Genomic DNA, 144,179 nt, shown 5'->3' on the forward strand with positions numbered 1-144,179 from the left:
TGCCAGAAGTCGTTAGAACGGGCTGCGTCCACTCCCCGCCATTATTGTTCATGGAAAGCTGAATGTTTTTGTATTTCTGGTTCCTGTATTTCTGTATCACTGCACTGTACATCTGCTTTTATAATCCTCTGTATTCATGTGTTTCATTTCAAAGAATTTTACTGTAACTCAGATCAAAAAAAAAACACCTATATTTGAAAAAAGAAATATATCTGATTATGGAACAGGACAGTTAATTTCAGTTATAGATTTGTTTTTGTGTTCATTCAACCACATAAATTTCCTACCTAAAAACTAATTTTTAATATTTATATGATGAAGAAGATTTATCAGGGTCAAATTTGTGTGTGTATAAATTAGCATGAAATCGCTCCAATTTCAATCGCCGGACCCCTCGCGCACTCTTCATTATTCTTTCGCGACGCCTCCATTTGTGGCAGAGTGGTTTCGAAATTAATGAGTTTCCCACTGACGACGCAAGCGATAGGAATCGATACGGTCAATCAGACAGAGCGTCGTCTGTTGGGGCTGTGTGCCCATATAGAGAGGCCGTCACCAAGCTTCTTTCGCTGTGGCTTGTTAGACGGATGGATGGACGAAACCCGGCAGGGTTTCACCTTGTTCTGTACGCGCTTCGCATGCACAAAATAACTCGCGGCGCAACAAGTGCGGAGAAGCAAATTTACGACCCTAATGGAAACATGTCAAATCGCGCCTGGTGGGATGTTACGTGTGGTCAGTTCGTGTCGAAGTGTTTTGCGGACACTAGTTGTTAGTTTACGATTTCTGCTTGGAAGTGTTTATTTACTATTTCGATTTTATAATAGTGGAGAAAGATTTTGAGTCAGAAAACAGTCGCGTCGAATTTATAGAATTTATTCTGGAATTTTATACACCTTTAAAAGTCTGAGACGCAATATGAGTAACCGATTTCTGCAAACCGATAAAAAAGTCCACACAACTTGGTCGATCATCTAAATGGTTATTACGTCAACTCGAGCGAACGACGTAAAATAAAACGAGCGTCCAGCTTAATCATGTTTTTCCTGTTCCCTTGTGCGCCGAAAATGGTCAAACCGGGGTGTAGATACGACTATGAGCAACCAGCGGACTCGGAGTTTCTCTGTCTCTCTCCATCTCTGCCCCTAGTTATCCGTAGGGCCCGAACTGATGGTCGGCGATGCTATCAAGTCTCGCAGCACTTGTCCGTAGTGGGCGACTGTTAAAATGGTAACAAATGCTGCGCCGAGGCGCATTTCTTCCGCATCGAGGGAATCGGGAAAGTTTTCGAATACCTCCGAACTCGGTACTTTCCCATCAAAATTCCATCAGTCATTGTTTCAACCAAACCGCCACGAATCCAGGCGGACGACGACAACTTAAGTGCGGGTAAACATTTTTTTTGTGTAAGATGGACGCGAGACCAGAGTGATTAATAAATCAGTTCGCCCGCTTCTCCGCTCTGAAGTAGTGGATGCTTCGGAAAATATGACGTTTTCGTTAAAATTAATTCGCTCCCACGCTAAAATTTGTGTGGCGAAATTTCTCCGCCAGATAAATCATGGCTACTTTGTAGCAAAGTTTATTTCGTAATGCTACACATGCTACTAAAATAAATTGTTCGCAAATTGCCCCTGCTTAAGAATGTTTTTTTTACATAAGACTCCGTCTTTGTTTTCCATCCTGAGGTTCATTCTGTGAATGCGAATATGAAATCACCACAGCTGTTACTTCATGTTCCAAATCTGCATGCAATGCACAGACGTCAAGAAAAGACCGCTTACTATGACATCCTCCATATTCCTATCAGTGAAAAATTCTCCAGAAAATCCTTATTACCTACCTACAACAGATCAACTACCTACTTTCTTAAAGTTCGCTTCTATGAGTCTGGATCTTTTTTCTTAATAAATTTAATTTACTTACTATTAGCATTGACCTCTTAAATGATGTCATAAATCAAAACAGACGTTTTTTTTTTTTCTTCACATAACATTTATTTGACACGGCACAAATACAATTTAATGTTTAACGGCGCCAATTATATCTGATGACTTAAAAACTAAAGCAAATTTTTTATCCTCGCTGCCGACTACGAGCTGAAATTAAGTCTAACTTAAAACTAGCATGGGATTTCCAATCAGTGTTTTGTTGTTCAATGGTCGTCTGATAATCGTCGAATGGCATGTATGGATTCGTTCTGCTGAGCCACGATGTCGTGAGTTGGGACAGAGGCTCGTAGTCCTTGGGTCCTGGTTCTATTGTGCGGGGTCTGGTTGCTGGTTTTGTGCTTAAGGTTCAAACGTGTTCTTGTCGTTTTGTTGGGTGTAGACGGAGGGGAACGGGACTAGACTGGGGCGTGGATGGATTTCAGGAAAACGTATATAAGGGACATGTAGGATAGGTCACGGCTCGCCAAGACATCACGAACAGGAACAGCCGGCTGCCTACTTTAGGCCTGCAGGGAAGCTATTAATTTAGACCTGGCGTCACGGTGTACAGGGCATGACCAAACCACATGCTCTATGTCGTGATAACCCTCACCACAGGCACAGATACCACTTTCCCCGAGCCCAACACGACGGAGATGCGCGTCAAATCTATAAAGATTGGACATAAGCCGGGACATCACGCAAATGAAATCCCGACCTACATCCAACCCCTTGAACCACGGGTTCGTCGACACCTTGGGGATTATGGAATGTAACCACCTTCCCAGTTCCCCCTTGGTCCAAGAATTTTGCCAACTGATGATCGTATTCTGACGTACAAATGCGAAAAATTCATTAAAGGCAATTGGTCTTTCATAAATATCACCGTTTGTTGCGCCCACCTTAGCCAAAGAGTCCGCTTCCTCATTGCCCGGTATCGAGCAGTGAGAAGGGACCCACGCTAAGGTAATCTGAGTAGATTTTTCGGATAAAGCACTCAGATGTTCCCGTATTTTCCCCAGGAAATACGGAGAGTGCTTAACATCTTTCATCGATCGGAGAGCCTCAATGGAACTGAGACTGTCCGTAAAGATGAAATAATGGTCCGTGGGCATTTTTTCGATAATCCCTAGGGTGTACTGAATTGCAGCTAATTCTGCGACGTAAACAGAAGCAGGATTATCGAGCTTATGGGAGACGGTTGAATTGTTATTGAAGATACCGAAGCCAGTGGACCCATCAAGAAGTGATCCGTCAGTGTAGTACATATTGTCGCAGTTGATGTTTCGATATTTATTGGAAAAAATTTTAGGGATCTGCTGCACGCGTAAATGATCCGGGATTCCACGAGTTTCTTCTATCATGGATGTATCGAAAAACACAGTAGAATCAGAAGTATTTGATAAGTCGACACGATTTGGAATATTCGAAGAAGGGTTAATATTTTGGGACATGTGATTGAAATACAATGTCATAAAACGGGTTTGAGAATTAAGTTCGATTAACCTTTCAAAATTTTCAATCACGGGACGGTTCAAGACCTCACATTTGATTAGAATACGAGAAGACAGGCTCCAGAAGCGGTTTTTCAATGGTAGTACTCCAGCTAAAACCTCCAAACTCATCGTATGGGTCGACTGCATGCAACCTAAGGCGATACGCAAACAACGATATTGTATTCGCTCCAGTTTGATCAAATGTGTGTTTGCTGCGGAGCGGAAGCAGAAACACCCGTATTCAATAACAGACAATATCGTTGTTTGGTAAAGCCTTATAAGGTCTCCTGGATGGGCTCCCCACCATTGTCCGGTTATTGTACGAAGAAAATTCACTCTTTGTTGACATTTTTTCATCAGATACCTCACGTGACAACCCCAGGTGCCTTTAGAGTCGAACCAGACACCAAGATATTTGTGTACCAAAACCTGAGAAATCGTTTTACCCATTAATTGTGTTTGAAGCTGAGCAGGTTCATGCTTCCTAGAAAAAACTACTATCTCAGTCTTCTCCGGAGAGAATTCGATACCTAGCTGTAAAGCCCAAGCAGACAAATTGTCCAAGGTATCTTGCAATGGTCCTTGCAAATCGGCAGCTTTGGCTCCTGTAACAGAGATTACACTGTCGTCTGCAAGTTGTCTTATCGTGCATGAATTTGCCAGACATTCGTCGATGTCATTTACATAAAAGTTGTAAAGAAGGGGGCTTAAACATGAGCCCTGGGGAAGACCCATGTAGCTAAAACAGACGTTTGACAGTTGTAATTATCTGTGAATATTATCGAGGTTTCTAGGTTACACTTTTTATATTTAGTTAAATTTCTGTCAAAGAATAAACTATTCATCATGCGAGTTGTTTTGACCAAAATACAATAATCGCTCACGCTGCCGGAAATTAAAGATTGATTGGTTTTTTTATTCACACAAAAAGATTGATTGGTTTGTCGATGAATTGAAATCATTTCATAAGCTTGTGCAGTTGATACTGTATGAACAAAATAACTAAAGATTTTATGTTGTATGCCAAACAGGTTTGTCAACCTGCATATACATTTTGTTGTGCCACTTGACTGCTGCAGGCGATCATTATTGGCACCCAATGCATCAAATAAGTTATGGAATCTGAGTTACCTATCAAATTGGCCGTAGAGGTGAATGCCGCTTATTATCCGACTCAGTAAAGGGTCGTGATCGTCTTGTTCAGTATTTAACTGACAAGATGTACAAATTTTTTACATATGACACCAAGAACGCCAAGCCGTTCAAGGTCGTATTGAAAGGTCTCACCAATGATCAAACCGTTGATGAGATCAAACTTACTTTAACAGAATTACTTGGCATAGCCCCTACCCAAGTAATTCTAATGAAACAAAAATCACGAGGCGAAAACAGTCAGAGAACTGGAATTTCCCTTGTTAATTATTTAATTCATTTTAACCGCAATGAGGTTAACAACTTAAAATTTTTTGAAAAAGCACACGCTTTGTATAATGTGCGTGTAAAGTGGGAAATTTATAGGAAGTATGGCGGAGGTGAAAAGCATATCACCCAATGCCGTACTTGCCAACGTTATGGCCATGGTTCCAAATTCTGTAACATGGACCAAAAATGTCTTAATTGTGGAGACTCTTCTCACAAAAAGGACACATGTCCTGTGAAAGAGAGTAAAAATTTTCGCTGTGCGAATTGTAACGACAACCATAAGTCAAATTTTTATCAATGCCCAGTCCGTTTAGCAATTGTTAAGGCAAGGCAAGGTAAACAAAATTCAATTTCTCAATTAAAACCAACTTCAAAACAAAATTTTCCAAGCGTACCAGTGACGCATAGTTTACCTACTCCTTTGCATACCCGTTTAACTTATGTACAGGTTACAGGCAGTTCGAACATTATACCGCCTAGTGTTGGTAGTTCGAAAATGACCGTTTATATGGGTAAGCAAAACACGCTAGAAAATAATTGTACACCTATTACTCCAGCTAATATTGCTGCCGAAAATATTTTTTCTAATGTCAACTGCCTGGGGCCTATTACGGCAGGTAAACTTTCTTTTTTGCAACAGGCAATGTTCGATCTTATGAACGCCATGTTGCAGGCAAAATCAATGTTTGAAGCCATTCAAATAGGCACAAATTTTACTATTAAAATGGTTTCTAATTTAAAATTTAGCAATGATTTTAAATAAAACAATTAAAATATTAAATTGAAATGCTCGCTCATTGAAGGCCAATGAGAATGAGTTTTTTAATTTTTTAACAGTAAATAATGTGCATATTGCAATTATTACTGAAACATTTTTGAAACCTAACATAAAATTAAAATATGATCCCAATTACGTGGTTCATAGATATGATAGGATTCAGGGTTCCGGCGGTGGAGTTGCAATTGTTATTCATCGCCGAATCAAACATCGTGCTCTTCCCCATCTTGAGACGGAAGTTATTGAAACTTTGGGAATTGAAGTTCAAACTGAACTTGGGATTTCATTTATTGCCGCAGCATATTTACCATTTCAATGCACACGCGAGCTCAAAAATTATTTTAAAGGTGATTTACAAAAACTCACCAGAAATCGTTCGAAATTTTTCATAATCGGCGATTTTAACGCTAAACATCGTTCATGGAATAATTCTCAAAGTAATTCCAATGGCAAAATTTTATTCAATGATTGTTCTTCAGGATGCTATTCTATTTTGTCTCCGAATAGTCCTACATGCTTTTCTTCTGTAAGAAACCCTTCAACAATTGATTTGGTGCTAACAGATCAAAGTCAGGTATGTAGTGATCTGATCACACATGCTGACTTTGATTCTGACCATCTTCCAATAACTTTTTCTTTATCACATGAATCAGTTTTAAACCCTATGAGCTCTGTTTTTAATTATAACAAAGCTAATTGGGAAAGATACAAAAATTATATTGAGAGAAATTTCAATAATGAGCTTGATTTGCAAAACGAAGTGAATATTGATTCCGCTTTGGAAGCATTAAAATGTGCAATTGTTGATGCCAGGAATTATTCTGTTCCAAAGGCTCAAGTGAAATTTGATTCACCAATAATTGACGAAAATCTTCAACTTCTAATTCGTTTGAAAAATGTCCGCAGACGTCAATATCAACGTTCTCGTGACTAAAAACTATTTATAAAGATTTACAGAAAGAGATTAAACATAGATTTACTCTTCTGAGAAATCAGAATTTTGAGACTAAAGTTGAAAAATTGAAACCATATTCAAAACCATTTTGGAAGCTGTCGAAGATTCTTAAGAAACCTTCAAAGCCTATTCCAGTTTTAAAAGATGGTGAACGTTTTCTTGTATCCAATGAACAAAAGGCTCAAAGACTTGCTCAGCAGTTTGAAAGTGTTCATAACTCAAATTTGAATTTTGTGAGTCCAATTGAAAATGAAGTCACACGTCAATTTGATTTAATTTCTTCCCAGAATTTTTTACCTGCAGAAATAATTGAAACTAACTTGAATGAGACTACATCAATTATTAAAAATTTCAAAAATATGAAAGCACCTGGTGACGATGGAATCTTCAATATACTAATCAAACATCTCCCTGAGAGCACAATGGAATTTTTAGTGAAAATTTTCAATTGCTGCTTCAAAATTGCATATTTTCCCAAATTATGGAAAAATGCAAAAATTACTCCAATTTTAAAGCCGGATAAGAATCCAGCTGAAGTTTCAAGTTACCGACCAATCAGTTTGCTTTCTTCAATAAGTAAACTGTTTGAGAGAATTATTCTTAACCGAATGATGTCACACATCAACGAAAATTCAATTTTTGCAAATGAACAGTTTGGATTTCGCCATGGGCATTCCACTACTCATCAATTGCTCAGAGTTACTAATATGATACGAGCTAACAAATCTGAAGGTTATTCCACTGGAGCTGCTCTTTTAGACATAGAAAAAGCATTCGACAGTGTTTGGCATAAAGGTTTGATTGCGAAATTGCAAACTTTTAATTTTCCAATTTTCCTAATCAAAATTTTAAAAAATTATCTTACTGATCGAACTCTGCAGGTTGTCTATCAGAATTCAAAATCTGATAGATTTCCTGTCAGAGCAGGTGTACCTCAAGGTTCAGTCTTGGGTCCACACAACATATTCACTTCAGATCTTCCTGATTTGCCTCCAGGATGCACAAAGTCATTGTTCTGCGATGACACAAGCATTTCCGTAAAAGGAAAAAGCCTTCGTGTCATATGCAGTCGATTGCAGAAAAGTTTAGATATTTTTTCTTCCTACTTGCAAAAGTGGAAAATCTCTCCCAATGCTTCTAAAACTCAAATGATAATTTTTCCGCATAAGCCTAGGGCTTTTTTCCTCAAGCCAAACAATAATCACGTTGTCAAGATGAATGGGGTTATTTTAAGTTGGTCCGACAAGGTTAAGTACTTGGGACTAATTCATGATAAAAAACTTATTTTCAAAGAGCACATTGATAGTATACAAGCCAAGTACATCAAATATACGAGATGTTTATATCCTCTCATTAACAGGAATTCTAAACTTTGTTTAAAGAACAAACTTTTGATTTACAAACAAATTTTTAGACCAGCAATGCTTCATGCTGTACCGATCTGGTCAAGTTGCTGTTCAACAAGGAAGAAAACGCTCCAAAGGATTCAGAATAAAATTCTGAAAATGATTTTGAAGCGTCCTCCTTGGTTTGGTACACTCGAATTACATAGACTTACTGGTGTTGAACCATTAGAAGCTATGTCAAATAAAATTATTAACAATTTTCGACAAAAATCGTTGCAATCCTCAATTGCTACGATAAGCTCTCTTTATAGCCAATAAGTTAGCAATTAAGTTAGTTGTAAGTCTACTTTCCCTTTTCTGACAAGTAGGTTCAAATCCCTACGAATGATAAATCCTAATTGCGAAAGCAAACAAATCCTAACAATTAATCTTACAAATTTCTAACAGTGTTGAGAAGTCACCATTTGTGATTGGACACACATACTCATTATTTACTAATATTTATCATAAATACTTAAGCTACTAACAAATCCCCCCTTTAAAAAAAAAAAGTTATGGAATCTGTAAAGAATAGATTTAAAAAAATCCGATTAAATCAAATGTTTCGCACCAGTAGGTAAGCACAATGATGTCATATTAAATCGATTATGGAAATCCACCATAAAGCATTTTTATTGGTTAATTTTTAACTCCTAATGACACTCCTTAGTGTTCGCGCGGTCGGAATTGGGTAACGATAGGCGCGAGAAGAGACACCACGATCTGAATCATGCGCCGAGTTTTTGAGATGTTGGATGAAGTTGCTGCATGCAGCAAACCGGACCTGGCTCATTTCGGACGGCGATTATCGTTACCGCGTGAAGATTTGTTTACGAGCGCGGAGATGCGTTGGTGGTCCCGCAGCGATAGCCGTGTGGCTCGCAGGTGTCACCCCTTGAGACGCAATGGTACTCTGAATTGAATTCATACGCAGACCAATTGACCTTGGCAGAGGATTACATGAGAACAGTGGTAATCCGCTGTGATTTACATACGAAATGAGTTTGTGATTTATCGTAAAACGTGAGAGCAGACTGCCCACGAAAGGTTGGTTGACCCTCATAAAATCAGTTGAGTTGTTAATACCACGGAAACTTCAACTGCACAAATTCAATTTAGTGCTCTACTTAAGATGCATTTTTATTCGAAGCCTGTATAATAATTATAGAGCAACAACGTCTGTTTACTACGACAGGTATTAAATTATAAAAAAGATAGAGAGCTAATGAGCGATTAATCGCTTTACGACCTTGGTGTCACACAGAAATCACCATTCTCCTCGGCTCGTCCTCTGCGGTGGTTTTTTTCCTAACTGAAACCCCAGGACTTCCCCGTGGCTAAACATACTTCCAGTCGGTACTAAATTAAATCGCTTCGACTGATTGCGCTGGATATGGTCACAGTCACAGCTAGAGATAGGGGCCGAATAAGAAGTGCATTTTCTTCATGCGCACCAAACGAGCCTCTTCATACGGTAGCCACAATAATGAAGGAAAAGCAGCTTCGCATTAGAGGTAAATTCATTGCACCTGTAGTTTCGAAACCATAACTTTGAGTAGTGACCAATGAAACGAATAGACGATTTATAGCCAATGAAGTGTGTTTTATGGGGCCAAACACTTGGTAGTCGGCCTTAATGGGAACTTGAATGCAAGTAGGTACTTCGTTTTGTACTCTCTGCGTATGACTGCTTGATTACGGTGTGGTTTGTGGCTAATTTATAGTTGACGTGTAACGTGGTAGCACATTAGGAACATTGGAAGACGTCTGTTGATAGTTTGCACAGTAGCGAAATTGATAACCAAAGGGGTAACCCACTAAGTAGTTTGTACTGGAGAATTGGAGCTAATCGTAAAACGAACTGTGTTAATTGTTTTTTTTTTCGATTCAGTACGCTTCCGGTGAGATAAATTATTGCGACCAATATTGCTGTTGTTTCGTTGTTGAATTTGAATTACACAACCTTTCTTTCTTAGAGTAGATACTATTGAACACAAGGTAACTTTTCTAGATCAACTGACAATTGTTCACTCAAGCCAAATTGTTATTGGCTTTATATGTTAAGTAATGGAAAGTTGGATAATGGTAAGCATTATCAAGAATCAATCAATCAATCAATCACATGTAAGTGGTTACTTCCTGCGCAGACAGCATAAGGGTCACAAGACGCAGTGCGATCACAACAGCAGATGGTGCTAGTATAATCAACTGCAAGTACAGTACAGGTATCATGCAAACGATGATTTTATTAAAAATTGTTCAAAGCATTTTACCTGTTAGTCTGTGGTCTGTGAGCATCTTGTAACTCGATATACCGATATATTTCGATATCACGAATTTCCTTTATCTCTGAAAAACATAGCAAGCTTTCGCTCTAAACTTTCTCCCGATACCCGAAGAGTCCCATTCAGGTTTCATTGTTCAACGGAACATGGAGTCAAGCAAAGGAAAGCGAAGTTGTAAGTTTTAACCATTAACCAACGCTTCAAAATCATTGAGTCACGCGCAGTTTAGTACGCCTTGTTTCCGAAATCACCAACATATTTGGCGTTTTTCAAAGCACAAACCTTTGTGTTTCAAGAATATGAAATCACTCCATATAACACATGAAGCAAACTCGAAAACCTGACCGGACTCTTACGTCTCCATTCCACTCGGTCCATGGCTGCAGTTCGCCAACTCTGTAGCCTGCGTAGGATCCGTAGGTCGTCCTCCATCCGATCGATCCACCATGTCCACTGTGGACCTCTCCGTCTCGTCATTGACGGGTCATCGAACTTCTAAGCGATTTTAAATAAAAAGCCGATTTGTCAATCACAAACTGCTGATGCTGTCGGAAGGATAGTTCTGAATCTACATCAACAGCAAGATATTTTATGGTTTTAACACGCTCCAACGAGTGTCCTAAACAGATGATGTGTCTGCAAGTTGTGTTCTCGAAACTTGTCGATGATCTGTCTCAAAGTGAACATCTGGTCCGTTATATATCGTCCCACTCGAAAAGCGCGTTGGTATCCCCAACAAAGGCTTCCTGCAACGGCCTCAGTCGCTAAAACAGTATACGGAAGAGAATTTTATAAGCGGAACTAAGGAGGGTTATGCTTCGATAATAACTAGAGTCGAGTCTATGTCCCTTCTTGTAGATAGGGCATATGAGTCCAGTCCGTAGGTAGTTGTTCCTCAGACCATACCCATAGTATAATCTGGTGACTTGCACTACACAGCCGCTCGCCTCCGACTTTGGAAAGTTTGACCGGTAAGCCGTCCCTCCCAGCTAGTCAGCCTTTACACCAGAGAGACGCCGAGACACTCGCCGTTAAGGCAACTGTCAGCATCAAAACGGGCGAGCTCCTGCGCCGATTGCTAGTGCATCTCAGCCGGTCCCACAGCCTCCTCCGTTATGTTTGGAGGGAGACATGGGTGATAATTTCGATTTTTTCGAGCGTAATCGGAACAATTATGCTAATGCAATAGGCATGAACCAGTGGCCGGCTAATCAAAATTCCAAGAAAGTTGGGTTCCTGTTATCAGTGATCGGTTTTGAGGCTCTCCGAAAGTATTTTAATTTCGAGCTAACAGACGACCAGCGTGCTTCGCCGGAGGTAGCTTTGATAGCAATAAAAGCTAAAGTGGTTCGCGAACGGAATACGTATTTAGATCTGTTCGAATTTTTATCGGCTAGGCAAGAACTAGAGCCGATCGATGAGTTTGTAATGAAGTTGAAAATGCTAGCTAAGCCGTGCCAGTTAGGGGCATTTGAAGAAAAGCTTCTTACGTATAAAGTGATTACTGCTAATAAGTGGCCGCATCTTCGGAAGCGGTTGATTACTTCCAAAGACATTACTTTCCACAAAGTGGTAGATGAGTGTAGACTCGAAGAAGTTTCGGTTCGGCGTTTTAAGGCGCTTGGGGGTGAACAGGAAAGTGAAGTGAACTCCATACAAACCAGAAAAGGCAACGTTGAGAAAAAATACTGCAAGTTTTGTGGAGGACGACACATTTTCGAAAAGGGTTTGTGTCCCGCTTTTGAACAAAAGTATAGAAAGTGTAAATTACTTTGAGAAGATGTGCCCAACAAACAAGGGTGCTGTTAAGAAGCGAAGAGTAAAGAAAGTGAATAACTCTGACGATAGTGACTGCAGTGAATCCATTGTGAGCAGTGAAGCTGAAGATTCGGGTGAAGAACGCCAGATTGGAAAAATTCACAACAATTCTTCGCAAGGTGGACACGTCTTGGCGGATATACGTTTCAAGTTGAACGGTCGCTGGAAGAAAGTAAAGTGCGAGCTGGACACAGGCGCGAACACGAGTCTGATTGGGTATAACTGGGTGAGAAAGCTTTATGGCAAAACTGAACCCGAGATTTTGCCCTCTGACTTCAAACTTCAGAGCTTTGGTGGCAACCCAATCCCTGTTCTTGGTGAAGTAAAAATTCCGTGTCAGCATAAAGAACAAAAAGTTACATTGGTGTTGCAAGTTGTCGCTGTTGATCACCGGCCTCTTCTCTCAGCAAATGTGTGTGATGTGTTGGGCCTCGTAAAGTTTTGAAATACGGTGTCCTACAAGCGACCAGAAAAAACCGAACATCATTCGCATGTCTGGCAGATTCACCGAATTGAAGCGGATTACATTGTGGATAAATTTGGAGGTTGATCCGATGGTGCCACCACTGATCCAGCAACCTCGTCGGATTCCGATCGCACTTCGGGGAAAATTAAAGGTAGAACTCGATAATCTGGAGAAGAACGGGATCATCGTGAAGGAGCAGGAGCATACCGAATGGGTGAGCAATATTCTGCTGGTCAACCGATCGTCTACAGGTGAGTCGTTCAGAATCTGTCTTGACCCGATACAAGGCTCTAATTCGTCCAAATTTACAATTTTTGACACTAGATGAAGTGCTGCCTGAGCTTTCGCATGCCAAAATCTTCTCAACAGTAGCTGCCAAGCAAGGTTTTTGGCAGGTGGTATTGGATGAGGCGAGTAGTAAGTTGACCACGTTTTGGACCCCTTTTGGGAGATACCGTTGGGTCAGATTACCATTTGGGATTTCTTCAGCACCTGAAATCTTTCAAATGAAAATGAGAGAGGTTTTGGATAGGTTAGACGGAGTTGAATGTCTCGCTGATGATGTTTTGATATTCGGTCGAGGTAAAACTCTAGAAGAGGCTATGAAGGACCACAATCGATGTCTTCAACAGCCTTTGGATCGTTTCCGCCAGCTTAATGTGAAACTCAATCGTTCAAAACTTACGCTTTGTCTGCCATCAGTAAAATTTTTTGGACATCTGTTGACGGATAAAGGCCTTCAAGGTGACAATTCGAAGTTGTCCGTTATCAGAAATTATCCATCTCCCACGGATCGGAAGGAGTTACAACGTTTCATAGGCATGCTTAACTACCTAAGTCGTTTTATTCCGAACCTAAGCTCGAACTTACATGCCCTCCGCAAAAAGCTGTCGGAAAAAGACCCTCGGTTGTGGAATTCGCAGTGCCAGCTGGAATTTGACAGAGTTAAAGCGCTAGTGTCGGATATCAGAAATCTCCAGTATTACGATATAAACAAACCGCTCTGGATCGAGTGCGATGCCAGTTCTCATGGGTTAGGTGTTGCTGTGTACCAGGACGCAGGTGTGATAGGATATGCCTCTCGAGTACTAACGCCGACGGAGCAAAACTACGCACAAATAGAGAAGGAACTGTTGGCTGTGCTTTACGCATGTGTACGGTTTGACCAACTTATAATCGGAAATGCCAAAACTGTTGTCAAAACGGACCATAAGCCTCTAATCACCATTTTTCAAAAACCTCTATTGAAAGCTCCAAAACGTCTCCAACACATGCTCTTGAATTTGCAACGATACAATTTCCAACTGCAGTTTGTCTCTGGCAAAAATAATGTTCTTGCTGATGCTATTTCCCGTGCTCCGGAAAATTCTGAAGCGGACCATTCACAATTTCAAAAGCATCATATCTACCGTGTTTTCGGAGACGTCGAAAGCATCGATCTAAGCAGTTTTCTAAGCATCTTGGACGATCGGATTAACAACATCATGGAGAAAACTTCCGAAGATTCAGTACTACAAACAGTAATACCAAGCAAGGTTGGCCGGTGAAAATCAGCAATCTGCCAGATTCTGTGAAGCCTTTCTTCAAGCATCGCCATGAAATTTCCTATCAGGACGGTTTATTGTTTCGTGGGGATCGTGTCGTGATTCCAAGCTCTCTGCGTCGAATGTTAATTGAAAAGTTTCACGTGGGCCATCCCGGAATCGAAGCCTCGCTGAGGCTCGCCAGATCTAACATCTTCTGGCCCGGAATGAATGATCAAATTAAGAATCGTATCCAGGAATGTGAAACTTGTGCCAAATTCGCTGCATCTCAAACAAAGCCTCCCATGAAATCCCATCCTGTACCAGTATATCCATTCCAGCTGGTATCAATGGATGTCTTCTTTCAAGTGTATCAAGGAAAGCAACGTAAATTCCTAGTAACCGTGGACCACTATACTGACTATTTTGAAATTGATATCCTCAAAGACTTAACTCCTTCGTCAGTCATTCAGGCATGTAAACGCAACTTCGCTTGTCACGGAACACCTCAAAGGGTCATATCGGACAATGGTTCAAATTTTGTCAATGAGGAAATGGTGCAGTTCAGCAAACAATGGGACTTTAAGCACTCCACCTCGGCTTCGTATCACCAGCAGGCAAATGGGAAAGCCGAGGCTGCAGTAAAAATCGCAAAGCACTTAATCAAGAAGACAGCAGAATCTGGTCAGGACCTGTGGTTGGCGTTACAGCTTTGGCGTAATACACCGAACAACATCGGTAGTAGTCCGGCATCGAGATTGTTTTCCCGTGGTACGAGGTGTGCCATTCCTATGCCGGGTACGAACTTGGTACCTAGTGTCGTCGAAAACGTGCCGGAAGCATTTTTAAAAATCGGCAGAAGATAAAATATGACTACGATAAACATTCTCGGCGCCTGCCCGAACTGGACATCGGTTCTCCAGTGTATGTCCAACTTAGACCGGAATTATCTAAGGTGTGGACTCCTGGAATAGTGAAAAACAGACTGGGAGATCGATCGTATATGGTTGAAGTCGAAGGAACAAGTTATAGACGAGATACTGTTAACGTTAAACCACGCAAAGAACCGGTTGCACCTCTTGTGACCATTCAGGATTGTTTGCCTAGCACATCCACTGCAGCCACTTTCGTGACAGTCCCAGACTGCACTCCACCTGGATTACCTTCACCTGTAATACCAACCGTGGGATTCTCTGCTTCTGCTTTGACTACTGTGGTGGAACCTCAACGATCCGATGTCTCTCAACAGCTTTTAAGTACACCCAACGCAAACGGGGAACATTTTATTACTTTAGGGCAATTTTTTATTACTTATTGTGTCTTATGACTGTGCATTATACACAAATAGTAATAACCGAAAAGTAACAAAAATTATGACGGGCACACGCTTGTATGTGTTTCTGCAGGAGAACATACAGCCAAGCACCGCAATGCATGTGTTAGCAAGACTTCACTCGCTGCATTTGTATTGATGCAACGATCAGATTCATTTTTGCTTCCCTTCATCCACACATAATGAGAATCTCACCCGTCAACCTCAAATGTCTAATTAGAAACACTTTCGTTTCGTCCCCCAGTGTTTACATGAAATGAAAATATGTTATACTGTCTGAACAGAGTTGCCGAAGTTGCGAATATTGTTCTGGATGGGCACGAGTTTTGTATTTTCAAACAGGTGCAAATGAGTTTCCATGAACCAATTAGTATGTGTTTTGAATAGCTTGCAAGAAAGCGAATGTTTTTGTTTTTCTCTAACGCAGTTTACAGATCGTGATGTCATTTAAAGACGCATTTCAAGTCTTTGAAATCATCAACGTTTGCATACTCTATGACGGGGAAAATGCTGCTTGGCAGCTCTTGTCATATTCTTTCTCTACTCCGTATGCATACAACGAGCGAACTAATACACGCTCACCGGATGAATTAGAGATTGAAGAAACTTGTAACATGTGCAACATATGCGACGGTGTGTGATTTTTTTTTAACTTGAGATGGAAAGGGAGCAGTTTATGACAGAAAAAATCTTGCATGTGGTTGAACGACCATTATTAGATTGTCGTACTCCCGTAACACGTGCTAAATATATGACAGTATGTGTTGTTACTTGACTGGGGAAGAATTTTATTGCCTTTTTAGTAATAGGTTTGTTACCTTAAAGGCAATTTTGCGCTATTGCTTCTAAGGTAATAAGGAAAAGTTTTGCGTGTACCCCATCTACTTCCGCAACTTCTAACAGTGCGTCTCCACGGGCTGCGCGTCCTAAACGTCAAACCAAAATTCCCTCTAAGTTTAAAGATTTCATTGTTGCAATGAAGTAGTTTAAGTTTCTTATTTTTGCATCAAGGAGAGGATGTTGTATTACCTTCAATTATTTTTATACTTTGACCTGCCCCTCGCTTCACGAGAAGTAGAGCAGTTCGAATTCACTTCGTTCGTCACCACTTAAAAATGTTGTTTCCAACGCCTGGCCACCTGCGATTTATCGGTAATCGGCTTGCTATCCTTTTTATAGACCATTTTACGAACTGACAGATGTCACGGATCCTGCTGATATTGTTGTGGCTTTTACGTGCGTTATGTCAGCGGCTCCGAGCTTTCTGTCAAAATTTCATTCATGAATTCTAGATAAACATTCCAAAAGGTCCTATCTGCTTTCATCGTTTTTCCGAAGCGTCCTTTTATTTTGGTAATAATTTAACTTTAGTAACTCTCCCAAGCGTAGTTTTCGTTCAGAAGGTTAGAGGGATCCCTCCGCTATTAACTAGTGCAAATAACGTGTCCTAAGCAGATAGGACCTTTTGAAATGTTTCTCTAGAATTGAGTTCAGAAACGTCTTGTAAAATGGTCTATTACACATGACAGGTACACTCCCCCCACAATTATGGAACTCCACACAATTACGGATCACTTTTGTGTCTCATGTTATTTAACTCAGTTAAACTAACAGTTCGAAGGCATGTAACATTTTTGCAGTAAAATACCTAGTCAACCACAAATCGTATATCAATGTGTGAAAATTATCGCAAATATATCTTAACGAAGTCGATATCGTATACGACGCTTATTATCATGCGCAGAAACTCAGTTTTTATTGCATATCATGGTGCAGTCTAATCGATTTACGATTGAGGGCTTGGAATTGTAAGAAAGTGTCAAACAAATCTCTTTCAATCGGAAATTATCTTATATAAATACGTATATCGATGAATTGCATACCACTATTCCTCAGTACGTATATCGCCTCCAAAGTAGTACGCATATGCTGTTTTTGTGCATCAAATGCGAGTTTGTATGATATAGAGGAGTGCGGATATTGGAATTGAAACATTATTATACGTATGAAAATGTTGACTGGGTATGCTATATTTGCTAGCTTTGAACACAGAAAACATCGTTTTTATTCATAGATTGATGTGTTTTTTATAAGCGTAAAATATTGTCTTCCAGAATCTATCAAAATAATTGTCGTTTTTCTCAATCAGCGTAAGTAGCACGCTCATCACTCATAAGGTTCATATGTGATATTATCGCTAATTCTCGTGCAAAAAATAACTCATACACAAAGATCAAGGTAAGTTCTTCACGATTCATCAAAATGTTGATGGTTAATAACGATTTTTCTGTAAAAACTAGTTATTTTTTAAGTGTTTCATAATAAGGACCAAGACAAGATAGTTCTCTATAAATATGGATCACTCCGTTTCAAATGTGATTTTTACCAATTACAACACCCTCTCAACTTCTATTGAGCTCTTAACGGAAGCTTAACAGTGCTGAGCCTTTGAAAAATATTATTTCCAAAGCACGAGGGACAGGAAAGCTACGTAATGCGGGAAACTGTCTTGATGTACCGTATACAATGGTTCATTGCTACCGACGGGAGCGACAGACGTGGACTCTCGATCTAACTGCAACCTCAAAAATCACATAAAATGTGGCCAGGCCATGCGGGATCTTTGATACGATTTGAAATATGTTATTCCTTCAAATTACATAATTTGAATAAGGTTTATTGAATGAATTCGTTGCCAAAAGCTGTTTTTATTATGCTGATCCATAATATGATGCGAAATGTTTCATAACTAGAACCGCTCTCAAAAGTGATCCATAATTGTGTATTTGGTGAGTTATGAAATAAACATATAATTCTGAGAAATATTCACAAAACATGGAAAGAAATACTCAATGAAGTGAAAGATTACATATTTCTGTGACTAAAAACATTTATAGATTACTTATAAACAATTAAATTGGTCAGAAATGATTTTTGGAATCCATACATCTTCTTAAGTGATCCATAATCTTGGGGGAACTGTACACAATTCGATTCGTTATGATGTCCGGCATCTCTGGTCAAGTAATGCTGTTTTTAATGTCGAATATGAAAACGACGAAATACTCATTGTTAAGCACGTTTTACAGCCACCGTTTCATGAAATAACTTTCAAATTATTTTCTCAACATCCCAAGTATTATATTGCATAACATTTACAATTGGTGGATAGATTTATTCGAAAATTTCACAGCGCACAGTGGTCTAAACTCGAAAAATCATGATCGTTTTAGATTTGACTGTGAAAAAATGATTTTACGTACTCAATGTCTTCAGCAAAATTGTATTATCAAAAAAGGCCTTACTTTTGGCGTTTCTGGTTTCTCGATCAATCCACCTAACAGTTAGATAACACAATTTTTTTTAATTTTCAATATACCAGATTGCTTCCTTCAGCAAAGTTGTGGAAAAGTTTGAAAGAAAAAAGTTGATGAATACAGCGATGTCCTATAGACCGTTCCGATAATTATAAATACACTTACGATCAACCGTCATTTCAAATAACGTGCAGTATTCAACCAAACGTTGGCTGCGTCCTGTTGTTTACATCCAAAAGAAACAGATGCTGTCATTTTTTCTAACATTTAGTGCGAAATTTTGAAAATGTGTGGCCTTTCTCCCGAGCAAAGAAAGCGAATTGTGCACAAATGGGGCACCGTGAGTGGTCTTTCTATAAGAAAATTAGCCAGAGAAGAAGGTATAAATGTCGGAGCAGTTCAAACCGCATTGCGGAAGTATTGTGAAGAGTGCACATTTACTGATGCCCCAAGACGTGGTAGAAAACCCGGGCCTGCTGATCCCACAATGGACAAAAAGGTTAAGGAATACTACAAGCGGCATCCTTCAGTATCAGTACGAGATGTGGCGAGAAAGCTTGGTACCTCGGCGAGTAACGTTATGCGTGCCAAGGGAAGAATGGGTCTGCAGACCCGTCGGAAGCAGAAGCAGCCAAAACGAAACCAAAACAAGCTGAATCTGTGAAACCGAGAGCTCGGAAGCTTTATGACAAACTTCTGACCAAAAAAATGGGGTGTGTTATCATGGATGACGAAACCTACATAAAACTAGACTATACGACTCTGCCAGGACCGCAATTTTATACATCACCGAAGGAAAAGGATGTCCCTGGACCAGGGAAAGCCATTTACACCGAAAAATTCGGTAAGAAGGTAATGGTTTGGCAGGCCATTTGTGAATGTGGAAAAATATCTCGTCCATTCATTACGAATGGCACAATGAATGGTAAAATTTACGTGAAGGAGTGTTTGCAAAAAGGTTGTTACCCATGGTTAAGCAGCATAACAATCCTCCAATCTTTTGGCCCGATCTTGCTTCCTGCCATTACTCTAAGGATGCACTAGGGTGGTATAAAACAAATAATGTCACATGTGTCCCAAAGGAGATAAATCCTCCAAACTGCCCTGAAATTCGCCCTATTGAAACTTTTTGGGCTTTGACCAAGGCAGAGCTGAGGAAATATGTCAAACCAGCGAACAATGTTGAAAAATTTAAAAAAGATTGGCTTAAAGTGGTAAAAATGGTCAGTGAACGCACTGCGCAAAAGCTTATGAGTAGTGTTAAGAGAAAAGTTAGAGAACTCGCGTATCTTACGAAAAATAATCCCAACTTGAATTGAAACTGGAAAGGAAACACTTATTATCTATATTTCAGAATAAAATGACCCGAATAATCCTGTATATTTTGTTTTATTCAAGAAAGAAGATGTATTTATAATTTTCGGAACAGTCTATATTTGTACGTTCAACACGACAAAATTGATTTTTTTAGTGAACACCCCTCCTTAAAATCAGTGTTTTGTCCTGACGCATGATGTGCAACCGTCAAGCGTCGCACGTACCATTAATTAGTTTTGTTGGAAAATCATGTTCAAGCATTATTTGCCACAGCTCGTTACGTTTCACTGTATCGTACGCCGCCTCAAAATCAATAAACAGATGGTGTGTCTGCAAGTTGTGTTCTCGAAACTTGTCGATGATCTGATCGTCCCACTCGAAAACCGCATTGGTATCCTCCAACAAAGCAGCTTCCTGTCACTGGAACAGGATACGGAAGATTATAAGCGGAATTAAGGAGGGTCATGTTTCGATAATTACTACAGTCGAGTCTATGTCCCTTCTTGTAGATAGGGCATATGGGTCCTTCCAACCAGTCCTTAGGTAGTTGTTCCTCAGACCATACCCATAGTATAATCTGGTGACTTGCACTACACAGCCGCTCGCCTCCGACTTTGGAAAGTTTGGCCGGTAAGCCATCCTTTCCAGTGGCTTTGTGGTTCTTTAGCTCTTTGCAAGCATTCTTCACTTCGTCAAATGTTGGTGGGTCCACAGCTTGTCGACGACTCTCCTACCTTCCTCATCGTTCAGCAACACTTGAAAATGTTGTTTCCAACGCCTGGCCACCTGCGATTTTTCGGTAATCAGGTTGCTATCCTTTTTATTACACATGACAGATACTGGCATGGTCCGGTTCCTGATTCCGTTAATCGTTCTGAAGAATCTCTTCGTGTGGTGAAGCAACTCTTCGTCTCCGCGAGGACGCGATCGTAGTGCTCAAGTTTCTTACGGCCGTAAAGCCTCTTTTCGGCAGCTCTTGCCTGCCGGTTTTTCTCTCGCATCTGACGCGTCACACAATTAGCTGCTACTTACGTGTTAGCGTAGGCCCGGTTCTTCTCTTCCGTCACCTCTAGACACGAAGCATCGAACCACCCACTACGTGTGGCTCTCGTTGTCATGCCTATCACTTCTCGCGCTGTTTCGCTGACCGCATCATGGATGTGCTTTCACTGCTCGTTCAGGTCCACTCCAGTTGGTTCATCGATCCGTCTATCAACTTTCCGAATATACTCTGTCACAACTCCTTGCGCTGATAACCTCTGGATGTCAAGACGTATCTTCCTCACCGATATCAACAACTGGTCGCGAATCTTGCCTACCACGAGATAGTGATCCGAAGGGACCGCAGATCTATGACGTCTGAAAAGTGCCACTCGTCGATCAGCATGTGGTCGATCGGGGAGCATGCCTCACCATTGGGGTGTGCTTCCAAATGATCAGACGTGCAAAATGGGTACTACAGATGCATAGGCGTAGCCAGAAGGGGGCATTGGGGCAGAATTTTGTTTTCAATAACTCTAATAGCACAAAACGACATCTTTAGCCCAAAGAAACATCTGTGTGAAGTATCAGCCAGATCAAAAATAATTGATTGAAATGCTTGCGCTATGTTGCGTGGAATTGCACAGGTTTTTCAGTTGATCCACCAAGGATATTGCAGCGACAAAAGTACCGGGCAAATCCGCCTGCATCAGCTAGCTTGGAGTATTGGAACCGAGCTGTGACAATTCCTTACCTTGATTCTCTTGTAACCTCACTGGAAACACGGTTCGATGAAGATAGTGCACCTGCCTACGCGTTGTCCTTACTTCATCCCGCTAACGCAGTACGCATGTCGTTAGAAAAGTTCAAGCGCAAAACCGAAAGTTTCGTAATTTCCCATGAAGTTGACAATTTTGATGGTGGAAGTTTGGTATTAACATTGCAGCAGCATGAGAGCAGACCGTAAGAACTTGGAAGAGTTGGATCTTATAGGCCTGCTAGCTAAAGCCCGTTCTTTCTTCCCTGCGACTGAGGAAGCAGTTAAAATTGCACTTTCTCTACCATGGAAACATGCACGATTGAACGCTCGTTCAGCACATTACGTCGGGTGAAAACCTGGCTGAGGTCAACAATATTTAAACAGCGGTTGAGTGCTTTCTGCTTGCTGAGTGTTCATCGGTAGATGGTCAACAACAATTGTGAAAAGACACATGAACCGCTTACGGAACGTTTGACGTTTGATGCCCGAAGATAATATTGAGAATCTTGACTGTGTCTTAAATCTTCACGTCCTTGGGAAGCTTTGACAGGATGTAGTTGAGATAGCGGCTGGGCGAATGGGTGTCCAGCTTCCAGAAAAGTAAACGTACCTTCGACGCATCATTCAGCTGGCCTGCATCGTTCTCGAAGAGGTCCTGGTAGCGGTTAAACAACATCGTCCGAACGTAACTCCGTTTTCTTCGTCGAAGACAAACTCGATGATGTTTGAAGAGAAGGGACTCCAAAATCTGCTCCGGGGTTTGATACTGACGCTGCTGCTGCTGGACCGCTATCCGCTGTAAAATTTGGGCCATCTTGTGGATCATATCTTGAATTCCCGGTTGCGGCTGCTGATCAACTCCATGTCCGTGGATTCTTGAGATCCTCCTCGCCAAAATAATATGTCCAAAGGTTTAAATAAACCTAAGAGTTTATAGTAGAGAACATTTATTTATGTCCAACGACAAAGAATAATCAAAATTTTAACTCTGATGTCAAGGACAACTTTTCACTGGTTGCCTTGATGTAACAATCACTAAAGACTAGTATTTATTTCTATTTTTTTTTTTCAAAACACACTAAAGTCGCTTTTTACGCGGGGATACGTGCCGCGTTAAAAAAACGTGTAAACTCCGGAATCCGCTCGAAAAACCGCGTAAATCCATTTTTTTGCTTCTAAAATTTTGAAGTGCTTGCGCCGTCCCCCCCCCCCCTATTTGAAATTTTGGCGCCGCCCATATACAGATGGCTTTTTCCTGCCATTTACTGAAGACATTGAGTACATAAAATCAGTTTTTCACAGTAAAATCTAAAACGATCACGATTTTTCGAGTTTAGACTACTGTGCACTGCAAGATTTTCAAATAAATCCACCACCAATTAGAAATGTCATGAAATATAATACTTGGAATGCGTAGAAAACATTTTGAAAGTTATTTCATGGAATGGTGGTTGAAAAACGTGCTTTACAATAAGTTTTTGGTTGTTATTATATCACTTTTTTGTACTTTACGGTTCTAAAAAAGGCATTACCGTACGACGATTTTAAAATTGACCAGAGATTCAGGACTTTATAACGAATCGAATTGTGTACTAAGATCCTTTGGTGAATTAAGACTTCGCGGCTCAATTTATGATGGAACGAGATGGTTATACACTTTTCGACGCTAAGGTTCATTGATTGACAATACACCACGCAGCAAAGGTGGAGCAATTTTCCAGACGAAACTGTAGAGTGTCGCAATCAACCAAACTTGTCACCCTGGAATACATTTTGAGGTCATCAGCATACACGAGCGTGCAACTACGTAGCATCGTTGGAGAATGAAATAAACGCAATTGGCCCGCGGTTGCTGCCTTGAGGCACACCGGAGTAGTTGGTGAATTCCAGGAAGAGAGATCTAACCGTTGTTGCAAATTGTTGCAATTGGTGCATAATTAGTAGCGGGAAAAGGGAAGAAAATGGTAGGTAACAAAGGGAGGGGAACCAAAAATTAAAAAAAAAAAAAACACCAAACGGTCAGAAGTACCGCGGCTTTCGTGTGAGAAGCAAGTAAGTGGAGATTTTAAAAAAATTTCCCTGCCCCGCAACCAGCAACGTAGCTTCGTATCGCCAGCAACGCAGCACAGCAGAACCAGAACCCTTCGAAATAGCCGGTACGTACCGTGAGCTAAAAATTCACCGCAAGCGTCCACACTGACCACACACTCACACGCACACCTTCGATACGTAAGGCTGATACAAATTTTGAAAATTTTTTATGTCCACAGTTATCAAAGTTAGCTAGGGGGAGGGCAAAAAATAAATAACACTGAAAAGAAAAAAAAAGGAAAAGCTTTCATAAAAGATTGTGTGCAAGTTACGACGTTTGTAACTTGCGTGCAAAAGTGTGTTGAAAAATATCACATTATTATCATTATTCATCATTTGGCTTGCCTTTTGATGACACTTTCACTGTCACTGAACTCGTTTGTTGCTAAATTAAGCATATACGCTGTCGAAAAGGCAATAATATTAACCAAACGGCTCGAAATTTTTTTTTAATTCCCCTTCCAATTTTCAACATTTTTGAAGGGGGGGGGGGGGTGACATAAAATGAAAATGAAATTTGTATCGGCCTAATTCAAATAATAGTAAATTCATTATCAGTTTTTGAATTTAAAATAAACCCAAGCCTCCTAGGAGTTCATTAGTTATAGCACACTTTTTCGCGCGCAGCCCCTCTGATAATTTTGCAGCAAGCCTACCCGGAGATCTAAGATCCACGGTCTCTTGCTTTGTGAGTTTTCTCGGTAGCACTTACTGCCCAGTAAGTAATAGGGATGCACTAATTTTGACGTGTAATGTTTTCTGTTTCAGGTAAGTTTTCAGTTAGCCACAGAGGCGAGCATAAGTTGTTTAAAGTTTTTAAGGGCTATGTCGTGGTCGATACAATCAAAAGCGGCCTTTAATCGGTATAGATTGCATCGACTTGATTACCACGGGAAATTCCTTCAAAACAAAGAGAAGTAAACTCAACGAGATTTGTGATTTGCCAGGCATAAGTCCATGTGTCCTGTAGATGGTCAACTTGATGCGGCGGCGAATTCTGCTCGATCGGAGCGTCCTTCGGGGACCAAAGTATGCGCGATTGCCTGCTATAACACGCGATATCGTTGTCGACAGTTACCAGTGACACCAAGTACACGAACTCTCCGACCACCTCGATTTCAACACCAGCAACTTGAACTCAAGGTGGCAGGTTGACAGGAAGAATTCAAATGGTGGTTTGACAAGCTGGAAGGAGCATCAAACTTAGCTCCGGCCCTCACAAGTTCCTGTCTCATACCTCAACGAGTCATATGATCACAATAGACTATCAGCTGGAACATGGACACAACTGGTTGGTCTTGCCTGAGCAATGTTATCATTTGACAATAGCTAAGTGAGAAGGGCGACGCGATTGAATCCTTTCCAGAATGATGTAAAGGCTACTGACTCCGGGTGGCAAACGGTTGTACTGGTACAATGCTTGAAGAGTGTTGACGGTCAGCATCCTACCGAATACCTCTTCGACATCCACTTGGAGACATATCTTCCGGATGGGGCAAAGGATGGCGATCGGATTCCAGCTCGTCGTTGAGACCACACAGACACGAACGGAGACGTTGTCAGTCCAGCGGACAACCACGATGGGGCCGCCCAGTCGGAGAATTGAATTGGTGAAATGATCTAGCAATCTCTGTAGTTCAGCGTCAATCTTGGAAAGTAAAGCGTAGACCACCGGCATTTTTGGACAATAAATAGGACGTGACTTCGGTTTGTAGTACAGTTTTACTTGAGCTTCGGTGCAACGACCTTGGGAACTTTGAAAAACATCAGAAAATCTGGATCGGAGGTTTTCTATCAAGGGCTCAGACTTATGCTGTATGGACTGGACTGGATCAGCGTTTTGAACGGAACCGACCAGAGATCGAGTTGATCGATCGTCTCGATGCTGAAGACGTGGAGATCCGGGTTGCTTAAAACATAAACTCGGCCTAGCTTGGTGACGCTGACTAGGAATTTACTGATGATACCAATCTCGTCTCCTGATGCACTGACAGCTACAACTTCTGTCTCTTGAGTTGGTGATTGGCCAATCGTTTCCTTCGCTTTGTCGTTCTGGTTAATGAAATATCTAAAATTGTATATAAAAATAAAAGTAACATCGATACATTTTTATTTCTAAGAAATTGTTTCAGAAATTACCAATATGTACCTACTTATTAGAAAAAAAAACCTCAACCTTTTGGCAAACCTAGAAAATTAGGAAATTTTATATCTCTGTTAATTAGACACTGTTTTGTGTAATTTTTCTCAATATTAAATCCCCGGAAAATAAAAGTTCAAAAGTACCTACTTAATTTCAGTAGTTATAATTCTTTACTCTAACAACAATCACATCTCAAGCATTCCATGATTTAATGAAACTAGTAGATAACACAAAAAAAAATAATAACAGTGTAATTAATGATCAGCATGTCTTTGAATGAAACAGTTGAATGATTCTATGTGATTCTATTGATGATTCTCTCTTTTTGCGTTTTTCATGAGAAAATGATAGTTAAATTGCCTAATTCATGAGTATGGTAAATTATTTCGATACTTTATTTGCTAAGTCTAAACGGCTAAACATGAGTATAATAATTGGTGGTAATCAAAAGAAGTTATTATATACAAAAACAATCTTTGTCACAGAATTGGTCCGTCATCCGTGTGAAATTTTTGCGCTATCAGTCTTCATCAGTGCTGTAAAAGATACGAATAGTAATGGATGGCGAGTTATTATACATTGTTCTAGATAATCTCAATACACTATCAATTATATTTGTACCTCATCATATCCGCAGTTGGCTCTTCAACCATCACCGAAGTGTTGGCATCCCGTTTCTTGGTAGCTCGAGGTCGGAGAGTCCTACTACTGCCGCTACCGCTGCTTGAAGCTGCCTGTGCCGACATCGAACCCGTCATCGTTGTTGTAGCTCCACTGGATGAAACAGTGGCAGTGGCTATCTGTAGATCCCTTCGGTTAACCTTCCTCCGGAAGGCTTTCTCTCGCAGTGACGAACGCTTGGCACCGATGTTATCACTCGAGCGTGCGCTTAAATCATCCATAGGATCGGTCTGTACAGCGCTAGGTTCATCCGTGTTGAGAACTTTGATTATCTCCTCCAGATCTTTGTGAAGACTTTGCATCAGATTTGATTGGGGTATTTTATCACCGGTACTACAGGATGCTTCGGTTTCTGTACACAGAAAAGAGAAAACAACAGTTTTGAAGTAGAATACTTCTCTCAGGAAGTTCGGCTACATAGGGATGTGAAATGAAAATCTAAAACCGAAAAAAGTGGAAAATATGTCCAATTTCAAATGCTAATAAATCGGTTAGTATTCGATGGATTTCCTTCGTTCTTGCAGCAATAGATTGGAAAATCTTCTAAGATTCTTCCCAAAAGAAGATAATTGTAATTTTATTATTCACACTATTGTACTATTTAAAATAGTCAAGCCTTGTCAAAACGAAAAATTCGATTGGTCGTTATATGATTGCTTCCCAAGCACGGTCGACAGAATCATATACCTTGCAATTTAAAACATGCCTATATTAGAGCCTGTTTCAGTTCATAATGGTTCTAGACAGCGACAACAGCAGTCGTCCTCCCTTAGCAGCAGCACTAGCAGTGCAGTGGATACCCGCGATGGCGGAAAGCGGCCACAGCTGTGGCGTAGCTGATGCAGGGACAGTGGATATCAATGGCAGCGTATAGCGGCTACAACTGTGGCATGGCTATGGATAGCGCACTAGTTGCAGCGGATCTCAGCATCGATAGCGGCTGATGCAGTGAGGCACTTTGGTGAAATGCAGTTTCTGTGCGATAGTGGGCACTAGTAAATGCATTTAATGAAAGGTTGACCCATTTTGACAACACGTGAGCCGTCTAGTTTTGAGTGTTAAATCAGCTTTTCACTGTTTACTTTATCACAAGGAATATTTTATTCACATGGTCAGTGATAACGCAAAGATTTGATCGGCATCTTATCCGATACTAAAATAAACAACAAATTGTCCTTTACAGGATGAAATAAAAACTTGATTGAAGAGTTAATATTTTCTAATGAGTTCATTTACATATTTAGATTTGTAAAAGTTATAAATTTTACTTTATCTCCGTGTCTCAGAACGTACTGAGTTATCTTTACGTTCAGTCATGAGCACGACATCCAAAAAAATTTCCTCTCAAAATTTAAAAATGGTCAAGCCCCAACTATGACAAGCAACTTACTATATTATTGAAAATGGTCAATCCTTGTTGAAGCGCGAAATTCGATTGATCTGATTAGTCAACGTTTATTTACTAGAAAAAATGACTGACGCGCAAGCAGCCGGGTTATCTTTCTTGTAAAAGTATTCTACTTCAACCTTGCAGTCGTGGCTTTGTACACAACTCTCCTGTTTTTTTAATATAATATTAGAATATTCATTAGTTTCCACACTCCCAGCACCCCATCGTAACGAATTCTAATTTGCCTTCAAAGTGTATGCTCAAGTGCGGCAGCAATTTTTGAGCAAAAAGTTTGAGCTTTCGCATGACTTCTTTGTGCAGCCGTCATATCATCTACCGACTCGCAGTGATTCAGAAGAAAAAAATCCCCTTTTGATCTCCGACTGTATATAACAGCTCGCAGGTGGCCGATAAGATTCAGTCAAGTTCCCAGCATGCATTTCACCGCTGCAGTTGTTTTGTGTGCCACAGTCGGTGCTCTTGCCACTGACTCTTCGAAATTGCCGATTGTCAACACTGGTCTTGGTGCGATTAGAGGTTTGGTGCTGCAATCACGTTTAGGGGATGATTATTTTGCGTTTCGTGGCATTCGCTATGCTCAACCGCCGCTGGGGGAGTTGAGATTCCGAGCTCCAGAACCAGTGTCCGCGTGGAAGGATGAGTTTGACGCTACCGAAGATGGACCCATGTGTCCGCAGCCCGCGTACAATAAAAGTGAAGTTTCTGAGGATTGTTTGCGTTTAAATGTATATACGAAGCAAATTCCAGGTGAATTGGTTCGAATGAGACCACGAGAAGTCTTAGTTTATCTCCACCCGGGTGGACTTTACGCTTTCTCCGGGCAAAGTCACAATAATGCTGGTCCGCAGTACTTAATGGACCGGGATATAGTTTTAGTCACGGTTAACTATCGCCTTGGGTCGCTAGGATTTATGAGCACTGGAACAGCAGAGTGTCCGGGAAATGCGGGTTTTAAAGATCAAGTTTTGGCACTACGCTGGATTCGGGATCATATCTCCAGCTTCGGAGGCAATCCGAATGCGGTAACTCTGATGGGCTACAGCGCAGGAGCATTGAGCACCACTCTGCATATGGTTTCGCCCATGTCCCGGGGACTGTTTCATCGTGCCATCGTAATGAGTGCATCCGCTGTGAGTCAGGTGAAAGTTCCCACCGAGCAAATCGAGCTGGCCCGAAAGCAAGCTGCTCATCTTGGTTGTGAGGTTACTCCGACGGAGAAGATGGTGGCCTGTTTGCGCCGAAAACCAGCGATGGAATTCGGGGACAGTTTGGAGTACATGTTTGTGATATCGTGGAATCCGGTTCTGCTATGGAAACCGGTAATTGAACCGGACTTTGGGCAGGAACGCTTCTTGGATCGGGATCCAACGGAAGCTTACTTGAAGGGAGATTTCATGAAGATTCCGGTTATCGCCGGTATTACAAAGGATGAATTCGCGGGCCCAGCTGTAGCGTTTCTAGCGAATGATACTTTGAGGAATGAGTTGGACAGTAGTTTTGATACGTTGGCACCGATATTGTTTCTGTACGACAGACACACCGAGGAATCGAAAAACAAGAGCCAACAGTTGAGGAAGGAATTTTTGGGGGACGAACCACTGAGCTTGAACAAATCGCTAACGGGGTTGAATTATGTGAGTACTAAAAGCCTCGGAATGTTTGAGTTATTTACAACAATCTCTCCATAGTTGTTTGCAGACAGTTTGATTGGATTTGCCGTACATCGCTTCGTTCAGCTTGCTTCCCGATACACGACCGTTTATCAGTACAAGTTTTCCTACGTCGGTCGATACAGCTTCCTTTACTATCCAAAGGACAAAATACCTTACGGAGCTGTTCATCATGACGATCTGTTGTATTTGCTGTCCATTCCATCAAAGGCGCCAATATTCAATGTCACCGATCCAGAACATACCACCGTAGATAGACTTACGGGAATGTGGACTGCTTTTGCTAAGACAGGGTACGTTTAATTTACTATCATCTATTAGATGAATTTTGCTGTAAGTAACGTTCTTTTCCAGCAATCCAAATAATGTAGACTTCAAACCAATCCCAAACTGGATTCCAGTCAGCGAAGGCGCCGATAATTATCTCGAAATTGGAGAGCAGTTGAAAATGGAGACAGGTTTGTTCAGCGAAAGATTCGCTTTTTGGGACAAATTGTTCCCGCTTCCAGCTATCAACAACGAAACACTAACGACTGTAGATAGCAAAGAATAAAACCTTTTACCACTTACCATCCAGAGATTCTTTCATTTCGTTATAAGCCATCTCCAACGCATCCAAAGCTGTAAACAGACCGGAGCTCGACTTCATCGTTCGAAAGTCCTTCTCAGCATCCTGAATTATCTTGTATGACTCGCGCACTTTATCGTCGAACCGATTCGTCTGGAGTCCTTTGACGAAGAATGAATCATATCCATGTTCCTTTTCGTCCTGCACGAAGCGAAAACCATCTCCAATGAATAACTTCCATAGGATAACTGCAATTTCATGGGATTCCCGCTCTGGTGACGGATTGCGAACGAATCGCTTGAACTCTTGCCAATCGGCCAAGGTAACGCGAATTTTACAGAACTGCCCAGTCGGTTGCTTGAAGTACAGCGCATACAGCAGATAGAAGGCACCAATTTTCTCCAGCGGCTTTTTTGAGCAGAGGAAAATCTGCTTCACGATAAGCAGTGCTTCGTTTATGAATTCAACCATTTCGAAGTCGGTATTCCGTCCACTAGAAAATTGCAACATTCTTGAAGTTTAGCAAGGAATACTATAACAATTAATACTTACTGAAAGATGTACTGAAAATTCACCCTTTTCCATTCGTGGCAGAAGTAGTAGAAATCCATCGATTGGTGCTTAGAAAATTCGCTCAAAAATGCGAAACAATCCTCGCGGAATCCGCGGGAAATTTCACTGACCATCCTTGAACAATATTTTTAAACTTATCGAACAAATTTTGTGCATTCACACAAATTTATACTCGCGAGCCGGTAAACTAAATTTTGTTTATAAATAAAACACCTAATCAGTGCTGCCAGTTTCTCGATCTTCATGTGACTTTGTCAAACTTCCGGGATTTTGTACTATTTTTCACTCAAGTGCGGAGTGAGGTAAAAGGAAAAGAGGTAAAGAAATTTGGTCCTCCACAGCAAAAAACACTCTGGGTCTAATGAGCAACCAACCAACTGTATGGCTCATTCTGTACCTGAATAATGTCTGCTTTTTCTACTTCACGTGAGTACTCCAAAACAAGTTACATTTCGCTTTACAGTAATATCACATACATAAGACATACGTAACACCATAGACTAAAGAGACATAGATATCCAAGTTGGGCTTCGCTGCATATAATCTCAAAGCAACACTATGAACTTGCCATCTGTAGGCCGTTGGGTGAACTAAAGCATATCCACTCGGAAAAATATCATGGTACTCCTTATCATTTCAGTGGTGAGCTTGACCATATTCTCACACCCAGAAAAATCATGTTACTTTCAATCAGATTTGTACGGCGGTTTTCAATCGACTTTACAATATAATCTAGATGATTTGCAATTTCAATTTATTACAACAACACTGCAAAGAAACCTCGCGTAATTTTACAAATTAGCATGAGTCTCAAAATGTAAAAATCTCATAGATACTCTCATCGAATTGTCGAAGGTGACAAAAAGAAAAAGAAAGCTTCACATTCACTTAAATTATTTTAACATTGTTTATGTTGTACTTCACGTTCGTGAATTTTGACGAAATAAGTTATGCTATGCATTGCTACTCGTTGTAAGTGAATTTTGAGGATATTAAGAGACATATATAACAACGATTTTCAACGCAGGAATGTAAAACCTTAGTTAAAAATAGCGTTTAGCGGTATTCACAAACATAAATATTGTATCGTTTTTAAATAGAACTTAAAAGGATGAGTAAAAATTTCCAAATTTGATTTCTTTGCAAATATTAATTAATCGATTTAAACATTCAAGTAAGGAATAGTGAAATTGATAATGAATGAGATCACAAAAAATAATCTGCAAAGGAAGCTACAAACCGAATAGGAGAACATTCTACAGCATTATTTGACAGCTGAGGTAGAATTTTTAACCCAACCAGTTCCGCAAAGGGATTAAAACTGTATAGCGGTTCTCAAACGGCTATTAAAATTGGTACAAACATTAACTTCATACATTTTGCTCGCAACACCTTTATAACGGTGCCATCTGATGACCTTAAATCTGTGATTATTAGCAAAATCGATTTATCATGCTCAATCCGCTAGATGAAAACGAAAACAAGATGGCAATACCGTATAAGGTAATTGAAAATTAGATGACAGGACCATACAATGATATTGGAAAACATGCTTCACCTTCACCACCTTGTCGTCATCACCAAATTAACAGTATATAAATTAGTTCAATTTTCGTTCACGCGCAGCGAAACTCGTGTCCACTGCATACTGCAAGAGTAACGTATTGTGTACTAGTCATCTTTGCTTATGCTTAAAAACATATTGTTGAAACGACTATGAACAATACTATCATACTATCATCAAAATAAATAATTCATATCATGGTCATCTCATACATTGACATTTATTTTAGTCCTGTTGTAATCAGCGAAGGAAAAAAATCACCTCTAGCGATTAATGAATACATATAAAACAAGCCTAGAATGCGTTGACATCGTCGTCAGTATGCGAAAAACAAAGTATCGGAGCTGGTGCACTCTTTTTGCTTTCCTCTTTACGATATATTTCTATTCATTAGTGTACACCACAATACGTGGTTCTCTATGTGCACAACTCGGTATATGAAGTTATTCGTCTCTGTTACAAAGAGCGATCAGAACTTGTTATATCCTTATTCTTTTGACTCATGAATGATTTTTTGTCAGAAAAAGAAAGAAAATGACAGTGTATGCTCTCCTACTCTCGCTTAAACTCAACCGCTGCCGAAGTAGTTCCTTCCCCCACACATTCCTCTCACCGGACCACACCTCTGCTGCTGTTCAGGCGACATGATTTTCTCCTGTTGCTATCCTTTATTCCCGTAACTACCGGCCTATGGAGAGATAAACGCAACGATCGAATCGCTTCTCAGAGCTGATGTAGCCTAGTCATGTGTTTGTTATCTCCCAGAAACCTATGCACCCTATCATCATTTCATTATAGGTTGAGAGGATTCGAGTTTGGTCCCGGCCTGTACACATCGTGAAGTGCACATATGATGAATAAACGACGATTGCATCATATTTGTTTCGTTTCCATCACTGTGTAATAAATCATTATTATTATCTAGACCATATAGATTAGTCTGTTAAAAACACCGCACAAATCTGACTAAGCCTAAAATAATAGCAATTACCTTAATATTTTTCTGTGTGTGCTCATTAAATGTAGTTCACCCAAGCGCCAGCATCCTCGGAGGGGCGCCTAATTTTTGTTGCCCGTATTGTTGGTTGAGTTGGATATCTATGTTTCAATAATCTAAGGTAACATTCAGGAAGAAATCTTCCAAAAAAGTTGGTACAAAATGTACTACTCGAATGGTACCACACTCTGAATAAAATCACTGTTTGAGTTGTTTTTGAAGGCAGTGTCCCTGCATTTGTCTCGTTCCTACTCGAAAAATGCTGCATTGATTTTGTATATAACTTTTAACAGTTCCTTACGGGACTTTCTTTGGGGCTCGATAAGGCCGAGAAAAAGAAAACTCATTTTGTTCATTATTTATCGAGCAGTTTGACAGGACGAGGTACAGAGTACTATGGGGCAACGTGTACCAGAAAAAAAGCCAGTGTTACGTATGTCTTATGTATGTGGTAATATTCACATCAAGTGAACTAATTCGACGCTTTACGTTTATGATATCTATGAAAAGACATTTCATTGTCTGACTCAGTGCTTAAACTCCAGATGGCATTGAAATAGAAAAATAAATTTATTTTCGATGGCGCACCATCAAAAATCCATCACAATATGTTGAATTTTTTTTTTGCTTTGTTCTAGGTACTATCACATACATAAGACATACGAAACACTCAAGAAGAAATATTCCAAAAAAGTTGGTACATAATGAACTACTCGAATGGTACCACGCCCTGAATAAAATCACTGTTAAACCGAGAAAAAGAAAATTCATTTTGTTCATTATTTGTCGAGCAGATGGACAGGACGAGGTACGGAGTACTATGGGGCAACGTATACCAGAAAAAAAACGGCAGTGTTACGTATGTCTTATGTATGTGGTACTATTTTGATTTACAAGATTCAATATTTTAAATATTCGCAATGATTTCGGAAAATGTACAACTAAATAAACATTACGGCAGATGCACGTTTCACTAATGATCATCATTTCAATGTACACTAAAGTCGCTTTTTACGCGGGGAATACGTGCGGCGTAAAAAAAACTGCGTAAAAAAACCGCGTTAATTCCGGAATCCGCGTAAAAAAACCGCGTAAATTCCGGAATCCGCGTAAAAAAGCCTGCGTTAATTCTGCATTCCGAGTGAAGGTAAACCGAAATCCGCGCAAAAAAAAAAATACCGCGTAAATTTCGGAATCCGCGTAAATTCCGGAATCCGCGTGAAAAAAGCCGCGTAAAAAGAAACCCGCATGAAAAAAAACCGCGTAAAAAGCGATCTAGTGTACTGAATTTTTGCTATTCACACCATATTTTGCAGTGCTTGACGAAGACTGAGATTTAGGCTGTAGAGATTGTGACATGAAAAAACCGACAGGAAGCTTAAAGTTTGTAAGGTAAGGAACGGCTTAAGCAGTGGCACTTGTTTCAATCAGTCGAAAAAAAACGGGCCTCAAACTCCAGAATTTCGACAATTTCAATGACTAGAAATGAACTGATTGACTACCCGAAAAAAAACATTGAAAAAACCTTAAAAGTTGCTGTAATTTATTAGAGGGGGTAACCCTACACACTAATAAAATAGCTAACTGCAGTGGGCAGCTAGCTACTCTTCGGGTTGCGTATTTTAATTTGCCCGGCAGACCCTTACAGGGCGGCCAGATACCTCTACCGGACTTTCGGACTTTTGCTAGAACACAGAAGGAAAAAACAACAAATAAATAAAATAAAAACTTATCGGTTTATTCTCTCTTTCCTCCAGCTGTCGTTAGTGGTGATTTCGAGGGGTGGTACTCAGGGGCGGCTTTTCTGCTCCTGCAGTTCGCAGTCTCACAGCGGCTGCGACAATCCTCGGCGGGCGGTGTTCTCCTGCTCCTTGTTACTTAGCCGGGGGTAGCAAATTGTGTAGCTTACCCACTCCGGCGAGCAAACACAAAAAAAGCACTCAATTCACGGGCCAACGGGACAACCTTCGTTGGTCTTAAAAAAAAAGAGCGGAACAACCTTCGCTCCTACGGGACACAAACTGTAAAAATAAAACAGTTAAAAACGGGCACTTTTCGAACATAAACAAACGACGCGTGTCACTCGTACCGTGATCGAGGCTAAACTGACTATTCCCAATGGCTGCCGACCACAACAAACCCGCCGAGACTTAATTCATCGGCCTATCTATCCCTAACAATTATTCTACAAACATGACATGAAAATTATCGAACCTATCTAACGCGACAATATCGTTCACAAACGAAAAACGAAAATAAACAAACTTATGTGAACGATATTCAGCGCAAGTGGTGACAGTTGTCATGTTGGGTAACGCTGCTGCGGGGGTGTTCAAGTGCGGGTAATTTCCACTAATACACTCCCTCGCAAAAGTACCCATAATAAGGGTTATTTTCACGTGAACACGCTCTTGCAGCGTTACCCAAAATTAGATAAATTTTCCACTCGATGCTGAAATTGCAACCGCACCGGTTACAAATTGTACATAGTTATACCACATACATAAGACATACGTAACACTCAGGAAGAAATCTTCCAAAAAAGTTGGTACAAAATGAACTACTCGAAAGTAGCAACCTAGAAAAGTAGAGAAGTAGAGAAAAAGATAGTAAAAAATCGATTTACTTATGTTTGTATTTCACGTTACACATTTCGAGTATTTCGTCTCAATACTGCTTAAAATATATTCCCTATCATAGTTTTATTTCTATACTATCTTTTAAAATACCTCACCAAGCAAACTTTAAAACTCATTAAGCGTAACCATGGTACGCTTGATCTTAGCACAAGCAGACGTTCAAGCAAGGACAACATTGATCGAATATTCCGTGTAAATTTTCAAAGAGAAATGAGTTTTAAACAGTGGTGGGCACCGCTAACCGAAAATTTAGCGACGCTAATCGCTAAGTCGCTAACCGGAAAATTTAGCTCGATAATCGCTAAACGCTAAACCCACATTAGCGGAACTTTCGCTAATCGCTAACTTTTTAATATGTAAAAGTCATATCGCTATATTTATTGCTCGTGTTTTGTAAGATTTGGACCACTTTGATCTGTTTTGGTTAAACAAACGAATACAATTACTTACAAGAATAACAAAAGTTATTTAGCTTGCATTGAAAATAGATACACTTAGGAATGTTTTCATAAAAATTCAATTATTATCTGAATCGAAAAAGTAGAACCAAAGTTGTCATAATTTCAAGCGCATTGCAATTTACCAAAGTTCTTGGTGTGGCGCAAATTCAATCTATGCCTTGTGCTTGTTCTTCAAATGCTCCTGTGGCTTGTACGATAACTGGAACTTCATTCTAGGGTGAAAAAAATGACAAAAGTAACTTTCGCAGTAAAGTATGTTCATCTTTCGAAGCAATTTACGTACGCCATCAGCAATTCACAGTTTTTCCAAATATTTCTATTGTCGCTTCTCTACAAAATTTAGCGAATCAGCGATTAGCGTTTCGAAGGCCAAAATTTTAGCGACGCTAACAGTTTCGCTAACCAGCTCAAAAATTAGCGAAATCGCTAAATCGCTAACTGAATTTTAGCGTCGCTAATTAGCGAATTAGCGGAATGGTGCCCACCACTGGTTTTAAATCACTTGTACACTAGCGCCGCATGGTGACCTTCTTGCTACAATATTTTTTTTTTTGCAGGTGTACAAGGCTGGCGTCACTACTAGTAGCGCTATTTGGTTGAGTATTGCTAATACTAAAATATTCTACAAGTTGAGAACTCAGCTTGGACGTCTATCTGCAGATTTAGGTATCTTTTTCAGTGTGTTTTTCATCGATTATAAAAGAAATCGATGAAACGAACTGACAGTGTTTCGAAAACCAGAGCTTGCCGAGCTTGCCAGATCACATAAATTTAAAAGTAATTGACAAAATCGTGAGTCTGTATGGTTTGTATTTAGATGGGTTAGATTCAAAATATATATATAATTTTTTGATATTTTGAAATTTCATTTGAATTTTTTAGACAGTAGAAAAGTAAAGATACTTTGTAGAAACATAACTTGGTAATCATTTTTAGAGAATATCGACTAATTAACTGACCATAATTTTCCTTTCACTATATTTGGCATCACTGCAGCTATTCTTCGGCCATATTTGTTTATTTTTGTCTCAGTAAAAAGAAATTACTTGATTCCAAGCAGTGACTGTAAATACTACAGAAAATAATCAATTTTCGAGATTATAATCAAAACTTTCTACTCATTGACTAACCCTCTCTGTAGGGGTCAATTGTCTTAGACGTGGTATGCATATAATTAGCCTCTTTCCAATCAAATCAACAAAATATTTATCCTATCTTGCAATCGTAGTTTGACCTCATTGCCACAGCCCACAAGCGATGTCTGATCCGCACGACGAACTGTGTCCACCGAGCAATCCCGAGGATGACGAGCTCACCCTTCCACGGGCCAGCATTAATAAAATCATCAAGGAATTGGTTCCCTCAATCAGAGTGGCAAACGAGAGTCGCGAGCTGATACTGAACTGCTGCACAGAATTCATTCATTTGATCAGTTCCGAAGCCAATGAAGTTTGCAACCTGCGGAACAAGAAAACCATCAACGCTGAGCACGTACTGGAGGCGTTGGACCGGTTGGGATTCAAAGATTACAAACAGGAAGCGGAAGCTGTACTGAACGACTGCAAACAGGTGGCGGCCAAGCGGAGACGACAGAGTACAAGGCTGGAGAATCTAGGCATTCCGGAGGAAGAATTGTTGCGCCAACAGCAGGAACTATTTGCGAAAGCGCGCGAGGAGCAGGCGGCAGCGGAACAGCAACAGTGGTACAGTCTGCAGCAGAACGCCGAGCTGTACCAGAAGCAAATGTCCCAGGATGATGAGGACGATAGTGATGATTATTAGACGGAAAACTTGTGGAAAGGTTTTTCTGTAAATTTTACTAGGTTTAATTGTACTGAAATAAATGGAATTGATTGTTTGTGCATGGTTGTCTTTTTAAAAATAATCTCGCGATTAGATTTTTTTTTAATTCTTAATATTCTCAAGTAAAATTCTTAAATAGCAAGTGCATCTGTTTGTGTTTCATGACTCAGCTGCGTCTGAAGGTTGGAAAGTTTGTTCTTCAGCACCTGAACTCCCATCAGCACAATATTTTCCGGTTTGAGCGCCCCGGAAGATTCTACATTGAAGAAAAATTTGTTCGGTTTTGCTTCCCAGTTGAACTCCGCCTCGTACTTATCATCGTCAAGCTCAGTGTGTTCGGATTTTGGCCATTCGTCCGGCTTCGGAAACAGCGTGTGTCGCATCGAATTATCCGGATCGTACTCGAAACATACACCACAGGTTGGGTTCCATTTGGCGTGCTCTTTTCCGAAGCCTTTCTTTGCATACGCTCGCAATTTCAATTCTTGCCCTTTGCGTAGTTTAATGATTAAAATTTCGTCAGTACCTTCGCCGTATTCGTTGTCTTCATCGTCACGATGGCGCGATGTGACCGGGAGAACTCGCGGATCGCTAGACTTTAGATCAGCCGTGGTTACGTGTCGGGTATGTTCTTCGTTACACTTAACATCTAATACAAATTCGACACTGCATTCAGTGCAAAAGTCCAAGCAAGTGCAATCCCTACTGTACTGCATTCGTTCGACAACTTCATCAGAAATTAGCGGAATCAATCCGACACGATGTGCGAGAAATTCGTCTGCCAGAACCGTGGTGTTTGATTCCAGTTGAACCCAATCAATAGCCAGTGTTGGAGTTTCGGCTATAAACACTCTCCGCAGGCTGTTTGCGACACTGCAAAACAAAATATAAATCGAAAACCATCACATAACCACACTCTATACTGCTTGGTATTAAATTTCAAGCTCACCTCAATTCTGTGTCTTCTACAACGAATTTAACATTTTCATCTGTTAATTCGGTGATATTTACCGATGGTTGATTTGCATAAGGCATTTTTACACCTAAGACCGCCTTCCAAACGCAAAGTAATCAAACACAACTAATTTCCTTCAAAGCCGAAGATTCAAGCTCGAGCGGATTTATCAAACAGAAGCCAACTGAAGTTTGACGTTTGTGCGTCAGCCATGAGACAAGCTACACGCTCGCAAAAAATAGATTATACGCAGAGTAGTTTATACTCAGTTTTTAAAATACGCTCATGAAAAAGTATTAATTAGCCCTGACACAAGTCGCTGCAGCGCTGCAATTGGATCCTTAAGTTTTTAACGGTTTTCTGATTTTTATATATCAGCTGAAAGAGTGCAATTTTCTGAGCAAAACGTGATTTTTAAAAAATGTTTGTCGTTTTCCTCCAATTTTTAAATGAAGAATAAAAAACTGCTCGAAATGCCTTAAATGACAGTTCTTTCATATACCGTACATGGACGAAACGTCAACTAAGACCTTTCGAGCAGTTTTTTTTATTCTTCATTCAAAACTCGAAGGAAAACGATAAACATTTTTTAAATATCACGTTTTGCTCAAAAAACGCGGCTTTTTTAAATGATATTCAAAAACTGGTATAGCTTTAGGACCCAATTCGCTGGTGAGTTCAGCGACGCATAGATTTCTAGCGATGTCATTTTGTATGACTATTTCTCGCACAATACAATGCAGTTTAGATGTTCTTTGATAAAATTGACATAGTTTTGCGACTAGAAAATAATCAAAACTATTAGAAAATTTTATAGTCGCATATTTCGGGACATTTAATGTTGAATCAAAGACTACGTTATATTAAAATACTACGGAATTCGCTGGAAAATCATTGTCAGGCGAGGGACTCGTCGATTCCGATTTTTCTCTGCATGCACAATAAAAGGGATTTTTAAGGCTGTGCGCAACTACTCGAATTTTCATATGCAATTGTCAATTTATGTGTGAAAACAAAAGCAAAAATATTTCCTTCTTTAACTTTCGCAAGTAAAAACCAAACCAATATCAACAGAGTCGTCAGGGTTAATTAATATTTAGCTTTTTACGCACCATAATGGCGGTCGCTACCCGAAAAAAATAACATCATAACAACCTTAAAACACAGACTAACTGACGTAACACTGGAACCTAGCTCCATCGCCACAAAAAACGTTCATTTCAAATTTTCAATCGAATAACAGTCATCGCGCGAAAACGTCGTCTGGGGTACTGTCATGCAATCACATTCATGTTTTGTAGTTCCCCATTTGACACATGCAGTAACGCTGCGCTTATGTCGAAATACATGACGTATCGCGAACACGACAGCAGATGGTACTAGTGTTACTAACGTAAAGTACTGGAATCATCCAAACGATGATTTATTGAATATTTGTTCGACGTGTTATGTCTGTTAGTTTGTGCTTAAAAGTTACTGTAATTGTACATAGTTGTACCACATACATAAGACATACGTAACACTTAGGAAGAAATCTTCCAAAAAAGTTGATACAAAATGAACTACTCGAATGGTTCCACCCTCCAAAAAAAATCACTGTTTGAGTTGTTTTTGAATGCAGTGTACCTGCGCAACCCTGAAGTTGTCCCGTTCCTACTCGAAAAATGCTACATTGCTTTTGTAAACAACTTTTTGACAGTTTTTTATGGGAATTTCTTTGGGGCTCGACAAAGCCGAGAAAAAGAAAGTTCATTTTATTCATTATTGGTCGAGCAATGCAGCATTCATAGATTGTAATAATTCGTATCCGCTACTTTTCATCAACTGGTAAATAACTTAAAAAGCGCAAAAGGTGGAGCCTATATGCAACTAACCTAACAGTGCTATGTGAAATAATCATCAGCATCGACAACCGCTGCAGCATAGGAAGAAATTAGAGGAAAAATAAGATTTATTTTGTTTAGCTTTACTCTTATTACTCTTCGGTGATGGTGTCGCGAAGTTACCTATAACTACATACATTATAAACAGCTTCAAATATATCGAAATTTTTCTCTATTTACATTTCTGATAGGTATGTAAGGTATGCGATTAAAAATTGACCATGAAAAAAATATTTTTACTTCGTAATTGGGTTGTTTAGCTATTCACGGATTTCCGATTTTTTCATATCATCTGAAAGAGTGTAATTTTCTGAGCAAAACGTGATTTTTTAAAACTTTATATCATTATCCTCCGATTTTTAAATGAAGAATTAAAATTCGCTCCAAATCGCTACAATGACAGTTGGTATATGGGCGAACTGTCATTGTAGCGATTTCGAGCAGTTTTAAATCTTGATTTAAAAAGCGAAGGACAACGATAGAAAAAATTTTTAAATCACGTTTTACTCAGAAAATGCAGATCTTTCAGATGATATAAAAAACTGATATAGCTGAACAACCCAATTATTCACGCGCCTCTCGTACCTCGTCCACACTACACCGCATTTCACCATGTTATCAGGAGATTCGTGTAATCCCCCCACCCCTCCGCTAGGCCATATCACCTTGCATATCACTTGATATCCCATACAATTGAACTTTCATCGGGTATCATCTCGGCTACATGATATCGCAGATATCATGTTCGAAAACCAAAAGAAAAACAGATTTGCAGCAGTTGGCAGCACTTAAAAAATTTCGCAATACGCGATGCATGCGAAAAGAAAGAAAGGAAATATTTTTGATCGTGTTATCCCGCACATTTTGACAGTTGCATTTTCGCGTTGAGAGTTGAAGAGTTCGCATTGGTGCGAGCAAACTAGCCGACCTTACCTGTCCTTACTGCATTGCTTGTGTTACTTGTTTTTGTTTTGATCTGTTTTTGTTTCCTTCACTTAACAATTACCAAAGCAAATGTCAAACCATATTAACTCACTGTAGTGTGAACACCACAAGTGATATCCGATATCATCTGGAGATATGCGGCGTAGTCTGAACAAGGCATAAAGAGCTGAATAGATCATAGATTATTGCACAAAAAAAATAACCTCACTTTTTTGATACTTTCCACAGGTTTGTTTACGAGGTGTTGGATTTTTTTTTCCATTCGCCGTTTATTACTTTGGTCTGTTGGGAGTGAAAATGAATGATATGAATACGAAAAATATCGTACAGCTCTCCGCATACGCCTAACAGAACAAAATCCAACAAATTATAAACAAATTTGTGGGAAGTGTCAAAAAGTGAGTTTATTTTTTGTGTGCAATGATCTATTAGCAACATAAATCTTACAAGATATATTTTTCCAAGTGTGTTTTCACTGGCTCAGATAGATGATACGTATTCAGCTTTTTACGCACCATAAAGGCGGGTGCTATAAAGCGTGTTCGTAATTTGCGAACCTCTCTGCTTACGTCAGTTTCGTGATTACTGGTGTTTTGGCCAACCCAATGGCATCGCGCCATGTTTCAAGGGCGAACATCTCAACGTATGTGTAAACGAGATAGCATACCACCGCCACTTTTCATACACTTTTATCTGACAGCTGACAGTGGGCAGAATGAGTTTGAGCCCAGGACATGAGTTCATTGTCATTCACTATAGGGATGCCATTCGATATAGGGATGCCGATGGCTCGGTTTTGGCACCACTTATGTTGCCAGATTTATTGTTTTCCTTGCGAAGTACATGAAAAGTTAAACTGACATAAGCAGAGTTGTCGAAGGGTTAGATAACATATTACGAATTATCTGTAATAGCGTCAGCCATTATGGTGCGTAAAAAGCTGGATAAAAGTTAGTTAAAACAATACAGCAGCTTAATAAAATGGGAAAACTCAGTTCTGGGTGAAAGTTTGTCTGGAGTTTTGACCGGATGCGAATTAGAAATACTCAGAGAGCGAAAGAGAGATATAGGGAAAAGAGAGAAAGAGAGAAAAGAGATAAAAAAAAGAGAGAGAAAGAGAAAGCGAAAGAGAAAAAAAGAGAAAGAAAAAGAGAAAGAAAGAGAGAAAAAAAGAGGAAGAGAAAGAGAAAAAGAAAGAGATAGAGAAAGAGAAAGAGAAAGAGAAAGAGAAAGAGAAAAAGAAACAGAAAGAGAAAAGAGAAAGAGAAAGAGAAAGAGAAAGAAAAATAGAAAGAGAAAGAGAAAGAGAAAGAGTAAGAGAAAGAGAAAGAGAAAGAGAAAGAGAAAGAGAAAGAGAAAGAGAAAGAGAAAGAGAAAGAGAAAGAGAAAGAGAAAGAGAAAGAGAAAGAGAAAAGAGAAAGAGAAAGAGAAAGAGAAAGAGAAAGAGAAAGAGAAAGAGAAAGAGAAAGAGAAAGAGAAAGAGAAAAAGAGAAGAGAAAGAGAAAGAGAAAGAGAAAGAGAAAGAGAAAGAGAAAGAAAAGAGAAAGAAGGAAAGAGAAGGAAAGAGAAAGAGAAAGAGAAAGAGAAAGAGAAAGAAAAGAGAAAGAGAAAGAGAAAGAGAAAGAGAAAGAGAAAGAGAAAAATAAGAGGAAGGGAAAAAAGAAAAAGTGAAAGAAAGGGAAAGAGGGAGATAGATAGAGAGAGAGAGAGAGAGAGAAAGAAGGAGAAAGAAAGGAAGAGAGAGTAAGAAGGAGATAGATAGATAGATAGAGAGAGACTCACTTTTCTGACACTTCCCACGGGTTTGTTTACAAGGTGTTGGAATTTTTCTCCATTCACTGTTTAGTGATAGGCAGTAGGAGTTAAAATGAGTCATACGAGTACGAAAAAGATGGGATAACTCTCCGCTTAGCGAACTCGTTACTGTAATCTTTTTGTTTATTCTTGGAAACGCAATTTTTAACAACACACTTCCGCATTTTTATTCGAGCCAGAAATTTTACTATGTAAACAAACCCGCGACAACTGTCAAATCTCTTTCTTCTTTTTTTGTGACGTCATCCTGCAATGATCTATTGCTAGCACCACCCCTATGGCATCGAGGATGCTTCAAGGGCTAACATCTCAACACATGTGTAAACGAGATAGCATATCACTACCTCTTTTCATACATTTTTACCTCACTGCTGACAGCGGGCACAAATTATTTTGAGCCCAGGACATGAGTTCATTGTCATTCACTGTTACTCGGTATAGGGATGCCAATGGCTCGGTTAGAATGGCCTAACCTCACTCTTCTTGACAGTTCCGGAAGGTTTGTTCACGAGGTATTAAAATGAAACGATGAATCGTTTTTTTATCTATTCCATTAGAATGCGGATAGGAAACTAGTCATAATGAACACATTTCTAATAGCGTATGTCAATATTAACATGCATTGGAACAAAAACCTCTGACGGTTTCATCGAAATTAAATATAAGCCCGTAAATTTACCTTCGGGAACTGTCAAAAGACTTCATCGTGCAATGATCCCAAGAAAATTGCATGCGTGAATCACTAAAACAGTCCTTCCTATATTTCACCATAATAAATAGGTTCTCGTGGGTTGAATTTTGATGCTGTCCAATCGACCGAATATTGCAACGACACTTAAAGCTAATGCACAATAGATTTGAGGTTATTTTTTCACAACATTGGATTTGAGGTTATTTTTTCACAACAAAAGCCGACAGGTATGTTTTGATTTGACTAGCTATTCGAGTTATATTGAATGGTGGCTTAAATGCCGTTGGCTTCAATGCCGGAGAATGATGGCTTCAATGCCGTTGGCTTCAATGCCGGAAAATGTGGTTTTAATACCGGAAAATGAGGCTTTAATGCCTCGAGTATTAAGTTTGAAAAAAAAAATGTTCAAACGGGAAAAAAATAACATTGTGTTATTATTCTAGGATTATGGATAGCTGGGAGATCATGCCTTTTCCTTTCAAATCACTGCCTCAGAGTGAGATTCGAGGTCAGTGGATGAGGTGGAAGAGAAATTTTGACTATGTTGTACGGGCCAGTGATGAAAAGAACGAAACACAACTGAAGTTTTTTTCTCCTGGCAAAAGCAGGACCTGACGTTCAAGAGGTAATTTGTTTGCTAATTGCTTTCATTTACCGGCTAGCTTACATTGTTTTTCTTGGGTCGAGGTTTTTCAAGCTATTCCAAATGCGGACGTAGAAGAGGATGAAGAAAAAGGCATTGACCCGTACAAAGTGGCATTAACGAAACTAGACGAATTTTTCGCTCCCAAACACCATGAATCCATGGAAAGGAATATTTTCTGGACGTTGAAACCCGAACCCGGAGAAAATTTGGAAAAACTTATGCTTAGAGCCCGAGAACAAGCGTATAAGTGTAATTTCGGAACAAATCAACAGGAAAGTCGGGATGTTTGCGTTATTGATAAGATCACACTTCTGGCTCCGCATGATCTCAGAGAGAAATTACTCCAGAAAGACCAACTCACTCTGGACGATGTCTTTAAAATCGTTGCTTCCCATCAGTCAGTTAAATACCAAGCAAGTCAGATGGAACAAGCTGGGCCTTCTGAGCAGTCACAAACGATGATCACAGGAGAAGTCAATCGATTGTACACACCACCATCAAACCGGGATCAGGAATGTTCTCGTTGTGGCCGAAGAGGACATTTGGCCAATGATAAGATTTGTCCAGCTTGTGATAAACCATGCAACCAGTGTAAGCGCATTGGTCACTTTTACAAAAAGTGTAAAGCGTTCCAAGCGCGATCGACATATCATATATCAACATCGCACAAACCTGTTAAGCCGACTTTCCAAAGGATCAGAGCAGTACCAGTGGATGGACAAGGACTCTCAGAAGAAACTAAGAAGGACGATGAAGAGTTGCAGAGTTTTATCTTTTCGATTGGTGACGGTGACGAGTTCATTTGGCTTAAAGTTGGTGGAGTAATGATGCAAGCACTCATCGATTCCGGTTGCAACAAGGATATAATCGACGACGTCACATGGGACAGGCTGAAATTACAAGGCATCGCCATTCAAAATGCGACGAAGCAGGTGGACCACAAGTTCCGTGGATACGGAAAGGATTGTAAGCCAATGGATGTAGTGGGTATGTTCGATGCAACGGTCGCAGTTAATGGAGTCGATCATCAGACCAATGGAGAAGCACGGTTTTACGTAATCAAGGGCGGGAATCAACCCCTCCTTGGTAAAGAGACAGCACGAGAACTGAACGTGCTGAGATTGAGACCTCCGATTCTGGAGAATGGAGTATTCAAGGTAAGAGATTATTTTTCATATTTTTTATAGTTATATGAGGAAGATATTAACGTATGTAAAATAAAGATTAACAGCTCTACGCCCTTTCCCAAAATGAAAGGGATCAAGCTTCGCATTCCGATCGATACATCCGTAACACCGGTGGCTCAACATGCCAGAAGGCCACCTATTGCTTTGCTTGGGAGACTAGAGGTGAAACTGGATCAGCTCGAATCAGCTGATATTATCGAAAAAGTTACCGGCTATAGTGATTGGCTTTCACCATTGGTAGTCCTTGTTAAAGACAACGGTGAATTGAGAATTTGTGTTGATATACGAATGGCAAACCGCGCAATCGAACGAGAATATCATTTCATGCCGACAATTGACGACTCTCTACCCAGGATGAAATCCGCCAAGTTATTTTCCAGATTGGACATAAAAGAAGCCTTTCATCAGATTGAATTAGATGAGACTTCACGGGAAATTACTACTTCAATTACCCATCACGGAACGTACAGATACAAACGCCTGATGTTCGGGGTCTCTTGTGCGCCAGAAATGTTTCAAAAAATTCTGGAGCAGTTACTGGCAAGTTGCCAGAACTGTATCAATTTTATCGACGACATTATTGTATTCGGTGCGGATGAAGCAGAACATGATCGATAATTGAACAAAGTTTTGGATGTTTTAAGAAATCATAATGTTTTGCTTAACAAGAAGAAATGTCTTTTCAAAGTTATGGAACTAGATTTTTTAGGTCACCATATCTCCAGCCAAGGAATCCGCGGAGAGCAAAGCTCAGGCACTAAAAGCTTTTCAAACTCCGAAAAACGCTGAGGAACTTAGAAGTTTTTTAGGCTTGGCCACTTACGTTGGACGATTTTTGCCTGAACTAGGAACGATATCTGCACCTCTTCGTTTACTGACGCATCATGGAGTTACGTTCCAGTGGACTGATGTCCATCAGCGATGTTAAGCAGTTGAAATTTTTCGATGCCAGCATGCGCACCAGAGTTGTAGCAGATGCATCTCCTGTTGCACTTGGTGCCGTGTTGGTGCAGTTTGCACATGTTACTGACGAATCGAATCCACGGATAATCTCCTATGCAAGCAGAAGTTTGACGTCTACAGAGCAGCGATACTGCCAAACAGAAAAGGAGGCTCTAGCTCTTGTTTGGGCAGTAGAACGGTTTGCCGTTTACCTTGTAGGCCGCAGATTTGAACTCGAATCGGATCATAAACCGCTAGAAGCCATTTTCTCGCCTACATCGCGCCCATGCTCTCGTATAGAGAGATGGGTTCTTCGTTTGCAATCGTTCACGTTTGATGTCAAATACCGAAAAGGATCAGCAAACATCGCTGATTCTTTTTCTAGGTTGACCAAGCATCAACCTACTCCGATCGATAATGCGCAATCCGATGGGAAATTTCTAATCCTCGCAATCTTAGAGTCGACTGCAATTGACATCAATGAGATTGAAAACGCTACGACCAATGATCGAGAACTGACGTTGGTCCGAGAAGCTCTCCGTAGTGGAGTTTGGACAAATATGGGGCTTAAAGCGTACGAATCGTTTCAAAATGAACTTGGCTTTGTTGGAGAAGTGGTCGTAAGAGGCAACAAGATGGTAATTCCAACATGCCTTAGGAAACGATTCTTGCAACTCGCACACGAAGGTCATCCGGGAGAATCAGCAATGAAACGAAGACTACGCGAGAGAGTCTGGTGGCCAGGGATGGACAGAGAAATTTCAAAATGGGTTGCCACGTGTGAAGGATGCCGTTTAGTTGGATTGCCACAAAGACCAGAACCGATGCATCGAAGACCATTGCCTATGGAGCCTTGGACAGATTTGGCCATAGATTTCCTTGGACCTTTGCCGAGCAATGATTACTTACTAGTCATTATCGACTATCTCAGTCATTATAAAGAAGTGGAGGTGATGAGGCACATAACAGCAAAGGACACAGTTGACAGTTTGCGACCAATTTTCCGTCGACTTGGTTTTCCTCAAACTATCACGTTGGACAATGCAAGACAGTTTTTGAGCTCGGATTTCGGGGATTATTGTAAGCAGAGTGGAATTGCCCTTAATTATTCTACACCATATTGGCCGCAACAGAATGGGGAAGTCGAAAGACAAAACCGATCGTTGCTGAAAAGGCTGCAAATTAGCTGCGCGCTTAAACATAACTGGAAACAGGATCTAGAAGAATACCTGACGATGTATTACTCGACCCCCCCATTCGGTCACCGGAAAACCCCCCACGGAACTACTCATGGGTCGAACTATAAGAACCAAGATACCTTTTCTGAAGGACATTGAAACGGCTCCGCCGAGTGAAGGTTTCGGAGATAGGGATTGGTATTTGAAGTTTAAAGCAGGCGAACGGGAGAATGCTAAGCGGGAAGCAACAGAGTCAACAATCAAGGAAGGGGATAAGGTTATCATGCAGAACTTAACTCCGGGAAATAAGCTGTGCACAACCTACGGCTCTACGAAGTATGACGTTATCAAGAAGACGGGATCTCGAATGACTATCCAGAATGAAGGGACAGGCAAAGATTACGATCGGAATTCGGCACATTTGAAGAAAATTAGTTCTTCGGATGAACCTACTCTGTCACCAGAACATAATTCTCTTCCACAGGAATATCCACAGGATCCTGCCCAAGATCCAAACGTATCCATTGTGTTTGGGCCTTTAGGGCAACAATTTGACAGAAAATATATAGGTCAACTGTCATATTGTCGCGAACGTAGTCGCAACGTACCAATTGGGCTAGGGTCTTTATTGGAGTTTAACAGGGGGTTCATTGATTCATCAGTACACGATCGATGTGAAACAACAAAATCGGATATTTAATATAGCTATTGTAAATGAAACCAAATGAAATATGACGATTATTCTGGGGATAAAATTGGCCAAACCATACGAAATAGGAAATGAGATCGATTAATCAAATGGTACAACCCACGAAACCAGATTGAATGTGCAGATTAGTAGAAAGATTAAATCGGTTGAAGCTTACTGGATAGGCTGAGAATTTTCAGAATAAAGTTGCATTAGTTAATTGTGAATTTAGTTATTTCATTACATTACTATTGAAATTCGAATAGAAATCAATCAAAAGTAAGCTTCTTTAATAAGCGAACCATCTCGATATGACTTTATTTAATAGACCGATTCTACAGCACATTAAGTTTGCATCCTATAAGAACCGATTTAATTGAAAAATATTTGTTTAACAAAGTGTAAAATGATTCGGTATAAGAAGTGTGGAAGGATAAGGACCATTATCATTATCATTAGTATTTAATATCATCATCATTAATTATAATACGCTTTAAATTAGTTATTCTTTTAACCATCCAAATTAAATATAAAATTCGCATGTTTTTTCGTCTTTGAATAGAACGATAAAATATAACCCAGACGTGAATTGCATACTGTGTAACCTACGAGGATGCCAAATCGCGCTAGCCGAGCGATTTTCGGTGACAAATCATTTCTTTTATCTTGTATGTATGTACTAATAATGCATGCTCTAGTATCAACCAGGCAAAGCCGGGCTTATTAGGTTAAAATATTTGCGAATTTTTTTACAGAAGCAAAATTAATAGTTTAAGTAAGCCGTCGTTGGAGATAACATGATAATAATTTATGCCCCTGAGGACATAAATGGTCATTATTATTTATTGATTGTTATTGAAGAATTTTGTTGTTTGCCGGTTCTGAGTTCGCTTGTCAATTGAGAAATGACTTTTCATCGAGCTGATTGTGATCTTCAGCGGATAAACTAGCATGCTCCGTATATAGCACTCGCTACAACACAGACGTTCTACCATACGGGACAAGCTATCTATCGAATGCTGCAGCCTAATCAAACTTTTGTGTTTCGTGTTCGTAGCGATAGCATTACAAATTCAATAAAACTATCTATCCATTTTCAACAGACGCAACCGAGATCGGCACCGGCTTGGCATGGCGTGTATGGAGAGAGAGAGAGAGAGAGAGAGATAGCAGAAGGAGCAAACCGAGAAATCACTGCACTGTAGAGAGCCTTGTTTGTTTATCACTCAGGGAACATTTCTGAAACATATATACATAAACAACAAACAAACACGCGGGAACGGAATCTCCAATTTCGGAATCGACCGAAAGCTACCACAAGAAGAGTGCTTATTGAATGACGAGTTGTTGATACGAGTTCATGGGATGTGGGAGGAGGCGGAGGAGGGTAGATTGACAAAAAAGGACGGGGGTGGAAAACGGTAGGCGACAAAGCAAAGATAGAAGACTGCTCCGCTGCACCTGATGGTATCACCGCCCACCGGCAATAGCGTATCGCATATACGTCTGACAATCAGACGGTGGACGGTAGTGGCAAGCAGGTTGAGGGGGGGACGAACGAGATCGAGAAACCCTGATGAATTTATAATGAGCTTTTGATCAACGAATTGAGATATCGGAGCACGTTTCACTGCTCACACGGCGACGGCGACGGGTGACGGAAGCGACCGAAGCGACGCGGGACTGATGGAATTCCAACAAAAGGAAACCCGAGACAAAATGTTGCCGAATTGCGGTGAACCATCCTTTAAGGCCGTTTCTGGCCTCGGCGTATCGCTGCGCGCAGATCCACTAATTAAAGATCAGAACCGATTAGAAATGCTAATGGATGCCGATGCCAGAGCGAATAAATCTGTCGGCTTTGTGAGCCGAGATAATCTCTGATCGATACGCTGTAGAAGGTAATAAGATTGAGAAAGTGAGAGGGAGCGAAGGGGGGGGGGCTTTCCTGGAGGCGTTGTGGGGCCATGTGGAATTACGGGCGATGACATGGTTTATTGGAGACACAGCAGAAAGTAACGATTTTTGAAACGGCTGTCGTCTGTAGGTGATTTCTGATGTTTGCCAAGTGATTTAATTGACATTTGTTGCTACCGAGTTGACAAGAAGAATCGCCCGCTGTGTAGGAAGGCAGAAAGAAGTTAGGGCATTTTATCGATAAAGATTCAATTCAACATTCTCAAGATAGCTCGAGGAAAAAATTGAATAATAACAGTAAACTGAAATAAAATTCCAAAGAAGTATTATTAAATACAACTGCATCATCAGTTATGATGATTTATGTGAAGAAAAAAAAAAAGTTATGATGATCCAGCTTACATACAGTACTACATCATATGTCAACACGTTTTTTCGGAAATTATGATAAATGATTTTCAAGTTCACACTTCTTGTAACATTTTATTTAGTCCCCGTATTTCTCATCGTGGAAACGAAGTTAAAAGCCTGCTTCGCCTTCGGTGTTCGAAATTAGGTGGAAATTGGATTAGAAAATGTTGTTTGCAAGCTCAACGACCGCAATTTTCACTGTCTGGTTTCGCAGCCGCAACCACTAGACCCGTGGCAAGCTCAAGAAATCCGGCTCTTGTTTGCTTTCTCCCGCTTCGAACCGCGACTGTTCGATTCTAAGAATAACAAAAACACCAGTTCGCTGTTGCCCGCAACAATGGTGAGAAAGTTCCGTTGTTTACTCACCTGGCGTTTTCCGAAGCCTTGCAAGTGTAACACCAGGACCACTGTTTTGAAGGATTCTACTACTAATAACCTTGCGCCTCCATCAGTTCAACTTTCAACGCCGATGGCGTCTCGTAAATTGACATAATTTGAATTGAATTTTTAATGGAAATCTCTTACTAAGCCAGTTACGACTATTACCGATGAATAATTTTATCTTGGGTTGACACCCAGTCCGAGTCTTGTCACGTGCCCAACCCGCCGGATAAGGATGAAGTCAACCTGTACCCTCTTCTGGGCTGGATTCGGTGAGGTGGTCATCAGATGGAGCCGCTGAAGACGAGCTCCGTGAAAGCAACGGTGGTTCATTATTCATTCAGGAACGAATCTTTCTAAATAGCGAAAAAAAAACGGGATGAGGCAGGGTCCGCGACGACACGAACCTTCCACTCCTCTGTTACGTGCCATTGGATTCGAAGAAAACGGCAATTCGTTTTGGAGAATTTTATCGTCCACTTTCGTTGGTTTCCTTCGCTGGGTTATATCAGGGGTGTCGCCGTTGGAAGCAAGGAAAGATACGTTCTGAACACACTCAGTCTTAACTACATTACCGTGCGCGGGACGAAAAAAAAGGTGAAAGGAAGTCCACTTCAACGGTCAGCTAGCAATCGAAGAACGAAGACTGCATGCTTCAGCACGACATAATCCGGAAAGCGAAAGGAAAAACACAAAACGACGAGTCCGGAATTTTTAATGAATTCTTTGTGAATGGCCCTGCGCTATCTGAATGGAAGTAATGCTGGCTGGCCAAGCGGTGAGATTAGAACAAAGCACGACTTTCGGCTTGCAGCTTTCAATCTCGCTGGAAGAAAAACTGCGATTTTTGTGGGTCGCGAGGTTTTTTTTATTACATTTCTGGGGCTTTTTATTATTTTATGCATTGTTGATTTTTTTTTAATTCTATGGGAAATCTTTAAGAACTAACATTTTGTTTGTTGCTGAAATGTATCTAATTGGATCACAATATAAATACACGTCATTAGTAGCTTCATTCTTTGAGGGCTTCGTCATCACTGTTTCGGATCAATATCAGCAACAGAACAGGCACTTTGAAGCTCATTAAGGTTTGTAGCCATTATCAAACTGTTCGAAATTAATCCAATTCAATCCTCGCTGCTGTCTGTGTCTATTTAGCGGCCAAGATTCCAAAACCAATAAAATAACTGCGCTCTAGCCTCAGCAGCCAAGCCAAGCCCCGACGACGGCGGCACCCTTTATGATATACGGCGTCCACAGTGCGCTTAGTGTATCTCGCCTCGTATATCATCCGAGCAGGTTACCAAACCAGCAAGGTTAATTTACAAAGCTCTCCGAAGCTAACTGGCTCGTTTCGATCCTCACCTTCAATCCACACCACGCGGGCGCACGGTAGAAACGGAGCGGAAAAAATCAATTCCCACAAATTAGCATAATTATTAACCCTTCCCTATTTCCCGTAATCCCCAAAGCAAATCCCCCCCCCCCCCCCCCATCAAATGGTAATATTCGACGATTCGATGCCGTTCAGCCTCTTCATCATCATCGTCATAATCATTCTCGCTTTGCCAAGTGGAGCCAATTCGTTTGCGCCGAGCTTCTTGGAAAGTTTACCTTGCCCATTCACCCGAGTGGGAAAGCAGGCAATCGAATGATATCTGTTTTTTATATATATATATTCCCGCTGCTGGTTAGCCCCCAAAAACATGCCGATAAATGGTTGATTTTCCGTGCAGCTTCACCGCGCTCCGCTGCTCTGGATTATTGCTTTATTTGTTTTTATTGTTATTTTTTACTGTTCATCAATCAATGACTTATATTGCTGTTGCCGAAATTGGCGAGGTGTGGTATTGAGTTTTCGAATTAATATTTTATGGCACTTGTTCGGGACTGGTAAAGTTTTGTATTATTTGGGCGGGTTCGCCAGCTGAAACAGACTGCAACAGACGAAAGGTTTCTTCCGGCTTAGTGTCTGATTGCATTTTGATGTGTTTGTATAATTAATTATTTGATTTCGTAGAATTTTAAGTACAGTATCTGAACAGTTATAGATTGATGGTTAAGATACTCGATTAAATACACATTAAAAATCAGTGAATGAACTAACAGTAACAAACTATTAGAAAGACTGAATAAAATTTAAGTTAAAATTAAATTAAACATGAGACAAAACTGGAAATGAAACAATGATACATTTATAGAAAATGGTTTTGAATTATACAGGAGGTTAATGATTTTTTTCTGAAACTAGCCATTCTGTCTTGGTTTTTGACGTAGAATACGTCTTACGGTAACTTATACAGGGACCCAACTTCAATACAGGGATCCAATTTCAAAACCAAAAACATCGAGAGCGTCACGAAAATTGTCCAATTTTAAACGTTTCAAACTCAGTCAGTTTCCAACTGATTCCTGTCATTTTTGCAGCAATCGATTGTAAAATCATTTAAGCACCCGTCCAAATGCAGAAAATTGTAATCTGATTGTTTGAAATATTGTACTATTAAAAATTGTTGAACATTGTCGAAACACAAATGTCGACTTTTGATTGGTCGCTTGCTGCCTTTCCCTAAAAAGGACGACAGAATGGAGTACCTAGTTAGCCGGGAATGCACTCTTTGGGCTACATAAGAGACTGTTTCTCCTCAAGCAAATCAGTTTACTAGCAGCAGGCAGCAGCAGCGGACATTAACTCCGATGGCAGTAGGCGAAGGCAGCGTGGAGCAGCTGCGGGCAACAGCGGCTGTGGTAGTGGTAAGCTGCAGTTCCTAACTCTTTCAGTTCGGCTTCCCTTCGATCTAGGTTGGACCTCACCAGTGGTAATCCAATTCAGATATCGAAAGAGATTCGCACCGCCACACAAAGGAGTACTAAGAACAAAAAGCTGGCCAAAATAAGAAAAGAGTTTTTAGTCGCTTTTTTGGTGCTGCTATATTTTTTTGGGCCCGCGTTAAAAACCACTTTTTTGAGTTGCAAATATAACAAAGAAAACCGTCCTATAACGTTAGAACCTTGTTTGAATATGATAGTGGCCAATCTAGAGACCAAAATTCAATATTTCAAATTTTGTGTATTTACACCAAAAATTGTGAATATGTTTTGAAAACTGATATATGATCACTCGTGGCCTAAAACGGAAAACGTGATTGAAATAAGATATTAGCTATGATATGATATTATCTGCTCACTAACATCAATGAAGACATATAGGCTATGTAAATGTAAACATTAAGTTGTGTGTGTGTAATTTTGAGTTACTCTTTGGTGCAATACTCGAACCAGCCACTTCCACTTCTCACTCAAATATTCCCCAAAACATTGCTAAATAACAGCGAAAATAATATTGGCCAGGTTTTCATTCGAGTTACTCCTCTGTGCGCCAGGTGGTTTGAGAAGCCACCATCATCCAGTGTATTTATATATAGGGTGTGTGCACATAACGTGTGTGAATATCTATAGCGTGTGTCGCTAGTTAGATAAGGTATGTGGCTAGCGTGCGTAGCTTGCTATATAGCGTGCGTAGCTTGCTATATAGCGTGCGTATAACGTGTGTGTGTGTATGTTTATAGCGTGTATGCATGTGGCGCGTGTGTGCATGTTTAGAGCGTGTGTGGTTTGCTATATGGCGTGCGTGGTTTGCTATATAGCGTGTGTGGCTTGTAGTATAGCAATTGAAATTTTCATGTATAATTGTAAATCAATTACCTCATGTTAAATTTAATAATCACTGTACATCATTCAGAACTAAATAGAAAATTTGCTATGTTGAAAACCAATATTCAGTTGTCAATAAATAGCATTGACAAACACAATTAACCTTCTTTGACTTCAGCTAAGCCTCAAAGTTTATCTGAAGAATGTTTAAGCTAGTGAGCCTGAATCACATAATTTGTCGCTCAAGTCTTTCTATTTGCAGCAATACAGTAAATTATTACTTGAGCTGTTATACTATAGATGAGGAATGCACTATTTACCCTTGTCTATAGCCTCTCCGTAGCCACTGCCTGAATTAAGAAAAGACAGCCTCAAAACAATTCAATTTCATTCTTGTTTTGGATACGGCAGCAAGTGAAACCGCATAGCTGCACATAGCTTCTGCTGTTGTTCATTGTCGTTACCGGTGCCGGTTATAGAGGTTAACGTCATCTGGAGCAGAGAGACCATTAAATTAATTAACCCCAATTGAGTGTATTCCCAAACCTATTCCAAAAAATACATTGGCATAAGACCGACTGTCGTATTCTACTAACTCTGCGGTCGTGTCTTATAAACAACCTCTTTAACTTTTTATAAGCATTGCTTAGGTTCTGAATTTTTCCAGATTATTTTATTATTTTCCTAATGAGTGAAGAGGTTGTATTATTTTGAAAAAAATGGAAAAAATTAAATTAACCTTTTTTTTTTTTTAAAATAGTGTAAGGACATCAAAACTTCAGAACATAAATTAATCTGCATCTTGGTTAAATTAATATGCGTTAAATTTAGTAGGTTTAATTAAATGGGTTAATATTCTGTAGCATTTGATACTATTTTTGAGTGAGAGACAGCCAATTGCCAAAAATCATTTCACTACCATGCTAGAGTGCCATAATTCGCCACCGATTGTCCTGTATTCGCTTACCTTGTAACCCAGCTTTTGCCCTCATATAATTCAATATAAAATAAATAAAAAACAATTATTTTGTTCAGATTTTACTGCGAACCCTCTAAAGCGGTGACAAATTAATCTATTAGATCTAATTGTTTTCTTGTTACCAGTAGGTATGTAAGTGGTAAAAACTGTTTAGGGGCCGTTCAATAATTACGTAAGCAAATAGGGGGGGAAGGGGGGTGTGCAATTTTCTTACGCTGTCTAACAGGGGAGGAGGGGGGGTGAATTGATTATCTTACGTAAGAAAAACATTGTTTATGCAGTTGTCCAAATAACCATGTTCATGAAAGTGTGGACGGTAGGAAAGAAAATTACGGAAGGACGATTAACTCGAATTAAAACGAAATATTTTGCTTGCTTCAGGATGATAAAACTATAATAAAAATCTATATATAGTATATATAGTAATATCTTACTAGGGGGAGAGGGGTATCAAAAATCTTACGATGTCTTACAAGGGGGGGAGGGGGCTCGAAAAAGTGGAGAAATATGCTTACGTAATTATTGAACGGTCCCTTAGGCAGGAAAGTAAAATGTGTCTGAAACACAGAAAAAAAGCTTCAAAGAAAACATTTATTAAATCAATACACGTTTTTCAAGTATTCTGCTCTGCTCAAGTTTTTTTTTTATTTCGTTGTCTTGCGTAGTGAACGAGCACCTTTTTTGTATTATTTTTTTCTTAATCCATACAATTTATTTCTCCCTCATTCTGTTCAAATTCATTTCGAAATTTATCCGATGTTAGGAAAGCGCTTCGACTTGAATTATCGTGTATGCTCGCATTTCGGAGTTGGTGGTAATAACAATATGTCTTCCAGAGTTGTTTTAGAAGTTTTTAATGTCTCATTTCTGGACTACGATTCTATCAGTACATTGAAATTTTTCTTCAGAACAGTTATTGTTTCTTCTTCGCAATTTAGTAACGAAATTAATGAGATTTGGCGAACAATAATGAGAATGCGATACAGTCAATTCTTTTTAATGCGGGGGATATGTATCTCGTAAAAAAATCGCGTAAAAAAACGCGTAATTCAAAAATCCTCGTGAAAAAACCACGTTAATCTAAAATCCGCGTAAAGTAAACCAGCAAGAAGGTCTTTAGAAAAAAACCCGAGACGCTCTAGAACCAGTATTTAAAATTGTTCTCTTCGACGGTCATTCCTGGTCTTTCGGAGGACGGAGGGTATTTTTTGGACTAAGTCTTTTACTAGATTAACATTTAAACGTTTCTGGTTCCAAACCCACTTTAATTCGGAAATTCAAGAAATTTTCTTCGAATTAGCGCGGTATCGCGTAAAAAAAACGTGTTAATTCAAAAATCCGCGTAAAAAACTCGTAAAAAATCCGCGATTAAAAAAAAAACGCATAAAAAAACCTGACTGTATATTCGAAATAGTTACTGTGTCCTGCGTTTGTAAAAGGAAACAATATCGGTTTTGAACAATTACGCAATCAGACCCAAGGGTGTCCAAGGATTGTTCACCATGTTCGCCTGTTTTAACTAGGTAATGGGATCTCCGCCACGAATCAATAATCCGGTCTTAAAACATGCGTTCTTCCGCTATTGTCAGCATTATCTAACCGGAACCAATATGTTGTTATTATGTTCTTATTTTTTCTCATTTCAACGATTTGTTGATCACGGTACACCATAAAATCTGCTTGGAAACTTGATCGAATTGATAGGATACATCATTTATGTGACAACTGACATTCATGTCAGTTATGTCATTTACGTCATATATGTCATTCATGATTGAGCAATTCTCGCTGAAACTAGGCCACTAGATGCACAAGGTCTTTCAAATTTGATATAAATGCACATAGTTATTAGAAAAAGAGAAAAAATGATAATGCCATTTTTGTTTGATCGAATTTGTTGACCCCTTGGTCACCAAGGGGTGAAACAGTTTTCAGAAAAGTTGAAATTTTGACAGTTCTTGATGTATTATTTGAGCTATATCTCTAAAATTCGTTATGTAAAGTACTACAAGTAGCACTTTTCTGTAAAGAGGAATGATAGGGTTTTCATTTAAAGTAATCAGAATTCAGGCCACCATCTTGAATTTGGCCGCCATCTTGCCATATCAGAAAAATGCAATTTCGACCGTGTTCGCAACTACCGATTTTCGATCTGAGACCAGCATTGGAAAGCTGAGAAAAAATGCTATAAGATGCAAGAAAAAAAATTAGGTGAGCATCAGTGTTGACCCATCAATTGAACCTATTTTCCAAGCTGAGTGTTAAAATATTCAACGTACACCGCGCGATCAACGTAGTAACCTGTCTACTGAGATCAAGTGGATGCACATGTTATAACCCTACTAGCTCCATATATCGTAATCGATTGATGCTACAACTAGTACGCCACTACTGTTTTTTTGAGTTTGGCGAGAATAATGACTACAACACTAGCTTGTTTGATACTAACAAAGCGATAATTTTTTTTATTACTGAGCAGTTCCACAAAAATGTACCAGTTTTAATATTTTATTTAAGTTGTCGTTTTAATTTGGCTGAAACTTTGCATAGACGTTTCTATTCGCAAAAGATGCCATTTTGTGTTGCTGGTTTAATTTTTTACAACACGACTCATTTTTGTGAAGCTATTAAAAATGCTATTTTGGGAAGGTATTGATGATTACAAATATTTTCAGGGCCAAAATGGTTTGTTTGATCGGTATCACATCTTCTATAAAGTTGTAGATAATATTTTTGTCTCTCCGATAAAATTTACACCTTAAATTTTTTTTTTTTGAAAAACAAATTAAAAAAAATGTAAAATTATCGTCAAGTTTTGCCGGGGGGTTAATGAAGACATATAGAACTTATATTTTGTAGTAAGATGCTCTGCATTATGAAGAACCATCATGCAAAAAATTAACGCTCTACGACATCATTTATTTGACGATAAAACTTGACGATAATAGAGCCGACACCTATCTAAAAGCTAATTTTTTTGAAAATCTATTTTTTTATTAAGACTACAAAGGATTAGTTATAGACCAAAGAACAACCAAAGAAAAAGTTATAGAGTGTATATTTTTTCAGAAAGACAAAATTATTATCTACAACTTTATCGAAGAGGTCATACCGATCAAACAAACCGTTCTGGCCCTAAAAATATTTGTCATCATCAATACCTTCCCAAAAAAGCATTTTCAATAGCTTCTAAAAAATAAGTCTTACTTTAAAAAATTAAAACAATAGCACAAAATGACATCTTTTGCCTATAAAAATATCTATGCAAAGTTTCAGCCAAATTTAAAATGACAATTTAATCGTTATGTACTCGGCAGGGTATCCGGGTACCTTTTCAGACTTTATTGCTTTAAAAAACGAGGATAGCCTCAACTCAGCCAGCTAAAACTTATGTAATGCTCCTAATAAATCATTTTTCATCATCAGACAAACAATGTTTGTGTAAACAATGTTTACGAAGATTAAAAATTTAAAAAAAAGGACAAATTTTCCAATCTTTTGACGGGTCAAGATCGAAAATCGGTCAAGAAATGAAAAAGCAAGAAGCATTTCATTTTGTGGGTACCCGGGTACCCTGCCGAGTACTTACGTGTGTTAAAATTGCCGAGTACATAACGGTTAAATAAAATATTAGAACTGGGACATTTTTTATGGAACTGCTCAGCAATAAAAAACCTATCGCTTTGTTAGTTTCAAACACGCTAGTGTTGTATTCATTATTCTCACTAAACTCAAAAAAAAAAAACAGTAGAGGGTCGCAGTAGACAGGTTACTACGTTGATCACGCGGTGCACGTTGAATATTTTAATACTCAGCTTGGAAAATAGGTTCAACTGATGGGTTAACACTAATGCTCACCTAATTTTTTTCTTGCATCTTATAGCATTTTTTCTCAGCTTTCCAATGCTGGTCTCAGATCGAAAATCAGTAGTTGCAAACACGGTCGAAATTGCATTTTTCTAATATAATCCAAGATGGCGGCCAAATTCAAGATGGCGGCCTTAATTCTGATTACTTCAAATGAAAACCCTATCATTCCTCTTTACAGAAAAGTGCTACTTGTAGTACTTTACATAACGAATTTTAGAGATATAGCTCAAATAATACATCACGAATTGTCAAAATTTCAACTTTTCTGAAAACTGTTTCACCCCTTGGTGACCAAGGGGTCAACAAATTCGATCAAACAAAAATGGCATTATCATCTTTTCTCTATTTCTAATAACTATGTGCATTTATATCAAATTTGAAAGACCTTGTGCATCTAGTGGCCTAGTTTCAGCGAGAATTGCTCATTCCTAAAATAAATTAATTGCGAACATGACTTATTTACAACTAATATGTCGTAAGGAACATCCATAAAACACGTAACGCTCGAAGGCACGGGAAGGGGAGCATTCTGACAAATCGCATCAACCCGTAAGGCGACATCTATAAATTACGTTACGCAAAAAAACCGATTTTTGAGGCCCCCCCCCACCATATGTAACGAAACATAACGCCAACACCTACCCCCCATAAAAATTACGTACTGCTGTAGTAGGATTTCCTTGATAAAAATGCTCGTTTTTGGAGAATCTCTCCTGAGATTTTTTGTTACGTAACGTTTAACTCATCTCCCCCCTCCCCTGTGTAACAAATCGTAACGCTCAAGGATACCTCACTCCCCCCTATGAGCGTTACGTTAGAAAAAAATCCCTAAATAAAATTCCCTAAAAAAACTCCCCCTAAATTTTCTAAATAAAAATACAAAAAATATTTCAAAAAATTAAAAATACTTTAAAAATTTAAAAATTTAAAAAAAATATTCAAAAAATAATTTTGAATACCTGAGTAAAAAAAAATTCCAACTGCAACAACAATTTTTTTTTCAGTTTTTGAAATATTAAATAAAGAGATGACTAATCAATATATCAATAATGATCAAAATTTTTCTTCACATTTGACTGCAATTACATCATAAATAAATACAAGAAATACATTTTTTTGGTGAGAAATGTGTGTTCTAACTTTTAGGGGGATGAGTCAAAAATAAAATTCTTCTTTTTTATTCGAAGTCAACAAAACATTTTTGTAAAATAGATAAACGATTTTTTTCTTTGATTCGATTCACAGTGCAACAAAAATTGTTTTTTTTTTATGTTTTTGACGCAAAAACAAATTATCCCGAGAACAATTTTGAATTTTTTGAGAAATCGGAAATTTTCAATGTTTTTTGACGCCATTTTGTTTTGAATCCAAATATCCAAATTCTAAGAGTTTGTCCATATAAAGTAATCACCCGATTATATCAGTACCCGATTTTATCTGGCCCCGCTTTTATCGGCCCCCGATTTTATCACCTTTTTCACCCGATTTTATCATCATATAACATTTCATCAACAAAAGTGCCAGTATGAATTGATTTTCTATTTAGATTTAATATTTTAGTACTATTGCACAGCTCTGTGTAGAATACCATCATTCTGGATCTAGTATTCATTGAAAACTCACCCTTTGCACAGTTTTTTATTTTGGCGTTTTCGTTCGATTAATTGAATAATGATTCAAGCCATATCGTATATTTATATATTTTACAAGCTATTAGACAACGCATCTTTTGATATAGAATAATGGGTGATCAATTCACCTAAAAGTTAGATAGAAAATTTCCTTCTTCATTTGATTAAGAGTATTAAGATAGACGCATTGTATCTTACATATTACGAACCATATGAAGTTTTCTTTCGAAGGGCACTAAAAATACCAACTTTTGTTCTAACTTTTTCCCACATTTTTCCGAATTTTCAAACCTTCTACAAAGACATCAGCTTTCCAAAATATTCTCCAACATTTCTAAAATATTAATATTCTCAGGGGTAATTGCACTTCCAAATTCGCAAATCTCGCAATTATTAATAAGTGGCAGTTTCACTGTAAATAAAGATACAAACTTTCGTCTTTTAAAGTCTGTAGACAGCATCCTCGATCAATTTTTATTTTTAAATTCATCGGTGTTGTTTCAACTACGTCATCGATTTGTTTTATTCTGTTTTCTGCTTGCGAATGAATGAAGAAAAAGTAAAAATAGTCTCAATTTTCATGTGTTTTGAAATGTATTGAAGAGATATTTTGTGAAAGGGCTATCAGTAAACTACATATACACATTTAGGGTTTCACTTATATGAGAGCCCTCTCTTTCAGAGGGAGGAGGGGTGTCAAGTTACCATTGACATTTTTCTTACTCCTAAAAACCTCACCATGTCGCATTCGGTTCCATTTGCTTGATTAGTTTTCAAGTTACGCAGAAGTTTGTGTTATATTTGTATGAGAGCCCTCCTTTTAAGTAGAGGGAGGGATCTTGAACTACTCTAATAATCTTTCCGGCCTCAAAAACTCCTACATAAAAATTTTCACGCCGATTGGTACAGTAGATTTCACGCCTTTAAGAAACAGAGAGTTAGGCAGACAGATAGAACTGCTTTTTCATATGATTATATTCCTTGTGGTAATTTAAATCGATGATTTTACGTATCAAATTATTGGTTTAACATCTTTCATAACAAAATATTAATAGAAAAAAACTTACCCGATTTTATCACTTTCCCTATTTTATCACCCCAAACATCATCAAGGGGGTGATATAATCGGGCGATCACTGTATTAGCATTTTCTTACCCATCTTTTAAAAAGAACAGATCTTAAATCGGGCAGAAACTTAGTCAGAAACGGTGATTTTACAAAAACGGTTTTGGCATGGTTTTAGTATATTTCACAAAGCGAAATAATATCCAGTATGTAGAGCATTAATGGTAATGCGCTAATATCTAAAAGTGGTAGTAAAATTATGTCTTATAGTAAGGCAAAGCCTTTGGGGGAGCTGCGTAGCCGCAAGGTTACAGAGTCCGCTTCGTCAAGCGAATGGTCGTGGGTTCGAATCTTAGTAGAACCAGGCCATCCGATGTCAAAAAAGGACTTAAGCATGGGTTTATTCTCAGGCTCCCCACCAGTTACCCTTCCTTTGCGCTGAAATCTATAATACCTTTGCGTGACTTTCTCTTAACAAAAAATAAGTCCCTCTTATCAATAAAGAAGAACGCACGACGAAACTTTTCCAGGGAATTATAATTGGTGATATTTGGCAAGAGGAACGAGTATCGGTATAGTAGAAAAGTAAGCGTGTAAGGAAGAGTATCACATTACACACAAGCACTGATGAACAATAATAATAAGCATGCCACTTCTCAATAGCGGTATTGCTATTAACAGAAGTGCGGGATACAGCAGACACCCGGGCATATCTCACAATAGATCTACAATTCTGGTCGCAGTGAGGAAGTCCATACAGGAAAAAAAAAGCCTTGGTGTTACATTTCGTATCGGAACTTGACCTTCTGTTTTTCTAAACACAGACTTCGCAGCTGACTGTTAAGTGTACAGGACAATTGCGGGTACGATCCGTCTGACACTAACAGTCTCTTCCGAGCCGGGACTCGAACATACAACGACTGGCTTGTTAGGCCAGCATCGTTCCTCGAGACCAGCTGGGAGAATGTCTATATATTGAGTGAAAAAGTCTCTTGAATCGATCGGTAGGTGCCTTATCCACGCAAAATGTCAGCAATATGTCAACTTTGCCCCAATTTCTCTATAGTACTAAAATGAGTCTATCTCGATGTTAGATTAACTTATTCGAAACCTGTTCAATGTAATATCAAAAGTGTAAGAGATACTTAAAGATACAATAACAATTTATCGTTACATGATCATATCCTGTGGGGAGGGGGTCGCATTTTTGGCAGTCCTGGCCATTAATCAAACATTAAGTCAAAACACAAAAATCTCGCTTCAGCTATGAGGCGAATCTTCGCATGAACAGGAGACCCTTGATGAAACTGCGATCGATGCCCATCTAAATGATCGGAAAGCCTTTGAATCTGCCCACTTCTCCGATAAGGACTTTCTGCTGGCTCGAAATAAAACTCCAATTACATCTATTCCTTCTCCAACTCATTTAACGGCGCAATTCCTCCCGTTGGAATCGCAGGTGCGTTTGGCCGATGTTAAAATTTCCGTTTTTGATGGCAAGAACTGGATGAATTTTCATGATTTATTAGTGTCGCTGGTCCACTCATCGGATAGTCTTCGAGTATCCAGATGTTTTGTTACCCATGTTCAGCGATGTCAAATGAGCGCAACCAAAATACTAGTCGTCTGAAACAGTCTTATGTAGACCACTGTTGCCAACTGTACTGATTTATCTGGAAATGTACAGATTTTCTCGGTTTCCTCGGTACAGATTCTGCACCGTACAGATTACAGATTTCGAGAAAAAGTACAGATAAATACAGATTTTTTAGATGGTTAGAAAAGATTAGACAAAACTTTTTGACCGACTCTGCAACGATACAATGGATGCGATCTTGTAATCCACGCACTTAGAATTTACTGCCAAATCTCGGTAATTTGATGCCGAGAATGGCACCACCCGGTTAAAAAACGGTAGCTGTTACATATTTTCGCAAATCTCGATTTAACCAAACTAAAATGTTGGCACAAAATATCCGTAATATCGGTAGTGTTGCTGAATTATGGGTTTCATTGTTTTTTGGCTGGATTTTCAGGAGATTGAACCGCAATGGCTCGGTAATATGCATTACCGAGCCCCATTCTTAAATGTGCAAAAGTTTTATTGACAATCGAGCTAGCAGTTTGGAATTAATATCAACTGAGTCAACGCAGTCACAGTTTTTTTTTTTAAACAATTCACGTTGAAGCTGTATAAATATATAAAACAAAAACTTTGGGCCAGTGGTACAGATTTTGGTACAGATTTTTCCCGGAAATAGTACAGCTGAAAAAGATTTTTGCAGCTCCCAGTACAGATGAAAATGTGGCAACACTGATGTAGACACACTTTTGGACTCCACTTCGTTAAAAAAGGAATCGTCAACGGATCTGCACAGTCTGGTGGAGGAGTTCGAGATGATGTACCGCCAAGTTTTTGTTGTCCGTCGTGGCAGTCGATTGTGTCTGGAAATCACAACCGGACCATCCAATGGAAACGTACAAACTAAGAACGGTAACGTGCGGCATGGCCAGGCCAATGCTCCGGTTCTTGCCACTAGGGTGCTAATTCAGCTCGCAGACGATGAAGGTCATCAATTTCCGCTGACAGCGAAGGCACTCAGGAAGAGTGTGTATCTCGACGTTCTCTTTTCCGTTGACGAGGTCATAGAAAAAGTAATCGAATTGATTAGTTGATTGATTTTTTTGAAGGGACTTTAACCTCAAGCAATCGAAATCCGCAAACAACTAGACGCACTCCAAGCAAAGGGTGAACTCCAGCATTGCGAATGGACTTGAAACGAAGAGGTAGATTTTTAAAGGATTCCACCAGAAAACGCGCTCTCCAGACTTCCTTTGACCAAGACCGAGATCAAGCCATCAAAACTCTTTGGTTTCATTGGGAACCAAATCCAGACTGTCTTCTTTCACAAAACCGACTTCCTACCAGATACAGAATACCAGCCTATCACCAAACGGATATCACTCTAGTTGATCGCTCGTCCCTACGATCCGCTTGGCTTGGTTGGACCCGTCGTCACATCCGCTAAAATTTTCATGCTAAACTTGCAGACTCTAAAAACCGACGACGTATCATTTTGGTGTTGGGACATGGAATTGCCAATCGAATATCAAACCTGCTGGATCAACTATAAGTCGCAGCTACCCAGACTCAACGAACTCCGCATAATCCGCTGCATTCTCTTGTCGAATCCGGAAACCATCCAGATCCACATCTTCACCGACGCTTCGCGGCTTGCTTGTGGAGCCTGCACAATCACAATCAGTCAATGCATCTGGGATAATCCAGGTGCCTCACTAACTGCGAAATCAAGGGTAGCACCTGTCAATCGGAAGTCAATTCGCCACTCCACGAAAAAGTTAAATCATCGCTTTAACTCGGCGCGGAGGCTACTTAGAGCATCCCCATCCACTTGGAACACTTTCCAACCATTAAAACTTATTTTCAAAGAGCACATTGAGAGTATACAAGCCAAGTGCTTCAAATATACGAGATGTTTATATTCTCTCATTGACAGGAATTCTAAACTTTGTTTAAAGAACAAACTTTTGATTTCCAAACAAATTTTTAGACCAGCAATGCTTTATGCTGTACCGATCTGGTCAAGTTGCTGTTCAACAAGGAAGAAAACGCTCCAAAGGATTCAGAATAAAATTCTGAAAATGATTTTGAAGCGTCCTCCTTGGTTTGGTACACTCGAATTACATAGACTTACTGGTGTTGAACCATTAGAAGCTATGTCAAATAAAATTATTAACAATTTTCGACAAAAATCGTTGCAATCCTCAATTGCTACGATAAGCTCTCTTTATAGCCAATAAGTTAGCATTTAGATTAGTTGTAAGTTTACTTCCCCTTTTCTGACAAGCAGGTTTGAATCCCTACGAATGATAAGTCCTAATTGCGAAAGCAAACAAATCCCAACAATCAAAATTACAAATTTCTAACAGTGTTGAGAAGTCACCATTTGTGATTGGACACACATACTCATTATTTATTAATATTTATCATAAATGCTTAAGCTACTAACAAATCCCTTAAAAAAAACACTTTCCAACCAAACTTCTATTTCAGCTCGCCACCCAGAAGTGCTCGTGGAATCATATCGTTGGAATGAAAAACCCTGCGGATTGCATTTCACTAGGAATCTCCGTCGACACTGTCATCGACTACGATCTCTGGTGGCAGGGATCTGAACGGTTTCGACAACGCCTAGAAAACCATCTAATCTCTACAAATACATCCGATCAACCGTACCTGCACGTCGACCGTAGCTGTCCCATCCATGTTACAAAAACTATCTTATTCATTGAAAGTGCTCATTGTACCTGCTGGAAACAAACGTTGAGTTCTTAAAGAATATTTATTTGAAAATAAGCCTACTGACAGTTATGGGACGTTTAATCTATTTCAGTTTTTATAGCGGGTACCAGAATCAATGAGTGGTAGATGGAAAATCTAGGGAGTTTGACAGCCATATTACTTCAGATCCATTTGAATTCAAGTATATTAATAGGTAGACAATAAAATCGCCTAAAACTATCTATAACATTTCAAAATATGCTATTTAAAAAACGTTTTTCTAACAAAAGCTTTTCCGTGCATTGCACCTACGTAAAATCCATCGTTATATCGAGCACATGCAAAGTAAAGCGGCGAAACTTCCAAGGTAAGCTGTTCCGATCATGATACAAAACAGGCCTTTGCAATCCACCAAGAATTCCAACTTTAAAGCGAACTCGTATCACTGTTTAAAAACAAGGCATGATATTAATCGTAAGGATGAATTGTGCTCGGAAATGGATCATTTTTTAAAACTCTCAATTATTAAAAAAAGATTCAATGAAACTTTCTGAACCTCATCAAGAGAAGTTGTTTTATGATACCGGTGAATATTTGAAATAATTTTGTAGAGCAATCTTACGTATGAAAAATTTGTTCTAATCATTGTACATTCCGATCTTTATACAACTCCTTATTCCAAAACTTTTGGTAAAATGTTTAGGATGGAAAATGTAAGATTAATTTTTATTCAAAATTTTTTTTTATTTCTATTTTAACTCCTTAAAGAATATTTGAATTCAAATGATGCAATATGAGTTGAATAGCAATTGGTAATAGTAGCATTCGTTGTTAAGTTATTTCAATTTTTTTTTTTTTTTTTTTTAAAGGGGGGATTTGTTAGTAGCTTAAGTATTTATGATAAATATTAGTAAATAATGAGTATGTGTGTCCAATCACAAATGGTGACTTCTCAACACTGTTAGAAATTTGTAATTTTAATTGTTAGGATTTGTTTGCTTTCGCAATTAGGACTTATCATTCGTAGGGATTTAAACCTACTTGTCAGGAAAGGGGAAGTAAACTTACAACTAACTTAATTGCTAACTTATTGGCTATAAAGAGAGCTTATCGTAGCAATTGAGGATTGCAACGATTTTTGTCGAAAATTGTTAATAATTTTATTTGACATAGCTTCTAATGGTTCAACACCAGTAAGTCTATGTAATTCGAGTGTACCAAACCAAGGAGTACGCTTCAAAATCATTTTCAGAATTTTATTCTGAATCCTTTGAAGCGTTTTCTTCCTTGTTGAACAGCAACTTGACCAGATCGGTACAGCATAAAGCATTGCTGGTCTAAAAATTTGTTTGTAAATCAAAAGTTTGTTCTTTAAACAAAGTTTAGAATTCCTGTTAATGAGAGGATATAAACATCTCGTATATTTGATGCACTTGGCTTGTATACTCTCAATGTGCTCTTTGAAAATAAGTTTTTTATCATAAATTAGTCCCAAGTACTTAACCTTGTCGGACCAACTTCAAATAACCCCATTCATCTTGACAACGTGATTATTGTTTGGCTTGAGGAAAGAAGCCCTAGGCTTATGCGGAAAAATTATCATTTGAGTTTTAGAAGCATTGGGAGAGATTTTCCACTTTTGCAAGTAGGAAGAAAAAATATCTAAACTTTTCTGCAATCGACTGCATATGACACGAAGGCTTTTTCCTTTTACGGAAATGCTTGTGTCATCGCAGAACAATGACTTTGTGCATCCTGGAGGCAAATCAGGAAGATCTGAAGTGAATATGTTGTGCAGGACTGGACCCAAGACTGAACCTTGAGGTACACCTGCTCTGACAGGAAATCTATCAGATTTTGAATTCTGATAGACAACCTGCAGAGTTCGATCAGTAAGATAATTTTTTAAATTTTGATTAGGAAAATTGGAAAATTAAAAGTTTGCAATTTCGCAATCAAACCTTTATGCCAAACACTGTCGAATGCTTTTTCTATGTCTAAAAGAGCAGTTCCAGTGGAATAACCTTCAGATTTGTTAGCTCGTATCATATTAGTAACTAGTAACTTGAGTTGTGGAATGCCCATGGCGAAATCCAAACTGTTCATTTGCAAAAATTGAATTTTCGTTGATGTGTGACATCATTCTGTTAAGAATAATTCTCTCAAACAGTTTACTTATTGAAGAAAGCAAACTGATTGGTCGGTAACTTGAAACTTCAGCTGGATTTTTATCCGGCTTTAAAATTGGAGTAATTTTTGCATTTTTCCATAATTTGGGAAAATATGCAATTTTGAAGCACCAATTGAAAATTTTCACTAAAAATTCCATTGTGCTCTCAGGGAGATGTTTGATTAGTATATTAAAGATTCCATCGTCACCAGGTGCTTTCATATTTTTGAAATTTTTAATAATTGATTTAATCTCATTCAAGTTAGTTTCAATTATTTCTGCAGGTAAAAAATTCTGGGAAGAAATTAAATCAAATTGACGTGTGACTTCATTTTCAATTGGACTCACAAAATTCAAATTTGAGTTATGAACACTCTCAAACTGCTGAGCAAGTCTTTGAGCCTTTTGTTCATTGGATACAAGAAAACGTTTACCATCTTTTAAAACTGGAATAGGCTTTGAAGGTTTCTTAAGAATCTTCGACAGCTTCCAAAATGGTTTTGAATATGGTTTCAATTTTTCAATTTTAGTCTCAAAATTTTGATTTCTCAGAAGAGTAAATCTATGTTCAATCTCTTTCTGTAAATCTTTATAAATAGTTTTAAAAACAGGGTCACGAGAACGTTGATATTGACGTCTGCGGACATTTTTCAAACGAATTAGAAGTTGAAGATTTTCGTCAATTATTGGTGAATCAAATTTCACTTGAGCCTTTGGAACAGAATAATTCCTGGCATCAACAATTGCACATTTTATTGCGTCTAAAGCGGAATCAATATTCACTTCGTTTTGCAAATCAAGCTCATTATTGAAATTTCTCTCAATATAATTTTTGTATCTTTCCCAATTAGCCTTGTTATAATTAAAAACAGAGCTCATAGGGTTTAAAACTGATTCATGTGATAAAGAAAAAGTTATTGGAAGATGGTCAGAATCAAAGTCAGCATGTGTGATCAAATCACTACATACCTGACTTTGATCTGTTAGCACCAAATCAATTGTTGAAGGGTTTCTTACAGAAGAAAAGCATGTAGGACTATTCGGAGACAAAATAGAATAGTATCCTGAAGAACAATCGTTGAATAAAATTTTGCCATTGGAATTACTTTGAGAATTATTCCATGAACGATGTTTAGCGTTAAAATCGCCGATTATGAAAAATTTCGAACGATTTCTGGTGAGTTTTTGTAAATCACCTTTAAAATAATTTTTGAGCTCGCGTGTGCATTGAAATGGTAAATATGCTGCGGCAATAAATAAAATCCCAAGTTCAGTTTGAACTTCAATTCCCAAAGTTTCAATAACTTTCGTCTCAAGATGGGGAAGAGCACGATGTTTGATTCGGCGATGAATAACAATTGCAACTCCACCGCCGGAACCCTGAATCCTATCATATCTATGAACCACGTAATTGGGATCATATTTTAATTTAATGTTAGGTTTCAAAAATGTTTCAGTAATAATTGCAACATGCACATTATTTACTGTTAAAAAGTTAAAAAGCTCATTCTCATTGGCCTTCAATGAGCGAGCATTCCAATTTAATATTTTAATTGTTTTTTTAAAATCATTGCTAAATTTTAAATTAGAAACAATTTTAATAGTAAAATTTGTGCCTATTTGAATGGCTTCAAACATTGATTTTGCCTGCAACATGGCGTTCATAAGATCGAACATTGCCTGTTGCAAAAAAGAAAGTTTACCTGCCGTAATAGGCCCCAGGCAGTTGACATTAGAAAAAATATTTTCGGCAGCAATATTAGCTGGAGTAATAGGTGTACAATAATTTTCTAGCGTGTTTTGCTTACCCATATTAACGGTTATTTTCGAACTACCAACACTAGGCGGTATAATGTTCGAACTACCTGTAACCTGTGCATAAGTTAAACGGGTATGCAAAGGAGTAGGTAAACTATGCGTCACTGGTACGCTTGGAGAATTTTGTTTTGAAGTTGGTTTTAATTGAGAAATTGAATTTTGTTACCTTGCCTTGCCTTAACAATTGCTAAACGGACTGGGCATTGATAAAAATTTGACATATGGTTGCCGTTACAATTCGCACAGCGAAAATTTTTACTCTCTTTCACAGGACATGTGTCCTTTTTGTGAGAAGAGTCTCCACAATTAAGACATTTTTGATCCATGTTACAGAATTTGGAACCATGGCCATAACGTTGGCAAGTACGGCATTGGGTGATATGCTTTTCACCTCCGCCATACTTCCTATAAATTTCCCACTTTACACGCACATTATACAAAGCATGTGCTTTTTCAAAAAAATTTAAGTTGTTAACCTCATTGCGGTTAAAATGAATTAAATAATTAACAAGGGAAATTCCAGTTCTCTGACTGTTTTCGCCTCGTGATTTTTGTTTCATTAGAATTACTTGGGTAGGGGCTATGCCAAGTAATTCTGTTAAAGTAAGTTTGATCTCATCAACGGTTTGATCGTTGGTGAGACCTTTCAAGACAACCTTGAACGGCTTGGTGTTCTTGGTGTCATATGTAAAAAATTTGTACATCTTGTCAGTTAAATACTGAACAAGACGATCACGACCCTTTACTGAGTCGGCTAATAAGCGGCATTCACCTCTACGGCCAATTTGATAGGTAACTTTAACGTCAGAAACAAACGTTGAAAATTCCTTTTTGAATATATTAAATTCAGAAGAAATAGTTACCACAATAGGTGGAACTTTCTCCTTTTTTAAAGATTTTATATTTTGTATAGTTTCATTATTAATAACTTCCATTTCACCAGCTTCTTGCTCAGGCAAAATATCAAAAGGATTGTCACTACAGACACTCGATGTGTCAGAAAGAGATGCCTCTCTTTTCCTCCCCGCAGCGATGCGAGGTTTCTTTTTCCGTCCAGCCATTTCAGGTGATACGAAAAAAGTTAAAACAAATGTTAAATTCCAAAGTAGGTAGTCTTGAGAAAGACTGATGGGAAATAACTTTCAGGTAATCTTTAAAAGACACACTGACAAAACACAAACTTTGAAGCTATAGGCAGTCAAAGACCAGTCCACAAGCAACCGAAAAAACGTCTGATCTGTAGGACAGTTCAAGACGCACTGATATTTATTTCAAAATTAATTTTGGTAAACTACAGCTTTCTATAACATGCCTTTGTTGTAGATTATTTGTGGTTCTCCAGCGACAAGCATAGATTCATGTATGATCGGAATAATACAATTCATTTTTGACTGCAAAAAGATTGGATAATTCACGAACTCGTACATAACATATGTCGCGATTCCCTTATACATATTTGCAATTGCTTGCTCGTAGTCTCAATTTCCACCAAAGTCAGCCCACCGTCTGACGACGAAGCTGGCCGCACTGCACAGGCAATGAAAACAAGCCACGTTCGTATAGGAATACGAACGTATCTGAATTCGAACCCGTATCTCACCACTACACTGATGCAAGTTTACTATATTAGCGCAGTCAGTCAGGTTCAGTTCAGGTCTCCATCCTTCCTACTACCACCCTCCACCCAACCGACACCTAACAGATATCCCGTGTGCGCACACACAAACTCAACAATTCTATCAACAACTTTTTTTACTGCCTCTGCTGCTGCTGACTCTCTCGAAATGGAATCCTCTTATCCCTTCGCCCTCGCCGGATCTGGTTTCCACTCGCCGTCGCTGGCCGCATCCAACGGGCCACCAGCGCGTGAGTTTTTTCGTGTTCGGTAGTTTTGACGTTGACTAACGTCTATATCGAAGTTAGGCCCCTGAATTTAAAAATCTAGTAATTCAACCAGGGAAAACCAGAGAAAAGTGGTCAGGTTTTGAGCGCTTATTTTGCAGTCATCTATAATCAGGTTTTCGAGGTTTTGGCATCAATCGATCAGAAATTCTTTTACGGTTAAATTTATGTAACAAAAACAAACTATTGTTTGAGATACACTATTGAAAAATTGGTAATTAATATCGATTGTCTAAATCATACCGCGCAGCCAATCACTACCTCTCTTCCCAAGCACAGTCGACACTAACGGATACAATCGATCTGACTTTGTTGTTATTGTTGTTGTCACTTTCTGTTTCCGATGTTTATGCTGCTGCTAGCGGAAAAAACCTTGCAAATATGCATCTTTTTGTTGGTGTTAATTTTACGACAGCGGCCGGCGCCCCATCATTCTGATTCCAAAACCGCACCAGTGACATGCGGACGCTAGGTGATAGCAGCTGAAAGGAGGAAATACAAAATAGTACCGGTCATCTCGTGCCGGTTTCACCCGTAATGCTGGTGGCTTTAGTAGTAAATGGCTACTGCAAAACATTTAAATGGCTGGAATTCTGGACGGACTAACCAGGAAACTATAATCGGCAACTGGCACCTTTTGGTGCCTCTAAATTTTGTTACAGAAGCGGCAAATTGAATTTTCTGTTTTACCAAATGATGCTGCTAGCGGAAAAAACCTTGCAAAAATGCATGTTTGTGTTGGTGTTAATATTATGACAGCGGCCGGCGCAGCTTTCAAGAAACATTTGTCTCTTCCATTCCATAATTTGCGTAGCCCATCCCACTTTTAATTTATCTGACGAAGCCTTGGTATAAAACGTACCGTTCGAACATTTCACCCCATCAGTTTCATTACTAAACCGTACCGGCTACATACGGACGCTATCTTGAAAGAATTCTGGACGGACTGACCAAAAAAATGGATATATTCGGCACCTGGCCCCTTTTGGTGCCTCGAAATTTTGTTACAGAAGCGGCTAATTGAATTTTCTGTTTTATTACGAAATGCTGCTGCTAGCGGAAAAAACCTTGCAAATATGCATCTTTTTGTTGGTGTTAATTTTACGACAGCGGCCGGCGCCCCATCATTCTGATTCCAAAACCGCACCAGTGACATGCGGACGCTAGGTGATAGCAGCTGAAAGGAGGAAATACAAAATAGTACCGGTCATCTCGTGCCGGTTTCACCCGTAATGCTGGTGGCTTTAGTAGTAAATGGCTACTGCAAAACACTTAAATGGCTGGAATTCTGGACGGACTAACCAGGAAACTATAATCGGCAACTGGCACCTTTTGGTGCCTCTAAATTTTGTTACAGAAGCGGCAAATTGAATTTTCTGTTTTACCAAATGATGCTGCTAGCGGAAAAAACCTTGCAAAAATGCATGTTTGTGTTGGTGTTAATATTATGACAGCGGCCGGCGCAGCTTTCAAGAAACATTTGTCTCTTCCATTCCATAATTTGCGTAGCCCATCCCACTTTTAATTTATCTGACGAAGCCTTGGTATAAAACGTACCGTTCGAACATTTCACCCCATCAGTTTCATTACTAAACCGTACCGGCTACATACGGACGCTATCTTGAAAGAATTCTGGACGGACTGACCAAAAAAATGGATATATTCGGCACCTGGCCCCTTTTGGTGCCTCGAAATTTTGTTACAGAAGCGGCTAATTGAATTTTCTGTTTTATTACAAAATGCTGCTGCTAGCGGAAAAAACCTTGCAAATATGCATCTTTTTGTTGGTGTTAATTTTACGACAGCGGCCGGCGCCCCATCATTCTGATTCCAAAACCGCACCAGTGACATGCGGACGCTAGGTGATAGCAGCTGAAAGGAGGAAATACAAAATAGTACCGGTCATCTCGTGCCGGTTTCACCCGTAATGCTGGTGGCTTTAGTAGTAAATGGCTACTGCAAAACACTTAAATGGCTGGAATTCTGGACGGACTAACCAGGAAACTATAATCGGCAACTGGCACCTTTTGGTGCCTCTAAATTTTGTTACAGAAGCGGCAAATTGAATTTTCTGTTTTACCAAATGATGCTGCTAGCGGAAAAAACCTTGCAAAAATGCATGTTTGTGTTGGTGTTAATATTATGACAGCGGCCGGCGCAGCTTTCAAGAAACATTTGTCTCTTCCATTCCATAATTTGCGTAGCCCATCCCACTTTTAATTTATCTGACGAAGCCTTGGTATAAAACGTACCGTTCGAACATTTCACCCCATCAGTTTCATTACTAAACCGTACCGGCTACATACGGACGCTATCTTGAAAGAATTCTGGACGGACTGACCAAAAACATGGATATATTCGGCACCTGGCCCCTTTTGGTGCCTCGAAATTTTGTTACAGAAGCGGCTAATTGAATTTTCTGTTTTGTTACGAAATGCTGCTGCTAGCGGAAAAAACCTTGCAAATATGCATCTTTTTGTTGGTGTTAATTTTACGACAGCGGCCGGCGCCCCATCATTCTGATTCCAAAACCGCACCAGTGACATGCGGACGCTAGGTGATAGCAGCTGAAAGGAGGAAATACAAAATAGTACCGGTCATCTCGTGCCGGTTTCACCCGTAATGCTGGTGGCTTTAGTAGTAAATGGCTACTGCAAAACACTTAAATGGCTGGAATTCTGGACGGACTAACCAGGAAAATATAATCGGCAACTGGCACCTTTTGGTGCCTCTAAATTTTGTTACAGAAGCGGCAAATTGAATTTTCTGTTTTACCAAATGATGCTGCTAGCGGAAAAAACCTTGCAAAAATGCATGTTTGTGTTGGTGTTAATATTATGACAGCGGCCGGCGCAGCTTTCAAGAAACATTTGTCTCTTCCATTCCATAATTTGCGTAGCCCATCCCACTTTTAATTTATCTGACGAAGCCTTGGTATAAAACGTACCGTTCGAACATTTCACCCCATCAGTTTCATTACTAAACCGTACCGGCTACATACGGACGCTATCTTGAAAGAATTCTGGACGGACTGACCAAAAAAATGGATATATTCGGCACCTGGCCCCTTTTGGTGCCTCGAAATTTTGTTACAGAAGCGGCTAATTGAATTTTCTGTTTTGTTACGAAATGCTGCTGCTAGCGGAAAAAACCTTGCAAATATGCATCTTTTTGTTGGTGTTAATTTTACGACAGCGGCCGGCGCCCCATCATTCTGATTCCAAAACCGCACCAGTGACATGCGGACGCTAGGTGATAGCAGCTGAAAGGAGGAAATACAAAATAGTACCGGTCATCTCGTGCCGGTTTCACCCGTAATGCTGGTGGCTTTAGTAGTAAATGGCTACTGCAAAACACTTAAATGGCTGGAATTCTGGACGGACTAACCAGGAAACTATAATCGGCAACTGGCACCTTTTGGTGCCTCTAAATTTTGTTACAGAAGCGGCAAATTGAATTTTCTGTTTTACCAAATGATGCTGCTAGCGGAAAAAAACCTTGCAAAAATGCATGTTTGTGTTGGTGTTAATATTATGACAGCGGCCGGCGCAGCTTTCAAGAAACATTTGTCTCTTCCATTCCATAATTTGCGTAGCCCATCCCACTTTTAATTTATCTGACGAAGCCTTGGTATAAAACGTACCGTTCGAACATTTCACCCCATCAGTTTCATTACTAAACCGTACCGGCTACATACGGACGCTATCTTGAAAGAATTCTGGACGGACTGACCAAAAACATGGATATATTCGGCACCTGGCCCCTTTTGGTGCCTCGAAATTTTGTTACAGAAGCGGCTAATTGAATTTTCTGTTTTGTTACGAAATGCTGCTGCTAGCGGAAAAAACCTTGTAAATATGCATCTTTTTGTTGGTGTTAATTTTACGACAGCGGCCGGCGCCCCATCATTCTGATTCCAAAACCGCACCAGTGACATGCGGACGCTAGGTGATAGCAGCTGAAAGGAGGAAATACAAAATAGTACCGGTCATCTCGTGCCGGTTTCACCCGTAATGCTGGTGGCTTTAGTAGTAAATGGCTACTGCAAAACACTTAAATGGCTGGAATTCTGGACGGACTAACCAGGAAAATATAATCGGCAACTGGCACCTTTTGGTGCCTCTAAATTTTGTTACAGAAGCGGCAAATTGAATTTTCTGTTTTACCAAATGATGCTGCTAGCGGAAAAAACCTTGCAAAAATGCATGTTTGTGTTGGTGTTAATATTATGACAGCGGCCGGCGCAGCTTTCAAGAAACATTTGTCTCTTCCATTCCATAATTTGCGTAGCCCATCCCACTTTTAATTTATCTGACGAAGCCTTGGTATAAAACGTACCGTTCGAACATTTCACCCCATCAGTTTCATTACTAAACCGTACCGGCTACATACGGACGCTATCTTGAAAGAATTCTGGACGGACTGACCAAAAAAATGGATATATTCGGCACCTGGCCCCTTTTGGTGCCTCGAAATTTTGTTACAGAAGCGGCTAATTGAATTTTCTGTTTTATTACAAAATGCTGCTGCTAGCGGAAAAAACCTTGCAAATATGCATCTTTTTGTTGGTGTTAATTTTACGACAGCGGCCGGCGCCCCATCATTCTGATTCCAAAACCGCACCAGTGACATGCGGACGCTAGGTGATAGCAGCTGAAAGGAGGAAATACAAAATAGTACCGGTCATCTCGTGCCGGTTTCACCCGTAATGCTGGTGGCTTTAGTAGTAAATGGCTACTGCAAAACACTTAAATGGCTGGAATTCTGGACGGACTAACCAGGAAACTATAATCGGCAACTGGCACCTTTTGGTGCCTCTAAATTTTGTTACAGAAGCGGCTAATTGAATTTTCTGTTTTACCAAATGCTGCTGCTAGCGGAAAAAAACCTTGCAAAAATGCATGTTTGTGTTGGTGTTAATATTACGACAGCGGCCGGCGCAGCTTTCAAGAAACATTTGTCTCTGCCATTTCATCATCTATGTAGCCCATCCCTCTTTCTATTTATCTGACGAAGCCTTGGTATAAAACGTATCGTTCGAACATTTCACTCCATCAGTTTCATTATTAAACCGTACCGGATACATACGGACGCTCGGAGGAAAAACAAAATAGTACCGGTCATCTCGTGCCGGTTTGATCCGTGATGCTGGTGGCTACTGCAAAGTACTAAAATGGCTGGAATTCTGGACGGAAACCAGTAAACAAGAAATCGGCAACTGGCACCTTTTGGTGCCTCGCAGTTTTATAATAGAAGCGGTTAGTTGAATTTTATGTTTTACAATTGCTGTTGCTAGCGGAAAAAAAACCTTGCAAAAATGCATGTTCATGTTGATGTTAATTTCACGACAGCGCTAGGTGTTAGCAGCTGAAAGGAGGAAAGACAAAATAGTACCGGTCATCTCGTGCCGGTTTCACCCGTTATGCTGGTGGCTGTTAGTAATAAATGGCTACTGCAAAATACTAAAATGGCTGGAATTCTGGACGAAAATAATCGGAAACTGGTACCTTTTGGAGCCTCGAAATTTTGTTACAGAAGTTTTGTAAAAGAAGCGTTGCAATTCCCTATACTATTTGCTTCAATGGAATATTTTTTTTTTAAGAATACGGTAGTCAACGTCATGCGGTCGTGTCTTGAATACCACCCTCCTACTTTTTTTTATTCGCTGAACCATCGGAATCGACGCGAAAGACCGGAGGCATTAAAGTTGGCTCGTTTGGTTCGCTCCGATTTCGTCGGCCGCGGTGCGGCAGGGTAGGAAATCTGAAGTTTGGGGCGAAATAAAATGCTATCTGCATATAAAATACTTTTTTGCACCCCCTTTCCCTTGGGCGTCCGTTGAGGTTCCACCACAAAAATAAAAAAAAAAGAAAGAAGAGGGGCAAAAAATGGTTCGGAAAAAATGCGCACTCTGGCACAGTCACAGAACATGCCGACCCCGAAACGGACCCCGTACCCGGGCACCCGATCAGGCGAATGGGAGTAGCGAAAAGAAATGATAATAAAAAAATCCTCTGTCGTTTTCTGTATTATTTCATTTATGCTTCTTTTTTTTTGCTGCCGTTGTCACCCGGTGGTTCTCCGGCAGAGGTCGATTCAACGCTTGGTCAGTTCCTGTGCTGCTGCTGTTACTGCTGATCCTGTTACTGCACTACCGATGGACAGGGTAGGAAAGGATTGTGGTGGGTGAAAAGTTATTGCCCGTGCCTGGATTCATTCGCTTAGGTTAATCATCTGTAAAAAAATAGATAACAGCTTCTCAGCTGAAAGTGCACCTAAACCCAAATTATTAGAAGGTTTTCATCTAAACCAAACGAGTTGTACAGCTTGACATTTAGTCCTGTTTAGTGTCATGTTGTATATTTCGATAAACAATCAGACAGTATCATAACATTAATTGTGGGCAGAGCAATAGATCATTAAATGGAACGGCCTAACCTCACTTTTTTGATAGATTCGGAAGGTTTGTTTACAAGGTGTTAGAAATTGGAGCGGCTATTCGGTTTTTCTTGTTCTTACGATCATTGTGACCTATTCTATTAAAAAAGCATGCGAAACTAGAATTGATGAACACATTTCGATTAGTGTGAATCAATCCCGAAAAGCATAAGAACAAAAACCATTTTCGGCTACTTCGGAAATAAATTTATAAATTTACCTTCCATAATTGGCAAATGACGTCATCGTACAATGAGCTAGTGTCTGTTCCCAAATGAGAACCCCGAAAAAATTCAAAGTGCTGTCAGATTTTTGAAACAAACACAAATGGCATCGGATTTTCATTTTACTCTGCTAAACAGTTCACGGTAGATTCAATTAAGTCAGTATATCCGACCCAAGAAAAAATAACCATGAACCGAGACTAACGGCTTTGCCCAGTGGGAGTCAAGTCAACCCAAATCAGCATGAGTGTGATGTTTTCCTACATACACAAGCGGTGTGGCTTGCATTAAACATGTTTCTCCTGATACCAAATTTGCATTTTTCGAAACTTAACTAGGCGGTATAGATTACATTCTGGACTGGTTTTTTCTTTCGCTGTTCTGGCCAGTACTTTCCCTTGCCATGCCACTTAATACGCCCTCTAGAGAGACGGCAAACGTTTTCGGTTCAGACTAGTTCGAAGCAGCAAAGTGTTGTGGAATCGATTTGCCACTCAAACGACGCTGGTAATTCTGTCAGGACTTTTGTGAAGCGGAAGGACAATTTCGGCAAGACAACGCCATCATCCGTTCGGTTAGTCTAGGATTGAAAGAGTTAGGGTTTTTTTGGGAAAATTCCGACACCAGACAGACAAACCAGCGCTCTGGGGACACCGAACTCCAGCGACGGTGCATCGGTATGGGTGTGTACCGAGTGCACGTGCAGCTGACTTTGTGTTGTACCAGGATATATGGTGAAATCGGCGGAAGACGCAGAAGTACACCCACTGAATTGCACTCTAGAAGAAAAGAAAATAAACTTTTGATTTGAGAGAGTCTGCACAGGTTAAATTCAAGCCTACTTAGTGTTAGTTTTGTTAGAAATTTATATCACTTAGCAAGACCCTAGAAATCCTGCAAATCTGTATTATTAGTTAGAATATCCCCATACAAATGTTTTAATTACTGACACAAATGAAAAGAAATAATTTTAATTAACATCGAAAATGATTCAAAACCTGAAATTGAAAACAACTATTCCAGCAGTGGAATTTAAAGAATAGGAACAAATCCATCGTTAATAGCAGATACCAGATAAAAAGTGTGGAGGAAAATACAAAACTAAGTCTAAAAATCAAATGAAAAAAAACTATGCAGTGGATTTGCGGTTTCATTGTTAGGATTTGTTTGGCTCCGCAATCGTAGCTTATCATTCATAGGAATTTGAACCTACTTATCGAGAATAGGAGAATTGATCCAATATCTAACTCAATTGCTTACTTATTGACTATAAAGAGAGCTTATCATGACAAATGAGGATTGCAACGATTTTGTCTTCAATTAATGAAGACCTTTTTGAATAGGCCTCTGTCTTTAATTAGGTTATGGGCCCAGCTCAAAAAAGTTTGCAGACCTAGAAGATTCTTTTCACCTGAAGCATTTGAAAACGTGCTTCTGAAATGAGCGAAGAAAAATTTTGGTTGTTCAACGGGACCAAATTCGGAAATTGGAAGTCGGAAGGATTGATGGACTTTCTGGAGAAAGCAACTGAGGGCGAGGACCCTGCGGACGTCAAAACGGTGAAAAAGCAGAAACTCGAGGAGCTTAAGATCGTAAATGCAAGAACCTACTCATCCACCGAATCGCGGAAGACCAGTTGGAGTACGTCAAGGACAAGCGTACGACGAAAGACGTTTGGGACGGTTTGAAGAGCACGTTTGAACGTGTTGGAATCGCCGGCAAGCTGTTTATAAGAAAGCGGTTCCACGAACTGAAGTTGGAAGATGGTGAGTCCGTGCAGAACTTTCTGTTGTAGCTTGAGAGCTAAGAGCTGCTGAAATAAAAATGGACGAGGAGGACGTAGTATGTTAACTACTGCTAGAACTTCCAAAGTCCTACGAAACACTGATTACGGCGCTGGAAACGAACAAATAAAACGAGCGAAATTACAGAGAGTCTGATTTTGCATAAGAATTCCAATATGAAAAGCTACGGCTGCCTTCGGCCACAAGCGTGTGGATTGCCCCGGAAATTTTGATAACAACCGGTAAAAACCAGAAGGCTGCTGGGAAGTTCAATTGAAACAAATAATCCAAAGAAAATTTGACGATCGAAAACGAGATGGCTTTCATTGCATCTGCGGGCAAAGGTGACCCCAAAATGCAGCGGAGTTAGTAGAAGCGAGCACTATGATGTCAAAGCATATATCTCCTGGAATCAAAGGAAGAAGCCGGAGAAAACCTGTATCTAGAGCAAGTCACTGCATTTTTCTGAACGAACGCGAATCGTTCCAGAAATTTTGCCACACTGAAAAAATATGAATCGAAATAACTGTAGCATACAGTTCGCAGCATAACGGAGTCGTAGAGAGAAGAAAACAGGGCCGGCGGTTGAAAACAAAACCAAACAAAATTTCGATTTCGAAAACACTGGATACACCCGTTTCAGCATCTACAATATCTTGGCACTATTGGACAACAATCAAAGCATCGAAAGAAAGCTGGATTCCGAACGGCCGATGACCCTAAGCAATAAGAAGCTCCAAAGGATGCAGAAGAGGAAGACCGAGGAAAAAGGTGCTACAATGCTTCGTGCGCTTAGTCGAGAGGCTAGTGCTACCGGCCAACCTGTGAAAATTACCTGGCGAATATGAATGGCAACGACTGGCAGGGCATTTCGTATTTTACCTTCCTCCACGAAAGAAGTGAGCTCCGGGGTAAAGTTCACCCACCAAATTCATAAATAAAGCAAAGAAAGAACTCAAAAACTTGCCTGCACGCATGTTTCGTCCGCCATGGCGATTTTTCCGGTTATCTTCTCTATTCCTACTACCCACTCGGGAAAATAGTGTGACGCCGGCTCTGAAAGAACCACAAGGATGCATGGAGGATGCTAGTCTTCCTAAGATTTTGGGGGACGAGGCGGCGACTACAGCTGCATATTTGCTCAATCGAAGTCCGACACCTGCCATTGAAGAAAAGATGATTTCGTTTAAGATATGGTACGGTAGGAACAATCGTCTATACGAGAATTTCGAACGTAACAGGTAGTAAACTAGAAGTCCGAGAAAAACGTGATGATACTACCTTGGACTACTTCTCTCGCTGAATATTTTGTAAGTTCCAGTGAGATGTCAAATGGCAAGGTGATGGCGTATGCATTGAACGTGGATGCATTTGTGGAAAATCTTCCATCCACAATTGATGGACTGATGAAGAGGAGGGACTGGCCCTACTGGAAAGATGCAATTGGCAGTGAGCTGGATATAAAGACGGCCTTCTTGAATGGCATGTTGAAGAAAGAAATCTACATGCGACAACCTGAGGAATTTGAACGGAGTGATCCAAATCTCAAAAAGTCACTTAATGGGTTGAAGTAAGCCCCAAGAATGTGAAACGAGGAGTTCAACTCTTTTGTTCCAGATAATCCTGGACGACTGCCTTTACTGGAAAAAAATCGGGTCCGTCGTCGTTTATCTGCTGCTCAATGTGGACGATATCCTCCTGGTCTTGAGTTGGTGACGGAAATCAAGGCGAAGTTACGCGAACGATGCGACATGACGGTCTCCCATGTCCGTCAAGCATTTCCTGTTTCTCGGAATTGAACGGGACCTCGAAGAATCAGCCAACCGATATATGTTTCGTATCTTCTGCAACGTTTTGAAACAATGGAGTGTAACCCGGTTTCAACTCCATTGGACCCAAATCTGTAATTAGAGCGGAGCAACGAAGCAGTTACGGAACAACCTTATCGAGAGCTGAAATTTTAGCAACGAATAATGCCTACTGTGTCTTGCGGCGACGATCAAGCGTATCAAGTTCAAGCAAACGATAGCTATCCGGATAACGAGGGTGATTAACTGGATCACGCCAGGATAAATCTCTTAAGGCCAAAAGGATAAATCTTCACTGCATACGCTCCGATCTCAAATTTCAAGATAGCTAATACGGAAACTCTCCCAGATGGTCTCGAGGTACGATGCTGGCTCAACAAGTCAGTCGTCGTAGGTTCGAGTCTTGGCTCGGGAGAGACTGTTAGTGTCGGTAGGATCGTAGCGCTAGCCCCGTAATTGTCTTGTACACTTAACAGTTGGCTGCGAAGTCTGTGTATAACAAACAGAAGGTCAAGTTCCGAATCGGAATGTAGCACCAAGGCTTTGCCTTTTTAATACGGAGTCCATGCATGCATTTTGCAGTATGGAACGTACCAACGAGCAATATAACGCTTCCACGCAAGGGGGGTCCTTGAAATCATGTCCAATTTTTGCGATAAAACCGGGTTGTCTAGTGGCTATAGAAACTAGTGATTCCCAAAAGTTAGTCTTTGATTCAAGATAACGACAAGATTGTTTACGTGATCTTTTTTTTTAGCTCCAGACCGTCAATGGCGTACACAATAATTATCGGGGATTGAGCCCGGAGAAATTAACCACATTTTGCTGTGCTCAGTGTCAAGGCATTTAGTTTACACCACGTCACAAAGCAGTCCAAAAATGATTGTAGACGCTAACAACGCTACGAATCGTCTAATACATTTTTAAATCATCGGCCTAAACAAGTCTGCTGCCCATTCCTAGGGCGCTAGCAGCGTCTTATAAAAAATGATGAAAAGTAGCGGTCCAAGGTTACTGCACTGCGGTACAACAGATTTGTTCGTAAAGAAAGCTAAGACAACAGAACCTTGCTTAACTTGCAACGTTCTATGACACAAAAATGATTTTAACCACGTGACAAAACGTGATTAAGCTCCCAATCGAGATATTTGCTTTAGTAGAACACGATCAAAATCAGCTTTCAGACCAGTATAAATAACAGCGATATAATTTGAAGTGAAGTCCATGATGTTTGTTACCATGCTGAACAGAGTAAGTGTAATCTGTCGTGCAGTTTTGAACAACAGTGTTTATAATAATTTCAAACAATTTGGATGACGCACACAAATTAATCATTCTACGGTTGTTCCTTATATTTCGACGTTCACCACTTTTGAATACTGGAAACATTTTTGATGGTGTGAAGCGCTAAATTCCGGTAATAATTATCTTTCAACTAACTGTTTTAGTTAACGATTGGTGGCCTTGAAAATGGTGATGAAAAAATCCCTATGATTGTCCTAAATACCTAGAAGAGGTCTAACGCAAACGCCAAGGCAACGCGACGTAGGTGGTAGAATGAAAGAATCTGAAAAAGGGGACGGACTGTGTTACACACTATTTGTGGTTATACATACCAGGATTGTGCGCAAAGTACATTAGTTTTATGTTAACTGTATAACCGTTTGCAAACATATCGGGAATAGAGCAGCGAAGATAAGCGCCAAAACAGTCAAGATTGAACGTCTGCTGTTGCTTGGAGAGTTAGCCATGCACGCTGGGTTGGAAGAAACTAAAGATGCTACGAAACATACTAGCTTTAAGTAAATTGTTTCATTCCGCCAGTCAAGTACAAATTACAATCGGCGACGTTGAATGCTACAAAGTTGTATCTCACAAACCCCCGTTTCCAGATTCACAGAAAATCTCAAGTAATGTACCTTTATAGCTCAAATCTAAAAAATCCCAAAAAAGATGGAAAAATAAGGTTTCAAATTGTACAACTTGCTCTTAAAATGCACAAAATTTTGATGCACAATTGATCTTTTGTGATATCGCCCGGGTATTTTCTGCATTCCGTACTTCTAACAATACCACTATTGAGAGTAAGTGACATGATTATTATAATTCATGCTTGTTTGTATGCCCTTCCTTTTTACGCTTTCTCTTCCGAGTCTCGCTACATTCAGCCAATATTGTCGCCAATCCCTGACCAGTTTCATTGTAGGAGAGATTCATTTTTGTTAAGAGGTATTTGTCAAGGTTTTGTAGAAGGGAGAATAAACCCCGGCATAAGCCAGTTGACTCCGAATGGCCCTGACTAAGATTTGAATCCACGACCACCCGCTTTTCAAAGCGGATTCTGCAACCTTGCGGCTACAAAACTTTTAAAATTTGTAGTGCTCATGGAAATGAAGAAAAAATGATGGTAGTTTCTGATGGTAGTTTTGAAACGGGTTTTTACCGTGAAACGGGGCGAATAGAAACAAAACTTCTGAGCTTGAAAAATTTTATAGCGAGTTTTTGATAACATTCAAAAACGATGCAAATTTTTCGTGGATAGTTCAATAGCAAACAAATCCTCTAAACTCATTCTTGGGTTTAAAGGACTGCTGTAAGTTTACTGAAAAAATTACAAAAGCGTTTGAGCGTTTCCGAATGTTAACAAACTGTGCCTGTGGAAGCCATTTTGTTTCACTTAGAGCCTGCGTCGTATTTTGAGTTTTTACAGTGAACTGTAGGATTACCATGGGATATTTATCACTTTTTCATTTATGTTTCATGGTAAACTCTCGGTTCATAGATTTACAGGGCGAATAGAAACAACGCCAAAAGAGTATTTTCGGCACAAAATAAATGCATTCCTTAATGCAAACATATTTTTTTATGCATCATTTTAGCCTGAAACTTTTTTTTATACATTCTCAGCCCATTATTGTCCGGAATTACAAGCCGAAAAGTCAAAAAAGTTTCAAAAAATCGGATTCGCTCCACCTGAGACAAGCTGTTAAGGAAGTTACGGAGAAAAAACTATCGCTCCGTCAAGCGGCCACCAAATACGCAATTAGTTATTCTATAATTTATCGGCGTATCAAGGGGCAAGATACCGTCAAGCCTCAGGGTGGACAAACTTGTCTACCGAAATCGGAAGAATTCTTGCTGATTCAAAGGCTAAAACTATACTCAGATTGGGGATCAGTGTGTACAGGAAACACTCGGATGCTTCGGCTAATCATCCAAGTTTATTTAAACAAATAGGGAAAGAAAATTGCCAGGACCGAAGTATGTTTAATCCTTCTTGGCCGGGAATAAGCAGAAACTGTCTCTCAGGATGTCCCGAAACATAAAATGGAATCGATCGGCAGTGTCAAGTTTAATTATTGACGAGTACTTTGTCAGTAGGTTGCATGGAGAACTTTAATGTGTTCCGGCCGTCACTATCGTAAATTCCGATGAAACAAATTTTCGCGATGATCCGGGAAATAAGAAGGCTATTACGCGACTCTTGGACAGAAAGCAGACCAGAGATAGCTAGACTAAACCAGTCCTCATTCGGCTGGTTATTGCGATTCCATATCTGCGAAACAAATAGGAAGGCGAGTTTTGATGGGAGATAAACTTGCGTCACATTTGATACTGAAGGTTATTGAGCTTTGTGCTGATAACTCTGACTTTTCTCCCAGTTAACATAACACATTTAACGCAACCACTAGATGTGGCATTCTTACGCCCACTCAAGGCTGCATGGCGGAACATTCTTACAAACTGGAAATCTTTTAATGGGAAATACGACGTTATCGCTTTCAAAAGAGAAGTTTCACCGTCCTGGATTTTAAAATGGCATTTGGAGGCAATTTCTGGCCCCTGAGCGTCATTCTGGTTCAAGAAACACCCATAATAGGTATTATTTAGTGATATTCGGCTGTTTTCCAGAAACCGGAAGTCACCATCGTAGAATTCAAAATGGTGTCTGTGGTCGATTCTAGCTCCTGTGTAACATTCTGGTATCGAAGCATCTCATATTGGATAGAAATCGGCCATTTTTGGCTGTTTTTCAGAGAGCGGAAGTCGCCATCTTGGATTTTAAAATTGTATTTGGAGACAATTTCTGGTCTCTGAGCGTCATTCTGGTTAAAGAAACACCCGTATTTGGTTATTTTTGGTTCATTTTCGGCAGTTTTCCAGTCACCAAAAGTTGCCATATCACAACTCAAAATGTTGTCAGAGGTCGATTTGTGGTTTCAATGCATCATCACGATTTCGCAAATACCCATATTGGGTGGTATTTGGTCATATCCCGCTGTTTTTCAGAAACCGGAAGTCACCATCTTTGATTTGAAAATGATATTTGAAGACATTTCACGGATAGAAACCGGAAGTTTCCATCTTAAATTTAACAATGGCGTCTGGAGTCGAAAATTTTTCTTGCTCTCAGAAAACTCAACATATCAAATTTGGTTCCATTTGCTTGATTATTTCTCGAGATGTGCAGAAATTTGTGTGGAACCCCTCCTTTCAGAAGAAGGAGGGGTGTCGAAAGTTTATGAACATATTTGTTACCTCTAAAAACATTTACATGCCAAATTTGGTTCTTTTTGGTGGATTGGTTCTCGAGCTGTGCGAAATTTGTGTTTCTTTTGTATGGGACCCCTCCCTTTAAAATGGGGAGGGGCGTCAATTTGTTATGGATATATTTGATACCCCTAAAAACATCCACCTGCCAAATTTGGTTTCATTTGCTTGGTTTGTTTTCGAGATGTGCATGAATTTGTTTTTCATTTGTATGGGACCCCTCCCTTCCAGAAAAGGGAGAGGTGTCAAACCATTATGGATATATTTGTTACCCCTAAAAACATCCACCTGCCAAATTTGGTTCCATTTGCTTGGTTTGTTTTTGAGATGTGCATGAAATTGTGTTTTATTTGTATGGGATCCCTCCCTTCCAGAAGAGGGAGGGGTCTCGAATTACCTTGTTCACCTTTCTCGGCCCCTAAAACCCCTATATACAAAATTTCACGCCGATCGGTTCAGTAGTTTCCAAGCCTATATGGAACAGACAGACAGACAGACAGACAGAGCTGCATTTTTATATGTATAGATTGTTATGTTTTCTCTAAAAAATAGAATCTCTCATCAGAACAAAAATGAATTACTTATTGTATCAAAATGACAATTACACGCTTAATGGAAGAAAGCAAGACCCATGTTTGAAAGCTTTTATGTTCGTTCTAGATAGAATAGTATTTTTTGTACGTCGTCAGATACCTGCTTCTAATTGCCCCGTTTGAAGGTATCGATTTTAAGTTGGGCGAGTATTAAACAAGTATAACATTCTGTCGACTGTGTTGGGGAAAGGAAGTATCAATCAGAGGTCGAATTCTGCGTGTCAACAAGGCTTGACAATTTTTAATGGCAAAATAGTTCGAATAATCAAATGACAATTTTCCGCATTTGGGCGGGTGCATAGATGATTCTCCAATCAATTGCTAAGAGAATTACTTCATTCATTGGAATCTGACTGAGTTTTAAACATTTGATAATGGACAATTTTCGTGACTCTCTCGATGCTTTCGGTTTTTCAATTTGTCCCAGAATGTTGCCGTAAGACGTCTTTCCACGTCAAAATCAATGCATCATTATTTGGATTATCAAAATTCTTTGTTGCTATGTTTAGAAATAGGTCTAATTTCTATGAATTTTTTTTCCTTTTTGAATGAAAACCAGAAATAATTTTGTTTAGTCATCAAAAGAAGATGGTTGAGCTTTTTGTTGGCCAGTTATACTAATTGATTGTATCGTCTCTGGTAGTTTATGTTGGAAAACGGCATTTATGGTTATCAGTCTATATTTATTTGGATAGACCAAACAAAGCTCCTACATACGGCTGTGCACAGTGGGGCGACTTCATAGAAAGGCTGGCCAAGCAAAAAAAGTGTCGATAAATGCGACAAAAACTTGGTATTTACATAATTTTGGGGCGCTGAACACGAATCTGGTATCCATTTTTTGTTTAGGGCCGTCCATAAAGCACAAAATGTATTTTAAATGTTTTTTGGCACTTTTTTCTGGTTTTCATTCAAAAAGGAAAAAAAATTCATAGAAACTAGACCTATTTTTTCTTTACGTTTTGCCTTTCTCCTAGAAAGGTATAGCAAGTACTGGAAAAACCGAAGGTATAAAAGTGGTCCCAATGGCCGAATGTCATATACCACTCGACTTCTTTCGACGAACTGAGCATTTTCTGTATGTATGTATGTATGTGTGTATGTGTGTGTGTGTGTATGTATGTGCAACTTTTTTTTCTCACTCACTTTTCTCAGAGATGGCTGGACCGATTTTCATAAAATTAATTGCAAATGAAAGGCCTAGTTGCGCCATAGGTTGCTATTGAATTTCATTGTAATCGGATTTTTAGTTTAGAGGTTATGTATCAAAATGTAAAAATCACGAAACATCAATATCTCAGAAACCACACAACCGATTTCAATAAAATTGGTTTCAAATGATTAGGCTGTCCCCAGAACCCTTAACTTTTGAATTTCGTTATGATTGAACATATGGCTCAAAAGTTATGTAAAGAAAAGTTATCTTGAGGTTGTTTAAACTCACTCATTTTGCTCAGTGATGGCTGAACCGATTTTCAAAAAATTAGTGTCAAATAAAAGGTCTAGTTGCCCCATAGGTTGCTATTTATTTTTCATTGCAATCGGATTGTAACTGTGTCCGTTGTTCATAAAAATGTGAAATCACATAATGAAAGTAAACATAATGACTTTCTCCTAACGATCACTGGCTAATCAAAAGGTAGAAAAATGATTGAAATGGCCGAATGTCATATACTACTCAACTCAGTTCGACGAATCGAGCATTTTCTGCATATATTTGTGTGTGGGTGTGTACGTCTATATATGCACTTTTCTTTCGCACTCATTTTTCTCAGAGATGGTCTGACCGATTCTTTCTATCTTGGTGTCAAATGAAGGGTCTATTTGCCGCTTAGGTTGCTATTGAATTTCATTGTAATCAAACTTTCAGTTTTGGCGCTGCGTCAGAATGTGAAAAACGCTCTTATATCTTAGAAGCTATGAACATAGTTGAATTTAAATAAATGGGCTTTCAAACCCTTAAACAATGAATTTCATAATGTTTAAACATGTGGTTTGAAAGTTATAGAAAGAAACTTAACCCGCAGACTGCTTAAAACTCTAGCTACGATCAAAATATGTGGCCTCAACATCATTTAAATTTAATATTGTACTATTTCAATGTTTGCGGCCTTGCTCGGGATTGAAGTTGAAATTGAAAGTCATTTCCATCATTTCACTATTAACCTTTCTCCTAGAAAGGTATAGCAATCACTGTAAAAACTAAAGGTATAAAAGTGCTCAAAAGGGCCGAATGTCGTATACTACTCGACTCAGTTCGACGAGCTGAGCATTTTCTGCATGTGTGTGTGTAACGCTCTCCCAATCTCACTCGATTTTCTCAGAGATGGCTGAATCGATTCCAATAAAATCAATTGCTATGTCTAGTTGCCCTATAAGACCCTATTGAATTTTATTGTAATCTGATTTCTAGTTTAGAGGTCATGTATCAAAATGTAAAAATCACGAAACATCAATATCTCAGGAACTACCCAACCGATTTGAACAAAATTGGTTTCAAATGAACGGTCTACCTAAAAACCCTCAACTTTTGAATTTTATGAAGATTGAACATATGGTTCAGAAATTACAGAAAGAAACGTGTTCTGGAGACTGTTTAATCTCACTCATGTTTCTCAGAGATGGCCGAACCGATTTTCATAAAGTCAGTGTCATATGGAAAGTCTTGTTGCCCCATAAGACCCTAATAATTTTTTTTTGCGAACGGATCAATACTTTTCCTGTTATGTTTAAAAACGTGAAATCCAGCTATGAAAAGAAACATATTCTGATGACTACTTGGGCTCACTCACTTTTCTTAGAGATGGTTGACACGATTTCCACAGAATTAGTATCAAACGAAAGGTCTAGCTGCTTCATAACACCCTGTTGAATTTCGCTGTAATCGGAATGTAACTTCGTCTGTAATGTATCGAAGTGTGAAAATCACTAAACTTCATTATCTTAGAAACTACACAACAGATTTGAACAATATTGATATCGAATGAACGGGATAGTTAAGGGTTAACTGATGAATTATGACTGAACACTTGGTTTCAAAGTTTGGCTCCCCCATACGTTCCCTTTTCATTTGATTGTAATCAAACTTAAGCAACCGTTATGTTTTAATTTGTGAAACAACGAAAATCTATTATCTCAAGTATTACACGACTTATTTGAACATAACTAGTGTCATACGAACGTCATCTCTCAAACTTATACATAACAAACTTAATAAAAATTTTATATACTGTTCAAAAGTTTTGTAAAGAAAAGAAATTCAAAGACTATTCAACACTATAGCTGCTTTGATCAATATATATGACCTCAACATGATTTAAATGTGGTATCGTACTATTTGAACGTTCCCGGTATCGCTCGTGATTAAATTGTTCGAAATGAAGAGTCATTTATTATATTTTGCTATTTCAGAAGCACTAACATTACGTCAAATTTCATATTTTATACTTTAATTACAACATCAATATTTTTGAACCCAAAGAGTGAATATACCTTTTTGGATTTAAGCATTCATGTAAATCTATTTTTACAAATAATAAGTTTGAATGAGAAAGGCTGAGTCTGACCGCTAGGTGGATTAATTTAGGTTTTTTTTTCATAGAATTATGTGATCTTTGACCACAAATAGTGTCACTGGGCGTCCCGTGTCAAATAAATGTTGTATGAACAAAACAAAAATTGCCACTGGGCGTCCTCCTTATTGAAAAAATACGTAATTTATGAACGATCGCTCGAATTGAAAAATTTTTGCCTAAATATATATTTTCTTTTATTTAATTAAAACAACATAAGTAATACAAACTAAACACAAATTCAAAAAAATCATCATCATCTCCCGCTGTGATTGCTGAAATCTCCAGATAATTTGAAATTCATTATACTTATCAGCAGGAAAAATTTCTTTCGCTGCTATTTTCATTTCTCAAAGTGATTTTCGACGTTTCATTGTTTCATTTATATGCCTTTCTAATTAGGTTTCTATGGTTAAAAGAGGACATTTAAATACATGTTTTGACATAAATTAGGATTTCATAAATATTTGTTTAATGTTTCCTTTTTTAACATATATTTTTATAATTTTTTATTAATAAATTTTGTGATTTTTCTCAAATCTATATTTTATCCTTACGGATTGAGTTTTCAGCTTCATGATCTTGCACTCAAATCTTGGATTTAGACACTTGTGTGTTATAGCAATAAAGGAAGAATATTATGAAAGAGCTAACGAAAAAAAAATTTTTGGCTCATGGACAGCGATTCCCCACTGTGGTGGTTTGAAGCTTGTGAAAGAATCTAAATTTGACGAACTCCGTCGGATTCGGATGGCTTACCGAAAACTGCAGCAACCGGAACCGACCGTGGCAAAATGTCATGACTAAGTTCTTCAGTTTTTTTTCGGGAAACTGCAGACTGACACTGCACGCAAATCGGTACCAGGAAGGAAGCGCATTCATGTGTGTACTTTTTCTTTCCATTCTACTTTCTTCCCAATGCATGATGGGATGCACTAGAGAATGAGTAAAGTACGGGAAAACCTTTCGATTTCTATGTTCCGCAAAAAAAAAACACTGGGGCGTGGGTGGTAGATATTTGCACACTTACAATGGGTTAGGGTAACCCTTTCAACAGAAGATCGTTTTATTGTTTTCGTCCGAAATTTACCCCGAAAACAAGTGCGTGCTGATTTGTATCGCCTCATCCGAAACCGATAATTAGCCGCCAGCCCTATTTCCCAGCGTGTGTGTAAGCGTCTCTCCCCCCTATTAAAGCTACCAGCAGGCAGGAAAGGATGAAGAGCAGCAGCCGCGGCATGCTAACTGAAGGATGCCGGCACCACTGTCGTCGTTGTCGTCGTCGTCATCGTCGTCGTCGTTGTTGGTGGTTGGGTTGTTGGTGGTTGGGTTGGGTGGCTGCGCCGGTGGCAGCTGGGTTGGAAGCGTCGCTAACCTATAAGCTTGGCGGCGCAGTTATAAATGTGGGGAAACGTTGATGGTTGCCTCCACACACTATGGTTGCGCTTTTGAGGAAGGGGAAATCGATGGATGAGGGAGGTTTGTACTGGATAAAGGCAGAGAATTTCGCGTGCGTCCCATGAGGGGGGCTCCTGGGGGTGAAGTGATGCGATGCGGTGCGGTTGAGTGATGTGTAGAATCCGAGAGCAGCCATCACTGGCTGAGGCGGGCCGGCACACACAAAAATAAAATGTGGGTTGGGTAATGGTGGCGGTGGTGACGGTAGAGACGGCGGCTGACTCTGTTGGGGATCCTGCCAGCCAGGACTGTTCTTGTGGGGCTTTATCAGAGACTGGGCGGTGGGTGAAACGAATGGAAGAGTGGAAGCGATTGAGGACGAATTTCTGACGAACTGTGTTTTTGTGCAGCAGCTTACTGGTACCCAACGCGCCAACATCGTATAGGACTGCTGGCAGCGGCTGCGGTGGCGGCGAGCGAGCTATCGTGAGGAGGCAGGTTGGACCTGGGAGGTGGATTAGGTTCTGGCTGTGCGGGGAGCGTCAAAGTGAAGCGAGAAAATGAAGAGAATAAGCTGGTTTGAACAAGAAGCAGAGTAGCGGCGGCGGCAGCAGCAACAGCAGCACCACCAGTAGAAGTGACTGTGAAGGATCAGCCTGTAGCAACAAGAGCACAGTGGAGGTGGTGGAGGGAGATAGGGTGGCGGAATGAAGGAATAATAATAGCAATAATAAAACGGAACGAAAGGCTCGGAATGGTTTGGGTAAGGTAAGGGAAGGAAGAGTGAGGTAAACGGCAAGCAGAAGAACTCGCTCGAAGCCAAAGGCGTACAGAAAATACTACGCGAACGATGAACGAGACGAGACGAAACGGAACGAAACGAAGGACGAGAGCGGGTCGGTTTGCTGAGAGTGCTATGATAGAGACCGTGTGCGGTAGAGGGGCGGTGGGTGGAAAGCAAATGAAAACGATGAGATAGGACCGATGGGTTAGGCAGGCGGGTAGACACAAGCGGTCTGACAGGCTGGGCTGGGCAGGGTAGGCGGGCTGAGGACGGCGGCGTAGCAATATAAAAGCGAGAAAATGTTCGACTCCACGTGGAGTCGACCGGCAGCGATGTGAGAGATTACAACAGCTTTTTAAATTTCGACCAATGAAAATACGACTTTGCGAGATATTTATGAAAAGAAACCGATATTTTATCTCTCGCTCTCGCTGCTGGCCGCTGCCGCTGGGTTGTCGTCGTCGTCGTCGACTCTTTTGGACGAATATATTTCTGGTGTGTTGTGCGCTCTGGTGTGGTGTTTTTTTTTACGTAGGCGAAGAACGGAATGGGAGTTTACAGGGCTAAGTGGCACGAACCGAATCAGTTGTGTGCGGGGTTTTCGGGTGGGGGAGGAGGCAGAGAACAGCGGGTGGACAACCGGGGTGGAAACCAGGGAGGAACGTAAATATAACGTACAAATACCCGGGACCTCGGTACTTTGGCGCGGAAATTTACGGATGAGAGAGAGAGTGAGACGGGGCGCGACGGCGCGGTTGGTTTGGGTAGATATCCGACCAACAGAGAGACAGAGAAAATACAAAAAAAAAAGCTGTGCCAAGAAGACTACTGATCTGTTGGACCGGGAGAAAGAAGCGGTCGGTGTGTGTGAGCACATTTTTCGTAGAAGAGATAGCATGCGGGTACAAAGTAGAAACTGGGAGGGCTGCGTCCAGGTTCATCCATGGTTTTCCACAAACAAGACGATGGAGGAGGGGAGGCCAAGGACAGAGGATAGAGGAAGCAGAAAAAATTGAACTTCGAGATGGGAGGAATAATAAAAACAACAATCAAGTGGAGGGAATTATAAGACGAACACGGAGCGGGATCAAGAAGAAGATGCTGCGGAACGAAAGAAAAAACTGGGAAACTTCTACTTTGCCCGGAATCCGGGTCGGGCAGTGCAGCGCCGAGGAAGAACAAAGTTGAAGATTGAGAAGTATGGCTGGTAGGGTATGGAATAAAAAAGTTGTGACGAGGCAAAAACTCGGGGGAATTATAGATGAGATGCCATGGGAAATATGGCATGGAAGACGCAGGCAGCAGGGGGAAACTCTGGTACGTATAGATATTTACATTCCGGGAATCTACCATTCGAAGGCAGTTGCCGTATTGGAAATATTTTACGGATATTAGTTACGAAATTATAAACGAGTTTAATATGTTGTTGAATTGATTTTTCCATTCTCCCCTTCCTGCCATCATCGAACGGCGCCATCACCTGGTTTGTGGTACCCATCAGCATATCATGCGTTTCGCTGCTAGGTAATTTGCTCCGTGGGTTTCGTACCGCAATTTGAATCGGAGCGAGTCGGCTCCCGCCGGGGTCTGGGAGTGGCTGGCAGTGTGGGGAATCGAAATCGATCTATGTGGGTTACAGTAATAATTTCTGCGATTTTATTGATACCGGGACGATGCAAGTTTAGATTATGAATGCTTTCGAATTTCGGGCTCAATTTATATTAATCGGGTGGTGTGCCAGTGGTAAATGTTGCAGTGATAACGGTTAGGGTTCCGCTGGGACACGTTTCCGTGGCAATGTGTGATAGATTTGATGATAAGAATCGAATGCCTTTGAATGTGCGTTGGACTTTGATTTGCCGGGTTGCGATATTTTTATTACGATAAATTTTACAGTACTTTAAAGCTCCAATTTGGACAATAGAATTGAAAAGACTCAGTTTAAGGTGGTGAACTCAAAACAATTTTTTTCTTGCGTCCCCAATTATGACGTTTTTCGGTTCCAAAAATAAACCTATGAAGTGAACGAAACAGCGAACTTTTTATCGATTCGCTATCGCCAGGAAGTCATATTGCGTTCGACATTTTTCACGTTTTAGTTTGTGCTTCATCAGTATGAAGTGGAGTCGATTTTCCTAGGGCAAACCCCTCCTGGAATAAGGATTACCTATAATTGAAATCCACTTACCGGAAAATTGCTTTCGTTAACGTTTCCTAACAGCATTAGTCAGACAATGAGCTTATCTTACATCAGTGCATATTGTCGATTTAAATTTTTTGAGATCTTTGGCGATTTTTTTTTCTGTTTAGTTTTCACGGGCTACAATTAGTTTAACTTACAACAATGACTTGCATTTGCTTTTTCTAGAATAATAAACAAACAATAAAAATAAGTGCCTCGAACGGTTTATGAACCTCTACACCAGAATTAAGCTGCAGCGATGTACGATGATGACCTTGTTGGAACGCAAGCAGAAAATTTTACGACACCGACTGAACATACGACAGGTGACATGCAACCAAAATTGTTGCTGCTGAACACGCTACGACGTGCAAAAAATGTGGACCCGTTAATGGCCTTCACCAAATCTGCGCATTTCACCGCACACGAAAAAACTCCCCTTCCAGAGAGCAGATCCAAGGGTAGGTTAAATGACCGGAATAGCAAAAAAAAAAAAAAAACTAAGAAATAAAAAATGCCAACGATTTCCTGGGACAAATTTGCCCCCTAATAGGATTACATTTCAACAATCATCCAAGCACGCCTCGTTCCAAGCCGCTACTCGCAGGCCTGCTGATTTCTTCCCACCACTTGAACCCTTCCATTTCACGGCCCCCCTGCTGCCACGAGCACACGGATTCCGCTTCAGCATACGACCGAACGCGCTCGTTAATGGCAGAGCTGTCATTCACGACAAATCCACTCGAGAATTAGTTCAACCGAAGTAGATGGTGTAGAGTTTCTTCAAATTAAAAACTTCCACTCGTCTGCACACTCGAGCTGCTCTCAATTAAAAAACGAAGCCGTGAAAAACAAGAAATGAGAGATTAAAATTTACCCAACCTATTACACCTTCCTTCGCTTTCGCTCTGCCACTTGTCTACCACTTCGAAGCGTACGTCCGTCGTTCCTAATTTCCCAAAGACCGCTCGTTACCTCTCATTTGCCAGCGGCAGTGTCGACGTCGGTCGAGGTCTGAAGCTGAAAGGCAACGCCAGCAGCAGCCGCAGCAGCAGCAGCAGTGCAAAAACCAGACCCATCCCATCTGGCTGCCTGCCGGGCGATCGTCAAGACAACGACCGAGTCGACCGACGTCGACGGTGGTGAACGATTACGACGGTAACAGCATCCGTAGCAGCAGCAACCATGAACGTTTCGCAAAGCATTGCATTGCATGGCACTACGCTGCACTGTGGTGCTACCGAATGCCGCCGCTACGCTCTGTCATCCAATTTTCCATCCTGCACATATTTTCCCATTCCCCCAGCCATCCCACCTTGTCTTTTGTTGCAGTGCTGCTACGAGAGATGTGATGCTTTTTGCGCAGAGCGATTTAAAAAAAAATCAAAATCCCAACTACGGCATGATGCGATGTAGGCATCCGGTAGGAGCTTGCACAGGCAAAGCTGACTCATGCGCCGATACTGTATATGGGAATGCTTTGGTTTAGGACGATGGATCATTTGGGGAAATTTTGCAATTATTATGAGAGTGCATTACATCATTTCTGAAGTTGATTTTGTGAAACTTCGCCTGGTTGCTAATTGTTTTCTTGTCGTCATAACCTTACCTTGATTTGCAAGAGCGAAACTCCTTGGAGCTTGGTTCGACACGGCTATGTTAAGAAGATCTCTATAGCTGAAATTGTGTGAAAGAACATGCACAACAACAGTGGCGAAATTAAACCGACGGAAAATAAGCGAGAATAAAAAAAAAATCGAAAAATTTACAGAAAGTGTCCGCTATGTTGTACTAAAAAAAATGGATGAACTAATATGAAACAAGTTGATAAACCTAGGGTAACTCAAGGCAGCAATTTGGGACCACTACGGTTTACTTTTTTTTGTTTGATAACGCTGAGTTGTTCTTGACTGTTTTGTGCTGACGATCTTAAAATATTTCTGACGAATCGTGACATCGAGGATTTTAGTCAACTTCAGAATATGTTTAATTCGTTCGTGTATTAGTGTAAATTGAAAAACCCATTAAATTCAACTGCCAAATAGATGGTCAAGCATTGAACAGAGTTGAGTACGAGAATGATGTTGACGTGATTTTCGAACCAAAACTGACTTTTGATCGTCATCGCGCTATTATTGTCTCAAAAGCCACCTGCCAGCAAAGAGTTATCACCGTATTGTGCTCTTGTCCGTTCTATACTCAAAAATGTCAACCTTGTTTGGATGCCACACTAGTTTTTTTTCTTAATTTACGATTAGAACGTGTGCAGCGAAGATTGTTCTAAGCCTGCTTTGGGGACAACCTGACAATTAAACCGTTGTCGATTGCTCAATCTGAACACATAGGAACGCTGCTGCAAGATACATCAGGTATTATTTGTGCCAAAGCTGTTGAATAGTAAGGTAGATTTTCCAAATGGCTGGCTGAACGGCTGGATAATGCGTACCATCGGGGCCAAGTGCGCCTACAGGAATAAAATAGACCCTACATGTGGTCCTTAGCCTCTTATCCAGCCACTCCTATCCCGACCTCCACGCGGTGCCAGATGGGATGCGAGTAACGAAGGGAAGTTCCTCCATGTTAGGAGCGGCTCAAAACGGCGTCTGTACTCTAGGTTAGAAACGGCTGATTACCGTCCCCGTGCCACGATGGTCCTCCGACAAGACAGGGGGTTGGTGCGCAGGCCGCCACCATCGCCGCCACACACACTGACATATTCAGTCGTATAAACATACACAAAACGTTCAAAAGCATGCTACTGTGATGATATCTCGTTATGCTTAAGGGAAAATGTTCAAAACAACACGAATGTTTAACGCTCGTTCTCTAAATTGTGACGAGTCGGACGAGTAACTTTTCCACCATTTTATAGTACTAATCTGAAGCTTCAAAATGGCGGTGAGTGTAAGCTTCCGAGCGTCCCCCTTTTTCTGCAATCCGCAGGAGAAAATAGAATAAATTATTGTTGAAATTGCTTACATCTTTCAAACCAACAGGAATCTCAGCATAGTGCCTTGGTAAAATTTTTAGAACATGATAAGGCCTAGGATTCTCTAGAACATTGTGTTTAGAAAAAAATTCAAACAAAAAAGTTGGAAGCAAAAAACTGAATTTACGAACATTGTCTTACGAAATAGAAGTTTCTTCAAAAACTACAATACCTAGAGAAAAACTCCTGTTGGCAAAGTTGTTTGTAATGAAATTATCTACAACTTTGCTGAAGACAACTTGGAGTTTCATGCAGAAACAAAAAAGTTACAAATTTTATTTTTGCCGTAGTAGGCTATGGCTGTTGTTGCATAACACCATAATGTGAGCAATTTCAATACAAGCAATTGCTTCGAAGACAGTATAGTTCTAAAGTGAATCACTTAGACACTACAGAATTAAGTTCGCGACATTACTATTTTAAACCACTGTGCAACGATTGGAAACTCGGGACGTGGAACTGCCGGTCTCTCAATTTCCAAGGGAGCACCCGAGTGCTTTCCGAAGTATTGAAATCCCGCAGATTCGACGCCGTAGCGCTGCAGGAGGTGTGATGGAAGGGCTCAATGGCACGTACGTTTCGGGATGGTCATGCCATCTACCAGAGCTGCGGCAACACGCATGAGCTGGGGACAGCTTTTATAGTGATGGGCGAGATGCGGAAACGGGTGATTGGGTGGTGGCCAATCAGTCCTCGGATGTGCAGGTTGAAAATCAAGGACCGTTTCTTCAACATCAGCATCATAAACGTGCACAGCCCTCACCTCGGAAGGACCGAAGACGACAAGGACGAATTCTACGCGCAGTTGGAGCGTGAGTACGACCGCTGCCCAAAGCATGGTATCAAGATCGTCAACGGGGATCTCAACGCTCAGGTCGGCCGGAAGGAGGATTATAAACCGGTGATTGGAAGGTTCAGCGCGCACCAGCTGACCAACGAAATGGGTCTAAGATTCATCGACTTTGCCGCCTCCAAGAACATGGCCGTGCCTAGTACCTGCTTCCAGCACAACCTCCTATACAAGTACACCTGGAGGTCACCAAATTAGACAGAAACACAGATCGACCACGTTCTGATTGACTGTCGGCACTTCTCAGACATCATCGACGTCAGATCCTATGGGAGCGCTAACGTCGACTCGGACCACTACCTGCTGATGGTTAAGATGTGTCCAAAACTCTCCGTTGTTAACAACATTCGGTACCGACGCCCACCTCGGTTAGATTTCGCGCGACTGAAGCAGCCTAACGTCGCCGAAAATTACGCGCATTCACTCGAAGCTGCGCTGCCGGAAGAGGACCAGCTGGAGGAAGCTCCTCTCGAGGACTGTTGAAACACCATCAGAACAGCCATCAACAGCGTAGCGGAGAACGTCATCGGGCGTGTAGGACGAACCCAACGAAAAGAGTGGTTCGACGACGAATGCAGGAGGGTGATGGATGAGGAGAACGCTGCGTGGGCGACGAAGATGCGCAGTGCCACTCGTCAGAACGTGGAAAGATATAGACAGAAGAAGATGCAGCGAACCCAAATCTTCCGTGAAAAAAAAAAGCGCCGCCTGGAGGAGGAGGAGTTTGTAGAGCTGGAACAGCTGCATCATTCTCAGGAAACGCGAAAGTTTTATCAGAAGCTCAATGCATCCCGCAGAGGGCTTCGTGCCGCGAGCCGAAATGTGCCGAGATAAAGATGGTAGTATTCTGACGGATGATCGTGAGGTGACCGAAAGGTGGAAGCAGCACTTCGACGAACACCTGAATGGCGCCCAGGCAGGAGACCATGGTGGCGGAGAAAGCGATCCCGCCGGTGCTACAAATATAGAAGACGTGCCAGGTAAGGATGCCATCAAGAAGCTGAAAACAATAAAGGATGGCCTCGGAGCGGAGCTAATTAAGATGGGCCCGGAGAAGCTGGCCACCTGTTTCACCGGCTGATTGCAAGAATTTGGGATACAGAACAGCTACCGGAGGAGTGGAAGGATGGGGTTATCTGCCCTATCTATAAAAAAAGGCGACAAATTGAACTGTGGGAACTATCGTGCGATCACCGTCCTGAATGCCGCCTACAAAGTGCTGTCCCAAATCATTTTCCGTCTCCTCTCACCCCTACCCAACAGATTTGTGGGAAGTTATCAGGCCGGCTTCGTAGAAGGACGGTCTACGACGGACCAAATCTTTACCATACCCCTTACTAACACGCAGAGAATCCTGAGTAAGAATCCCCAGGATACCTTTAACTTGGTGACGGAATCGTGAAAGGAATCGCAAACACGATCCGGAGGATTCCCTCTCACGATTCTCATTCAAGAATCCTAGAGCCATATACAGGGCATTCCTGAGGATTCTTTTTTCAGGAATCCTTTTCAAGGACGCTCACGAATCCAATGTGAAGAATCCTAGAGAAACTATGCGATCGTATGTGTTCGTCCGGGACGGAAGATCCTCCAGAAATGCCGTGAATAAATACAGAACCCCCACGCACCACCTATTCATCCACTTCAAAGCCGCGTATGACACTATCGACCGAAAAGAGCTATGGAAGGTCATGAACGAAAATGGCTTTGCGGGGAAGACTGATTAGACTGATAAAGGCTACGGTGAATGGGACGCAGTGCTGTGTGCGGATTTCGGGTGGATTGCCGGGTCCATTTGAGTCCCGCAGTGGGCTTCGACAGGGTGATGGTCTCTCCTGCCTGCTATTCAATATTGCGCTACAGGGTGTAATGAATCGAGCGGACATCAACACGCGGGGTACGATTTACAACAAATCCAGTCAATTCGTTTGCTTTGCTGACATTGTCGGAGGAACAATTGCAGCGGTAGCAGAACAGTACACCAGATTAAAACGCGAAGCAGCGAGGAATGGGTTGCAGATGAATACGTCTAAAACATAAAGTATATGCTAGCCGGCGGAACCGAAGCCGACCGACATAGTTTAGGCAGTAGCATTACGATCGACGGCGATAAGTTTGAGGTAGTCGACGAGTTTGTCTGTCTTGGCTCACTGGTAACCGAGGACAATGATACCAGCCGTGAGATCCGGAGGCGTATTATGAGCGGTAGCCGTGCCTACTACGGGTTACAAGCGATTGCGGTCGAACAGACTAAGCCCCCGTACGAAGTGTAACCTGTACAAAACGCTCATAAAGGGCCGTTCAATAATTACGTCAGCATATTTTTCCACTTTTTCAACCCCCCTCCCTCCCTTGTAAGACATCGTAAGGTTTTTTGATACCCTCCCTCCCCCCTAGTAAGATCTTACTGCCAGCATATATAGATTTTTAGTTTAGTTTTATCTTTATAAGCAAGCACAGTACTACGTTTCGTTTTTTGTCCGTTATTCCCGTAATTTCATGATTTCCTTTTCATGAATTTCACTGTCCACGCTGTCATGAACATGGTTATTTGAACAGCTGCATTAACAATGTTTTTCTTACGTAAGAAAATCAATTCACCCCCCTCTCTCCCTTGTAAAATAGCGTTAGAAAAGCACACAACCCCACCCCCCCTATTTGCTTACGTAATTATTGAACGGCCCCTTAAACCGGTTGTTCTCTACGGAATTTTCGAACGACGGATACCTCGAATCCGGCAGGAAGAAGACGACCAGGGGCGCAGCGAGCAAGATGGGTAGATCAGGTGGAGCGAGATCTGACGGAGAGTACACGGTGTCCCAGGGATTGGAAAGCAGCAGCCAATAATCGAGTGAATTGGAGAAACTTTGTGTATCAGGTTATGTCATGACGGATCGCCAAGTAAAAGAATAAATAAGAAATAAATAAACAACTGTTTATTTTATTTTTAAATGACGCTGCACTAAAAACTACCGGTAGGCTTTTTTATGCTGACGATCCTCAAACATTTTTGACGATTCGTTGCTCCGAAGATTGCCATCGTCTTCGGGATATGTTAAATTCGTTTGTGTATCAGTATAAATTGAATTGACTGACAATCAGCATGGCTAAATGCGACGTTATGACTTATGATCATAAAAAATCACCTATTAAATTACCTGTATATACCTAATAGTCAAGCATTGAATAGAGTTTAGTACGTGAATGATCTCGGCGTGACTCTCGATACAAAACTTACTTCAGATCAACGCTCAAAAAAATTTTCGAAAAAAAAACGACTGTCTGAGACTTAATTTTAGAGTTTCATCCGACTTCATCAACTTGAAAATTTTCAGGTCCCTGAAAATTGAATTTTTATTTAGAGATAACACCAGATTTCGCTAATTTTATAAACCTGTGCTTTTTTTCCTTAGTCGAAAAAGTGAAACTTTGACCGCTTCGAGAAACGTGTTACCGAATACCGATTGAGTTCATTTTTTTTGTTCTCGCTTATTTTTCGTTGGTCTAGTTGCACCACCACTGTTGTTGTACCAATTACCGACGCCCGAGGAGGCGACTCCTCCCAGGACCCTTACTAACGACCCGTTTATTACCAGACCGGCGCACAGTGGGACGAAATCAGAAATAGTAGGACATTGATGTTTGTGACGAAACGCATGGTTTTAGGGTTTCGATGTCTTCTAGAAAGGTTCTCAGTTTTATGAGTAATGTCATTTACGGGCACCGATTGACTCATTTAAAAAAAATTGATTATAAAATAATCATATTCCAAAAAAGTTGCAACTTGATTTTCGAAAAATTACTATTAACCCCCTTCGTTTCCAGTACGATATATATACACAATTGGAGGGAATAAGTATCCGAATAAAATGCAACTACAGCATTCTAAAAAAGGAAAAATATTTCCTCTCCTAAACTTCCCAGAAAAGGTCCTAAGATTTCTCAAAGTGAAATGAAAGTTACAAGCAAACCAAACAGTGCTGCGGAAAAACCGAAGCAAACTCCTCCTGGGCTTGCAAATTTAAAGTCCCAGAAGGAGTTCCTAGCACTGTCAGGAACATCTAAAACTCCAGTTGTTCCTTTTGCACATCCAGTTGATGAAACAAACTCTGGATTAGTGAAATTTTCTGACATTGTGGACTTGATTTTTGAAACTTTTAATATACCCGATCCAATTAAAATTTTTCTTAAAGCATTTCTCCCAACAGTTAGATCATTTTTGAAGCAGTTGACTGCCCAATGGCCCCTCCTTGCAGCGATTGTATCCTTCGATGCCTAATTCAACTACGTATATGAAGGATTCTATCTCTGTCTTACAGTGGAATTGTAGAAGTATTTTACCAAAAATTGATTCGTTTAAAGTTTTGATAAATAAAAACAAATGCGATGCATTTTCCCTTTGTGAAACTTGGCTTACTTCAAATATTGATCTCAACTTCCATGATTTTAATATTATTCGCCTTGATCGAGACACCCCATATGGAGGAGTACTTTTAGGGATTACAAAGTGCTATTCTTTCTATCGTATTAACCTCCCCTCGATTCCAGGCATCGAAGTTGTCGCATGTCAAATGACAATACAAGGTAAAGAGCTTTGTATTGCCTCAATATATATTACTCCCAGAGCACAGGTTGGGCAACGGCTGCTCTTTGATTTAATAGAACTTCCTCCCTCGCCACGTTTGATTTTGGGAGACTTCAACTCTCATGGCGTGGCTTGGGGTTCCCCTTACAATGATAACCGCTCCTCTTTGGTCTATAACCTTTGCGATGACTTCGACATGACTATTTTAAACAACGGTGAAATGACACGTATCCCGAAACCTCCAGCGCGCCCAAGCGCTTTGGATCTATCCTTATGTTCGACGTCGCTACGGTTGGATTGCACATGGAAGGTAATCCTCGATCCTCACGGTAGCGACCATTTGCCTATTCTTATTTCAATTAATAGCGGGTCGACTCGCATGCGACCAATTGACATTCCGTTTGACCTCACACGGAATGTCGATTGGAAGGTTTACGAGGAAATGATTTCAAAAGCGGTCGAGTCGATTCAACATCATCCACCACTTGAAGAATACAACCTCCTCGCGGGCTTGATTCTCGACGCCGCGTTGCAAGCCCAAACGAAGAAATATCCCGGCGTAACGCTCAAAGAACGGCCTCCCACTCCATGGTGGGACCAAGAGTGCTCCGATGTCTACACGCAAAGATCCGACGCGTTTAAGGCCTACCAGAAGGGAGGTATACCTGGCGACTATTTACGGTATTCGGAGCTTAATACCAAGCTTAAAAGTTTGGCTAAAGCAAAGAAACGCGGATATTGGCGTCGGTTCGTGAACGAGACGTCGAGGGAGACATCGATGAGCACTCTTTGGAACACAGCCCGAAGAATGCGGAATCGCGTAACGGTCAACGAAAGCGAGGAGTCTTCAAGTAGGTGAATATTTGATTTTGCCAGGAAAGTATGTCCGGACTCTGTTCCTGAGCAAAATATTGTTCGTGATGCGTCTCCGGGCCACGACGCGATAGAATCACCTTTTACGATGGCAGAATTTTCAGTTGCCCTCCTGTCCTGTAACAATAACGCGCCTGGGTTAGATAGAATCAAATTCAACTTGTTGAAGAATCTACCCGGCAATGCCAAGAGGCGCTTGTTGAACTTGTTCAATAAGTTCCTGGAGCAAAACATTGTACCGCAGGATTGGAGGCAAGTGAAGGTGATCGCCATCCAAAAACCAGGGAAACCAGCTTCTGATCACAACTCTTATAGGCCGATTGCAATGCTATCCTGTATCCGGAAATTGATGGAACAAATGATACTCCGTCGTTTAGACCACTGGGTCGAATCAAATGGTCTACTATCAGATACTCAATTTGGCTTCCGCCGTGCCAAAGGGACGAATGATTGTCTTGCGCTGCTTTCAACAGATATTCAGCTGGCGTATGCTCGCAAAGAACAAATGGCGTCTGCGTTCTTGGACATTCAGGGGGCTTTTGATTCCGTTTCTATTGACATTCTTTCGGGTAAACTTCACCGACAAGGATTTTCTCCAATTTTAAACAATTTTTTGCACAATTTGTTGTCCGAAAAGCACATGCATTTTACGCACGGCGATTTGGCAACTTTTCGCATTAGCTACATGGGTCTTCCCCAGGGCTCATGTTTAAGCCCCCTTCTTTACAACTTTTATATTAATGACATCGACGAATGTCTGGCAAATTCATGCACGATAAGACAACTTGCAGACGACAGTGTAATCTCTGTTACAGGAGCCAAAGCTGCCGATTTGCAAGGACCATTGCAAGATACCTTGGACAATTTGTCTGCTTGGGCTTTACAGCTAGGTATCGAATTCTCTCCGGAGAAGACTGAGATAGTAGTTTTTTCTAGGAAGCATGAACCTGCTCAGCTTCGAACACAATTAATGGGTAAAACGATTTCTCAGGTTTTGGTACACAAATATCTTGGTGTCTGGTTCGACTCTAAAGGCACCTGGGGTTGTCACGTGAGTTATCTGATGAAAAAATGTCAACAAAGAGTGAATTTTCTTCGTACAATAACCGGACAATGGTGGGGAGCCCATCCAGGAGACCTTATAAGGCTTTACCAAACAACGATATTGTCTGTTATTGAATACGGGTGTTTCTGCTTCCGCTCCGCAGCAAACACACATCTGATCAAACTGGAGCGAATACAATATCGTTGTTTGCGTATCGCCTTAGGTTGCATGCAGTCGACCCAGATGAGTTTGGAGGTCTTAGCTGGAGTACTACCATTGAAAAACCGCTTCTGGAGCCTGTCTTCTCGTATTCTTATCAAATGTGAGGTCTTGAACCGTCCCGTGATTGAAAATTTTGAAAGGTTAGTCGAACTTAATTCTCAAACCCGTTTTATGACATTGTATTTCAATCACATGTCCCAAAATTTTAACCCTTCTTCGAATATTCCAAATCGTGTCGACTTATCAAATACTTCTGATTCTACTGTGTTTTTCGATACATTCATGATAGAAGAAACTCGTGGAATCCCGGATCATTTACGCGTGCAGCAGATCCCCAAAATTTTTTCCAATAAATATCGCAACATCAACTGCAACAATATGTTCTACACTGACGGATCACTTCTTGATGGGTCCACTGGCTTCGGTATTTTCAATAACAATTTAACCGTTTCCCATAAGCTCGATAATCCTGCTTCTGTTTACGTCGCAGAATTGGCTGCAATTAAGTACACCCTAGGGATTATCGAAAAAATGCCCACGGACCATTATTTCATCTTTACGGACAGTCTCAGTTCCATTGAGGCTCTCCGATCGATGAAAGATGTTAAGCACCCTCCGTATTTCCTGGGGAAAATACGGGAACATCTGAGTGCTTTATCCGAAAAATCGTTTCAGATTACCTTAGCGTGGGCCCTTCTCACTGCTCGATACCGGGCAATGAGAAAGCGGACTCTTTGGCTAAGGTGGGCGCAACGAACGGTGATATTTATGAAAGACCAATTGCTTTTAATGAATTTTTCGCACTTGTACGTCAGAATACGATCATCAGTTGGCAAAATTCTTGGACCAAGGGGGAACTGGGAAGGTGGTTACATTCCATAATCCCCAAGGTATCGACGAACCCGTGGTTCAAGGGGTTGGATGTAGGTCGGGATTTCATTTGCGTGATGTCCCGGCTTATGTCCAATCTTTAAAGATTTGACGCGCATCTCCGTCGTGTTGGGCTCGGGGAAAGTGGTATCTGTGCCTGTGGTGAGGGTTATCACGACATAGAGCATGTGGTTTGGTCATGCCCTATACACCGTGACGCCAGGTCTAAATTAATAGCTTCCCTGCAGGCCTAAAGTAGGCAGCCGGCTGTTCCTGTTCGTGATGTCTTGGCGAGCCGTGACCTATCCTACATGTCCCTCATATACGTTTTCCTTAAATCCATCCACGCCCCAGTTTAATCCTATTCCCTTCCGCCTACATCCAACCAAACGACAAGAACACGTTAAGACCCCGGATCCGGAAACAGCAACTAGACCCGCACGATACTCTCAGGTCCCGAGGGAGACAACCCAATATGCCAGTCCGTAATATCTTGGCCCAACAGCGGAACATATTCAATATGCTGCTTACCTATGGCGATGGAAAACCATTAAACAACAAATCAGTGCTCTTAATGCAAAACATTCTAGCTTTAAGTTAGATTTAGTTTCAGCTCGGAGTCGGCAGCGAGGATAAAAAATTTGCTTTTAGTTATTAAGATACTTTAGAAAGTAAGCTACCAGATATAATTGGCGCCGTTAAACATTAAATTGTATTTGTGCCGTGTCAAATAAATTATAGATGAAGAAAAAAAATGCAACTGAAAGTAGCTGCCAACATGTGCCTTCCCGCAAAATATGTTGTCTTGAAAATTGTGTCATAAAATTGAAAAAAACAGACATAACTCCCCCAAATTAAGAGACAACGATATTCTTTCTTCTATAAAAATGTTACAATTAATCATAGTTTGAAGTTTGTAGAACACTTGAATAATGGCAAAATTAAGATAAGAGCGTTATTACACAAAAACACATTTTAAGAGGGTGCATTACTTTTATATCTTATAAATTTGTCAGGTTAAGAGATAGAATTTTCCCATCCTCTACAAACTTGTTCGAAATAGCTAGTTCTACAGGGTGACAAAAAAGTCCGGTCACACAGGAAAATCTCAATATTTCAAAGAATAAGAAGAAAATCTGAATCTGGCTTTCATAGCTTTATTCAGTAACTCATAAAGATACTTCACAGACGATATCTCGGAATAACACCACCTTTCTCTGATCGAACCAGCTTCAAACGTCTCGGAAAGTCGACGCAAGCGGCGCGCACGTGCTCCATCGGCATCTCGTCCCAGATTTTCGTGATAACTCGCTTGAATTGCTCCAAATTTGTTATTTTATAGTCGTTCAGCTTCGACATCATGTGTCCCCACACGAAATAATCCAGTGGATTCAGATCCGGAGACGACGGAGGCCATTCATTCCTCGAAATGAAATCAGTCCAGTTTCCTCACACCACGCCTGAACAACATCATCAGTCTGAGTCAACTCAGCATACTCCTGGAAAGTTGCCATCCTTCAGGTGTGCCGCAAAAGAGCGTGCTCGGTCCACTTATCTTCAACCTGTTCGTAAATGATGTTCGTTTCTGACTGAGGTGTCCGAAACAATTTTTTGCTAACGACCTCAAACTATACTCAAGTAAGTGAAACAATCAACTTTATCAAGGCTCGACCCTTAAATTCATCGTAGGATATCTGCATCCTACGTTAATGCTCCATACCGAAGTACTCCGGTTGTCTCGTGGATGGACGTTGTTCCGCTTGTTTGAATTGAGGTCCGAGGTAAGAACGTTTCTTAGCGATAATAATTTTGCATTGGGGAGTAAATTTAATGCTGATAAATTTTAGGCAGTATTGTTATAAAAACGAAACTTGGGCAGCTTTCCAAAACCCCAAGCAGAAATTGCATCGAACCTATTATCCGAAAATTTCCACGGAATGAACGAGCATTTGCAGGTAGGTATTATAACCGAATAAAAAAAAACACTTCCCGTGGAAGAATTTCGAAACGCGCAGGATTTGTTGAAAAGTTTTTAACAATACGCCCCCGATGAGTTCAACAGAGAATTGAATAAATGACATGGGTGGAGCAGCCTTACTCGATAAGCCTGAATCTTTAACGTTAGACGAATATGAAGGTCTGATTGATTTGACATCAAATGTAAACAAGTACGAGAAATTTGAATAAAAAAAAAATCGTTGGAGGAAGTTTAATGTCAGATGAAAAATTATTCTTAAGTTTTTTTCTCATAAATTCAAAAATTCAGGTGTTCCGCAAAATATTTTGACCTGAAATAATGCTCCGCCGAGCAACAGGTCTGGGAACCCCTGCTCTAGGGCAAAACCTGTGATAACCAGTGTTATTTTGTAACGTTTTCAAAGTTTTTTACTTATAATTTCCAACCAGTTGCAATCGTATGTACAGTTGAGTTGATCAGAACATTTACAAGACTCGAACATTGATAACAAAAGACGACGGAGTTACATACATGTATTCGGAACAACAACGTCTTTACAAAACAAATCTGTATTATCTTTAATACAGTAATTGTTGCAATGCAGTTGATTAGATATACGAGTTTGAAAATCATTTCAAAAAACTTGTTCTCTCCGCGGGAGAGGGTCAAAATTGAGTATAATTCAATACAGGTCGGACTCGATTATCCGGAGACTCGATTATCCGGAATTTTATTTTATTGGTGTTCGTTTTCAATTCTTATACGAAATTTTACCTTCACCATCCCTTCTGGCATATTTGTTACCATTCATGTCTCTTCCAACATGTTTGGGACATGTTCGAAATAAGTGAAAATAATCAATGTTCAATTTATTCTTTTATGCTTCTCAAGAAATCGCCTCTTTTCGCCTCAGAACTAATTTCTGGTTACGCCACTGCATCATACAAGTAAAATAAAAAAAGTTAATATTTATTTTGTGTTCGCAAATCGCAAATTTTAATATTTTTTCTGTGATTCGATTATCCGGAATGAAATTTTTTTTTGATGTTCCGGATAATCGAGTCCGACCTGTATCAGTAAACCCTAAATTAGTAACAGGAATTTCCAGCCAACCATAATTTTAGGAACAAACAACGAACATAAAATGTTGACTTCTTAGTCTTCGTTTGTTTCATAACGACACCCGCACCCCCATCCAGTCAGTCTAGCGTTGGTATCCGCCACTTTCAACAACTCGAATCAATTACGTCTCATCAGATAATACCACCCTTCAACTCATACGCCACTTTTGCCCTCCTCTCAGAAAGAAGACCGTTCCGTTACTACGTACCTACAGACAGTTGTCATCAAGGACCCGACGACTTGCGGTGTCAGAAATTGTGGTTCAGCTGCTGCTACACGGTTCTTGTTGTCGTTCGTTCGTTCGTTCGTCGCAATCGCAAGCAACAACACCGCGCGTATGCTGCTGCTAGGGAAGGAGTCAAGTGTGATTTACGCAGCCGAGAGTAAAAATTTATGTTTAATGATCGCGTGACTACCGTCCGCGGAAATGTGCACATACACACATATGCACATGCACACATCGACCACAGCAGAGTGGTAAGCAGTCGAGAGTTGTATCCCAGTATGGAGAGAGACTCAGCTAACCGACCGAGGGAACCACTTTGAATCGGTATTAAACTAACTCCTTTCCCTCATTCCCAAGCCTCTCGAACCGAACCACTTGACGTTGCTGTTGCTGCCCCTGCTGTTAGTTGCGCGACGGTAAGATGAGGATGCTGAGGATGCTGTAAATACTTGGCGACCCACTGCTGCTACCAGACTTGGATACGAACGGAAGCAATTGAAGGAGGTTGTTAGTTAAGCTCGCTTCCAGTGGGTGTTTCTTTTTTTTTTTAATATTTTCTCTTGCTGCACTTCCCCGCCCGGTTAGACTACGTTGATGGCTTGTGTTTCGCCCATTTTTATTGACGTTAATTCTTCAATAGTTAGGAGTTCACTGCATTTTTTATTGAGTTAGAAAATGAGGCCAAAATAATAAACTAATATTCGTTCACCTGGGCTCATCTACCGAGAACAACAATAAATAAAACTCACAATCAGATCTTTTCCCAGTGCCTATTGTTGTTTTTTGTCAAGCTAATTAAACCCCAACTGAATAAAAGAAAAACAATCCCATAATTAAAAACAAGCACAGATGCCCCGAAGGGACGGGCAGCACAAAATCCAATCAAGCTTGCTCTCCCCGCAAAAGGAACGTTCTGCTATCGAACACGAATGGACATCACATCGTTAAGCGTGTCCCCTGGCGATCGAAAAAGGCTTTCCCTTCGGTTGACCGGTGGACCTCGCGAGAGGGTGATGAGGCTAAGGGTGGTTGGTGGTAACGGTACAGTTTGAAAACACCCATAATATAATACCATGGATACGAAGCGCGAAGTTTCACCGCCGGTCCCGATGTGTAGGAACAATGTAAGACAAACCAAGGAAGAATCAGTATCCCCAGCAGGAATCAGTCTTGTGAGCTGTAGAACACATGCATCATGAACACGCGATGATATGCGTTCGGAGGAGTCCGGAATTCGGGAAGGTGGAGGTTCGCACGAAGACACGAAAACCGTTCGCTCCGACGAAGAGTGCATCGCATCGCAAGACGGGAGGCCATTCGCTATAAGAGAGAGATAATTTCTTGTTTAATTTATGTATATATCATTTTGATTATAATAAACTTTTTTGCCTAACTTGTTCAGCTTCTTATGGTGTTATCGTTTCACGTATGTTTCTTGTTTCTACCCCTCACCTCACTGTAGTGGTGAGCGGTGTTTATGTCTTGCCAAGCCTTTCGGACACGAGCGTTGATGGCGATTTTTCCACGCCACCAACCGACAGACGACTGCCGACGTGACTTCAGAGGCTAGCTCTGCTTGGCCAGAACAAGCAAACTACCGCGGGAGGCAGAGGAAGCAGCAGCGTGAAAAGTGGTTGGCAGGCGTTTTCTTTTTATCTGCCCTCGGTGTACTCAGGACTGGAAAGGGTGTAGGATTGTTTTTTTTTTTTTCTTGAGAGTTGCTGCTGACGTTGCCTTTTTTGTTCGTGCTCCTGCAGCGCAATGCAATTTTTACATAATTTGCAATCTGTTCGCTTGATTGGATTCGTGCTGGTACGCTGCGGAAAGGGGAGAGGGTGGATTGCGGAGAAAGGTTGATTCTTATGCAAAATCTTATTGAATATTAAATTTCTTGAACACATAACTCTATTTTATATTTTTTTTCTTGTTTTAATGTTTTGGTATTTTCATGTATTCAACTTTAAACTGCAGTTTTTATTCTATCAATAATATGTACATTTTTCTCAGTTTCCAATATTGTTTTTATCTTTGTTTACTTGTTCTGTTTCCTATATTTTATTCAATATTCTGTGCATTCTACTTTTTGTATCAGATACTATACTGAAGTCACTTTTTTGTAGGGCGGTTTTTATTCAAAATGTTCAGGTAAAAGGGTTTAAATTGATATCCTACTCCTGATACTCCTAACGTTTGAATTAGTAGAAAAAACACTGGTAAACACAGGTTTCGATTAAGAGCTCAAAATGGAAAACAAGAAAGGATTATACATTTTACCCCATTATGTAGCTTTTTTTGCCCCTAGCAAACACTCAAATGGGTTTTTCCATGAGCAAACGTAGAAACGATGAACCCGGCGAGCAATTACTCTGCGACCTTTCGACGATTATTTAACCAAACTGGGGACACCAAAATTCACAGGAATAGTTAAAAAGCTATAATCTTTTAGGGTAATTGTTTTAAGCTTTAGAGCAACTTTTCTATTCGTTTCCTCGACCAGTTTAATTTTATACATACCGTGTAAAATCCAGACGGTAAAAAAAGCGTAAAAAGCTGATTGTGAATTTATTCGGTTTGGTTTCCTATTTTCTAGCTCCCGAATTGTTGTCTCATTTTTGAATTTTTTTATTCCCTTTGATTCTTTTTGATTAGTTTTTGTTTCAGATTTTTAACGCTTACTTCTCTTTAATGGGTTTTTGTTTTATTCTTCCTTGCGTTTTGTTTACCATTTCTGGTTGTAAATTGCTTAAATTCATACACAAAAGTACTTTTTAAGCGGTTTACTCAGAGTTTCGGGTAAATTCCAGAATCCCGTTATCAATATTAAATGATTTGAAGCTGGAACTAACTCTGCTCTTTAGCCTACAACCTTGCCCAAGACATTATATCAATCAATAAACCCTTCTTTAAAAATTTTTTTTTTTTGGAAAATTCTAACTTTTTGAAGTAGAATTACGTCTTACGGCAACATATACAGGGATCCAATTTCAACATCAAGAGCGTCACGAAAATTGTCCAAATTCAAACGTTTTAAACTTTGTCAGTTTCCAACCGATTTTCGTCGTCTTTGCCGTAATCGATTGGAATATCATCTAAACATTCGTCTGAATGCAGAAATTTGTAATCTGATTGTTCGAACGATTGTACTATTGAAAATTATCTATTGAAAATATTAAACGCAAATGTCGACCTCTGATTGGTCGCACAACGCTTCTTTCCCTAATGAGGTCGACAGAATATACCTAGTAGACTGCGCGAGTTAAACACTTGGGTGTTGTACGGAGTTTTTAAAAAAGCTACTGACACATTTCACTGCTCAATTAAGACTAACTTTATTAATTCTAACGATTACATTTGTGCCCGCCGTTCGATTCACGTTGGCCAGAATATGAACCGCTGACTCCGCATCGCTCGGTGGTGGCTCCGATCGTTCGATTGTCGTCAACCTGCTCGTCGATGGCATTGTCTGAATTGTCAGCAAATTCCTTTGGTAGCTCGGTTGTCAACTCCTCCCGGCTGAGTGATGAGACTCCAGGGAAACCACATCCGCAATAGTCAATCTTCTAATTGGTTTTGCATCTGAGATCGTTGGAATGTCCTTTAACGGATCGTCATGTTGAATCTTGATTTTTGTGGATCTGCTTGATATGAAATTACAAAGGAGAACAATGCTGATGATTGTGGTTAGAGGGAAAGTAATTCCTCCGAAAATGGTTAACTTTGGCCAGTGAAAGCTGTTTGTTTGCAGTTTGATATTTTCCAGTTCTTTTCTAGTCTCGAGATGTAGTTCATGGAGATGTTCGAGGCTCAAGTTAACAATGAGATGTCCTTGCTCCACAGAGATAATTTCTAGTGGTATCTGTAAGGGTGATTCTTCGAGATTATGAATATTGCTGCTAAAAGTGTTGTTGTCAATCGAAACATTACAGTTTTCGAACGAGATGAAGAATGGACCGAATAGGTTCCTTTTAAAAATTCCACAGTTGCTTGTAAGTGAAAAATTTCTATCATAGTTGATGATCAGATTTTTGTCGTTAACGGTGATGATTTCTTCTTGTATGAGGTTGAGGGTAAAATTACAACTGGCTGGTTTTCCATTTAAGAGTTCCGAAATACATGTTGAGTTTTCGGGTATTAGGTCTTCTATGTTGAATATCGTTGGATTCAAAGAAGGTACGTCATAGATCTCTTTGTTGTGTTTCAAATAATTTTGTCTCTCAAGATAAATTTGTCTTTGTTTATGACGAATCGGATAAATGTGAATTTTGCTGAATATTCTTTTGTCTAGTTTAGGAATTTTGATAAGCAGAGCTACCTCCTTGCTGTTGGTTGCCACTGATGATTCTGCATATGATAGTGCTTCGCTGATAGAGTTGGTTGTCACGTTCTCGTCGTGTAGTCTTCTTACTAATACTTGTATTTCTCCTGTACTTAGAATTTTGCTGTATAAGATTCCTATCTTTGCTAAACTTATACTGTCTACAATTTGCTCTAATTTTTCATGTAAATACTTTAGGTTCAAAAATATATTAATGGGATGATTTTCTATGGATTTTGTATTGAACAATGATATGGCTTGAGTAGTTTTACGTACGAATTCCTTCATCTGTAGGTTTAATTCCCGGTTAATTTTTACCTGAGCATTATTATTCTGAATTAGATTATTGATAGAGGAGTTAATTATTTTTAAATCGTTAGCATCTGGACTACCTGCTATAAATTTCCATGCTGATCCTAGGCTATCCCAGCGTTTTGATCTTTTAATTGAAATAAGGTTGTTCAGTATTTGATCGATTTGTTCAAATTCATCTATAATTAATATGGAAAACTGATTGGTCGCTATTTCGTCAAACATGTCTCTAAGGTTTCGTACATGGTATTGATATGAACTTATGTTAAAATGATGGATATAAAAATATGAGTCAATTCTTACTCTGCTAGTTCCATGGTCGAATGCTAGGATTGGCTGGTTAGTTATGTTCCGGAGTGATATAGTTTGTTCTGATGACCATCCTGAATGTAGGATTAGAAGTCCTAGTCTGTAATTGAAGTGCATTGAGTTAGATCTCTCGAATTTTAATGTCGTTTTTATGAATTTTTCTTCCATCATCGGTGGTTATTGTACTGTTATTAACTTTTGCTATTTTAACTTTTTTATATCTTGCTTTGTGTTTCAGCCTTTGTCGGGTTTTTTCAAATGCTTCGCTATTTTCTTTAGGATTTCTTATTGTCTTTGATTTATTATGATGGTCAAGATCTTTTTTTTGCTTCCTTTTTAAATTTTCAAATACTTTTTCGATGATTTCGGGTGTTTGGGGAGATGGAAGGATAATTTCGTAAGGAGTAAATTTTGTTGCGGTATGTATGGATGAATTGTATTTATGAAGGACCATGTGCATGAGTTCAATAAAAGGTTTGGTGGGATTCTCAGTTTTGGTTATTCGGTATAATTCTAAGAGAGCTGAATGGAGCCGTTCAACCGTTCCGTTCATCTCACTTCTTCCTGTTGCCGTAATGTAGGGGGTGATTCCAGTACCTTGTAATAATTAACCAGGTCTCCGGTCATAAATGATTTTTCACCATCCATGACTAAAATATCTGGTGGTTTGTATTTGGACAGGAGTTCCTTGAGGGCTGGGACAATATCAATTGCTGCTCGGGATTGGACATGCATCACTTGAGCGAATTTAGAAAATTTATCTATGTAGGTGAGAAAATGATTGCTCTCGAGGAATAATATGTCTACATGAGCGATTTGGAAAGGAGCAATCGGTATCGGGGTTTTCTGAAGAGGATATTTAATGGGATTCCTGTCGCATTTGTTTTCGTTACAGATACGACAGTTCACAATGAAATCTCTGAGTTTTTGATGCAGCTTTGGAAAGTAGAATTTCCGCATGATTTGAAGCTTATTTTCTTGAACACATCTATGGGCTCTCATGTGTTCGTTCCTTACGACGTTCCATTGCTCGTTTTCGTCTTGAACGTGTTCGAGTTGCTTCTGAGTAAATCGGATTTTTAACAGTCTTTGTTGGCCAAAATATTTTCTATATGTTTCTTGAATTTTTCCCATGGTGTCTTCGTTTGTTAATAATCCATTTACCAAACCTATGTTAAAGTGAGTTTTTAGGATCTGCAAAATAGTATTTTCATTAATATCGGCAATCGTTATAGTAATTCTTGTATATGATTCAAAAGGGTGTTCAACTATTACTGAGTTCGGACCGTTTTTAATGATAACTTGATGACGGAAAGCGTTAATTGGTACCTCTGTTGATATGATGTAGAAATCGTCGCTAGTATCGGCAGAATGTTGGGTTTCTGTCATGGAACATACCATTCTACTTAGAGCATCCGCAACAACGTTTGTTTTTCCTGGTTTCTCATAATCGTGCTCTTCTAAGTACGATTTCCATCTTTTCAATTTGGCATTCGTATTCTTTGGCGAGAGTGCGAATGTGAGGGGTTGATGATCTGTGAGAATTTTAAACTTGGTTCCATATAAATAATTCCGAAATGTTTGTAAAGCCCAATAAATCGCTATTATTTCCTTCTCAGGAACAGAAAATTTTTCTTTTGTCACAGACAAGGTCCTTGAAGCGAAATGTATTGGTTTATCTCGACCCATTTCTCCTTGAGACAGTACCGCTCCGATAGCAAAGTGTGAAGCGTCTGTAGTTAATAAAAATGGTTTTTCATAGTCAGGGTATATCAACACATCAGAGGAAGAAAGTATGTTTTTCGTTTTATTAAAACATTGTTTTTCAGTATCACAAAGGTAATTTTTTTTGCTCGACATGGGATTTCTCTCCCCTCGTAGAAGATTTGTCAAAGGTTTTGCGATTTTTGCAAAGTCCTTTACAAATCGACGGTAATAGCTCATCATTCCGAGGAATGATTTCAAGTCTTTTATTGTTTTGGGTTCTGGGAATTTTTGAATCACTTCAATTTTTTGTGATTCGGTTTGATACCTTCTGAGCTTATGATGTATCCTAAGAATTCTACATCAGAATGTAAAAACTCGGATTTGTCCAATTGAATCTTGAAATTCGCTCTTTTCAACGTGTTCAAAATAATATTCAAATTCACCAAATGTTCTTCGAGAGTCTTTCCAAAGACTATGACGTCGTCAATGTACACATAACATATTTTTCCAACATGTTCTCTTAAAACGTCGTCTATTGCTCTTTGGAAAGTTGCAGGGGCGTTTTTTAAGCCAAATGGCATTCGAGTAAACTCGTACTTGCCATTGTTTATAGAAAATGCTGTTTTTTGTATATCATCGTCTTTCATCTTGATCTGATGGAAGCCGGAAGCTAGATCGAGAGTGGAGAAGTATTTCTGGCCTTTGAGTTGATCAATTACATAGCTGATTTCTGGCATGGGATATCGATCTGAAGTTGTTTTTTCATTGATTTTTCTATAATCAATGACCATTTTGAATTTTTTTTCGCCAGAGGCATCTGTTTTTTTCGGGACCACCCAAACTGGGGCTGTCCAGGCTGAACGAGAAGGTCGAATAATACCATCTTCTTAAAGCTTTTTGATTTGTTTGTTGACTTCTTCTGTATAGGCTGCAGGGTATGGATAAACTCTCTGGTGTACTGGAATATCATCAGTTGTGTTGATGGTGCACTCAATTTTTGTCGCATATGTAAGTTTCGAATTTGGCTCATGGAATGCCGTTTTGTTGGCATTCAAAACTTCTTCCATTCTTTTCTTTTCTGAGGAGGTTAGATGACAAGTTCTAAACTGCTCTACATTATTAGCTATTTGTTTCTGAGGTATATATTCTTGTAAAGGGATTACTAGTTCTTCAGAATTTCTACATAAGGTAAGAGTCATCTTTTTCATATCGATTGTGGCATTAAGTGCTTTTAAAATACCTGTACCGATAATTCCACGGAAAAACGGATGAAATTTGTGAAGTAGGAATTGCGTTTTGAAGTTTATTTTTGGGTAGAAGAAATTTATGTCGATTGCTGATGTGGCATCGAAATTTCCATTAGCACTTGATATTTGGTTTGCTGAGAAATTATATGGTCTTCAAATGTTATAACTCCAGGCTAGTTTAGGATCAATCAAATTGATATTCGCTCCGGTATCGATGAGGAAGGGAAAGTTTCCAATTGTTGTTTTTAGGTTGATGAATTGTAGAACCGGTTTCAGCAACTCGGGTTCCATCCTAAAAAATTGGTTTCTTGAGTTGCATCAGTTTGATCTATGTTTTCGGGGGGGTGACTACTGCTATCGTATGCATAAAAATCATGATAATCTTCGTACTCTTCAAACTGGTGTTCGGGATATTGTTTAGCATCTGTTTCGTCATTGGCTACTACTTCGTTAAATGTTGATGTTCCTTCTATGGGGTGAGCTAGTCTTTTAAAATTTTGTATTTTAGATGATGGGGGATGTTGGCGTTTGATAGGAAAGGTAGGTCGGTTTCCATAATCTAAAAACCGAGATCGGACACTTTGATTTACCTCCATTGGTTCGGGTCTCGGGAGAGGCTTCGGTGGATGATTGAAGGAGTTTGGATTGTGTGGGAATCTATTTTGAGGTTGCAAAAATGGATTGAAGTTTGGTTGGAAACGGGGTTGAGGTTGTACAAATGGATTCGTGTTATTTCTCTGATTTGATATGAAGGGGTTTCGGTACTGTTGGGGTAAACAAGAATTTTGAAAGTTTCTAGGTGGTGGAGGAGGAAAGTTTTGGTTACGTGGTGGAATTTTTGGCGGATGTCGAGGCAAGTCTAGCTCTCTGGGTTTGGGAATTGAATTATTGGAATGTTCATTTCTGAATGGTGCGCTTCTCGCATCCATGTTGTAAAAATCTATATAAAATTGGTATGCTTTTGCCAAGCTTGTTGGTGTAGCCGTTTTCAATAACACATTGAGGGGTTTTTCCTAATCCTCTAATGAATGAATCTAATGCTTTTTCTCGAAAATATGTGGTGTGTGAATCGGCATTTTGACTCATTCTCTCGTCTGTTTGAATTTGGACGATAATAGAAGCGAGCAGTTCATTTACTCGGCTGTAATAGCTGCTGAGGCTTTCAGACGGGTGTTTCTTCACTGTCGTCAGTTCAAAGTCCAATGTTTTGATATCTCTTTTATCTCGATAATAAAGTAAGAGAGTTTCTTTCATTTCGAGCCAATCGTAAGTTATATTATTTGCGTTCAAAATATCTGCGGCTTCACCACGAATTTTACGTCTGACTGTTTTTTCTATAATTTCAACCTGATCTGGGGTTGCGTGTTTTTCCCGATAATGTCGAAAAATATCTTCTACGTCTGTGAGCCATGCAAGTAATCCTTGTGTTCTACCGTCAAACGGTTGAAGATCTCTTAGAAGATCCGGTATTTTACCTAGTTCGTAGAACTGTTGGTTTGATAATGAGTTCACCGACGTGGGTATAGGTGGATTCATTATTCTTGCAAAATAAAAAATTAATCTACTTTTCTTCAGATTTTTTTGAATTTAACACTTATTTTTTTTTTTTGCTTTCTTTGAGGCTCAATTAAACACACTTTTTTATTTCACTATGCCAGCTAGTCTGGACTTTTGTCAGTTGCACTAAAACACTATCACTATTTATTTAAACTATCACTTACATGAATGCCAGCATATCTGGACTTTCTTTTCCTGGGTTGACGGGAATCCCTTTATCGTCGGGGGATCGGCAGGCAGATGCTACGAGTTGCTCCTTTTTCCTAGCGGTACTCGGGACTCTGACATCGATCGGGTGATTACCTCAGTGTCCTGCAGATCGCTTGGTTTCTGGTGTGTGGCTCTTTCCACCGTTGTGATCCGGCTGCTTTAACCGAATATGAAGATTTTCACACTTTAAAACACTTATAATTTTCCCGACTTCTGGGTCCCTATTCGGGCGCCAGTTAAACACTTGGGTGTTGTTCGGAGTTTTTAAAAAAGCTACTGACACATTTCACTGCTCAATTAAGACTAACTTAATTAATTCTAACGATTACATTTGTGCCCGCCGTTCGATTCACGTTGGCCAGAATATGAACCGCTGACTCCGCATCGCTCGGAGGTGGCTCCGATCGTTCGATTGTCGTCAACCTGCTCGTCGATGGCATTGTCTGAATTGTCAGCAAATTCCTTTGGTAGCTCGGTTGTTAACTCGCGCTTTGTGTTTTATGTATATTTCACTCAAGACTGTACCGATACCACACGGACGTTGAATGTTAATCGTGGCGTAGAAAGAAAAGCCGGGTTTCAATTTCTGGTTGATCGTTCTGGGCACATTGATACTTAGGCACCTGTCTATCTGGCGGCTGTTATAGAGTTTTCGGTAGCTGCAGGATTATTGGAAATGGCAAGTAATTCTAATAAAAAACGGAAGACTTAGAATCATTGGCGAATGGTTATCCGAAATAGTGATAACTGAACAAACTTGCCAGTGTTGTTACTGTTGTGAAATATAATAGCACCTTTTAGTGCTCTACAATTATGTGATTGAAGTAGTTAAGATTTTTCATCATGTGTAACAGATGAAAAATCGCAAATTTCAGCATTTGGAAGCCAAGAAAAATTCAACATTGCCTCAAGAACGTGTTGGTGGCCCTGAGAAGAGCTGGTTGTGATTTATACTTGTTCTCGTGCTGGATGGTAGCAGATAACAGAAATGCAGCACTTACGCTCTTGCGTCTTGAAACAAAACGTTTATAGTTTGACATCACAGCAGAATTTTCACCTTCATACTCATGTCTACCATAGGCAATACCAAACATGCAACAATCTGCTTCCATTCGACACGGGAACGGGAACACTGTCTCCTTTAAAGCCGCAACACGACACGATACAATGTTATTTTGTTGCCTTTATGAGAGCTCTATCGGTCCGGCTCGACATCCGTATCCGTATTACGAAAATGAGACAAACTGTGGGAACTTGAAATTAGGGCGGGCCAGAACAAAGTGAGAATTATTTTCCGTACATTAGTATTGCGACATACGAAATAAAATTTTTTGAACGTTGGAGAATGGAAAAACTGGAAATAAAGGAGTCACGCCTCTATTTCCAGTTATAACATTCTCCAAGGTTCGAAAAAAATATTATCTGACCTTGAAGCATTTATGCGATAATTTAATGAAAATTGCAGTTGCAGTAATTGGCTTTTTTCAAGGCTACTACATGTATTTGGAAGAGCATAATAAATGGTTATTATTACACTGCAACTGTGGTTTGATGTTGCTGCAAACGCACAAAAGTGTGATGTTTATTACGATTCGTTGATACTGTGCATAACCGGTGGTATATACGAAACAAATTCGATTTCAAACAGAAAAGTTCGGCAGAATGTCCACAAGAAATCATTGTTTGTGCATCCGTATTACAAAACTGGGACAAACTGTGGGAACTTGAAATTTAGGCGGGGCTATTCAGATGATAGCTCTAAACCAGTATAAAATGAGATTCATCATGTCAGAGCGGATATCGCACGCGATTATGAAGCATTTATGAATTAAGTAATAAAATTTCTTTTCATTTTTCTTTTTTCTTTCAATAGAGTTAACTTAAGCACATCGATCAGTGTGCTTTTGACGTAGAGTTAAGTTATACAGCGACATATAAAGAGGTACAATTTGAAAACCGAAAACATCGAAAGCGTCATAGAAATTGCCCACTTTCAAATGTTTCAAACTCAGTCAGTTTCCAACGGATTTCGGTCATTTTTAAAGCAAAAACAATATACGAAAAAAATCTACGAAAAAATATACCACTTCACACTATTAAATTGATTAACCCTAATCGAGTGTATTTACAAACCTGTTGAAAAAAAAAATTATTGGCATAAGACAGGCTGTCGTAATTTTACGTTAACATTGCGGTCGTGTTTTATAAACAACCTTTTCAACTATTTATTTTCTGTTTCAGTGCATTTTAAAATACACAATTTTGTTTATATTTTTTTTCTTTTATTCGATGTCTTCTTCTCCCGTTTAATATTACTTACTTTTCAATTTAAATTCATTCACATTTTTCTTAAGTTCTGTTTCACAAAACTAATTTAATATATTTAAATTATTTTCCCATTTCTCTTTTCTGATTTTGTTAATTTTTTTAAATAATTTTTTATAGTTTTATTTCTTATGCATTTTTTTGTTTTTTTTTTTCATATCGTTTTTCATACTGTAAAATTATCTCATGCTTTCTCCGGGGTTGGATTCTATTTTTATGTTTTCTAGATTTTTTTGGCATAATATTTTTTAGTAATATTCTTCATGTTTTAAAATGTATTTCCTATCCCACAATATAATTTTAGTATCTTCTTTCTTACTCCTTGTTTCTTTTCCTTCATTTTTTAGTTGTCTATTACTATATTTGATTTATAATATTCGATTGAAAATTATACATTTACTGACTTCAATGTTTTATTTTTTGCTTCTGACGTCACGTTCGTTAATTTTCACTATTTTTTCAGTTTCTTTTCTTTTTGTACAACTACATACAGTTTGCTTCCATTTTCTACCGTTATTCTTTTTACAATTGCTTTTTTTCATACTTACCTATATAATATTTTTCATTTCTTATTTTCTGCATATTTTTAGCACGAATTTTAATCCTGATCTCCACATTTACTTAATTTAAATTTGCCGCTTATTATTTCAGGATTGTTTTTTTTCTGAGTTGTCCTGTTCACTTCAGGTTTTATATATATATTTTGCCCATTTCCCGGCTCAACCCGTATAATTTATTTAACTCAGTTTTCTATTCTCACTTCACTCACTTTTGCTTTTTGTTTTGGAAGATGGTTTATGCTCTTTCTGACTTTTTTCAAATTCATTCGCAATTTTTAACACATTTTTGTAACAAATGAGCATGTTTATGAAAATCGGTAATAATTTGGCAGATGAAAGCGTAGATATCCACCAAAATCGTAGATTTCAAATCATCATCAAATCATTTCTCAGTCAAATGATAACCGATTTTCACAAACAACGCCCATTCTTTCTAAATTTTACAGCAATTAATGCTCATTTGTTTAAAAAAAAATGAAAAATTGCCAATATATTTGGAAAACGTCAGAAAAAAACATAAATCACCTAATTTGTTATAAAACTGCTCATTACTTTATGGACGCAAGTAGCACTCAACTACAAACACTAGACTAGACAACCTACACTGAGTCTCATCAAAAGTTCTTGAATTTTTTTTTCGCTTATTTTCCGTCGGTCTAGTTCCGCCACTGTTGTGGCCAATCACCGACGCCCAGGGAGGCGACTCCACACCCAGGACCCTAACTCACGACCCGTTTATTAACGGACCGGCGCCAACGGCTTTACTTCCTCATGCGATGGAAGGCGTGATCCCAGAGATTTTTCGCCTCAGAAAATCTCCCGGTGTCGGCTAGGATTGAATCTAGACCAGTTGGGTTGGTTGTGAGTGGATCACGCCACCTCACAACCATCGACACCTATGTCGGTGGTGGGATTCGAACCCAGGCGTCGAGCGTGGTTGGCGGAGACGTTACCAACCACACTAGGCCCCCGCTACCTTGCATTTTTTGTTTCATTTGTAGCACCGTGAAATAATTGTGCGATAGATATTAAAAATTCTGTTTCACTCAAAAAAATTTAAACTCAGCCAAATATCAGCCGATTTACACAAAACCTCTTCTATTCGATCCATAGTCAGATTCAGGAGGGGAGGCGTCAAAGGAGCCATGGTCTCCGGGCCTACACACTTTTAGGGGCCCCACATTACCTGGCCTTAATCCGGCCCTGCCCATATCGTAAGCAATAGTATGAAATAAAATAAAAACGAATTTTTCTCGGTTTGCTAAAATGCAAATGGGACCGACATGCAATGCGCGGCAATATGATACTAAGAAATAATTACAGTCAAACCTCCATGAGTCGATGTTATATGAGTCGATATTTTCCTGTACTCGATGATTTTCAGTCCTTTCGATATCCCATACAAACTTAATCCCAGTAGTCGATATTTCAATTACTCGATGCCTCCTTCGCTCGATGGTCCCGCATGGTAACTACGCTAGGTGTTTGGTTTCTATGAGCCGATGTTGTTTTCAAATTACAAGATCTTCTGAAGCGAAAGAGTAAATAAAATATCAATTCGCGCTGAGGATGAAAAAAAACTAAGAAATGAAGGAATAGTGTGCTGACTAATGTGTGGTCCAAATGTGATAGGGTAGACCGGATTTTTAATAAATTTTGTTAGCGAAACTAGACGAAATTACAAACTCTAGAGAAATAATACCGGAAGCTTGACAGTTAGCAAAAATTTTGCTTATTAGTATCTAACTGAATTTATGATTCGGACAAGAAGTAATTTAAAAGCAGAGGCTAACCAGCTAAAAGCCTCTCAAATAAAGACATATTATAAGCTGCTCACAACTCATTTTAACACCGGCAAATTTTGACACATGATATCAAGAGCTGCTAGTTTTTTAGTGAAAAAAATTAACGGATATATAAAAATGCCCTCATTTCACATAATTATTTTGAACTCTAGCTTCCAAAGGAAATGTAACTTTTACAGGGTATTTTTTCTCCAGAACTGCAATTCAACTATGTATCTAAAACATTGCCGAATACAGTATGTCATTAGAACATATCATTATTTAACACATTGATATATTATTGCCATTTTTGAATTACTTCCCTAGAATTGTGATTTTAAATGATCAACCAATACCATAAAATAAAATCTCTATCAATATCAAACATATTCGCAGCTATATCGGAAACAATCGGTCCGGATCGATTCGCGAAGGAACATGTATTGACTCTGGACACCTGTGCTAATAAAATTGTTTTATATCTTGAGTTGAAGATAACAAAAAATAGTGTACACAACTCTATGCAATCTATTGTATGAATAATTGACATCTTTAAAAATTTATTCTATGAGTCGATATGTCCTTGAGTCGATGATCACTTCGATATCGACTCCTGAAGGTTTCACTGTAGTTAAAAAGTTATACGCGAAAAACTAAATTTTAGGAGGTTGACATAGAAAATGTTTTATATCTCAATAAATAGACGTCAGAGAAATTTAATTTGAACGACTTTTCCGGAGAAAATTTTCATGTATCTTTCCTGTATCAAAAATTTAGATTATTTATTTTTATGATATTTGGCCTTGATCAAAAACTTTTTTGTCACTATTTCCGTTGTTATTGTGAACAGTTTCTCTGAACACTGTTTTTTGTTTACATCAACAGTTCAAGCACTCATGAGTTAAGTATGTACGTCAAACTGGCTTCTCCGTGTTGAGGTTTGATTGCCAGTTTTGATGCAGGTTCTCCACCAACATAATTTTCGAAAACTAAAACCGACAGAGAATCAATGTCAAATAACGAATTATAGAGCGTTCTAAAACGTTCAATTTAAGCTAAACAAACGACAATGTTATCCTCGTTTTTTGTAAGAAAACATCAAAATATGTTCAAAACAGGTTTGCTTCCAAAATGTTATTTTTAACATTCATTTATATATTAAAAATATGTAAGGATTATATCAAGTAAAAAAATTTTCTCAGCCTTCAAATGAAATCAACACAATTGCTCCAAGAGGCAATCATTTGAGGTTAGAACCACTTTTAGAAAGAATATTTAAGAAACATCAAACTTAACTGACTCTGAGTACATAACCGTTAGGGCATATGCGTAGAAGAGCTTTTCTCATCAAACATGGCCCATTATCATTCCCTGAAATATTCTTAGTAAGGAACCAATCCCCCTGTAATAATTCTTTATCATATTAGTAGTTTTACTCGATCAATCTGTTTGTTGCATTTTTTCCAGCGATAACAGTGTGGTTGAACATAGGTTGTAAAAAGTTGAACACATTGTATTTCACTCAAAGTTAACCACACATAAAATGTTGCTCCAAATGTACAACCCGTGGTGGTGCTCCTCCCCATCCCAAGATCAACCTTGAACGGTTCGCAGCACTCTAATCAATGCGAGTGCCCGTGGCGAATTGCTTCCTAATCCGTTCCCTTACGCCGGCTTTCCGGATCATTTACGCCCGTAATGAGTTTCTTGCCGTAGAAAAACCGCACGCGGAATGGCATTCGCACATTCCCAACCTACAGCCAGACGTTACGAGGCGCATAACAAAGACCCGTACCCGTGACGCCAATTGCCTAGAAACCGATGTGAAGCCGGAAACTTTTTCCAGCCCAAGAGTGCGACAGCAACCGCACCTCGAAAAAGCGCTCAGCTCAGCCTCCTCCCACCCAGGTGCCCACTGCCGAGATAACAACAAACGCGAGGGCTCTTAAACCGAGCGGAATCGCTTCCCATTCTCCGCGGGGTAGTAATTTGCACCGAACCGGTACGAATTGGGGCTGCGAGTCATTTTGACGGTCGAGAAACCGGAGGTAAGCAGCAACTCATGCGAGAAATTGACGAACGTGAACGCCTTAAAAAATATCGCCACGCTTTATTAGAACTGGAATGGAACCGGTGACTGCCGCCGTGGCCCTGCCCGGACGGTCTTTAATCATCGCTCGACTGTGGAGCAGGTGGGCAGGTGAGGGTGGAGAAGAAGAGCGATCCTTGCTGGTCGTCCCTTCCTTACCTGCGCGCAATAATTTCCCAAATGAAGAGCAAAAGCGCAAACGCTGGTAACCAACTTTTCTTTTCTTGTAGTTCTGCTTGCCTGCCTGCAATTCGTTGCTGATAGTCTTTCGAGTTCGAACCGCAGCGGACTCCACACGGAGAGTTCCGTCGAGCGTTGATCGGCGGGGCACTAATTCGTAGACGTCGATTGTGGAATCTCGGGCTGGTGGTGGGGAACTCCGCAACGAATGGGGCGAAACTGATTGGAATGATGACAGAAGGCTGATGGGGGTTTTTCGAGCGGGAGGTGTGTGTGTATGCGTGGGAAGAAGGATCATGGCGACGAACGAACGACGGCAAATACCACTTCTTCTCGGGTGCTTTTTTTTAGAATGGGGGGGTGAGGCTGCTTTGCTGATGCTGTTAGTAGATAGGTGTGAAATAGCAGCTGACGCTAGCGGCTAGCAGGTATCGATGCAAAAGGTAGCGCAGAAGTTTTCCAGTTGCATAGTTTTTTTTTTTTTTTTAGAAAGAAGTACATAAAAGAAAAATATTTTCAATATCCTATTACATTTTTGCACTTCTCTTCATGTCTGCTTACGGTTCGGATCTGACACTGAATTAATATTAAAGTAAAACTATTATTTTTAATTTCCAATTTTGATACCATAAAATTTCGATTCAAGTAGGGTTGATAGTTACCCATATAATTTAGTTCACCAATTTTAATAATTTCATTGCTTATAAAAAAACAGGACCGGTTTCGGATTCCCCATTCGATCGAAACCGGGGCAGAACCACGTGCGTGTGTGACATTGTTAACATTGTATCGCAGCACCAGGGTTTTAATTTACAACTTTAACCTGTTCTCGGTCGGTTTTGGCTGAAGCAGCAGCAGCGGGTGCTTTGGAAAGTAGCCGCGATCAAACCGTGAAGGTTAGTAAGACCGCGAACTGCAGCTGCAATCGTGATCGGTTTGCTGTTTGAACTCACGACGGGTTGGTTTCGTTAATAGCTAGAAGGTTGATTGGGTTGTTAATTTTTCTGTTTTGATGTACAGTTTTAGCGCTTGCAACTGCTACCTACTTGCTCACAGCTTGTAGTAGGTTGGAAACCTACCAGCTGCTGGTTGATTTGCCGCTGATTTGATATGATGGATTTTTATGGCGGTCTATGGGAATGTTTACTAGTCGGTAGTAATTTTATATTTTAAAATAGCTTCACTCTACGATTAGTATTGGGAAGTCGATGCGACTTAAATATTCATTTTATTCTCTGGTTTATTGATCTTAGTGAACTAGACTAGACTAGACTAGAAGATAAAGAATACAAAGGTTTGAGAATAACGTTTTGTGTCGGCATAAATATAACTCTTGTATTTGCAATAATTGTTTCGATGTCGAAATCTCAAATAGGGTTGCAGATTATTATTCTATCTACATTCTAGTGTTTCAAGATATGAATTGAGAATGCAAAAGAGTAGAACACTCATTTTTTTCGAGCACCTGACGAGCTCAACCCCAAGGTCGTCTTCAATGAAAAATCGCCCAACAGCCCATAAACCACGCCAGACTGCTGCGATTTAATGGCTCTATGCACAGCAAACGGGCGAAACACTTTTTGACGTGGGACACGTCTTTGTTTACTATACTGGGATGCATTCTGTAAAATTGGAAATGAAACGGGCAAATGTTGCGTCAGATTTCAAACGTTAATAATAGCATAACCACATGATGGATTACAATAACCAATATGTTGTTGGATAGATAAAATGTATAACAATTTTGTAATATGCAAATTATCACTCTAATTTCATTGCTAAGCGGTAAAATTGATGAAAAATTTCAATAACAAGTTTACGCGAATAATGAACCAATTACATGCGAGCTTTCCTAGCACAGACGACGAGAATAGACACCATCCGTTCCCTGTGATATTCCCTTTGTCAATTTCGAAATAAAAATTGACAGAGTCTCCACGTCCCAATAGGTCAATTTATTTTTGCTTCCATGAGCTTAGACTAATATGATGTCTCGAAGGTAAAAGTTTTCCTAAAAGTTTGAAACAATACTCATCCTTGAACAATTTTCAAACCTGCGTGTTAGGTTCTGAAGAACCTAATAAAAACTGATGTCTTGGAAAAAAACATGCCGGTAAAAGCGACAGTACCAGTGGAGTAAAGAACCGCAGGTCTCTCGTCGTCTATGATTGCAGTAGTACTCTTCTATTCGTACATTTCAGCGGTACACTTCTATTCGTACTGCAGTGGTACTATTCGTATTGCAGTGGTACACTTTTGTTCGTACATTTCTATTCGTATGCAATTGAGGAAAAACTGCAATGCTGCTGTTGATGGTGATTGAAAGTTTATCTCATAAATATGATTACCATAAATTACTCAACATGAATTGTAAATCTTTGCAACGGATATTTATTTAATTTTAACTTTGATATTCACTAAATAATCGTGACCGGATAGTATCGAAAGAGTAAATTCCTAAATATATACATTTATAGAAGAGTAAGAGCCTGCGAATGCTTGTGATTTTTTTGTTTATTTAGTAAGATTCGTCCAGAATCTCTTTTACATTTCAAAATTGTTTGATGATATATGATTATTCTAAGCTTTACAATAATAAACGTATATTTCCTGTCTTCGTTATACAGCGAATGTAGTTGTAGGCAAATGAGAAAAATTGTCAAGCAAAAATAAATGTAATTGTGGATTGCTTCGATTTTTTGCTGGAACTTGTTAATAATTTTGTTTAAAATATTTTCTTCTGTTTGCCAATTGATGAACCTTTGTAAGGGCTTCCATATTATTTTGAAAGTAAGATCCATACTATAGATTTGATTCAATTAAAGTTAAATAAGACAAAACCATTCATTATGATAACGTAAGTATTATTGGATTTGGTTTTTGAGGATATAGTGAACAGGCCTTCCAAGAAATTAATAAGCATTTTTGATTCTCATAAACTCTTGCATTACATTCCCATGGACAGGAATATTCTTGTCCATGCATGTTTCTTGAATTAGGAATAAATCGCGACATTCCGTTCTCACAGACAGGTTCTGAAATAATAGCCGCGCATGTATGATTAATAAGCATTTCTTAAAGCACTCAGCAATTCTACTAATTTCAAGAGAACGATACTTTATTATTTTTCTATAGCATTCGAAGTCGAAATGCGACGCTCCGTTTCCGATGAGAACGAAACGATGACGGCCACATGGCAAATAACCTAAAATAATAATAATAATAATAATGAATACCGAACGATTTTCGATTGAGTAAGAGACGCCTGTCCGCGAGTAAATTGAGCGAGACGGAAGATACAAATGCATAACTAACTAATTAAAAGTGTTAGGATTAACAAGGACAGGACGAAGAATCGGACAAGAGAATTGTTTCTCTCCGGCTCTTCTTGGTAGGGTAGAATTAAGTTTGAAGTTAATTAATAAAACATTCGATTTCCAAAGTAGAATCAGTGCGGATGTTTTAATTCCCTGCACTTACATGGACTCATCGTGCTTATCACAAGTCCCTGGCAAAGCTAAGTCTTTGCATTTTATGGTGTCAGAAGTGGGGTGTAACCACTCTCTGAAGTTCACTCAACAGTCAGTTATTTAATCAATTGTTATTATGTGTGCGCGTTGAGTGTTCTGTGTTTGAATAATAGTGATCAGTGGTTTCTTAACGAACAAAAAAAAAAAAAAAATTATAAACTGAGTGACATTCCTAAGTGACAAAAAGATGACGCAGCTAATTTGGGGGCTCGTATTGATAGGACCAATTATGGCCAATCTGGAAGTCGAGATCGATAGACTACCCAACTCCCTAATTGTAAGAGGCAAATACACGATAGAGATAACTTTATCTCTCAACACTATCAATAAAGAAGAAAGCTTCCTGAAAGATGCAGAACAAAAGTTCCGTACGACGTGCAAGGAACTGGAGGAGAAAATAACCTCTATTAAGTGCATGCGAGCGACCCAGCATCTCCGAGGAACGTTGGAAGAAATTTACAATAAGGGTAATTTTATAAAAACATATTTTAATATTAGAGAGCGAAAACGCAGCATATGGTCGGCGTTGGGAGCAATGGACTCAAATGACAGAACTAGATTAGACTATGACATGGACCAACTTAGAGGCAACGAAGAAAAATTAAAAAACGGTTTAATCCACCAGGCAAACGTGCTGCAAAGCACATATAATTTTGTGAATACTTCGGTTTTGAACATGGATACACATTTGATGGCCATGAAGGATAAAGTTGAAAAACTAAAATTTGAAGTGGTCAAGTACGCAAACTTCACCCAAAATATCGAAAATATTATCAACCTAGAAACCAGACTATTAGAAATGGGTTTATGGTTAAATAGTCTCAGCAGCAAGCTGGAGAAAAAGTTAGATACACTCGTTAGGGCTTTAACACAGCATACATCAGCAAATAATATTTTGAGAGGTCTAGTTGCACCGGGTGCTCTAATAGACAAGTTAAAACTATTAGAAACCACTATAGACGGAGGATTATCATTTCCGCATGACAAAGACGGACGAATTACGATTGATATGCTGAACAATATCAATTATGAGCATGAGCTTACAGACAAAGAACGAATAAATTTCAAGTTCTACGTACCGCTTGTAGGAACAGAATATTTCGAAACACGCCGAGTTGCAATTATGCCTCAATTGACAAATTTTACAGTCCTCATTAGACATATAGAGGAAAATATAGTCATGTTTAAATATGAGAGTGATTGGGGGTACACTCTAACAAGCGACGAATACACTAAATGTACTAAATTAAAAGGCGTCACAATATGTGACATTAGCACGGCCCAGGAAAATTTGAAAAGGGCCCAAAAATGTGCGACTGGAATTATTTTAGAGAAAAATACGGTGCGGTGCCAAGCAAAAGCAGTGGTGACTAACCACACTATGTGGTTCGCGACTAGATCTAGAAATAATTGGAAATACCTTGCACCAATGAAAACAAACATTACAATTGAAATAAACGGAAACATGACACAGCAAACCGTAGACGGTGCGGGCATTATAAGATTGACCCCGCATATGGTAGTACACACTGATTTTATACGACTAGAATACTACGAGACAAATTATGAATGGGACACAAACGTTACATTACTACCAGACAACATAAACAGAATAGAAACACAGGACGTGGACTTAAGAGAAGTCCCAATTTGGAATGGAATTGAAAAAGTATATTCCTATATAAATCAAAAAAACTTATTTGACCTCGGGGTTGATGTACAAGACATTAAAACAAAAGGCTACGGTTTAAAGAATCTAACTTATGCCCCATTGAAAAATCCGTGGACAAGCATACCAGTAGTGATAGGGATCACTATAACTTTTATAATAACCCTGTGCCTATACAAAGGTAGAATTTCATGCTGCGTACGCAGAACAACGATAGAAAATTTAACAAATAAACGAACGGAAGAGAGAGAAAAAGTATCACGGCCAAGGATTAATGACCGTGCAAGTACAACTAAACAAGACATATTTAAAATGGACAAACAAGACATTGAGGGTAGCGATCACAGTGAGCGGGAAAAAAACGTTGAAAGGGAAACAGAGCCTCACAAAATAGTGATGGAAAAATTGGGAATGTCCCAGGAAATAAATACACCAGTTAGTAAGGTGATTTGGGAAAATGAAAATATTAAAGACGCCAAGACGACTAGAGCAAAAGCCACCGTCGCAGAGAAAGAAGGACGACACTTTTCATTACACAAAATAATAAGTAACAGCAAGGAAAGTAACAAAGCTCCGAAAAGGCCCATACGGCTCGGTATCATAACAAAGTGAAAAAAAAAAATAAACACGAGACATAAAAAGGGAAAGATGAAAAAAATGACATACAACTATTAATTAGACGACAAATAAGACAAGGAATGACATTTTCAAATAGAAAGTTTAACCTTCCAGAAGTAGGGATACCAAGACACGACTTTTCTATATTGTTATGTATGAGAAACAAGGGCCGCCCGCCCGGAACGTACAAACGAATAAATCAGGTGCAATAGCTGAGGGAGTGGGCACTCCCGATATGAATGAGATGAAAGTGAGAAATTTTCCCACCTTTTTCCTTAACCTTCTTATCTTAAAGGTATTTCTAAAACGGGTGTACGCACCTTCGGACGGAAGGGGGAGAGGCATATGCAGCAAACTGCATAATAGGAGATGTGTAAGTAGAATGTAAGTATGACAAAAATACACACGGACCGAGACAGCAGTATAACTAAAGAGTTTTTTGCAAATCTCCCAGTAAAGGAGTGACATAATTAAAGTGGCCTAAAGAATTGTTTGTAAATCGGATAAAATAGTTGTGAATCCGATAACAGGAAAGAAAAGTCGCAATGAGAAAAAGAAATGTTTAAATGAAAAGAAAAGAGCCACGACGGGCAACAAAGATTAACAGAGAAAAAGAGATAAAAAAATAATTTGATAGCGGAATGTACTCTGCACGAGAATTAGAAAAAGAATTGTTTGTAAATCGGATTGAGTTCAAGCATAAAAAAAAAATGAATTGTGAAGTAAAAATTCGTTGAGAATGAATAATGCAAACGTTAGTTAACCAATAGCATCCGATAAATAAAAAAAAAAATATAAAAAAATGAAAAAAAATATATATATATATATATTGTACACTTTAGTAGGAAAAGAAAAATTATGTTAACCGAAGAAAAAGAAAAACGGGCATAGTGTTTAAGTAAAAGATTAGGAGAAATAATAGAACATAAGAGCCCGTTCGCGAGTGTAATTTATATTAAACAGCAAGTTGGCCTACAAAAAAAAAAAAAAAAAGAATTTAAGCAAAAAAAAAAAAAATATAACAGCTTGCTTAGTAGGAGTAGAAACTAAGAAGTGATACCATTCTGAATTCAATAATCAAGGCGGAGCGAGTTATCCAGGAAGCAGCCGAGAGGGTTCCCTACAAAACTCTCATATATCACAAAGAACGAGGAGTCGGGTACGGGGAGTTGGACGGTCGGGTGTCGAAGGCTGAACGGTTTAAACAGCATGACGAGGAGAGAAGGATGACCAATACCGAGATGGATGACGCATATTGAGGAAGCGAATTGTGACGAGAAGGAAGTCAACCACGACATGGCCAAAATTAACACAGCCCACGGTCGGGCTAGATATACACCAAATTTTGAGGCAAAACCTAATGAGTGAAATGCGAGCACATACCAATCAAAACATGGGCCGCAATCATTAAAAACCCAACGAGCAAAACATCGTTACACAGTTTTGCATCGTTTTAACGACAATGTTTTTCCTTTCGCGCTGCTAATCAAGATGCGCGCATGAATGCAAGCTAGTTATTCTACAAGCAAGTTATTTGCAACCTTGTATAGTCGGTCAGGTCAAGCCAGCTGACTATCACCATATAACGAAACCATTGGCAATCACGAAACGACTGCTGCCACTTGGTTTAGGAGAATGTTTTTTCGGCGGGCGTAACACGATTATATAACCAATACACTTCGGAGAGAAGTCCGCCAGCCAACAAAGTTCATAACATACGAGGACAAGAGTGCACTCGTGAGGATCATTCGACGAAACACGGTGACGTGCGGTTTTGACGATGTAAGGAGCAATAAGACGATTCCACTACCAGGCGCAATAAGACGATTCCACCACCAGGAGCAATAAGACGATTCTACCACCAGCTGATGAGAACCTTGTAGGCCAGACACGCCCCTCCCGTTCAATTTCTCCGGCACCCCAACTCGATGCATCGATTCGACGACGAGACCCTGCAAGCATTTTCACGAACTCCACAAACGACGATATGATGGGAAACCAGGAAGGATGGCGAAATCATTCCTTTTAAATTTTGTATTATACATATGCCAGCAGCAGACCGACGTAAGTCATCTCTTCTAGATGACTCACGGCTCTTTGAGTGGGAGGAGATGAACAGGCCTTCCAAGAAATTAATAAGCATTTTTGATTCTCATAAACTCTTGCATTACATTCCCATGGACAGGAATATTCTTGTCCATGCATGTTTCTTGAATTAGGAATAAATCGCGACATTCCGTTCTCACAGACAGGTTCTGAAATAATAGCCGCGCATGTATGATTAATAAGCATTTCTTAAAGCACTCAGCAATTCTACTAATTTCAAGAGAACGATACTTTATTATTTTTCTATAGCATTCGAAGTCGAAATGCGACGCTCCGTTTCCGATGAGAACGAAACGATGACGGCCACATGGCAAATAACCTAAAATAATAATAATAATAATTATGAATACCGAACGATTTTCGATTGAGTAAATTGAGCGAGACGGAAGATACAAATGCATAACTAACTAATTAAAAGTGTTAGGATTAACAAGGACAGGACGAAGAATCGGACAAGAGAATTGTTTCTCTCCGGCTCTTCTTGGTAGGGTAGAATTAAGTTTGAAGTTAATTAATAAAACATTCGATTTCCAAAGTAGAATCAGTGCGGATGTTTTAATTCCCTGCACTTACAGGGACTCATCGTGCTTATCACAAGTCCCTGGCAAAGCTAAGTCTTTGCAATAGAGTTAATTCTGACTTTGACGCATTACGAGAAATTTTTTTGTGCCTCTTCAACAAGCACGATATGCTTGAGCCTTGTCAAATACATATTTTTTGCACAAAAAAATACTACAGGCATAATATCGCCAAATATAAATGAAATTCTTTCGAGTGTTGTTAAATATATTCCAAAAATTGATTTCCAGGGAGGCTGAAAATAAAAATACGTACAGTCGCTGAGCAAACACATTGATTCTGTCTGCAGACTCTGTATATTTTGTAACAAAAAATCCCCTAATTACAGTGTTTAGTCCCACGTCACCATTTCATACAACTTTAGGGCTGTATACCTTGTAGTATTTCACAAAGCACGAAGTTTGATAGTAAATTTTCTACGATTTATGATCGTAGTTCGTGTGTAATCTTTTCATGATGAAATGGCATGAAACGGAGTGATTGAAAAAAGAAGATCATAAAAATTAACCCTTTATAAATGCCCACCGCGTGAGGAATATCAATTTTAAATTTGTCTACTGTAGCAGCAGCCGCTAGTATCAATGGTGAAAGCGTATAGTGAAAATAAAATGCAGCCATCGGATAATGGAAGGCAACGAAACATATTCGATACATTGGAAAAGCATCCTCGTCGACAGCACACATCCAATGAGCGCGGGTAAATATAGTTTTTTCTTGATAGTTCGTCCGACATTCTAGGTACTTGCCCAGTCCACTGAAACATGACGTGTTTTATATGCTTGACTATATTCGCTGATTAGCGAACCTGATGCACTTCGTAAATCATGCGTCTCTGCCAAACACCATTTTCTAGTTTGTCGTCAAACATTGCACGTTAGATTCTACGCTCTAAAACACCAAGAACTCGCCGTTCAGCCTCCCAGTGTTCATGCTCCATGGCCGTAGAAGGCCATGGATGACAATAGGTTTCTGGGAGAAAATAAACACATGACTAGACTACATCTGCTCTGAGAAGCGATTCGCTCGTTGCGTTTGTCTCTCCATATGCCGGTCGTTAGGGGAACAAAGAATAGCAGCAGAAGAATATCATGTCGCCTGAGCAGCAGCAGAGGTGTGGTGCGGTGAGAAGGAGAGTGTGGGGGAAGGGACTACTTCGGCAGCGGTTGACTTGAGCGAGAGTAGGAGAGCATACATTTTCATTTTCTTTCTCTTTCTGACAAAAATCTTATTCATGGGTAATAACATAACAAGATCTGATCGCTCTGTGTAACAGAGACGAATAACTTCATATACCGAGTTGAGCACATTGAGAACCATATGTTGTGGTGTACGCTAACGACAAGCAATATATCGTAAAAAGGAAAGCAAAGAGAGTGAACCAACACCAATACTTTGTTATTCGCATACTGATGACGATCTCAACGCATCTTAGGCTTTTTTTATATGTATTTAAAATCGCTAGAGGTGATTTTTTTCCATCGCTGCTTAGTGTAGTGAGTGTTTTTTGTTTAGTAAATAAAATAAAAAGTGGTCCGCTAGTGAATAAAAAACTTTGGTTGGCTACTGAACGAGTCCCGTTGTAGCCGTGAAGAACAATGCGCGGATTTTGTTTTCTGAGGTAGGTGATTGAAATAAATCAGTTTTCGAGTGCAGATGCCCGAATATAATATCAAATTTAGAACTTTTTATTGAGTGTTTGAGGATTCTACTTAATGAGAAATCTAAAGTTAACTAAAAAAATCCATTCCATGGATTAGCAGATTGGTTTAGTTAGAAAATATGCGTTATTTCCTGTTTTAAATTGTGTTTTCATGTTGTATGAGATAAATATATGGGCTGAGATGAATAATGGAGCAGTTCCCCTGCTTCGTTTTGGCAGAGTTTATGACAAACCCTATTCTTGCAACTTCCCTCTTGAGAGATCCAAAGGCCTCGTCCATCGCTTTACCGTTTATACCAATGATGTCGATATCGTCCGCAAAACCTTTGAGCATGTGAGAATTTGTAATGATAGTGCAACTTCTCTGCACGCCAGCGCTCCGTATGCGATGCTAAACAATAAGTTCAACAGCCCGTCACCCTGCTTTGAACCATCTAACGTCACGAAAGCTTCTGATACCTCCGGAAACGTCGTGGAACTCATTTCTCCTAACTAGATCGTACGCTGTTTTGAAGTCTATGAAAAGATGGTGAGTCTGCAAATTGAATTCTCGTATTTTATCGAGGATTTGTCACGAGGTGAATATTAGATCCGCACGCTATGTTTGAAGACAATTTTCATAAAAAGTGTATGTAGGATAGAAGCACCGGTTTCGATCACAGAACCAGTTTTGTCCATGATAGAATGAAATTGTGTACAGGACAATTGCGGGGCTAGCGCTACGATCCTATTTTGCTTTTAATAAAAGAACTAATTATACTTTCCCCAGTTTACTATACAGTCTAATGTTCCAACGTTCCATGATTCATAATCCTGATATTGGCCATATGTAAACAAAACCATGGTAACGTGTTGACGTTTATGCAAAACATGAAATATGCAGAGTTTTTCGGTCTGTTATAAGATATCGCATGAGATATGTGAAGTCACAGAACTGGTATTGGATATAAAATATTGTATAACTACAGCACCGCTATTTGATACAAGGCGACGCGAGTGGTATTCTTTCTCTCTTTCCCAAAACAAATTCGTTCTACATTTGTTCCGATTTTTCACAAAATTGTAACTTCAGTTGTATTTACCAAAACTAACACTTCGGTCTCTTAACTTGGTGACTATAGTACACTCTTGTTACCGAGGTTGATGTTAGCAAATAATACGTGTAAGTTTCTATGTGAAAAAAGCAATGGATCAATGATGTTTGATGACACATCCTACTTAATTTGAATAAAATTCCAACTCGAAGTATTTTGAACAATCGCTTTTATGAGTATTTTGTTTTCAGTATAAACGGGAACGTTTTTCCCAAAAAATGCACGTTTTGAGCGCTAAAAATTGCATTAAAAATTTTTTTGCGGAAAAATGTAACTGTATTTTTCAAAAAGCAATCATTCAAGGACCGGCGAATTTAATAACGAAATAACTAAAATTTAAAAAAAAAGATGAAGGAAATCGGTTCAGCAGTTTTCCCGCAATCAGGATCATGGCAAAGTCACTTTTTGAGAAACACCATTCCGAGATAAACGCGTATAAAGTTTCAAGTTTAGCTTATGCGGCTGTGGCGAGGCTCGCTGCAAATAGCTCTAACTTCCTTCTTATTGCTCAGATTTTCAAAAAAATTTGTGAAAATATTCTCAAGATGTTGTACTTCAAGATAATGCAATAAAAAAATTTCGATTTTTTGGAAACTAAAAAGGTATATAACCTCTTAAAAGATATACTGGTCTTTTAGTTAGTTCAATAACGAAGATTTTCTGCTGAAAAAAAAAAAAATAGATGGTAAAGTCAAATTACAGAATAAATTCGGGTGACATCAACTTTTTCGCGAATCGACCAAAATAGGAGCTCCAAGTGGCCAATTTAGAAATGTTATGGCCAAAAATGGGAGCCTAGATAAGTTTTTTTTTGGTTAGCAAACATGTAAACAAAATGACATAATTTAGCTATTTAAACTCAATTTTTGTTTAAATATAGGCGAATTCATCCGATTTTCCCGTTGAACTGATTCAATTACATATTAATCGAAGGAAGAAGAACAAATATATCTCATACATATTCATTTTATTCCACCTAAAATGTTTTTCCGTTAGATCATAGGTTTAGCCCATCTATTGAAAACCTGAAAATACTGAATACCTGAAATTTGTTTTATTCTTGATTTTCGATTTTATACTTAACAAAATTATACCTTTTAATTATTTAAAAAATATATAAACAAGATATTCAAAATCTGAGAACAATTTGGGGTATTCGCCAACAAAGGTGTCCTGCAATAGCTTCAGTATATGGAACAAGAGCCGAGGAAGATTGTTTACACGGTATTATAATTACTACAGTCCATGTGGTGGCCTTTTCGTACATCGGCCTCCAAGAAATAGAAAGAGAGTACAGCAAACATAGAAAGAGGAGAATAAAAAAAATATCAAAAAAAGAGAGAGAGAGAGCGTATGGAAAATCAAGAGGCAGAATATCAGAAAATGACTACGTTTTGGTTGGGAGTCTCTAATAACGTCTAAAAATTTCGAATTTTCACGTGAAAAACGATATTTTGTTTAAAATAACTGCCTGGGTTGATTTGATTTATATTATACCTGTAAAAACTAAAGGGGAAGAAAGTAAAAAATCTGGAGAAAAAAAGGCAAAGAGAGAGAGAGAGAGAGAGGAGAAAGAGGAATTGAGGAGGAGGGAGCAAATAAAGGAGGAGAGAGATAAAAAAGAAGGAGAGAAATAATAAAGGAGGAGAGAGAGAGAAGAAAAAAAGGATAAAGAGAGAAGACTGGAGGAGAGAGAGAGAGGAAGAGGGGAGGAGAGAGAGAGGAAAGAAGGAGGAGAGAGAAAAGGAAGGAGGAGAGAGAAGAGTAAGGAGGAGAGAGAAGAGTAAGGATGAGAGAGAGAGAGAAGAAAGGAGAGCGAGAGAAGAGAAAGAAGAGAGGTAGAAGAGAGGAGAGAGGAGAGAGGAGAGAGGAGAGAGGAGAGAGGAGAGAGGAGAGAGGAGAGAGAAGAGAGAAGAGAGAAGAGAGAAGAAGAAGAGAGAGAGAGAAGAGAGAAGAGAGAAGAGAGAAGAGAGAAGAGAGAAGAGAGAAGAGAGAAGAGAGAAGAGAGAAGAGAGAAGAGAGAAGAGAGAAGAGAGAAGAGAGAAGAGAGAAGAGAGAAGAGAGAAGAGAGAAGAGAGAGAGAGAAGAGAGAAGAGAGAAGAGAGAAGAGAGAAGAGAGAAGAGAGAAGAGAGAAGAGAGAAGAGAGAAGAGAGAAGAGAGAGGAGAGAAGAGAGAAGAGAGAAGAGAGAAGAGAGAAGAGAGAGAGAGAAGAGAGAAGAGAGAAGAGAGGAGAGAGGACGAGAGGAGAAAAGAGAGAAGAGAGAAGAGAAGAAGAGAAAAGAGAGAAGAGAGAAAGAGAAAAGAGAGAAGAGAGAAGAGAGAGATTTTCTACCGTATGGGATGCTTCAATCAAGCTTAGGAAAATGACTGAGAGACGATACTATACTGACGACTTTTCTCTCTCTTCACTCTAACAGCCTCATGCATGAGCTATTCATGAGAGCTCACATACAGCTACAGCTTAAACAAGGCGAAGAAACTGTCTTGTGTTGCGTACGACAGCTCATTCTTGCGCATGTATTTAGTTCGTTTGGACATGACAGCCTAGTTTGCTCATTTTGAGGATGTCCTGTTTAGCATTGGCCGACATCGTATCGATACTTACGGTATCGATACCTTGGGGCAAAAATACCGTTATTTTTTATCGATGCAAACGACTTTGATATCAAGCTGGATCGATACTTTCGCCCCGATATTTTTTCGATACTGAAGAGAAACTATAAAATCAGAAAATATTGTTGATTGCTACAAATTGTCTAACGGAAAAGCCTTGTAGAAGTGCGCGGATATGATCCATCGCGTTAAAGTCTTCTACAAACAGTGCAGAAATTTGGGTTGTGCTCTTTTTGTGAAAGACACCAACAGGATTGAATATGTGCGGGTGCTCATTTCTAAGGCGGTTTTTCATGCCTCTTGCGAGAAAAATGCTGCCGCATTTGGTAATACTGTCTGTGCAGAGCAAAATCGTTAGCGCCGAGTTTTTGCAAAAAGACAGGCAATAAAGAATAAGAATCCAGGATTATCGTGCTGCCCTATTTTTCAAATAAGGCCGCAGACGCGCGTATGATATTGCATTTATTTGTGTGTGACATATAATTCTGTCACCACTGTCTCATTCTGGTACCATTAGTCTGTTGAACGCAGGGATACAAAATATGCAGATTTGTCTTCAAAACGCAGATTTTTAGAGTCGGTGTGCAGATTTTTGTTGATTCGCAGATAAATATATTTTTTCCAGAGTCTCTGCAGATTTTTGTCAGAGTTTCTTTATATTTACGCAGACTTTCTCAGCATCTGCGAAAATTTTTGCAGACCTTTGCCTGCGCGAACGCATTTTTTCAAATCACAGACAATTTTTTTTTCAGACTTTAAGCAGATTTTGTCGGTTTTTCGAATAGTTGCTTACATTTTTCAAAAACACCTGGCATCTCTGATTTTCCGTATTAATGATCAAGAAAAAAAGATAGCTTTTCATAGACCTGTTTCAAGTAGCAGGAAGAGTATCGATACAGCTGATATCGATGCTCCTCCCGCGAAATCAACCCTGCATCGATACCACCAGGGAAAAATTGTCGATACTCGAGTATCGATATTTCTGCAATTTTCTGTTCCTGTTGACAGCCTGCTGATCGGCTGCGGCTGTCGTCGACTTGCATTTTTTCGTTTCTCTTTTTTCGCAGGCCGGTAGCATATTGAATACAAAGCAAACCGTTTCCATTGTTGATATTATTCCCCACGTAAGAAAAAACGTGCTTCGCACAATCTCTCTTTCATTCTTTCATCGGCCTTACTGTCGTGATCATAATCACCTGACATCCCGCTCGGATTCGTGTTGAAGGAGGTCGGAAGATTACAGGCTGTCATTCGCGACAGCTTGGAAATACCAACAGACATATGAAGATGAAAAATAACAGTCCGTATGGAGTTGCATGTGTGCTGTCGTCAGTTGCTGTCGGACTGTTCACCAAACGTGTGGGGAGCAGAGAGAGCTGTGCAATACAATGAGAGCCTGATCAGTTGAAAATTTGCTGTCATTGTCTTGCAGTCATTTTCATAACACTGGCCTCAATAATGCTCGGAAAGTTGAATATTCCATGTCAAAAATGTTCTTTGGTCAATATCTTCAAATTTTAGCATTCAATCGAATATTCGTTCGGCATGATTTTTGAGCAGCTCATTTGCTCCATAGGACACGAAAATCGGATTATAAGCAGAGTAGGCAGTGTGACTTTGCACTCGTATTCAAGTGAGTTTCAAAACTTGCTTGCACATCAATTCTCGGTTGCACGTAAGCCCTACTACCAGTGCACACTGGGCCAGAAATGGAATCTAGCGGAACGAAATTAATAGTACTCTCAGGGTTTGACCAATCGGTTTCCAATCTTCTACAAAGTTTCTTGATATAGGTAGGGCTTCATTTTGGATGTTTGAAGAAGGTCGGAATTCAGCCGCAAAGGTGGCGTTGCGATGCTTACTTCTTTCCCTTACACACTAGAGCTTTGCGGTATTCGACAAAGTTGTAGACCTTTAAATTCTATGAAACTTTAGAGAATACATAAAATTTCTATCTCTTCAAGTTTCAGAGATCTACGAGCTTTTATAAATTTTTTCTGAATTTCGCGTTTTATTGTGATAACTTTATGAGTTCACTCGAATTAATTTCTTTCAAATTTTTCTCGATAGAAATTGAATAATTACGTCGTTTTCTTCCGAGTACAGAAGTTTTTGAAGTACTTAAGTGAAAATATTACATAAAATTTGAAAAAAACACATAATTTTGTGAAGTAGATATCTCAGCGGGTAGCAAGTATTAGCGACCCATGATTTTTTCTAAAAATTGTCCATCAAAAAATC

General features: G+C 39.6%; 5 protein-coding genes across 5 annotated transcripts; 3 read left to right on the forward strand and 2 right to left on the reverse strand.

Annotated features, from left to right (window-relative positions):
- Window positions 1-26,107: 26,107 nt before the first annotated feature.
- On the reverse strand, window positions 26,108-31,101 carry LOC129719483 (snRNA-activating protein complex subunit 1). Its single transcript, XM_055670851.1, has 4 exons — window positions 30,884-31,101; window positions 30,334-30,824; window positions 26,623-27,034; window positions 26,108-26,537 (listed from the first exon to the last, which is right to left on the reverse strand). The coding sequence occupies exons 1-4, from the start codon at window positions 31,015-31,017 to the stop codon at window positions 26,522-26,524; spliced, it is 1,053 nt and encodes a 350-aa protein (XP_055526826.1). The 5' UTR covers window positions 31,018-31,101; the 3' UTR covers window positions 26,108-26,521.
- LOC129719481 (carboxylic ester hydrolase-like) lies at window positions 28,470-30,335 on the forward strand. Its single transcript, XM_055670849.1, has 3 exons — window positions 28,470-29,727; window positions 29,782-30,056; window positions 30,118-30,335. Exons 1-3 carry the CDS (start codon window positions 28,507-28,509, stop codon window positions 30,314-30,316), a joined length of 1,695 nt encoding a protein of 564 aa, XP_055526824.1. The 5' UTR covers window positions 28,470-28,506; the 3' UTR covers window positions 30,317-30,335.
- Window positions 31,102-37,561: 6,460 nt separating the features above from the next.
- LOC129719486 (protein Dr1) lies at window positions 37,562-38,429 on the forward strand. The gene is made up of 2 exons (XM_055670853.1): window positions 37,562-37,727; window positions 37,794-38,429. The coding sequence occupies exon 2, from the start codon at window positions 37,823-37,825 to the stop codon at window positions 38,345-38,347; it is 525 nt and encodes a 174-aa protein (XP_055526828.1). The 5' UTR covers window positions 37,562-37,727; window positions 37,794-37,822; the 3' UTR covers window positions 38,348-38,429.
- Window positions 38,430-39,533, reverse strand: LOC129719485 (DNA-directed RNA polymerase II subunit RPB3). Its single transcript, XM_055670852.1, has 2 exons — window positions 39,318-39,533; window positions 38,430-39,241 (listed from the first exon to the last, which is right to left on the reverse strand). The coding sequence occupies exons 1-2, from the start codon at window positions 39,401-39,403 to the stop codon at window positions 38,500-38,502; spliced, it is 828 nt and encodes a 275-aa protein (XP_055526827.1). The 5' UTR covers window positions 39,404-39,533; the 3' UTR covers window positions 38,430-38,499.
- A 5,148-nt stretch (window positions 39,534-44,681) lies between these two features.
- On the forward strand, window positions 44,682-67,564 carry LOC129720620 (uncharacterized). The gene is made up of 4 exons (XM_055672108.1): window positions 44,682-44,884; window positions 45,101-45,282; window positions 45,345-46,460; window positions 67,283-67,564. Exons 3-4 carry the CDS (start codon window positions 45,462-45,464, stop codon window positions 67,562-67,564), a joined length of 1,281 nt encoding a protein of 426 aa, XP_055528083.1. The 5' UTR covers window positions 44,682-44,884; window positions 45,101-45,282; window positions 45,345-45,461.
- Window positions 67,565-144,179: the final 76,615 nt, after the last annotated feature.

The sequence above is a fragment of the Wyeomyia smithii genome, chromosome 2 (assembly GCF_029784165.1).
Source record: "Wyeomyia smithii strain HCP4-BCI-WySm-NY-G18 chromosome 2, ASM2978416v1, whole genome shotgun sequence".
NCBI classification, from domain to species: domain Eukaryota; kingdom Metazoa; phylum Arthropoda; class Insecta; order Diptera; family Culicidae; genus Wyeomyia; species Wyeomyia smithii.

Excerpts from the sequence above, each read along its gene's own strand:
- LOC129719481 (XM_055670849.1), top strand. The coding sequence starts at position 28,507 with ATGCATTTCACCGCTGCAGTTGTTTTGTGTGCCACAGTCGGTGCTCTT. Across the intron at positions 29,728-29,781 it reads CGCTAACGGGGTTGAATTAT|TTGTTTGCAGACAGTTTGAT; the intron begins GTGAGTACTAAA and ends ATCTCTCCATAG. Across the intron at positions 30,057-30,117 it reads ACTGCTTTTGCTAAGACAGG|CAATCCAAATAATGTAGACT; the intron begins GTACGTTTAATT and ends GTTCTTTTCCAG.
- LOC129719483 (XM_055670851.1), bottom strand. The coding sequence starts at position 31,017 with ATGGTCAGTGAAATTTCCCGCGGATTCCGCGAGGATTGTTTCGCATTT. Across the intron at positions 30,825-30,883 it reads AATTTTCAGTACATCTTTCA|TGGACGGAATACCGACTTCG; the intron begins GTAAGTATTAAT and ends GCAATTTTCTAG. Across the intron at positions 27,035-30,333 it reads AATGAAAGAATCTCTGGATG|AAACCGAAGCATCCTGTAGT; the intron begins GTAAGTGGTAAA and ends TTCTGTGTACAG.
- LOC129719486 (XM_055670853.1), top strand. The coding sequence starts at position 37,823 with ATGTCTGATCCGCACGACGAACTGTGTCCACCGAGCAATCCCGAGGAT.
- LOC129719485 (XM_055670852.1), bottom strand. The coding sequence starts at position 39,403 with ATGCCTTATGCAAATCAACCATCGGTAAATATCACCGAATTAACAGAT. Across the intron at positions 39,242-39,317 it reads GTAGAAGACACAGAATTGAG|TGTCGCAAACAGCCTGCGGA; the intron begins GTGAGCTTGAAA and ends TTTGTTTTGCAG.
- LOC129720620 (XM_055672108.1), top strand. The coding sequence starts at position 45,462 with ATGGAAAGGAATATTTTCTGGACGTTGAAACCCGAACCCGGAGAAAAT. Across the intron at positions 46,461-67,282 it reads TGGAGAATGGAGTATTCAAG|CTCGCCACCCAGAAGTGCTC; the intron begins GTAAGAGATTAT and ends CTTCTATTTCAG.